At 40.7% G+C, this 124,319-nt stretch overlaps 1 protein-coding gene across 2 annotated transcripts; it reads right to left on the reverse strand.

Annotated features, from left to right (window-relative positions):
- Nucleotides 1-5,028: 5,028 nt before the first annotated feature.
- LOC139452613 (alpha-1,6-mannosyl-glycoprotein 2-beta-N-acetylglucosaminyltransferase-like) lies at nucleotides 5,029-92,287 on the reverse strand. 2 transcript variants are annotated; one of them, XR_011652379.1, is made up of 10 exons: nucleotides 92,187-92,287; nucleotides 47,813-48,909; nucleotides 43,662-43,759; nucleotides 38,873-38,972; nucleotides 14,075-14,205; nucleotides 11,635-11,710; nucleotides 10,703-10,792; nucleotides 9,620-9,744; nucleotides 5,321-8,472; nucleotides 5,029-5,264 (listed from the first exon to the last, which is right to left on the reverse strand). XR_011652379.1 is itself a non-coding variant. In XM_071234143.1 (9 exons), the coding sequence occupies exons 2-9, from the start codon at nucleotides 48,371-48,373 to the stop codon at nucleotides 8,250-8,252; spliced, it is 1,404 nt and encodes a 467-aa protein (XP_071090244.1). In that variant the 5' UTR covers nucleotides 48,374-48,909; nucleotides 92,187-92,287; the 3' UTR covers nucleotides 5,319-8,249. The 2 variants fall into 2 exon arrangements, 1 of the variants encoding a protein (XP_071090244.1); XM_071234143.1 differs by lacking the exon at nucleotides 5,029-5,264 and having other exon boundaries at nucleotides 5,319-8,472.
- Nucleotides 92,288-124,319: the final 32,032 nt, after the last annotated feature.

Here is a 124,319-nt window from a genome sequence, read left to right on the forward strand (position 1 = left end):
GCCTGATGTTTTCTGACCATTCTTTACGAAATATTTAACAGAATACTTAGCACCTTCTGTATGGCTGTGATATGTATCTAGATGAGTGTTGTCATGGTGACATGGCAGAATAGTCGTTGTGAGTTATTTTTTTAATTTATCATTCTTTGAGTATTCAAGTTCTGTTGTACAAGACGTGAGCCAAGCTGAGTCGACTGTGTATAGAAGCTGATGAAAACGTTCTTTTATTTCTGATTGAATTTGAATGTTATATTTTATAATCGTGTGATAACTTGATTTGCTGTATCTGACTGTTGTATAAATCCTCCAGGAAATACCTTGGTAAGGAGTTGTACGTTGTGTGTTTGTGTGCTTTGTACCTTTCTTCAACACACCAGTGGGCAAGCGGGCACCATTAAGTTCCGACTCTTCTGTGTGAGGACTGACTGAACCGTCATGCTAGACAACAAATTAAACACAAATAAAAACTCCAAATGTTAAGCCACTTGAGTTGTGTTTTCTTTGGGGATTCGACCACCTCCGTGGTCTAGTGGTAGAGCGCCCGCCAGGAGAGCGGAAGGTCCGGGGTTCGATCCCCGGCCACGTCATACCAAAAGACGTTAAAAGATGGTACTTGTTACCCTGTCTGGCGCTCGACATTAAGTGGCTAAAACAAGGACTGGTCAGCTCGGAGTCGGTATACGGTGTCTGAGTGGGATATTCATGTTAAACTGCGGCATGGTATCTCAGTGAGCTAGCACTATAAATCGGCATCAGTCCGAACTAGTACAAGCAGCCACACAAACACACACACACGTCGCTATATAAGTGCAATAATCTTGGACGCGACGATAAACCCCATTTCACCTCACCTCATCTCACCATCTTTGGGGATTCAGAGACAGAATAGGTCCCAGTGCTTGTCTTAAGATCAGGTTTAATTGATCAAGTGTATTAGACTCGGTGACTTTGGCGTGTTGGGGTGCCATTAGCAATATTCCATCAAGGTGGAGGACACAAGAAATGGGCGTCACTCATTGTACTCAACTGGAGTGTCGAACCCGGACTTCAGCATACGAATAAATGCTTTAACCACTATGCTACCCCACCACAAATGGTGTAGGTCTTTGTTGATTCTGTTACTGCTTTGTCCTAAAGTAAATGTTGTAGTGTATGCACTATGGAGAAACGTACCTCATACATGTATGCACAATGCAGAAACATACCCCAAAAAGTATGCACGATGGAGAAACGTACCTCATACATGTATGCACAATGCAGAAAAGTACCCCAAAAAGTTGCACTATGCAGAAACGTACCTCATACATGTATGCACAATGCAGAAACGTACCCCAAAAAGTATGCACTATGCAGCAAATAGGAAATGAGACTTCCAAAATATAAGTAATGTTATGTAAGTAAAACGAAGACAAACTACATATGATCACGTTTTCCTATTAATGGAAACCAGTTTTGCAAATTTCAGGGTACATTTCCTATATCCTGTTTTTGACCAGGGTACATGTCTGAAGTAACCATGCCACTGAGTGAGTGAATTGCTGGTCCAAACTTGATATAAAGAAATACAAAGGAACAAACACCAGGTTAATTACAAACCGTCTTGATGTCAGTGGACCATTACTGACTGAAGTACTGATGTAAGAAATATACAACAATAAACATGATGAAATATAGGTTTATTCATAAATCATTGCACCTGATGGACAGGATGAGGGGTCCAACCGGTACCCTCTCACGTCACAACAAAACTTCTACATACAGTGCCTTCCCGAGCAGCCTTGTTATAATGTCGTGAGAGGAAACTAGATGGTGCCTGTATGTTAACAGGGTCACGATGATCAATGTGGGACAGGCAGCGATAATACTGTACATCATCACAACAGCCCTACATCCTACAGCAGCTGCTGTGGTGACAGCAACAAAATGTCTCGGGGGAGGGGGGTGGGGGGTGGGGAAGAGAAACAGGGAGTTGTAAGTATTTGTAACTTGTAATATCTATCACGAATGCTTAAGTCTACATATGAGACGAAACATTTTCATTTTCCTGTTAAATATCACCCACCAAAAGCACAAAAGATTTGTGATTTATAGGCTTCTTGTATTCTGGATGTAATTTCATACAACACAGAACAAAATACAACTGATAAAATGATAACCGTTGTCTAAATGACTGACCACTGAAGAGACATTCTCAGCTGTAATTGCTCAAGTAGAAACAGCTTGTGAATGAGGAGAATCCAGAAAACCAATTAACCAAAATTTAAAAAAATGAAAAAATGACAAAAAGGAAGAGGATCATGTTTACAAAGGGGGAGGGGCATGTTTACAAAGGGGGAGGGGCATGTTTACAAAGGGGAGGGGCATGTTTACAAAGGTGAGGGGCATGTATACAAAGGTGAGGGGCATGTTTACAAAGGTGGAGGGACATGTTAACAAAGGGGGAGGGGCATGTTTACAAAGGGGGAGGGGCATGTTTACAAAGGGGAGGGGTATGTTTACAAAGGGGGAGGGGCATGTTTACAAAGGAGAGGGGCATGTTAACAAAGAGGAGGGGCATGTTTACAAAGGGGGAGGGGCATGTTTACAAAGAGGTCAGGGGACTTATCTGATGTAACAGTGTTGAAGCGTCACGGACAGATCAGTTTTAATAAGTTTTTAGGACTATCATGATCCTATAGTTACCCTCGAAGTAAAAAATGAAACCAGTTTCCCTCAAATCATTTTTGGGTGTGTTATTGCATTTTCCCGCTTTTCACAAATATTCATTATTTTTATCTTTTTCAACATTATATTTGTGGACTTGGTATTATACCCAAAAAGACCAGAGCACAGACCTCATGCTTTATATTGCAGGACCACCAGGATACTGCCCAGATGAAAAGTTTTAGCATTAAGTGAAAAGAAACACTATGATACATTTCTTCATGTTGTTTCCCTCTGTAAGGTATAAATGAAATATTTCAGTACCATGATCAAACACTGAATAACACACAGCATGAAAACAACTCTACTAGCAACCGCCCGACTCAATCTTCACAGTTCCTTCATACTTCAAAAGCAAAGAAACCTTCTGGTGTTGGCAATAGAACAACCTGAATTACACAGATAACGATACAACAAGCAGCAATCAACCAACACAAAAACAAGGCGAGATATCTATTGCACGCAACCTCTGACAAGAGTTCTCTCCCCCTTGTCCTTAAGGGATGCTCAATCTGACTTCAACATTGAAACGACCACTCACACTGAATTATTTGACAGTGCATCTTGTACGCTCCGTGAAATTCTGCCTTCATACACAAGGGACCATTCATTATTTGTGGATTGGGGGACAATGATTTCCAGTTAAATCATGCAGCAAAAAAAAATCTCCAACCCTGTAATATTCTCAAGTCACAGAGTCTGTACAAAATTACCCCCCATCCAAAGTTTGAAGTGATTAGTAATGAGTTTCCGATGTGTCATGATATGTACAGCTATTTCTCCCGACAACACATCTGATATGAAGTGAGGCAATGATATGAACAAGCAGCTTCGCATAAATACATACATAACATTAAACACTAGCTTAAAGTCCTTGAATTATATCAACATGCACATTAAAAACTCTTGGCTGAAAAGTTATTTACACAAACAGAGTTGCATCAAGAAGCATTGTTCTATCTTCCCCAGGTAAGGGCATTAACTGACTGAACAAGTCCAGTTTCCACCTTTGCCGAACTAGGCTGGAATTTCCAAGCTCGCTGAGAGCGCCACCAATGGCTATTACGAGTTATGTCTCTTTTATGTCCCTCCTTTTGACTAATCAGATTCCACCTCTCATATCACTTGCATTTGCTTAAAAAAAAATGGCGGTGCCCAGTCAAGACAATCTGATCAACATATCAAGATCAATATTGTAATAAAATGAGTCTTACCCCACGAGGTGTATGAAATAACTTAAGCACCTTGATAAAAAGCACGAAAAGATATGCAAAATATCTGTTAACGCAAAGATGGCGGTACAAATGTTTTGCAAATCCTGAAATCTGCATATTAATTACCAACTGGATGTCTGGTTGGTCACACGATTTTGATTGGACTATGCATAGACTCGTTTATCCAGCCATAATGTAACTCTCAAATTCCAGCCTAGTTCAGCAAGGGTGGAAACTGGACTTTTATCGTCAGTTAACTCATTTCTGTTAGGGAGGATGGTACAGTCCACCCAGGGCCGACCAGGGCCACACAGCAGTCAGCAGGTGCTTGACAAGCTCAGATCATGGCAACACAAAGTAGAGCCCCCAAGTACAACAACGGCACGTTATGTCCTCGACAATAATTATCTGATAATAAAAAATGCTTGTTAAAATTGTGGAACAAGATGGTTGTTCTATCTAATATGATGCACCTCCGAAAAAGACTTATCAATATGACAGAACTGAAGACTGCGTGAATACCTTAATATCAGGAACAGAGGAGCTCGGTGCAACAGAACAAGTCAATTGCCTACTGATGTGGGAATACAGATGGAGATGCTATTTCTCAGCATTCACCCAAGATGTCAGATTGTCATCTACCTGTAGAATCAAGGTAAGCTAACATCTACCTGTAGAATCAAGGTAAGCTAACATCACCTGTAGAATCAAGGTAAGCTAACATCACCTGTAGAATCAAGGTAAGCTAACATCTACCTGTAGAATCAAGGTAAGCTAACATCACCTGTAGAATCAAGGTAAGCTAACATCTACCTGTAGAATCAAGGTAAGCTAACATCACCTGTAGAATCAAGGTAAGCTAACATCACCTGTAAATCAAGGTAAGCTAACATCACCTGTAGAATCAAGGTAAGCTAACATCACCTGTAAATCAAGGTAAGCTAACATCTACCTGAAGAATCAAGGAAAGCTAACATTTCCTGTAGAATCAAGGTAAGCTAACATCTACCTGTAGAATCAAGGTAAGCGATCATCACCTGTAGAATCAAGGTAAGCTAACATCACCTGTAGAATCAAGGTAAGCTAACATCACCTGTAAATCAAGGTAAGCTAACATCACCTGTAGAATCAAGGTAAGCTAACATCACCTGTAGAATCAAGGTAAGCTAACATCACCTGTAGAATCAAGGTAAGCTAACATCTACCTGTAGAATCAAGGTAAGCTAACATCTACCTGAAGAATCAAGGAAAGCTAACATTTCCTGTAGAATCAAGGTAAGCTAACATCACCTGTAGAATCAAGGTAAGCTAGCATCACCTGTAGAATCAAGGTAAGCTAACATCTACCTGTAGAATCAAGGTAAGCTAACATTATCTGTAGAATCAAGGTAAGGTAACATTACCTGTAGAATCAAGGTAAGCTAACATCTACCTGTAGAATCAAGGTAAGCCAACATTACCTGTAGAATCAAGGTAAGCTAACATCACCTGTAGAATCAAGGTAAGCCAACATTACCTGTAGAATCAAGGTAAGCTAACATCTACCTGTAGAATCAAGGTAAGATAACATTACCTGTAGAATCAAGGTAAGCTAACATCACCTGTAGAATCAAGGTAAGCTAACATCCCCTGTAGAATCAAGGTAAGGTCCCAACATAAGACTCAAGTACAGAATACAACATGGCACAACATGACACAAAAACATTAACTATAAGTTATGAGATTATCTCCTGCTTCCCCTGCTGTAAATACAAGAAGAAATAATAGCCGAGGTGTGAACATCATCTAACTCACTACCATATTGGGCTCTTCTGTCTGGGAATCATTGGTTGTCCCACCTGTCAACAACCACTGTCTAGAGGGGACAATGCTTGGCTAATGGGCAGACAAACAAAGTTCGAGTTCTTCGTCTCAAAGTTAGTTTATGTCTTCCAATTCAGCAGTTAATGAAAACCCACATTACACAGAGACAATGTCAAAGTTCCACCCATGATATCAACTACGACGTCTGGATAGAGATTATCATACGATCATGTGTGTCATACTGATTTTATGAAACAAGTGTCAGAATTCTTGTATTTCCTGTGGGAGAGAGAGGGTAAAACATGAATTCTTACACAAGGTTTCGTAAAATCAGTCAACAATCTTCAGCTTTGACATTGTTTCTAGTCTGACATCATTCGTCACAATAAAATTCCAATGATGTCAACAATGCCGTCCGGATGATGGAAACAATACACTGGTGCACAATAATAATATATTAAAATAATAACATGTATAACATACATCAAGGCAAAGAATAGGGTTAATACAAAGATTGCATTTTCCAAAGAATATCAGAATGTATGTTACCCTGAAAAATATAAAGTTTTACAGAAAGATCATGTTTTGACCTGAGTGTGGTTAATAGCAACATTTATCATTAATGTTTTGTCACTGCCACTGTTTTAGACTCTTAATCAAAAGCAATAGATGTAAACATAACATTTTCATCAAAGCTGGGATTGAACTCCAAATCCTGTTCAATAATCTGAAAAATCGCCAGTTTGTGAGATAGAAGGAGTGGTGTCCCTTTGAGGAACAACATGGCCACCACTGAAGTGTTGCAAGCTGCTATTAGTATTACTCGATGTTACTGTAACATGTCCATGTTGATTTTTCTCACAAGACAATCGCTCACCCATTTGAAGTACGCTTAGAAAACATTATCTCAAATAAACCACAAAAATATGATGCAGATTGTGAGTGATGCAATGAGCCTGAGAACTGTTCATTCAGAAATCTCTGGAACTCTTAATAACATGTCCAAATATCTCGTAAATAGCTTCTCATACACAGTTGGCAAACACAATGTATATTTCATCCCAGGAAATTTGAATTGTGAAGCAATGTATGAAACTATGAACTTCAGACTTCTTGGATTCTTCCTGACAAAGAGTGTGACTAGTCATTGTCCAAATACTGTCTCATTGAGCACTAGCTGTTCGTCCTCTAGGACCACAGAGATCAGCCAACAGCATGAGGATACCTTTAAAAAATAAAGTAGCTCTCGAAACATACGTACCTACAGACTAACATCTATTTTCAGAAATGAAAATATTTAACAGAAAAAAAAGTTAAATTATCTTCAAAAAATATAATAAAAAGGAGCCCAGAGACACTCTTCATTTCAAACTGGAGTAATCTATATTTGCCAACTATTACAGACTTCAATAGCTGTATTACCGGTAGATATATTTGTTTCAGGGTTTCCATGACAGACTAAGTAATTTAGAACAGTTAAGATATTATTAAGAACTTAGGTTTAAGGACAGAGGAATTATGTCCGCCATATCTTCACTGTAACTAAATGGAATAATACTTCTCGGAGACAAGGGCATGATTAGTAACACTTGGATCTGTTAACGTTACAGCTTTGGGGAAAAAACATTTTGGTTTATACAATGTTAGATAAGCAATGAAGATCTTCTCAACATCTCATCACAGATAAAAACATTTTGGCTTCAAGCAAATTTGGACTTCTTTTTTCCATTGCTGACAGCTTGAAACAAATGCATTATGAAGCAGCTAAAACAAAACTTTCACAGCTGTCCATTTACATGTACACAGCCATTGCAGGTCAAGGACCGACCAAGTACTAAACAGTGGAGGAAGGGAGGGTGTGTGTTGGGGGAGTATGTGTGTGTGGGGGGAATTGGTAGCAATTTCAGTCACAATTTCGAGACTCTGATTCTTTTCGTTTAAAAAGGAGAAGCTAGAAAATTTTCTTCAGGACGTCGATCATGTCCAGTGTCAAACCGGAAGCAAATTTAATATTGACAGATATTCAGAAATTATTAATATCCCAGTCCCCCTCCCAGAATATGACATGGTCGGCCTTAACAAACAAGTCTTCTATTCCATCAGAAAATATTGCATTTGTGATGAAAGAACAAGTAATACTACCAGGCATACGGATGCATGACAAGCTTACACATGCTTCTAGAAAAATACTGAGGGTTGCTACCATTTCAACACAAATGATTTGATCATTCTCTCCGGAACAAGATGACTTCGTTAACTTGAAAAGATCCCAAGATAAATTAATCCACATCATCTGGAGAGAAAGCCCCACAAAATCTGGCTTGTCCTGTGACACAACCTCGTACATTAAGATGACAAAATATTCGGATGAAACATTCACCACATTACCGGGTGATAATCATATTATTTGAAATGGAACAATGTTATTGTCAATCTTGTAAATACAATTGTTCAAAGTATATGTCCTTCCTTCTTGGGAGTCCAGCTTCTGAAATCCAAGATGGCCGACTGTGACGTCTGCTCCAACTATCACCTAAGTGTGGTGTTTCTGTACAAGAAACTCAGGCACATTTCATGGTCCCTTTGATCACCCCATCCACCATTAGCTTTGGGGTCTCTTAGTTTGAAACGGGAGTCCCCTGCCACTGATAGCACATTAGGAAACAGAAACTGTTTGTTTTTAGCAATTAGCTCCTCTACTTTCTTCAGCTTGCCCCCAGGATTGCAGCTCTTGCCCTTCATGTGCATCCCACTGAAAGAGAAATCAACAAATTGTTCACCAAGCTGACAGAAAGCTTCAAGACGTTTATCTCAAACAGACTAATGTTGTTTTTGTTTTTTGTTGTTTAACGCCGCACTAAGCTATATTCCAGCTGTATGGCGGCGGTCTGTAAATAATTGGGTTTTACCAGACAATCCAGTGATTGCCATCATGAGCATCGATCCACACAATTGTGATACTGACAATCACCATTCAACGATGTTGAAGATCCAACACTCACCATTCACCGATGTTGAAGATCCAACACTCACCATTCACCGATGTGGAATCCAACACTCACCATTCACCGATGTTGAAGATCCAACACTCACCATTCACTGATGTGGAAGATCTGACACTCACCATTCACTGATGTGGAAGATCTGACACTCACCATTCACCGATGTGGAAGATCTGACACTCACCATTCACCGATGTGGAAGATCTGACACTCACCATTCACCGATGTGAAAGATCTGACACTCACCATTCACCGATGTGAAAGATCTGACACTCACCATTCACCGATGTGAAAGATCTGACACTCACCATTCACTGATGTGGAAGATCTGACACTCACCATTCACTGATGTGGAAGATCTGACACTCACCATTCACCGATGTGGAAGATCTGACACTCACCATTCACCAATGTGGAAGATCTGACACTCACCATTCACAGATACAGAAGATCTGACACTAACCATTCACTGATGTGAAAGATCTGACACTCACCATTCACCGATGTGGAAGATCTGACACTCACCATTCACCGATGTGGAAGATCTGACACTCACCATTCACAGATACAGAAGATCTGACACTCACCATTCACCGATGTGAAAGATCTGACACTCACCATTCACTGATGTGGAAGATCTGACACTCACCATTCACTGATGTGGAAGATCTGACACTCACCATTCACCGATGTGGAAGATCTGACACTCACCATTCACCAATGTGGAAGATCTGACACTCACCATTCACAGATACAGAAGATCTGACACTAACCATTCACCGATGTGAAAGATCTGACACTCACCATTCACCGATGTGGAAGATCTGACACTCACCATTCACCGATGTGGAAGATCTGACACTCACCATTCACCGATGTGGAAGATCTGATACTCACCATTCACCGATGTGGAAGATCCGACTTGCTTTCATCTTGATGGTTCGGATCTTGTTGGGAATACACTTCATGCTGAGATGCTGGATAGTCCAGTCCCAGTTGTAGTCGTCATGGAGACAGAACTCCTGGCAGACAAATAATTTACAATTACAAATGATGCACTCGGGAGGAAGCGCATGTGTATTCATCTCCATGGGGTGACAAGCATAAGTTGCTAGGGGCCGATCTAACCCAAACTTCCCATGGGGTGACAAGCATAGGTTGCTGAGGACTGATCTAACCCAAAATCCCCATGGGGTGTCAAGCATAAGTTGCTAGGGACCGATCTAACCCAAAATCCCCATGGGGTGACAAGCATAGGTTGCTAGGGACTGATCTTATCCAAAATCCCCATGGGGTGACAAGCATAGGTTGCTGGGGACCGATCTTATCCAAAATCCCCATGGAGTGTCAAGCATAGGTTGCTGGGGAGCGATCTTATCCAAAATCCCCATGGGGTGACAAGCATAGGTTGCTGGGGACCGATCTTATCCAAAATCCCCATGGAGTGTCAAGCATAGGTTGCTAGGGACTGATCTTATCCAAAATCCCCATGGGGTGACAAGCATAGGTTGCTGGGGACCGATCTTATCCAAAATCCCCATGGGGTGACAAGCATAGGTTACTGGGGACTGATCTGATCCAGAATCCCCATGGGGTGACAAGCATAGGTTACTGGGGACCGATCTAACCCAGAATCCCCATGGGGTGACAAGCATAGGTTACTGGGGACTGATCTGATCCAGAATCTCCTTGGGGTGACAAGCATAGGTTGCTAGGGACTGATCTAACCCTAAATCTCCTTGGGGTGACAAGCATAGGTTGCTGGGGACAGATCTAACCCAGAATCTCCTTGGGGTGACAAGCATAGGTTGCTGGGGACCGATCTTACCCAGAATCCCCATGGGGTGACAAGCATAGGTTGCTGGGGACCGATCTAACCCAGAATCCCCATGGGGTGTCAAGCATAGGTTGCTGGGAAAACAATCTAATCAGGATTCCCATGAATCTGAGTCTGGTCTCAGCTGAGCATCACTCACTCACCCTAAAGCATTTCTTGATTTCATTCCACAACACCCTGGTGAAGACCATCCCCATGTTGTGTTTGGAGGAAATCCAGTAGGCCCTCTCAACCTGGAAAAATACACCAACAAATAAACAAACATTCAGAAAAGATAAAAACGAGTTTTAGATGCTTTACTGGACACATGGGTTATACAAAACTAAACCAAAATCATCACACTCAAGGGGAATAACTCCTGCAGGACTGTCAAACTCAGTCTAAAACTAAAAGTGGTTGAACTTGATCATTAATAAAAATTATTATTGGTATAAAAAAGAAATCAGAACATTCCTCCTGTCTCGGGTTATTTGTAGAAGGATGAAAATACCTAACAATGATTTAGTCATTAAACTGTGGATTGCATTAAAATCCTGTAAAGTTATATCATTGGGTGTGTCTTGACTGAATCACCGGTTGATTCCAGAAAACGTGTGTACAGCTGATTACACAAGGTAATCTTAATCCCTGGATGTAAAACAATGCCTAGCAGAACGAAAAATACAACTTAAACGGTAAATAAACATGTCTGGTGATTTGTTATCTCAAATTTCGAATTTGTACTGACCAAGTTTCTAATCACCCGTTCGTTTACCGGAATTCGCTGAAGGGGTAGATCTACGGTGTACTTTTTTTCTGCGCTTGACATTCGATTTTTTTTCTCCAAAATACTGAATCTGCTAGAGGGGGGGGACCACTATACATGGGTGCCTACTATACTCAAGAAAATACGGTAGTTCAGAAAGTATGGCTGAAATTTCACACTGTTCTTTGAACAACATTGAACTAATTGTTTAAGGTTGCCACAGAATGAGTCAAGTGCCCACAGTGGGGACAGATACAGCTGTTTGCTACTGTTTCCACCTCCAGATAATCAGGGTCCAGCCGTGGTGTAGGAGCTGTTGTGGCTACTTACTTTGCCTGAGTTGGCCTGGTAGTTCTGCACCTTGTCGTAGTTGCCGATGACCAGCATACGGCAGTCTTTACAGTCCCTGTCAATAGATACAGACACCTGTCACATGAACCATGACAGATATGTGATGTCATAACTATGGTGATGTCATAATTATTTTGATGTCATTTAATGTGATGTCATTTAATGTGATGTCATAACTATTATGATGTCATATTTAATGTGAGGTCATAACTATTATGATGTCTTATTTAATGTGATGACATGACTATTATGATGTCTTATTTAATGTGATGTCATAACTATTGTGATGTCTTATTTAATGTGTTGTCATAACTATTATGATGTCTTATTTAATGTGATGTCATAACTATTATGATGTCTTATTTAATGTGATGTCATAACTATAATGATGTCATATTTCATGTGATGTCATAACTATTATGATGTCTTATTTAATGAGATGTCATAACTATTGTGATGTCTTGTTTAATGTGATGCCATAACTATTATGTCATATTTCATGTGATGTCATAAAGTTCTATTATGATGTCTTATTTAATGTGATGTCATAACTATTAAGATGTCATATTTCATGTGATGTCATACTGACATTGAACTTTTGACAGAGTGGTATTCCCACAAAGATCAACGGCCGATATAGATAGTAGCACAACTATTGATAGCATTTTTGGGGCGAGAACAAACTTTGTTCTGGTGTAATAACACAATAGGTTCTATCATTTGTCATTTTCCCCCCATTTTTTAAGGTCCACAGAAATGGAAATTACTTGATTCTGATTGGTCAAGCAGAGGTTATTAAATTACAATGAAGTCTTGTGATTGAAACAGTCGATTATTGATAGAATAGTACTTTATTGCCGGTCACTGTAAGAAGGTATTTCAAAATAATTTACAATATGTACAATTACTTAAGTATGTAAAACAAATTCTTGAGAATATACAGTACCATCATTTTGTTTAAAGGCTGTTGTTGGTGATTCTGTAATTGACACTGACAACACCCTCCAAACACTGGACTCAACCTAACTTCACTCATTATATTTGCTTACACCAAAGAGTTTGCATTTTATTTAGTCAATGAGTGAGTAAGTGAGTGAGTGAGTATGGTTTTACGCCGCTTTTAGCAATATTCCAGCAATATCACGGTGGGCGACACCAGGAAATGGGCTTCACACACTGTACCCAAATCGGGAATCGAACCCGGGTCTTCGGAGTGACGAACGAATGCTTAAACCACTAGGCTACCCAACCGCCCCCATGGTAGATTGAGTGAGTGAGTGAGTGAGTATGGTTTTACACCGCTTTTAGCAATATTCCAGCAATATCACGGTAAGGGACACCAGAAATGGGTATCACACATTGTACCCATGTGGGGAATCGAACCCGGGTCTTAGGTGTGATGAGCGAACGCTTTAACCACTAGGCTACCCGACCACCCCAAAGGTAGAATGAAGACAAACATACTTTTAAATGTAGAGGCAAGTTAATGGTAAATTTATGTTCTGAATCCTCACACAGCGTGTTTGGTTCCAAATTCAAATTAACACAGTTAAATGTACAGAAAACCCAGCTCTACATTGAAAGCATGTTTATCTCCCAGCAGTTACAATTACTATATCATCGCATGGGGGAGACGGATTGCCTGGCACCACAGCACAACCACACAGAGGCACAACCCTGAGACATTGATTTATGCAGACGAGGTAGACTATAGCTAATTTACTTTCAAAATGACAGAAGGACAATGACCAAATGATGGGAAATGACTGGACCTTGATAACAGTGCTACTGTATTTAATTCCACCTGTCTCGCACCACGGTGGAAGGGGCTGCCAGACAATTGAATATTCAGATTACAGATATTGGACAGATCTGCGATATTCCCTGATGAGAGGAGCCTTAGCTGCAAAGGACATCAAACTGACTTGATAAGGAGGGTCAGTTTTAGAAAGAGCTTTCCATCTGCCCAACCTCAAATCCCATGTGACCTGGCAGTAAAGCAACACTCCCATGTGATGTTCTCTGTGTTAACAGCAAACTATTTGTAAAGTCCCTGCATCTATGTCCTGTGTCTAGGTCCTACATCTACATTCTACGTAAACGTCCTACGTCTAGGTCCTATATATGTCCTGCATCTATGTCCAACATCTACGTCCTACATATGTCCTGCGTCTACGTCCTGCATCTACATCCTGTGTCTACGTCTGCATCTACGTCCTGCGTCTACGTCCTGCATCTACATCCTGCGTCTACGTCCTGTGTCTACGTCCTGCATCTACGTCCACGTCCTGCATCTACGTCCAACATCTACGTCCTGCATCTTCATACTGCATCTACGTCCTGCGTCTACGTCCTGCATCTATGTCCTGCATCTACGCCCTGCATCTACGTTGTGCGTCTACATCCTGCGTCTACGTACTTGTGAGCAAGGTTCTGCATCATCTGCAGGATGGTGAGGACGTCCTCTGTGACGTAGTAGTCATCCTCCAGCAGCAGCACCATCCCCTCATAGTCCTTCATCACATCCAGGTCCTCAAACACGTGGTGAAGCTGTAACACAAAGCATCCCATCAAACATCAGCAACAAAGTGAATTTGTTCATCTATCAATGTCACATACAAGTTGCCATCTACTAATTGTAAAGTGGTAGTCCACAAGGAAATGTCACTAGTCCTGCTACAGAGTTGCCATCTACCTAATTGTAAAAGTGGTAGTCCATGAGGAAATGTCACTAGTCCTGCTACAGAGTTGCCATCTACCTGATGGTGAAAGTGGTAGTCCACACGGAAATGTCACTAGTCCTGCTACAGAGTTGCCATCTACCTGATGGTGAAAGTGGTAGTCCACACGGAAATGTCACTAGTCCTGCTAGAGTTGCCATATACCTAATGGTAAAAGTGGTAGTCTACTAGGAAATGTCACTAGTCCTGCTACAGAGTTGCCATCTACCAAATGGGAAAAGTGGTAGTCCACAAAGAAATGTCTCTAGTCCTTTCTCAATTTCAATACCACAATAGTTTCAGGCAAGAAGAGGTATGTTTCAAACTAGCTACACAGTAAGAGTCATTGAGTAAAATCTAATAAAAAGAAGCAGACATGTTTGACACAACAGGAAATAGAGAAGCCCAGACAGCCATCATCCAGATGGTCCTTATCTGTTGAACATATAGATCATCCCTTTATCAGGTAAATGTGGACACGTTTCTGTCTGTTGCTCACAATGTATAGATTTGATTGTGGAATTGATTTGTCCAGGGAGACGGTCATCTATCTCCACATGAACTCCGGATGGATGATTGTAAGGTCTTGTCTACAATGAAGTAATGGAATGTTACATCTGGAGAGACATTGTTGTTCTGTACTCCTTCATACTGTTGTTCCCTTTATTCCACGGTGTGAAACACACGTAACAACACAACACCATAACTGTAATCTATTTCACAGACCATAAAAAAAGTCAAACAGTCAGGGTTTCTGGGTTAGAATGGTTCCCAAAAGCTGGTCAGAAGAGGAGTGAGTGAGTATGGTTTTACGCCGCTTTTAGCAATATTCCAGCAATAACAAGGCGGGGGGACACAGAAATGGGCTTCACACATTGTACCCATGTCGGGAATCAAACTCGGGTCTTCAGTGTGATGAGCGAACACTTTAACCATTAGGCTTCCGGACTGCCCGGTCAGAAGAGGAGACTAAATGTTATAATGACGTAGTGACTTGGTAGACTGTGTGTCACTGTGGGTCAATGTGAGACAATGCTCATGACATCAACCATTTGATTGTCTGGCCCCGAGTTGATTCTATCCAGTCTGCCATCATATATCTGGAATACAGCAAAGAATACACCCATTCTTCCAGTTTCACTAACTGTATGTTCCTGGCAAACACCCTAGCTTGTATTCAGTGGAATAAAAAATATGTGCTTTTCAGATTTGTAATTTATTTTTGCAGAATCAGCAGAATCAACCAATATCAAAAAGTGTTGCCTGAATATGATGACCTTAGCCTGTATTCAGGGGAATACAAAATAAGTGCTTTTCAGATTTGTAATTTATTTTTGCAGAATCAGCAGAATCAACCAATATCAAAAAAGTGTTGCCTGAATATGATGACCTTAGCTTGTATTCAGGGGAATAAAAAATAAGTGCTTTTCAGATGTGTAATTTATTTTTGCAGAATCAGCAGAATCAACCAATATCAAAAAAGTGTTGCCTGAATATGATGACCTTAGCTTGTATTCAAGGGAATAAAAAATAAGTGCTTTTCAGATGTGTAATTTATTTTTGCAGAATCAGCAGAATCAACCAATATCAAAAAAGTGTTGCCTGAATAGGATGACCTTAGCTTGTATTCAGTGGAATAAAAAATAAGAGCTTTTCAGATTTATTCCACTTTGGAGGTTTTAGCAGGATCAGCAGAATGTGTCTGTAGACATCAAATATGTAAATGTCAAACTGGAAACCAAACAAGCCGACATCACACAATGACCATCTCAAGTGAGGTCTTGATTTCATCTCTGCCCCGTGGAACACAGCGCTGGGTCCCGTCCCGTCCCGTGAGAAGAACGAAAACAACATCCACAAAAGAATTACCAATTTTACACATCAATTTTAATTTGTCACTTCAATTTTTTTGGTCTCTGTGTTCACACCAAGCTTGATCAACAAAGAAGCGGATGTGTCAGATGCAGCCAGGGCGATTGACTGTGTGCACAGGCTAACCCAATTGTGTTAAAGACCAACAGTGTTTGTGGAGACGAGAATTACCACTGAAAATTACCAATGAATATTTCACTCAGCAATTACTACAGAGAAGAAACCATCGAACAGGTTTGGAGGCATTTTTGAAAAAAAACCCAACTGACCTACATGCATGGAAGTGCAGGTAAAGAAGACTGTTGTTCTTATGTGAGTGAGTGAGTGAGTGAGTGAGTGAGTGAGTGCACGTGCAGGCAGGTGAGTGAGTGATTGAGTGAGTGAGTGAGTGCACGTGCAGGCAAGTGGGTGAGTGAGTCAGTGCACACACAGGCAGGGATGTGAGCGAGCGAGTGCACAGGCGATTGTTTGAGTGAGTGAGTGCACGCCCAGACGGGGATGTGAGTGAGTGAGTGAGTGCATGCACAGACGGGTGTTTGAGTGAGTGAGTGAGTGAGTGCACGTGCAGGTGGGGATGTCAGTGAGTGAGTGAGTGAGGGTGTATGAGTGAGTGAGTGAGTGAGTGAGGGTGCATGTATGCGTCAGTGAGTGGGTGGTTGCTTCAGTGAGTGAGTGGGTAACTGAGAGTGTGCATGCGTGTGTGAGTGAGTGAGTGAGTATATGCAATATCCAACTTTTCAGCTTAATGCCAGATGAAAGCCTAACGTGGAACCCACTTATATGTGGCCTCTTAGGTTCTTTCTCCCTTGTAGCTATCTTGGACTTATTATTTCTGACTTAAACATTTCTTAATACAATTCCTCAAAAATATTTATATTCTAAGGCCCCGAAGTTAAACGTAACAGAACCCTCTATAACAGTGCCTTCAGTGACACAGTGACATCACTTCCACAACATACAAAGATTTGCCCTTCGATGTGAAACTTGAAGGTGGGACCCCCACAATTGGTACAAACACAGAGGGGGCCCAGGCGCCGCGATTCGCTGTGCAGAGTTGCATCACTTGGGCACGCCAGAAACCTGATTGTGGGTTCGAATGCCGGTTCGCCCCGATTATGTTTCTAGGTTTGTCAGCACCATACCCATGCTCGTGGGTTTCACTGAAGTGATAAACGTCTAAGACCTGCATCACTTCGGCTTTCCTCCTACATTAAGCTGACACGCCGTGATATAACTGGAATAATGTTAAAGGCGGTGGGTGTTAAACCCAACTCACTCACTCACTAGTTGTAATCAGCATGACACCAAACCATTAACACTACTGGAAGAAAATAACACTGTACAGAAGCACCTCACAATCAACACTGGCAGTATACTGTTAAAAGTGGTGTTAAACCCAACTCACTCACAAACACAGAACCAGGACAATATTTGGGGTCCTGCTTTGTGGCTTGTTTCTTCCTGCACCCCGTGTCTATCTCTATCAGTAATCCCAACCAGGTAGCGGCACCAGCCTACCACACCAACATGCCCTCGGAGACCAGAAGGTCACAAGCCTGCTTCACTCAGCAATATTCCAGCTATATGATGGCGGTCTGTAAATAATCGAGTCTGGACCAGACAATCCAGTGATTAATATCATGACTGTAAATCTGGAAATTAATGTGTCTCCAAATGCTGCCCCCACCCCTTCCCGAGTGGAATGATTTATAGTAGCCTGCAACCTCGAGGTATCGCGGTACTTGGCATGTACGGTAAATGGAACAAAATGCACTCACTAATCTTTATGATTATTCGTGTTCTCTATATCAGATATCATTTATTTTATCAAACAATTCATATTTTACTGATAAAAGTTCATTATTTACATTAGCAGCGACAAGAAAAAGCCGGGCCTCACGCTCTGTTTGACAAGGGAGAGAACTCCATCGTATCACGGTACAGAGAAAAGTTGTGTATGGAGGAAATCACAAATGCCGCGATACGATGAATGCCGCGGTAACACAGGGTCCGAGTATACTGCCATAATCAACCTGCCATAAAAACAACAAACAGTGTTTTCCTAAAAACAACACAGTTTATATGTTTACTCTGTTGCCTGGCATTAAGGAAGTTCAAAGGCAATAAAATAACTGAACCAACAACAGTTCACTGATTGGTATGCGGTGAAGGTGTCAACAAGCTTGACACAAGTGGGTAGAACTCTTGACCCCAGCAGTGATCACTCACCGGATGCCCATTGTGTAATTCCTATTCTTTGAATGACATTGTTATGTACTTGTTACAACTGCTGCTCAATAAACCGTGTTTGTGTGTATATATATTCAAGTTGGTATTTCCGCTATCCAAAGTGTGCAGGCCGTCTTATTGTTGATATTCATTTTTGAGACATAAATGTGAAGTTAATTAATGCGGTCAAGACCACTCACATTTTTCACATTTAATCCATGCTCGAATTTCAGGATTTTCAAGATTGAAAATTTGTTCTGTTTAAGACGCAATGTGGCTGTTATTTACAAACAAAATACATTTTCTGTTTATATATATATTGTTCATTAAATGCAATTGTGTATCAACTGGAGGTGTAATGATACAGTGGGGTTGCGATATGATACCCATCCTGATCCCATGGGTGCGATACGATTTGTATCCTGATACAGTACTGTTATTTTCACTGATATTCTTTCTTTCTGCAGATGAATCACAACCTTGAAATATTTGTTGTTAAATTCAGAGATCAGAGATGGGATATTGTAGGGCAGGAATATATTGGCTAGACGGCTCAATGTCAATGTTCTGCTTTTTATGTCCACCCCTGGCATACTCAAGTATCTGCTTAAGCTGGTGGTTGAACAGCTTCTGTTATTAGTCACATGTTATTAATTTTAAGTAATATATGTTTCCTTGAATTATCATGTCATAACATTATAAGGGTAACGCTATTTGTCAGGGCATTATCATTTGCAGAAGCCTGAGGTCTTCCATTCACTGCCCGATGAAGGAGGGCAGTTGAAAAGACCAAGGGCTTCTGCAAATGATAATGCCCTGAAAAATAGCGTTACCGTTATTATAGCTACAATGGATGAATTTGTTATCAAATAAAAAGAAACAACAATATGGGTTTTGAAACTTTTACTGTAATCAACATGAATGTCACTGACCCATTTTTACAAATATGGAAATGTCATAGAACAAACCAGATGATGTCACTATTGAACGTGACGTCACCTATCCTATCCTATGACATCACCCAACAATGGCCGTGATAATGGCCCGTCATCAAGCAATATGAGGGCATTATCAAGTTACAGTGGCCTGCTCATTTCTGATAACATGCGGGCGGTTTACTGATAATTCCATCCATTTTAGCTATAATTCCTAATATCAATAGTATACAAACTGTATATCCTCTCATTTGTCCTGTTAGACCCCCTGTAACACAGATATTAAACCCTCTTATTTGTCCTGTTAGACCCTCTGTAACACAGATGTTAAACCCTCTCATTTGTCCTGTTAGACCCTCTGTAACACAGATGTTAAACCCTCTCATTTGTCCTGTTAGACCCTCTGTAACACAGATGTTAAACCCTCTCATTTGTCCTATTAGACCCTCTGTAACACAGATGTTAAACCCTCTCATTTGTCCTGTTAGACCCTCTGTAACGCAGATGTTAAACCCTCTCATTTGTCCTGTCAGACCCTCTGTAACACAGATGTTAAACCCTCTCATTTGTCCTGTATGACCTTCTGTAACACAGATGTTAAAACCCTCTCATTTGTCCTGTTAGACCCTCTGTAACACAGATGTTAAACCCTCTCATTTGTCCTGTTAGACCCTCTGTAACACAGATGTTAAACCCTCTCATTTGTTCTGTTAGACCCTCTGTAACACAGATGTTAAAACCCTCTCATTTGTCCTGTTAGACCCTCTGTAACACAGATGTTAAACCCTCTCATTTGTCCTGTTAGACCCTCTGTAACGCAGATGTTAAACCCTCTCATTTGTCCTGTTAGACCCTCTGTAACACAGATGTTAAACCCTCTCATTTGTCCTATTAGACCCTCTGTAACACAGATGTTAAACCCTCTCATTTGTCCTATTAGACCCTCTGTAACACAGATGTTAAACCCTCTCATTTGTCCTGTTAGACCCTCTGTAACGCAGATGTTAAAACCCTCTCATTTGTCCTGTTAGACCTTCTGTAACACAGCTGTTTAAACCCTCTCATCCGTGGTGTTTTCAGAGCACCCACTCACCCTCTAGTGTTTTCCCTTATGATGAGCAAGGCGTCAACAATCAGTTGTCAAACCCCTCAAGCCATCCAAGCAAACACAATTACATTTTACAACCGATTTCACAGCAATAAATTATTCATGGTACACGGATAGCTACACACGATCTATATAAATTGATGAGCTCCATCTATTGGCTAAAAACTGTGCCTTGTCAGCAATAACAGAAATTGACAATGCTTCAATACTGTCTTCAGATGTAGGACTCAAACAAAAGGCATTAAACTTCAAACAAACAGGCATCAGGTCAGCAAATCTAACTGTGAGGTGAGGTGAGGTGAGGTGAGGTGAGGTGAGGTGAGGTGAGGTGAGGTGAGGTGAGGTGGGGTGGGGTGGGGTGGGATGGGGTGGGGTGGGGTGGGGTGAGGTGAGGTGAGGTGAGGTGAAATGGGGTTTAACATCGCGTCCAAGATTATTGCACTAATATAGCAACGTGCATGTATGTGTGTGTGTTTGTGTGGCTGCTTGTACTAGTCCGGACTGATGCCGATTTATAGTGCTAGCTCACTGAGATACCATTCCGCAGTTTAACATAAATAACCCACTCAGAAACTATGCGTATTATACACGACAGATATATTTTTCAAGAATTTAATTGCACATAATTAAGGGTGCATATAACACACGAGTGCGTACTATACACGAATAAATAAGTCTTGTGTACATTGATCAATCGGAAGGGTGCTAAAGGGATTGTTCACTAGCCAATATATTAGCAAATATGGCTGTGGGCGCTTATTAGAGCGGGGTGCTTATTACGTCGAATACGGTATGTGTTTTGTAAGAACCATGGGTTTTTCAATGTAGGAACATAGGTCAAAAGCAGCCCATGATGGGCTGAAGAGGAGACGAACTGGATCGGGGGGGGGGGGGGGGGGGTGTGTCAGGATAAGTGACTTGGTTGATTGCAATGATCAGTATCCCACATTGTGTGGAGCGATGCTCATGATGTTAACATTGGATTGTCTGGTCAGACTAATGGACATTGAAGCCTTGTTATAGAACCAGTACATATCTCTAACAGAGCCATTATAGAGCTCTGGATGTGTGGGGTGGGGTTGGTGGTTGGTCGGGGGATGGGTTGGGAGGTGAGGGGTTGGATTGGAGTGTGCAGGATTGGATTGGAGGGCAGGGTGTGTGTGTGTTATAGATTGCACTACTGTAGTAGTCTGTCTTACAGACCCTGATACAAATATATATCAAATACAGCCCATGCAAGTCTATAATGTTTGGCAAGTCTTGTTTACTGCAGTATCTGAAAATGAAGAGAGTCGCTGGGCTCCCATTAATTATATTTTTATTAAGATAACTAGATGTTAGTCTACTACTGTAGCAGAAACCCCAAAGGAGCCAGTACTCAACACTGAAAACACTTGACCTGGTTGACCTCAGGTTGACCTGAAGACCTGGAGTTCTGGCCAACCACTTGATGATAAAGACCCTATCCATGTATGTACCATGGCCACAGGTGCCCATATACACAAGGCACCACTGACAATGGCAAAGAAACCAGTCAGCACTGATGAAGACTAATTTCTGATTTCTTGTACCTTGCCAATATACATATAAGACCCCACTGACGAAGATTTACATCTGATTTCTTGTTAAAAGACAAAAGATTCACGGTTGGTGCATACATCAATGTGTTCTGTAACAAGTTTAGCTTCTGCAGACAATGAATAATTCACCGTAGGAATAACATGGGCATCCTCCCTGTATTGATCAACGGTTTTTGATGTTATTAAAACAATTCCTGACTGGCAGTGCCAAGTGTGCTCAACCTGGAACCAAGGATGGGTGGGGAAGAGAGAGAAGGTGTGGTGCCGTGTTCATCACCCTCTGGCATGCAAGATACCATGATACACAACAGTATCGGTACACATGGCTGTGTGTGTGAGTGAGTGAGTTTGGTTTAACGTTGCTTTGAAAAGTACTTCAGTTACACTGCCGTGTGTCAGCTTCATAGTCCCCTCAATGACTATTGGCTTGTCCCCTCAATGACTATTGGCAAGTCCCATTAATGACCATTGGCTAGTCCCATCAATGACCATATTGAACAGTCTCCTCAATGAACGTATTGGCCGTGTGTCAGCTTCATAGTGCCCTCAATGACTATTGGCTTGTCCCCTCAATGACTATTGTCCTATTAATGACCATTGGCTAGTCCCATCAATGACCATATTGAACAGTCTCCTCAATGACCATATTGGCTAGTCCCCTCAACAACTATTGGCTAGTCACCTCAATAAGTATTGGCTAGTCATCTTAATGACCATTTGCTAGTCCCCTCAATAACTATTGGCTAGTCCCCTCAATGACCATATTGAACCAGTCCCCTCAATGACCACTGGCTAGTCCCCTCAATGACCATATTGGCTAGTCCCCTCGATGACTATCGGCTAGTCCCCTCAATGACCATATTGAACCAGTCCCCTCAATGACTATTGGCTAGTCCCCTCAATGACCATATTGGCTAGTCCCCTCAATGACTATCGGCTAGTCCCCTCAATGACCATATTGAACCAGTCCCCTCAATGACTATTGGCTAGTCCCCTCAACAACTATTGGCTAGTCCCCTCAACAACTATTGGCTAGTCCCCTCAATGACCATTGGCTAGTCCCCTTAATGACCATATTGAAAAGTCTCCTCAATGACCATATTGGCTAGTCCCCTCAATAACTATTGGCTAGTCCCCTCAATGACTATTGGCTAGTCTCCTCAATGACCATATTGGCTAGTCCCCTCAATGACTATTGGCTAGTCCCCTCAATGACCATATTGGCTTGTCCCCTCAATGACCTCTGGCTAGTCCCCTCAGTGACCATATTGGCTAGTCCCGTCAATGACCATATAGGCTAATCCCCGCAATGACCACTGGCTAGTCCCCCTCAAGTTTGACCTACACTATCGGTGTTATATTCTATAATTAATCTTAACACAGCAGTAGTCTTCCCATATAAAAAATAAATGATATAAACTGATTCATGCTGAAAGAATCCTACTGATTCAAATGATAACAAAGTTTGTCTACACACAAACTAAATAGTCAATATATTTTCAAAAGGGGGCTAAGGTTGAAAACTGTTCCCACCTAGCAACCCAAAAATTGAATGACAGAGTTATATGTTAGCCACCTGCAAACAAAGCCAAAATGAACTGAAGTACGTCTTTCACAGCTACGAAGTTCATGATCTGACCTTACGACAAACATTTTTTGATAGTTTTTAAAACCTTTTTAAACAGAACAATGTCTTTGTGATGAGTACTTCACCATGTAGAATATGGGTGTGCCATGTCGTGATTCGGCCTCTAAGTGTACCGTACTCGAGTGTAGGTCAGCTGTAACTTGACACAGGATGACCTACTTCCTACTGGAATAGTTGTCATGTGATGTCATGATCATAACCACGCCACTGCTTTTGTTATAACCGCCCTTGTGAACCAACCAGCTTCCTATGAAATATATGATTCCCACTATATTTCTAACAGAGACCCCATCAGAACACGCCTGCAATAGTTCTACACTTGCTCATTAGCAAATAGTCTCATACAAGTGCTAAAGAACAGACAACGTACATATCAAAAGAAAAGGTCAGTTGGGCAAGGCTAATGATAACCCTCTTCACATTTCAGTTTAACCCTTGCACAGCTCCAGGAGAGGTTATGGCAGGCAGACGTCAAAGGCGGCCATATTGATTTTGTTCACATGACTTCACTAATGAGCCGTAGGAAGCTTCTAACTTGTGAAAAGCTGCGATAAACGTTACTAATGACTTAACACCAATCTCCCTGACATTTGTCTCCCCTTTAGTGACCAATCAAATCTCTTTTCTCTTATAGGACCCTACTGACCAATCAAATTTATTTTCTTGCATGTTCATGGCCAACTTCAGCAGACACTATGGATGTGCGTAATTACCAGTATCTCGGTAAATTAAGGTTAATTCTTTCCACGATACGTATATCTATATATCGGGTGATGTCAAATAGCGATTTTTTAATGTCATTTTCTTGCCAAAACCCTTCACAGCCTGCAGCAATGCCTCCCGAGCCGCAAGATGGATGCATATTCATTGACTGAGTAAACATCATGTTGTACCAGTATCTTGTTTTGTTCCATTTATGAACTTTAATTTATACCTTAATGTATCAGATTGCTGCTAAATTCAAAATTTAAAATTATACAATGTATCGTGATAGGTATCGCAACATCTAGTCATTTCTCTGTAGACTGCAGTAATATTTGGCTACTTCCAATATTGGTTTCGATTTAAGCACATGCTACCCAGCTCAATCAATAAAGACATGCCTGAGTATTCTACAGGCAGGATTACAGCACTCCGGTAAATTTCCCACAAAGCTCTGCACCTTCCCCCGAAGGAACACTGGATACAATGTCACCTTGACATGCATGTTCCAAATCTGGGATTGAAAAATTCATTTGTACATGCTCTTTGTCTTCTCCGAATTCAGACATACCGTATTCAACATAATAAGTGCCCGTAGCACTCTCAAAATTAGAAATAGGGGACGCTTCTTATTGAAATATAATTTTGGTGACTTAACTGATAATTAGGGGGCACACATTATACACGAGTGCATATTATACACGAATAAATAAGTTTTGTGTACATTGATCAATTGGAAGGGACGCTTATTGGGATTGTTCACTTGCTAATATATTAGCAAATATCCCTGTGGAGGCTTAGTACGTCGAATATGGCGACAGCAAAACATCTACACTCAATGAAATTCATGTGAATCCCAAAATGACACAGATTGTTGAACAAATATTCATCAGAAGTTGGTTTGAGATTATGTTTTTCAAACAGTAAAACCCTGTGTTCCCAATCTTGCACATAGGTAAGGAAGTGTAAATATTGGCTTTGGCATTTAACAAAAAATTTGAAAACCTTTTAATGCTACCAACGAGAAAAACCCCACAGAGAAACGCGACCCCGAATTGTCAACAACACGTATAACAGATACGAGACCACATAACACGCAGGAATGATATCAGAGTGTTGAATAAACACAACAGGTAAGATGTACATGCTGATTTTCAACATGTTCCATTAATCCTTTCGTCATGCAAACTTCCATTCGGAGTAAACAGTAGGTCGCAAATGCTGTCTAAACACCAGTCCACACATAGACGATAATACCAGCTACTGGCATTGTTTGAACAAAAGATTGAAGGCACAAAACGATCATTATCTGTTGTAAATAGCTATTAAGGAATGATGGGCATTGTCTTACTACCCACCATCAAAACACTGACGAAGCAGGCATTAACATGATGACTGGGTGACATGGTGATCGCCATAGTAACTGGGCTCATCGGTATTGTCGTTTCAGTCCCATGTCGTGTCTTCAATATCACACTTCCTATGCTTGTCGTAAGAGGCGACTAACGATAACGGGTGGTCAGACTCGCTGACTTGGTTGGTGCATTTCATCGATCCCAAATGTGTGGATCGATGATCATGATATCAATCACTGGATTGTCTGTTTGATTATTTACAATCCGCCATCATATAGCGGGAATATTGCTGAGTGCGGCGGAAAACAATAAACCAAACCAATCATGGGTATTATATACTTGTGTAACATTGTATAACTGTGAGTGGATGGAAGTTAACATTGTATAACTCTATATCTGTGATTGGATGGAAGTTAACATCGTATAACTCTGTTTCTTTGAGTGCATGGAAGTTAACATGGTATAAGTTTATATCTGTGAGTGGATGGAAGTTAACATGGTATAAGTTTATATCTGTGTGCTGACGGAAGTTAACATTGTATAACTTTATATCTGTGTGAGGATGGAAGTTAACATTGTATAACTTTATATCTTTGAGTGCATGGAAGTTAACATTGTATAAGTTTATATCTGTGATTGGATGGAAGTTACCATGGTAAAACTCTATATCTGTGTGTGGATGTAGGTTAACATGGATAATGTGATCAGGGTTAGTGGGGAAAACTAGTTAGTTAGGGACCTGCACCTGCCTATCATTGAGTAGGCCCATGAGTGGTCACCTGTCTGTCAGGGGATTGTGTAGTGGTCACAGCAGTGTGACATGTGCAGGACATCAATACTGTACTTCCAGCTGTGGCCTATAAGCAAGTAAGGCAGGCGAGACGAGGAACAGCTGTCTGCAGTACCAGATCACCAAGGCTGATGACGGAATGAAATATGGATGGTACCCACTGCTGATGAGGCCAGCATCAGATTGCTGGTATCATATGTGTGTGATGTAAGTCTCAACATCTGTGAGCAGATGGAAGTTATCATATGGTATCTTCAGTGTGATGTTGCTCCGAGGAGAACAGTCCTTGTTTCATTCCCTTAATGACGAGGCAAGGTATCAACAAGTACCATCATTTAACATCTTTTGGTTTGATTTTGGCCAGGGATCGAACCAGTGAGCTTCCACTCTCCGGGCACATGTTCTATCTACTAGACTATGGAGGCAGTCACATATCACAGAGTGGCTTACCTACGAAGTTGAGTTCTGATCTATGAGAATGAAGTTTCTGATGGTGGGGTTGTTATTTCTCTTGCATCTATATCTCAGGTCTTGACATAATTCAGCAATTTGAGCCACCAGTCCCAAGAACAAATCTCATTCAATCTGTTTCAATCTATCCCATAGCTATACTGGTCCCTGTACTAAGACAATATCTACTGAAAATAATGCCAAAATACACATTCAGGTTCAATCAGGTTCAATCAAGTTCAATCAGGCTCATTCAGGCTCGTTCAGGCTCGTTCAGGCTCATCAGGCTCGTGGACACATGAATCCTATTCGGTGATATATTGAAGAGATAGTGAGTGAGGGAGGGTGATTTTTAGACCACTTTAAAATGTTTAAATAATAGTGTAGCTATTTATAGGTACACATAAAAAGGCGGCATCTGCCGTACCAATGCTGGGCATCGAACCCATCTGTAAGTCTTCAGCAGAACGAGGGAATCCATTAACCAGCTTCCCTACTCGTATCCCAGAATCCCACTGGGCAAAACAGATACAGGAAGAACATCTGTGTCAACTGCAAGAGAGGGTAATTTCCTTATACCATACCCGGAAGCTGCAACTTGAGGCAGTCACCAAGTCAGTAAACCAACAATGTTAAGTGATTATTACAAGTGGGAGAGTGAGTGAGTTTGGTTTAAAGCTCCTTTGAACGTTTCAGTTGCATCACGGCGTAGGAATCTGATGTGGGAGGAAAGGTCAAGGTCAGGCAGGTTTAGTCATGTACCACTGAAACCCACAGGGGATGGTGCTGACGCACTAAAAACACAGTCAGGCAAATATTGGATTTGAACCCACAATAATAGGTTTAGGACACCCCTAGGGATGCAGCTTGGCACATTGAATTGAGGTGCCCCTAGACTACTGGCCTCGAATCCCTTTAGCGATATGAAACTATAACAATCACCTTGTCAGTCACCCATCAATTCTAAGCAATACTAAAATTTCATCACTGTCACTTTGTACTTGAGTGGAACGCTAATGACATAGCATTCCCATCGCATTAAGAAATCGGTCAAATCAATGTTATATTTGGGAAAACACTTTCTTAGTAAAGTGCAAAATCTTGTAATTTTGGGTGGAGTCCCATTCGGGATTCGAACCCACACTCTCAGAATATGGCACCCTAATCGCCATCCCACGTATATTGTCAAGTCTCACAACAGATTTCTTGGGACCAATTCCAGTCCAGCTTCTACACACAAGACAGAGCCACATGCTTAGAGAGCAAGGTTAAGCTGTAAATACACCATTACAAGGTGCCAGTGTTCCACCTATCAGTGTAGTTGGCTCATGGCAGGGTCATCCAGTGGTGTTCCAATTGATTTGATCAAAACCATGTCGGTTGACCTCAACGATTTATTGATCGTGATTTCCGTAGATCGACTTGGGTCGGCTGTACAGGGTGAAGCCAACAGTGGTAACTGTATTTATGTTTGTCACAATATTTTGTGTTATCCTAAGTGATGAATAAATCAAAGCACGACTCAGATCAATCATCTACCGCCAGCGTTGATTGTGAGGTGCTTCTGTACAGTGTTATTCTCTTCCAGTAGTGTTAATGGTTCGGTGTCATGCTGATTACAACTAGTGAGTGAGTGAGTTGGGTTTAACACGCTTTTAACATTATTCCAGTTATATCACGGGGTGTCAGCTTAATGTAGGAGGAAAGCCTGAAGTGATGCAGGTCTCAGAGGTTTACCACTTTGGTGAAACCCACGAGCACGGGTATGGTGCTGACAAACCTAGAAACATAATCGGGGCGAAGTAATGCTTACCCCTTGCCGGTATTTCTCCCCTGATACTTGACCGTCCTCATTACACAGCAGTATGTCAACCAGGAACAGATATCAAGTTCCAACATGCCCCCAACAACACTACAATGTTAATGTGACCCAATATGCCCCATACACATGGCTGTACAATGTTTATGTGGTAAAATATGCCCCATACACACAGAGGTACAGTGTTTACGTGGTCCAATATGCCCATACACAAAGAGGTACAATGTTTACATGGTCCAATATGCCCCATACACACGGAGGTACAATGTTTACATGGTCCAATATGCCCCATACACACGGAGGTACAATGTTTACATGGTCCAATATGCCCCATACACACGGAGGTACAATGTTTACGTGGTCCAATATGCCCCATACACACGGAGGTACAATGTTTACATGGTCCAATATGCCCCATACACAAAGAGGTACAATGTTTACATGGTCCAATATGCCCATACACACAGAGGTACAATGTTTACATGGTCCAATATGCCCAAACACACGGGGGGTACAATGTTTAAATGCTGAAATGTTACAATGCTGAAATCCCAGCCAATTCCCAACACTATACACCCGTAAGGGTTAATTTTCTATATTTCTTAATATGACGTGGATTATTATTCATTTATTTCTAATTGCTTACAACTCAGGGGAATTTGGCTTGTTTGCCTGTTGGTTGTCATGACAACACAGTCACAACAACAATAAGAATCAGACATGTTTGCACATCTGTCAATAGTGCTATAAAAAACATTTGAATACCTGCCAAGCCACACTTGCATCAATATTAACACAGTCTCTGTTCAGACTGGACCAAATCATTCACACTTGAAAACAATACCCACTCCCCGTGGATACACTGCGTCAGATCAGCCATTATCTAAAAAAACCTTTGAAAGGACTACATATTGTAAAATTGATACTCTGCAATTTGATCCAAAGAAATTTCGCTGTCCCAAACTGAAGCTCTGTCATACTGACCTATACAGAAATTGTACTCAAACACTGTCTCTATAACTGTTATCATCTGTGTAAGTTAGGTGTCATAGCCGCTTGATGCTATAGGCTGTGAACAATACAGGGTTTGAGTGATGTTTATCACATCTCCTGATGCCGGCATCCCCTGGTGCTGAACAGACCCAGTCACTTCAAAGGGCCGAGTCAATTCAGTCCTGACTGTAAGTAACAATTGTGGGCCACGTCAGTAATGGTCCCTTGGTCAACCATAGCTGCTATCTAAATACAAGGCACGTCGTAAAAACACAAAGACCATACAACTATTTCTTTATAGATAGTGTCGTACCGCCCAGCCTGTGAATATTACATGTATATCCTTTGTACATGTTTCTTTATAGCCGGCCAAAAATAAACATATATTTATGGTATGAATATGAATAATGTTCAGTGGGTTAAAAAAAGGTCTGCCAATCCAAAAAATCGGAAATGGACATAGAAGTTAAAAAAAGGGAGCTCTACAGGACTAAAGCTGACTGTTAACCCCGTAACTTCTAATCCAACAACCTGAAACAGTTTCACACTACCCCAAACCTATTAGGCAAAGTTGCACATCACATTTTTCCTCTCGAGTGATCAAAAGATTATTTTTTCCTTTCAACCTAAAACTCAAACGAGCGTTATTGACGCTGAAATGTTTTCAAGGAATGGCTACTGACATTTTCATTCCTTCGGGATTCAGCCGAGTTGAACCGAGGCTGGCCTGCAGGGGGCGCCATCCATATTTGATGACCCCTCACAAGAAGTGTGTCTTGGCGATCTGAGCAAATTGGTATGCGCCATTACTGACTGACAGGTGAACCATGGGTAATATAGTTATTGCATTCATCCGAGGGAGTCTACATCGTGAACTCCACGGCAGGGCTCCTGGGACGCACACACATCAACCGAGGTGGTGGTGATGGCAATTACTGCGTCTCTATGTTATGCAGTCACACAATTCTGTCAAGACATTATTCTGACAGTTTCACAGTTTCAATGTTGACTAGTTATCTATGTTTGAAGTTTGAGTTTGGCTCTCTGTAAAGATGCTGAAATTATCTGTATCCTCCTCCATCAGACACAGCTGTCATACTGCCCTGTTGGGACTTTTTTGTTCATCTCGGCTTGCAAACCACCACATCTGTTTCTCAAATTCTGATATGCACTGTGTTACTCAAAATCAATATGACCACAAACATTAATGAAATCTGTAGATTTGAAAAGAAATCTTGTTGCAGGTGTACCAAATTAAGGTGAACAATCGTTATATTTGAATGCTATGTTGCTTCTGTTTTTCTTTAAATACTCCAGTCAGCACTATTCACGCTACATCACAGCCGCATGCAAATAATGAAACTCAGGCATTGAGAGCATTTGATATCCAAACTAGAGGTAGAGAGCATTTGACATCCAAACCAGAGGAAGAGCATCTGAAATCCAAACCAGTGGTAGAGCATTTGACATCCAAACCAGAGGTAGAGAGCATCTGACGTTCAAACCAGAGGTAGAGAGCATCTGACATCCTAACCATTGGTAGAGAGCATCTGACATCCTAACCAGAGGTAGAGAGCATCTGATGTCCAAACCAGAGGTAGAGAGCATCTGACGTCTAAACCAGAGGTAGAGAGCATCTGACATCATACCAGTGGTAGAGCATCTGATGTCCAAACCAGAGGTAAAGAGTATCTGACGTCTAAACCAGAGGTAGAAAGCATCTGACATCCATGCCACTGGTAGAGCATCTGATGTCAAAACCAGAGGTAGAGAGCATCTGACATCCATACCAGTGGTAGAGCATCTGATGTCCAAACCAGTGTTAGAGAGCATCTGACGTCCAAACCAAAGGTAGAGCATCTGACATCCAAACCAGAGGTACAGCATCTGACGTCCAAACCAGAGAGAGAGCATCTGACGTCCAAACCAGAGGTAGAGAGCATCTGACGTCCAAACCAGAGGTAGAGCATCTGACGTCCAAACCAGTGGTAGAGAGCATCTGACGTCCAAACTAGAGGTAGAGAGCATCTGACGTCCAAACCAGAGGTAGAGAGCATCTGACGTCCAAACCAGTGGTAGAGAGCATCTGACGTCCAAACCAGAGGTAGAGAGCATCTGACGTCCAAACCAGAGGTAGAGAGCATCTGACGTCCAAACCAGAGGTAGAGCATCTGACGTCCAAACCAGAGGTAGAGCATCTGACGTCCAAACCAGAGGTAGAGAGCATTTGACATCCGAAACAGTGGTACATTAGGAGCCAAGGTTTTAACCTAGTTTGTGTGTATGTTGTTTAACACAGCACTAGGCAATATTCCAGGAATGTGCTATATAATCTGGTACCCATCACAGGACAGATGAACCCTTGCATCCCTATGATCACATTTGGAGTCCAAACATTCATCACAAATGTCCCCGAGGTTAAGGTCAGTAAAGAATATATGCCCCAAAGGTAAAGATCTGCTAAGGACAAATGTCCCAAAGGTAAAGGTCTGTGTAAGACAAATGTAAAAAAAATAAAGGCCTGTTAAGGACAATGTCCCAAAGGTAAAGGTATGTGTAGGACAAATGTAAAAAAAATAAAGGCCTGTTAAGGACAATGTCCCAAAGGTAAAGGTACGTGTAGGACAAATGTCCCAAAGGTAAAGGTGTGTGTAGGACAAATGTAAAAAAAGATAAAGGCCTGTTAAGGACAATGTCCCAAAGGTAAAGGTATGTGTAGGACAAATGTCCCAAAGGTAAAGGTGTGTGTAGGGCACATGTCCCTAAGATAAAGGTCTGTGTAGGGCACATGTCCCAAAGGTAAAAGTCTGTGTAGGACAAATGTCCAAAAGGTAAAGGTGTGTGTAGGGCACATGTCCCTAAGATAAAGGTCTGTGTAGGGCACATGTCCCAAAGGTAAAGGTCTGTGTAAGACAAATGTCCCAAAGGTAACGGTCTGTGTAGGGCACATGTCCTAAAGGTAACGGTCTGTGTAGGGCACATGTCCCAAAGGTAAAGGTCTGTGTAGGGCACATGTCCCAAAGGTAAAGGTCTGTGTAGGGCACATGTCCCAAAGGTAAAGGTCTGTGTAGGGCACATGTCCCAAAGGTAAAGGTCTGTGTAGGGCACATGTCCCAAAGGTAAAGGTCTGTGTAGGACAAATGTCCCAAAGGTAAAGGTCTGTGTAGGGCACATGTCCTAAAGAAACATTTCATGCATTGAAAATAAGGAGAAACAAAGTTCAGCACACTTGCATCTATACAAATTGAATCCGACAAAAAGTTTGCCAACTACACAGTACATCGATATTCTGTTACATTCTTACTGCTTATTACGACAGACTTCTGTTGTTTTATCTACCAGTAACACACAACAAATACATTTAAAACAAAGAAAAAAAATTCCGAGTCCCAGATCAATGAGAAAGCTATGTTTGATTATACACCCAGACAGTGGATAAATTGACTTGAAGAAAGGCACCTGCAAGATATGTCCCTCATCCAAAGACAAACCCCAATTCATCTATCCCCAAGCTCCAACCAAAACCTTATTAGCCTGCTAAAATGAGTTTTATTCATGAAAATGCCTTTCATGTGTTGGTGAGTTTGTTTGTGACGGACACAGAGAAGGGACAATTAGCCATGGTGCCTGTAGCCTGCCTGTCATTATCACAGCACAAGAGCCAGTATCCGCCATTAGAGTCCAAGACTGGCGCCTCCTGGAGACATGATTGATACACCGTTATTCTCCTAATAATCCACACCTGAGTCAGCCAGTGTCCTCACTGGCTTTCACTGACTCCATTGTCTGACAATCCCAACCCACAAGAGACAAACACAATTCTCCGTCATTCTCGACCCACAAGACACAAACCTCATTCTTGACCCACAAGACCTAAATTCCATTCTGATAATCTCAACCCACAAGACACAAACCCCCTTCTCGACCGACAAGACACAAACTCCATTCTCGACCCACAGGACCTAAACTCCATTTTCTGACAATCTCAACCCACAAGACACAAACCCCTTCTCGACCTACAAGACACAAACCCCATTTTCAACGCACAAGACCTTAACTCCATTCTCTGACAATCTCGACCCACAAGACACAAACCCCTTCTCGACCTACAAAACACAAACCCCATTCTCGACCCACAGGACCTAAACTCCATTTTCTGACAATCTCAACTCACAAGACACAAACCCCATTCTCAACCCACAAGAAACAAACCCCATTCTCAACCCAGAAGACCTAAACTCCATTCTCTGACAATCTCGACCTACAAGACACAAACCCCTTCTCGACCTACAAGAGACACAAACCCCATTCTCGACCCACAGGACCTAAACTCCATTCTCTGACAATCTCAACCCACAAGACACAAACCCCATTCTCGACCCACAAGACTTAAACTCCATTCTCTGACAATCATGACCAACTGTCCAAGATATGACCCTCATTCTCTGCCAATCGAGACCTAAATGCACAACAACTGCATAATCACATTTAGCTGATAAAGCACTATTCCATTAAATCTCTCTCATCATCAGATGAAGTTACCAGATGGCCTTGCAGCTGTGGTGTGTAGGTGTCAATTGGAAGGAACACAAGTCGTGGACACAAGCCTATAGCAAGAAGCACCCTCCACAGCAACACTCAGATAATTAGTTGCATACAAGCACTATCTTTGTGATCTTCACTGGATGCCTTAAGCAAGCTCATCTATGTCAGTCTGACTTGTATTAAGAAAATGTTGTAAGACCGTGCGATGTGTGTGTGTGTGGGGGGGGGGGGGGAGAGAAAAAACAGAGGTTATGGCTCTTCGCCCCAAATATTCATGATGGTTCCAATTTCAATTAAATACTTTCCTCTTGGAATTCTTCATAATTTATTGTGTTTTGAAGGTTTTAAGCTACATGTTTTAATTATCGTTTTTCTAAAGAATTTGTTTCTTTCGATTGTTTCTTCTCTCACATTTTACATATTTCTGGGCGGAGGAATTAAAAAAACACTGATTTTCTTTATATTTTATTTTCAGATTTCAATTTTTTGTAGTTGGCAGATTCCTTAACAAAGTTTTAAAAAATGTCTGTCCTAAATTAGCATTTCGGGTTTATGATTGATCATACTTATGTCTGCCTACAATGTCTGTCACATAGATGTAATTAAGGTGACTGAAGACAAACGTCACTCACTCATTCACAACCCTGTGGGCAAATGCTTCGAAACAGGTTGCTGGGGATCAACAGTAAACCTGAATCTCCATGTGGTCTCAGTCACAAGTACATGATTAAAAGTATCAAGGGACAACAACAACAACAACAACAACAACAACAACAACAACAACAACAACAGACTATTTATATTGCGCATATTTCTAAACCACCCAGAGGCATGCTCAAAGTGCTATTATTACCCCAGTCACTGCTTCAGTGTGCACTCAAGAATCATTCTCAGCTCCCTGGGGAGTATACAACCCTACCGGGTACCCATTCACTGCTAGATCAACAACAGCAGCTACATAAATGGAGTTGACACCAAATGGCCAACAATTGGAAACTGCAGGATCTGCATCAGAAAGACTCGAGTGTCGACACCACCGACCTGATGGCGTAGACACGTTTTAAGGCTGTTCATATCCTGTACTAGATGTTTTTAGAATGGTTGGACTGACCCAAAGTAGTGCGAAGCAGCATTCTTCATGTTCAACCTACATCACATCAAGCTTTGAACCAATGTTTGGCACCGAAACTATGGTTTGACCACTTCACTATCCACTACTCCAGACTGCCCTGAGAACCACACACACTCTCAGCAACTCACACAGACAGCCACCAACCCACATAAATTGGCTTCGAAGATAATTAACATTTATTGGCCCACCAAGCAGTTGTGACCAAGGTTTAACTGCTTCGAAAGTCATTCACTAAATCTAGTAGATGAGATAAGGGACGCTTATGGACAATGAACAGCACCCAGCACCCAGGTTTAATATGAGAAAGCTAAGCTCTTCATCTCCCAAGGCGCTTTACATCCCTGAATGTTCACTTCACACTATTAGATGCAACATTGCCTTTTTAAGAAAGACGAGCATGAAAGAACAAGAAGGGACTTTGTCTAAATTAATTCTTCATTATTTCCACTTTATTCGCCTCCACGTGGAATATCTTCCACACTCCTCAGTCTGAATCAACTTGAAGTATTTCCCCATCTACTAGGGGGATTCTTCCTGCCAATAGGGTAGGTTTGATGTCCATTTCCATCTTGAAAATTACAAGGTAATTCTCCATGGATCTAAGTTTTTCTCAGAAAATGGATATCCCTGTCATCAAATTAAGGGTAACGTGCTGCCCCGGGGACCAATCATGGCTACGTAGGACTTGGACCAGATGAAAGGCTAACCTATTGGGTGGAGGAGATTAAGCCTTTTCCTATTTGTTCCGGTCTTAAATGTCTGCATTAACCTGTGAGGTGAAATTGGGTTTAACATCGCGTCCAAGATTAATGAACTTATATAGCGATGTGCATGCACGTGTGTGTGTGGCTGCTTGTACTAGTCCGGACTGAGGCTGATTTATAGTGCTAGCTCATTGAGATACCATGCCGCAGTTTAACATGAATACCCCACACAGATATACTTGTGAGATCTAATCATAGTGCGAGAGTGAAAATAGGACTGAGACAGTATTCTGTAGACAGCTGTCTACTGAATACTGCCTCAGTCCACAGAACTACAACTGTCTACTGAATACTGTCTCAGTCCACAGAACTACAACAGTCTACTGAATACTGTCTCTGTCCACAGAACTACAGCTGTCTACAGAATACTGTCTCTGTCCACAGAACTACAGCTGTCTACTGAATACTGTCTCAGTCCACAGAACTACAGCTGTCTACAGAATACTGTCTCAGTCCTATTTTCACTCTCGCACTATGATTAGATCTCACAAGTATATCAGTGTAACTCTAAAGTTGCATGAAAGTGTTGAACCTCTGGTATCTCTATAAGAAAGTAGATCCAACCTCCCCTTCACACCTAACAGTACTGATCTGATACAATGATAGCACTGTGTGACCTAAACTCTACCTCTCGTGATGTGTCAGTATACTCTGACGGATTGATGCAGATAGACCCACCGTCTGTAATCCTACCCAGAAGATCTTTGATTGTTCCACTGGTTTGGTATACCTGAACCTCCCTGAATGAGTCCAGTGGAGATTACAGGACTAAGCCAAATTCCACAAAACGATCGTAGCACTATGAGTGAGTGAGTATGTTTTTGCGCTGCTTTTAGCAATATTCCAGCAATATCACAGCGGGGGACCCCAGAAATGGTCTTCACACATTGTACCCATGTCAGGAATCGAACCCAGGTCTTCGGCGTGACGAGCGAACGCTTTAACCACTAGGCTACCCGCCCCTCGTAGCACTATGACAGTCATACCCTAGATTCTACCCTTGCTCAAAAAGGTATCTGGAGCTCTGCCATACATGTTGGTTAATATATGAAGACTTACTCATATTCCAAAGATATTAGATTGTACGATGCACAAACGAACATACTGGAATGTGGTGTAAGCCGATGCTAACGAACCATCACGTGACGTCATAGATCCATGACTCAGAAGCACCATTTGTCTGATGCACGATTGGCATGTAAAGTTTGGAAATAAACGAGACTGATTGTGAGTTTTGTCATTAATTGGTACACAATGGAAACTTCTCGACGTTGATACTTGTCTATATGTTTCTATGCTTCACGTTTCTTTTGGCAGTGCGTATAAATACCAGACAGTCGGTCGAGTCATACACTGCCGATATATAACAGACACTGGGGCTGACATTGAATGTTTTGTCCACCTGTTGCCATGTTCTCTATAAAGCATAACATGGAGTTATCATGTGGCTGGTGGAGCATGGTTTTGTTTGTTTGTTTGTTTGTTGCTTAACGCCAAACTCAGCAATATTTGCTATATGACGGCGGTCTGTAAATTATCGTGTTTGGACCAGACAATCTAGTGATTGACATCATGAGCATCGATCCACGCCATTGAGATATATGACAATCTAGTGATTGACATGCCTGACCACCCGATCCCGTTAGTCGCCTCTTACGACAAGCACAGTCGCCTTTTACAGCAAGCATCAGAAGACCTATTCTACCCCGGATCTTCACGGGTAACGCCTTTGTTAAAGCAGGGGAGCTAAGATCCCTTCAGCGCTACAATTGCCTTCAGGAACAGACCCCTGCCACTATTCTGCAGCACCTCAAAGATCTACTACAATGGTGAGAGTATCCAAACGTTGGCTGTGTGATACGATTCATACCACCATACAAGAACAGTGTTCCCGCTGGCTTTTGAAACTGCCAGTACTGGTGGACTTGCAACTCTAAAACCAGTCCCCCCTAATTTTTGTCAGTCACAACCTTCAAAACAAAAAATCATTTAAATATAACCTGGTCTTAATTCTTTCAACATGATCAATGCAGTGTACATTCATAGCTGACAAATGCAATGACGTCATCTCTGAAGTAACTTAGTTAAATCTACACATCATTCACACAAAGTTCGGTCACAATTTTCTCTCTTTATTTGAATATTTCACTTTGGTTCAAGACTAAGTTGCTATAAATAAATAAACATATATATATATATATCCTTGAAGCAAAGCAAAATAAAAAATAGACAAGGGGAAACCCTGATGGTAACAAACAAGCTGACTTCGTTCAAAAAATATACTTTTATGAATATCATCAATGTTTTGTTCAACAACAGGTACTTCATTTGTGGGTACAAAGGGACTGACAGTCACATGAATTACCGGTCCAAGCCTCATTTTACCAGTAAAAAACGGGTAATTGCCGGTTAACAGGAACACTGAAGAAGTGTAATATCCCGATACGACATATCTACTTGACACAACTGGTGTATCTTGTATCGTGACAACATGGACATGCTGCACCACCAGCCCCTGGTTTGCCTGCACCGGGCCTGACCTGACAACACTGTACAAGGCTGGAGCATGACCTACCTTCCACATCCAGTGGTGCTTGGCCTGGCAGTACTTGGCTTCCCGGTAATGGCCGTACTTGTCTGGGTGGGCAGCATTATTACAGTTGCGTTTTAAAGCTCTGCAAGAACAACAACATCAGTGAGTGAGTGAGTGAGGGAGGGAGTGAGTTGGGTTTAACACCGCTTTTAACAGTATTCCAGTTATATCATGGCGTGTCAGTTTAATGTGGGAGGAAAGCCCGAAGTGATGCAGGTCTCAGATGTTCACCACTTCGGTGAAACCCACGAGCACAGGTATGGTGCTGACAAACCTAGAAACATAATTAGGGTGAACCGTGATTCGAGCCCACAATCATAGGTTTCTGGCATGCCCAAGGGACACAACAGCGAATCGCGGCGCCTTAGACGACTGGGCCACCCGTGCCCCCAACAGCAACATCAGGCATGTGTCATAACACTTGTCATTTTGTTTGATTCGGTTTGCGTTCTGTTAAGGGTAACACAAGCGTCACTGGACATTCATTAAAAACAAAAAACAAGAGTCATCAGGAGATGACATATCCCCCAGTTTGGCTACTTCTACCCCACTTTTGGTACATTGCCATTGGATACCTTCAGTTCGGTGAAGAAAAATATAATGCTGTTCAGTATTCTTCAAAATCCAAATCATCAAAAGGGACTTAAAATAAGTTCACCACTAGACGGATGTGTATAGCAAGTTTCTCTGATCGCTACATCCCACCTTTTTCAAGCCGGGGGATAATCGCGTACAAGCCAGTGAAGCTTGCCAGTATCATTATTGGTAACAAATGTCCAGCTATGTGTGCATGTCTGACACAAAATACAAAGTACAACAAAATACGGCATAATCAGATTTAAAAAACAGCCTGAAATTTCAAATAAATCAATAAATAAACAAGAGGAAAAAAACCCCGACCCGCCTAGTGTGTCAGTAGTTTCAAATTAAATAGCTAGGATAGGGTTAGGGTTCGAAAAATTCACACAAAAAATGGAAAATTAATAAAAACAATTTTCTTTCGTTTGACAGCACTCTCCATATGACATAGATTCTATGTACTGAGTTTGAGATGAATCCACTGAATAGTTTAAGAGAAATCACGCGGACAAAGTTTTTGGACAGACAGACAGAGAGATGGACAGACAGATGGATTGAGCCTTGGTATAACTATACACCCCTGACCTTTTAGGTCGGGGGTATAATTAAAATAAACAAAACACAAATAGGCCTCAAGGAAATTGTAATACATGAGAACCTTTAACTTGTGTTATGATATCCATGCCGCTTTTGAACTAGGCTGCATATCAGGTTCATGAGGCCGACCCCTAGCATCTAAAAGGTTGCCCCTTAATTAGCATCTCGCTGTGGAGAGTGAGATAACAGTATCTGAACACAAATGGTTCAAGACAATGAAAGCTGACTCTTGGTTGGTTGGTTGGTTGGTTTGTTGTTCAACGCCGCACTCAGCAATATTCTAGCTATATGACGGCGGTCTGTAAATAATCGAGTCTGGACCAGACAATCCAGTGATTGATATCATGAGCATCGATCCAACCCAATGGGATCGATGACATGCATCAACCAAGTCAGCGAGCCTGACCACCCGATCCTGTTAGTCGCCTTTTACGACAAGCATAGTCACCTTTTACGGCAAGTATGGGTTTTAGAAGACCTATTCTACCCCGGAATCTTCACGGGATGCTGACTCTAGGGCTTGCAGCATATACCACATATACCAGATACAGGAAGGCGATAAATACCACCTAAAGAAACGTGAATACCATGCAGAGCGACAGATAAACAGCATATTTGTGTACCCCCTAAAAATATTCAAAACCCAATTATATGGGGGGTATCATGTGGCAGGTGGAGCGTGGTGTTCTGCACAGGGGGGTATCAGGTGGCAGGTGGAGTGTGGTGTTCTGCACAGGGGGGTATCAGGTGGCAGATGGAGTGTGGTGTTCTGCACAGGGGGGTATCAGGTGGCAGGTGGAGCGTGGTGTTCTGCACAGGGGGGTATCAGGTGGCAGATGGAGTGTGGTGTTCTGCACAGGGGGGTATCAGGTGGCAGGTGGAGCGTGGTGTTCTGCACAGGGGGGTATCAGGTGGCAGATGGAGCGTGGTGTTCTCCACAGGGGGAATCAGGTGGCAGGTGGAGTGTGGTGTTCTGCACAGGGGGAATCAGGTGGCAGGTGGAGCGTGGTGTTCTGCACAGGGGGGTATCAGGTGGCAGATGGAGTGTGGTGTTCTGCACAGGGGGTATCATGTGGCAGGTGGAGCGTGGTGTTCTGCACAGGGGGGTATCAGGTGGCAGGTGGAGCGTGGTGTTCTGCACAGGGGGGTATCATGTGGCAGATGGAGCGTGGTGTTCTGCACAGGGGGGAATCGTGTGGCAGATGGAGTGTGGTGTTCTGCACAGGGGGAATCATGTGGCAGGTGGAGTGTAGTGTTCTGCACAGGGGGTATCATGTGGCAGGTGGAGTGTAGTGTTCTGCACAGGGGGGTATCAGGTGGCAGGTGGAGCGTGGTGTTCTGCACAGGGGGGTATCAGGTGGCAGGTGGAGCGTGGTGTTCTGCACAGGGGGGTATCAGGTGGCAGATGGAGTGTGGTGTTCTGCACAGGGGGAATCATGTGGCCGGTGGAGTGTGGTGTTCTGCATAGGGGGAATCATGTGGCAGGTGGAGTGTGGTGTTCTCCATAGGGGGAATCATGTGGCCGGTGGAGTGTGGTGTTCTGCATAGGGGGAATCATGTGGCTGGTGGAGCGTGGTGTTCTCCACAGGGGGAATCATGTGGCAGATGGAGTGTGGTGTTCTCCACAGGGGGAATCATGTGGCAGGTGGAATGTGGTGTTCTGCACAGGGGGGATCATGTGGCCGGTGGAGCATGGTGTTCTGCACAGGGGGGTATCAGGTGGCAGGTGGAATGTGGTGTTCTGCACAGGGGGAATCATGTGGCCGGTGGAGTGTGGTGTTCTGCACAGGGGGAATCATGAGGCCGGTGGAGTGTGGTGTTCTGCACAGGGGGCAGGTGGCAGGTGGAGCGTGGTGTTCTGCACAGGGGGGTATCAGGTGGCAGGTGGAGCGTGGTGTTCTGCACAGGGGGGTATCAGGTGGCAGGTGGAGTGTGGTGTTCTCCACAGGGGGGTATCAGGTGGCAGATGGAGCGTGGTGTTCTCCACAGGGGGGTATCAGGTGGCAGATGGAGCGTGGTGTTCTCCACAGGGGGGTATCAGGTGGCAGGTGGAGCGTGGTGTTCTCCACAGGGGGGTATCAGGTGGCAGGTGGAGCGTGGTGTTCTCCACAGGGGGGTATCAGGTGGCAGGTGGAGCGTGGTGTTCTCCACAGGGGGTATCAGGTGGCAGATGGAGCGTGGTGTTCTCCACAGGGGGAATCAGGTGGCAGATGGAGCGTGGTGTTCTCCACAGGGGGTATCAGGTGGCAGATGGAGCGTGGTGTTCTCCACAGGGGGGTATCAGGTGGCAGATGGAGCGTGGTGTTCTCCACAGGGGGGTATCAGGTGGCAGGTGGAGTGTGGTGTTCTCCACAGGGGGAATCATGTGGCAGATGGAGCGTGGTGTTTTGCATAGTGGGGTATCATGACATCAAAGAAGCAGCATCTGCTGATGCTCTATCCTCACTACAAGTGTGTCACCGTCACACTTCGATTCAACTCTTTCACCTACATAGACTTTCCTGTGAGAAAGTTGTAAACATCACATAGAAGCGTTTCTATTTATGCATGTACATTTCGTAAAGTTGCCTTCTATAAACTTTATGCTGATGATGCTAATCTACAACAACAAAACTTCTGGCTAATCTCAATGTGTAGTCAACGGTTTAAAAAACTGTTAACAAAGGCAGCTAAGAGCTGCCGCCAGCATTGATTTTCACATATTTTCTGCACAAGATAACTTTGATCCAGAGGATAAACACAGTGGAAAGAATTTTGTAGCATCCCTACCGACCGATGTCATAAAGCACACACGTGTAACGCAGAAGATAAAACAAATTGTAACTTGCATGTGGTACCTTCAGAATCAGGAATGAGAATATGTCCCTATTGGGTTTCAATATTTATGTAATATAAAAGTAGAAAACAAACATATTATGAAAACAGAACTCGCAATATGTTTTCACAACAATGACTTCATGAAACATTTGTTATTTTTTTCAAGGAACATGGGGGTATTAAGTTGTGGTATACATGATACTGTTGACATTGATATGTCTACAGTTGTAAAGTTATTAATATTATTTCATAATTAATCTTTTCAAAGTAACAGCTACATTGTTGTAACACTATTTTATAATGTTGTAAAACTGCACATGGAGACATGCCGATATTGCTCAAATTGAAACCGAAAACGTTGTGAGTGCGTTTGGTTTTTTTCAACCATGAACCCATGAGGGTTACCTCCCTAGTGGTAATATGTTTACCCCTGTGTTCTGACACGTCAGTTATTCACACTGTCCAAAAGTGCTAATATCCCCCTAAACGGAAACTGGGTCAATGTTTCTCCCATAGCGATATGTTGTGTTCCTGTTCATATCATAAACGTGTTTAGTGTAATAATTTACAGTTAGGAATGTTTTCAAAAATATTTTAATAAGTTTTTACATATTTGGGTTGAAGACCTATTCTACCCTAGATCTTCACGGGTATCCATGACATAAGCTCACTTGACTTGCAGACATGTGAGCTAAAACATAATGATGATTTAAGGTAAACCTGTAAACTCTGCATGTGTGAATGTCCCGTCATGTTGTAGGTGATCAAATGTACTTACTGGTCCTTTTTAATGTCTCTGGGACAGTCGTTTGGATGCTCTGACGGAAACCCAGTTTGATATATTTGTTGAGAAAAGGGAAAGAATATCTGCATGACCTGAAACGAGAACAAACAGATTGCAGTGTGACTGATAATCATGGTAATCACAACCAGAGCGGAGACATGCTGGTAATCCCACGGAAAGTTACCACCTCTGGAGCAGGTCTTCCACATGACCAGGACCTCGTTCCTCAAAGATCTTAGCGCTACAATGATTATAAGCCTATGTTAAAGTATGGGACTTATGATCACCTTAGTGCTAAGATTGCTTTGAGGAATGGGGCCCTGGGCCCGTTTCACAAGGCGATCATAGCGCTACGACTACCGTAACTTTAACATGGACATAGTGTTACGATCTCTTCATGAAACGAGCCACAGGAACTGATGTCAACATGCTAGTCACCTACAACAATGTCTACTGATCCAGGCCTCATCTGAAGACTAGTTGTCACCCATATATCTTTCAGTCTCAGAGCTATCATTGTCGTAAGACTATGAATAACTAGGGGAGGTTAGAACATCTTATTGACAAGATCACTTTGTGGAACAGGACGCTGGGTGCAGTTGTACAAAACAACCTTAGCCAGTGATAGAAACTAACAGTTTTAGTCGTCTAGTCCTTATAATGATAACATATAGCAAAACCCTTAAAAAGGGCAAATGCAAGTCCTTAGGATACCTTAACTATTGGGGAGTTTGGCAAGGACTATAGGACAACTGCCAATTTCTAATGCTGCCTTAGCGCTACGATGATCATAAGTCTATGTTAAAGTATGGGAGTTGCGATCACCTTAGTGGTAATATACCATAGCACATGGTAGTATATTCTGTGAGGGGCTAAATGCTGTTTTTAACAGATCACAGTCATCACAAATATCATGTCACACTGTTTCAGCTTAATGTCACACTGCTTCAGCTTAATGTCAAATTGTTTCAGCTTAATGTCAAACTGTTTCAGCTTAATGTCAAACTGTTTCAGCTTAATGTCACACTGTTTCAGCTTAATGTCACTCTGCTTCAGCTTGATGTCACACTGTTTCAGCTTAATGTCAAACTGCTTCAGCTTAATGTCACACTGCTTCAGCTAAATGTCACACTGCTTCAGCTTAATGTCACACCATTTCAGCTTAATGTCACACTGTTTCAGCTTAATGTCAAACTGTTTCAGCTTAATGTCACACTGCTTCAGCTTAATGTCACACTGTTTCAGCTTAATGTCAAACTGCTTCAGCTAAATGTCACACTGTTTCAGCTTAATGTCACACTGTTTCAGCTTAATGTCGAACTGTTTCAGCTTAATGTCAAACTGTTTCAGCTTAATGTCACACTGCTTCAGCTAAATGTCACACTGCTTCAGCTTAATGTCACACTGCTTCAGCTTAATGTCACACTGCTTTAGCTTAATGTCACACTGTTTCAGCTTGATTTCAAACTGTTTCAGCTAAATGTCACACTGCTTCAGCTTAATGTCACTCTGCTTCAGCTTAATGTCACACTGCTTCAGCTTAATGTCACACTGTTTCAGCTTAATGTCACATCTATCATGTTATTACCCCAGTATAAATGTCCAGGATAGTTACCCTGAGATTACATGTACAAAGGTGGCAGTGACAAGGGGAAAATGTAGATTATCATACTCCATGTCAGAATGATGAGATCTGATTGGTCCACGTGATCTTGATAAAATACTATGTAACCCACCTTAGAGGGTATTAAATTTGTCAGCGGGAAAATAAAACTCTTATACCTCTGGCTCACGGTATAAAACCTAACTCGGGACACATAAAACCCCATGTACCCCTCATGATCCTGCTATACTTATACCATTGGAGCCATCACGGGTGTGACACTCAAAAAGTCATGAAACAATCCTTCCAATATAGCTGTTGAAAGTGAATGAAATGTTGACTGATTTGTTAGAGAGGTCAACAAGAGCGAGGACTAGAGAGAGTGTGAAGGAGACACACAGAGAGTGAGTGAGTGAGAGTGACACAGAGAGAGTGTGAGAGAGAGAGTGAGCACAGATCAGTTTCGAGGCACACTACATTAAGTGCTACAGTCTCTCCACATGAGTGATCTAGGATCTAGTTTCATACAGCGTCTACAGTCAGGAGAACCATCACTGCTAGAGGAGCTTACAATTACCTGAGAGTGAGTGTGTCGAGAGAGAAAGAGGGTATCGAGAGAGATCGTGTCAAGAGAGAGAGATTGTCTGTCTAGAGAGGTCGACGAGAAAGGGCGAGAGAGTGTGGAGAAAGAGAGATTGAGTGAGTGAGTGAGTGAGTGAGTGAGAGACACACAGAGAGACTGAGAGAGTGAGCACAGATCAGTTTCGAGGCACACTACATTAAGTGCTACAGTCTCTCCACATGAGTGATCTAGGATCTAGTTTCATACAGCGTCTACAGTCAGGAGAACCCTTACTCCTAGAGGAGCTTACAATTACCTGAGAGTGAGTGTGTCAAGAGTGTCAAGAGATTGTCGAGAGAGGGTGTCCAGAGAGAGAGAGTGTCTGTCTAGAGAGGTTGACGAGAAAGGGCGAGAGGGTGTGGAGAAAGAGAGAGTGAGTGAGTGACTAAGTGAGTGAGTGAGTGAGAGACACAGAGAGAGACAGAGAGTGAGCACAGATCAGTTTCGAGGCACACTACATTAAGTGCTACAGTCTCTCCGCATGAGTGATCTGGGATCAGACCCTGTACTGACACAGTAGATTCATACAGCGTCTACAATCAGGAGAACTCTCACTGCTAGAGGAGTTTACAGTTACCTGGTATTTAACACCATCACTGTAATTCATAGGTCTTGCCACCACAATTATATCTACACTTTCACTGGGACAAGCCATCAATCAGGCCAGGAAATGTATTGTATGCTAATGCGGTGGCCAAGAAAAACGACAGACAATTGAAATGATTGACTAGCTCCCCAGCCTGAGGGCACGAACACCCTCATATAGATACATAATCGTGTTGCATTACCGACTTTCTTTGTAAAGTCTTTATTCTCTTCACAGAGATAAACATCAAAAGCCAATGAATCAGCTGGATCACCTTGTGCACTTGAAAACTCCTATAAATTTGCTACATGATATTCATCTCGTGGTTTCTTTGCGAATGAATGAATGTCCTTGGTGTGGGAGACTAATCGAAATGTTCATTAAGAGTTATTTCAATTGTCAAATAATGTGACATTTATCATTTTTCAGCATTTCTCTTGCACAAGAGCTGTTATACTCTATTATAATTCCTCAAAGAAAATCAAAAGCAAGCCATTTAGTTAATTCCCTGTATCTTCAGCGCAATCTGCCCTCAGCCGATACCAGTGTTTATTACCTGCAGCTGCTTGCTCTCGATTGATTGATAAAAACATTCCCTTGAGAACAGAATTACTCCATCACAAAATGAAGTTCTACTCGCATGAGAAACCACTTCGACCTAATTAATCGGTGAAAAGAGGTATCTAATAGAGAAGGTCTACTCACATGGGAAACCACTCCGACTTACTTAATCAGTAAAAAGAGGTATCTAATAGAGAAGGTCTGCTCGCATGAGAAACCACTAAAATTTACTTAATCAGTAAAAAGAAGTATCCAATAGAGAAGGCCTACTCACATGAGAAACCACTCCAATTTACTTAATCAGTAATAGAGGTATCCAATAGAGAAGGCCTACTCGCATGAGAAACCACTAAAATTTACTTAATCAGTAAAAAAGAGGTATCTAATAGAGAAGGTCTACTCACATGAGAAACCAGACCGACCTACTTAATCAGTGAGAAGCGGTATCTAATAGAGAAGGTCTACTCGCATGAGAAACCACTCCGACTTACTTAATTAGTGAGAAGAGGTATCTAATAGAGAAGGTCTACTCGCATGAGAAACCACTCCGACTTACTTAAGCAGTGAGAAGAGGTATCTAACAGAGACAAGCACAATGAAGGTCTATCTCTGGGCAGCACTATCCACTATACCACAGGGGCGGCCTTCCACCATTGTAGGTTGGTTAGTATTCAAGGAGAGTAGACTAATTACTATTGACACTCCGATACCCAAAGTGACAACTGACACTGAAGGGTCTGGATCTGACAGAGGTGAACAAGGCCAATACTTACTGGGACAAAGTCTATACTCTCCACCAACTCATTCAGCTCCTCCGCATACACATCGTGGCTGATGATCAACAACGTCTTGTGTATATTCCGCACTTTCTTCAATGAGTCTAATAATATCCTGAGGTAGTCATGGCGATCATGCACCTGCACAACAATGACAACACTCTCTGCGTCCAATTTCAAACCGAAACGATCCAAATTATGAATCTTTTGGGCCTTGTTAATTTTAGCTATTTCAGCCTTGATAAGGCTGATATTTGCTGTGTCTATATTGCGATTGATTGAAATAGTAGCATTGTTATAGTCCCCCGATTTGGGCGGAATGACGAGTTTTGCTCGTGTAGACTGGGGTAGATTGGAATACGGGTAACCTACGGGTTCTCCAAATTGCACGTGCATTTCACCTAAACTACGGTGGTGACCTTGAAGGATGATCTGATGGTCGTATTCCCCGATGCCATCTGGTTGTGACGTCATCAGGATATGCAAATTGAGCATGACGAAAAGCAACATGGCCACCATGAGGATGGATCGGAAGACGCGGCGCGGGTAGATCCTCATCGTAAACTGTCGTCTGCTACCACACTTCAGAAATCACAGATATGCAAGCCAGCTGCAGCGTTATAACATCACACTCACTAGCTTAGTTTCAACATAGTTATGAACGTCACCGTACAAAAACATCACTTCTACAAATGCAACATATGTGTTGAAATAATTGAAAACTAGACTGCCAATATATTCAACAAAAAATTCATTAAGATTTCTTCTTAGATTGACCGCTGTGAATGGAGACAACAGCAATGGCCGAAGTAGATTTGTTCAGATAGAAATCAGAGTTCCCTTATATGGAAGCGGTGATTGGATCACAGGTCTGATAGTTGGTATCAGTTTGTCTTCCCACTTGGGACAAATGTGAAGGGATCCTAGATATCACAGGTATAATCCAGCATCTTCATCTGGTTTCCATGGTGATGGACTGGTGGTGGACAGATGGGCAGTATGGCAGAAGACCCGCTACACATTACTCTGCCATTGTGTCCATGTTGGTCTTGGGGGAGGAAGGCTGGCTATCCCTCAGTAGGGGGGGGCAGCACCTGCAAGACAATGTACATCATTATTATACATGATAAACACTTTGTTTGTTGTTTAATGCTGCACTCAGCCATATTCCAGCTGTATCATGGTGACCTGTAGTAATCAAACACCACATCTTAAAGTCAAGGGTCCTTGTCATACCCTACATCTTAAAGTCAAGGGGTCCTTGTCATACCCTACATGTTAAAGTCAAGGTCCTTGTCATACCCCACATCTTAAAGTCAAGGGTCCTTGTCATACCCCACATCTTAAAGTCAAGGTCCTTGTCATATCCTACATGTGAAAGTCAAGGTCCTTGTCATACCCTACATCTTAAAGTCAAGGGGTCCTTGTCATACCCTACATCTTAAAGTCAAGGGGTCCTTGTCATACCCTACATGTGAAAGTCAAGGGGTCTTTGTCATACCCTACATGTTAAAGCCAAGGGGTCCTTGTCATACCCTACATGTTAAAGTCAAGGGGTCCTTGTCATACCCTACATGTTAAAGTCAAGGTGTCCTTGTCATACCCTACATCTTAAAGTCAAGGGGTCCTTGTCATACCCTACATCTTAAAGTCAAGGGTCCTTGTCATACCCAACATGTTAAAGTCAAGGGTCCTTGTCATACCCTACATGTTAAAGTCAAGGGGCCCTTGTCATACCCTACATGTTAAAGTCAAGAGGTCCTTGTTATACCCTACATGTTAAAGTCAAGGGTCCTTGTCATACCCTACATGTTAAAGTCAAGGGTCCTTGTCATACCCTACATGTTAAAGTCAAGGGTCCTTGTCATACCCTACATGTTAAAGTCAAGGGTCCTTGTCATACCCTACATGTTAAAGTCAAGGGGTCCTTGTCATACCCTACATGTTAAAGTCAAGGTCCTTGTCATACCCTACATGTTAAAGTCAAGGGGTTCTTGTCATACCCTACATGTTTAAGTCAAGGGGTCCTTGTCATACCCTACATGTTAAAGTCAAGGTCCTTGTCATACCCTATATGTTAAAGTCAAGGGGTCCTTGTGGAGTATGACTTGAATGTAAGTCTGAGCAGAAATCAAGAGAGAAAGAAAGCAACCATGGGTCAAATTTCAAAACACAAGCAAATTTTGATTTTGGAATGACAACAATACAAAAGCTAAATGAATATGCCTACGACTCTTTCTCCATAATAATGTACAAATTTAAGATCATAAACAATCCTATTTTAGATGAGATTTGCCTAGCCTTTAGTCGGCACTGATGGAAGAGTTTTCATGCACGTACCCTCGCGCAAGAATGGTCACCATGTGTGAATTATGAATTTTGAGCTATTTCTAGTGGCCAAACAGTAAGTAGTATTTAGATTTTTTAGAATATGCCAAGATACATTTGCTTCCAGATTTGTCCATAAAAAATGAAAACTGTGACTTAATCATTCAAATGTAAGTCATAAACATCTTGAATGTCAACAGTCTTTCAACTTTCGGTTACTCGTGAACATTTTCTGCACATGGTAAACGCACTGCCTTCTGCGGGAAATAAATGACTTAATTGTTGCTAATTAAACAAAAGAGTGAACCTGGAGCAATAGTCATTGTATAATGAACTGTCACTTCTAATTACTGTATTCGACATAATAAGCGCCCCGCTCTAATAAGCGCCCATGGCGATATTTATTAATATATTGGCTAGTGAACAATCCCAATTAGCACCCTTCCGATTGATCCATGTACATAAGACTTATTTATTCGTGTATAATACGCACTCGTGTGTTATATGCACCCTTTATTATGGGCATTTAAATTCTGGAAAAATATATCTGTCGTATATAAACATTTCAGGCTGTCACCAAAATACTATTCTAATAAGAGCCCCCTATTTCTAATTTTGAGAGCGCCCTGGGCGCTTATTACGTCGAATTACGGTAACTGAAAAGTCCATATTGATCAGATTTCATTTGATACCCACTCTCTGATTCGGTACACACTACAGACGGAAATAAGACAGCAAAATTGACGAAAGCACTGGAATGTAAATAATATATTTTTTACACACAAACTGTAACACCATTTACAACAGTCGCAGTTTCCTGTTATCACTTTGAATATATCAAATTACGATCTGAACACACATTGTCGAAGACCTAGAAATTTGATAACTGCAGATTGTTGTCTCCTGCATGCCAACGACATGAACAGTTGATGGTGGTAAACATGCCACCTCACTGATCTATCATTGTCCTCGCAAATAATTCCTCCTAAAGCCGACAAGAAACAGAAATAGAATATGAACAGAAATATATACCATGATATACACCAATGTATTCTTTTGTTAATACTAATGCTAATCTTAATTAATATTCGCAGTCGAATAATTAATGTTTGAAAATAGGATATCTGAGGATATATCTATGTAATCTCGTAACATTAATTGCAACATAATTTGAGTCACAAATACCGAAAATCAAACACAGTTTGCAATGTGTAAAGATGAAATATCCTTGAAAATTAGCAAAATCTCATCACACGCCAAAAAATCTTATTGCTTTTGGACCAGGGAATATTTTCTCTCATGGGTAAGAATTTCCAGGATAATCCCTGGGTAGTCCCAAGTTCGAACACAAGTGGAAGAAATGAACCTAAACAATTATTCGCCCTCATAGTGATCAGAGAAGGACACTCCTGCAAAGCCAAAAATCACATGTTAATACCTCAGAATAGAGGTGTGATCCCTGTAAATGCTGCAGTCATTACTCAGTATCCAGCTCAAATCACTGTGGGCAGGAGCTCTAACTTCCCAAGTCCCCAGCATGTCATATATACAGGCAGTTATAATCTGCACCCTCTGTATCAGAAAGTCCCTCTTGTGTTGAGACAGATATTTCCCCAGCTACAGCTTCAAAACCAGATTTTTTTTAAATTAAACCTATGAGCCGAATGTTTTTCTAAAAAACACATTGCAACAATGTAATTTTTGTGACAGACAATTTCATTTTTCCCAACAAAATGAAGCATAATTATTTTTTTCACGGATTTATTTTTCTCAATAAAGTCTCAGGCCACTCGAACCAAAATATCAAATGGTCGGCTCCCTATCACATCAATGTTCCTCAATAAAACGCAGAGAAACCCGACACTTTGAATACCTAATGTGTGTCTCTGTGAAGGCCGACATGACATAAAGCAACCGACCTGATAGTGTTGTGATCGACCTGATAGTGTTGTGACCGACCTGATAGTGTTGTGATCGACCTGATAGTGTTGTGATCGACCTGATAGTGTTGTGATCGACCTGATAGTGTTGTGATCGCCCCAGTTCTGCATCCAGTATGATAATCAGATTCAGGTACAGAGCTACAACAGCCACACTACCTACCTAGATGTAACACCTGTGCAAATCTAATCACATGACACATGTTCGGAAAAAATGCTATTTACATTTTTTTTTATTTCTCTCTGGATTAATTATCGGCTGAATAGTTTTACTGATCAATAGTGTTATTTTGAAAATTCCAAAATGTTAAAGGTCAGTTTCTTTCAGTGATTAAAGTTTCTATTTTCCCTAAATCAGCATTTCTGGATTTGAGTATGAGCACTCCAAAAGAATATGCCAATGTATAATAGGTAGATGATAATACTCATAAACACAAAACAGCTACCGTATTCGACGTATTAAGCGCCCCGCTCTAATAAGCGCCTACAGCGATATTTGTTAATATATTGGCTAGTGAACAATCCCAATCAGCACCCCTTCCGATTGATCAATGTACACAAGACTTATTTATTTGTGTATAATATCACCCTGAAGTATTGGCAATTAAATTCTTGAAAAATATATCTGTCGTATGTAAACACTTAAGGCTGTCAGCCTAAACCATGAAATTTACGATCTTTAAACGCAAAATAATATTCTAATAAGCGCCCCCTATTTCTAATTTTGAGAGCGCCCTGGGCGCTTAATCGTTAATACGTTGAATACAGTATGTGCAACAAACCAGAAGTTGTTATCCATAAAGTTATACATTTTCTAATACACAAAACAGAAAAAACTTAATCTCCTATAGACATGATGGAAATCTGAACGAATGCATGACTTCTTCACATACAGACATGTCTCACGTTTCTCTACTCATCCATTAAGAATAAACAATTAGTCACTAAAAAAACACTGTAAACTCAGATCTTTGCTGTACATACCAAACTTGAAGTCACTGATAAAACGAATTACACAAAAACAATGCCCTAGTTTCACTCCTGCCACTTCCAACATCCGAGATCTAGGCACTGGACCGTGAATTTAGTCCAATCAACACATACAATATACTTCTCCTGGGTTGTGGAGAACTCAGTACAACACAAGTGGGAAGAACACATCCTCGTCCTCCAGATTTCATTGTCTCAGACATATATGCCTAACAATAGAAAATTTGATCAACAAAACCACCGCCAGACAAACAGCCCCAGTTTGCTCCTATAGTCATGTGTCAACTTTCTCTGGCCAAACACACACGCAGAGTACCAACACACGCAGAGCTACTGGGCCACAGATTATGTGGGGATTGCGAACGTAACGCCGCTCTCCTGGAACAAACCTTGTACAGTTCTACAGCAGGACAAACACGCATCTGTTTAAACCAATGTGCTGAAAATATACACCCATCTGTTTGGCTTTATCACCTGGACGGAAAGTCCAACACGAGCACCCTCTTACGTCAGCTCTCGTTTACAATACGTATTTACTGCAAACCATCACATATCGGCTACGCACATGTACAAACATCAATATGGACAACCGTTTTTCCAATTCACCTGAAAGGGTCGTGTACTTGAGAAAATTAGAAAGGGTGATATAATCTTGTTTGTCTGGAACTGGCAGATGCCAGAAACTCGGATTAAAAGCATATTTAACTTTCTTTTCATTTAATTTCCCACACTCAACTAGTAATGACAAGTACTTAAACATCACGATGATGATGATGATTATCATCATCATCATCATCATTATCAACAACACAATATATCAAAAAGGTCTTGAGAAGTCATAAAACTGTTCACCATCACCAAGACAACCATCATCTTCAAACTTGATTCTTCCAACTTATCAAAAATCTATCAAACAGATCTGGAGAAATATCTTTAATATATGGTCTCGGCAACTTTGATTAGACCTTCTGTATGCCTTTTAAAGGGTCACTTCAGCATGGAATTTCAACATGAAGCCAATGCTTATTTAGACCTTCTATATGCCTCTTAAGTTTAGGCTAATTCTGGACAGTGTTGGCAAGGATTGAGGATATATTTATGCTGCTTTTAGCTATATTCACGCCAATTCAAACATTGATTCCATGATCAATGAAAAATAAAACCTGTCACTCAAACTCACTGAGCAGATGGCTTCAATCACCAGTGTGGATATTGTAACTGAAATTTATACTAATGGGAAACAAAATAAAAATCCCACGCTTTGAACAAGGATCAAATGTTGCATAGATCATGTAGTTCAGATGTTAGAATGTTAAAATAATGGCTGAAACAGCTGGATGTACACCGAGTAATGTTTCATATCACAGGACGTCACCACGGACACAGCATCAATAGAATGTCAACTGACTAACAGAACCTGGGACTGGCTAAGACAAAATTGACCACTGTGAGTCAGCAATATTCCAGTTATCTTTCACTGGCTTGTGAATATTAATCTGGGTCAGCTGCTTGTAATCTGTAAATAAAGCATGCTCCAATTTAGTTTCCATGGGGAAACAAGCAGCAGAGGGCAGGGATCTATCCTGACCCTTGGGGAACATCTATCAGAGGGCAGGGACCCATCCTGACCCTTGGGGAATATGTATCAGTGGGCAGGGACCCATCCTGACCCATGGGGAAACAAGCAGCAGAGGGCAGGGACCCATCCTGACCCATGGGGAACATGTATCTGAGGGCAGGGACCCATCCTGACACATGGGAAACAAGCATCAGAGGGCAGGGACGCATCCTGACCCATGGGGAAACAAGAAACAGAGGGCAGGGACGCATCCTGATCCATGGGGAAACAAGAAACAGAGGGCAGGGATCTATCCTGACCCTTGGGGAAACAAGCATTAGTGGGCAGGGACCCATCCTGACCCATGGGGAAACAAGCATCAGAGGGCAGGGATCTATCCTGACACATGGGGAAACAAGCATCAGAAGGCAGGGATCTTTCCTGACCCATGGGGAAACAAGCATCAGAGGGCAGGGACCTATCCTGACCCATGGGGAAACAAGCATCAGAGGGCAGGGACCCATCCTGACCCTTGGGGGAACAAGAAACAGAGTGCAGGGACCCATCCTGACCCTTGGGAAAACAAGCAGCAGAGGACAGGGATCTATCCTGAGACATGGGAAAACAAGCATCAGAAGGCAGGGATCTATCCTGACCCATGGGGAAACAAGCAGCAGAGTGCGGGGACCCATCCTGACCCATGGGGAAACAAGCATCAGAAGGCATGGATCTATCCTGACCCATGGGGAAACAAGCAGCAGAGGGCAGGGACCCATCCTGACCCTTGGGAAAACAAGCAGCAGAAGGCAGGGATCTTTCCTGACCCATGGGGAAACAAGCATCAGAGGGCAGGGATCTATCCTGACCCTTGAGGAAACAAGAAGCAGAGGGCAGGGACCCATCCTGACCCATGGGGAAACAAGAAACAGAAGGAAGGGATCTATCCTGACCCATGGGAAAAAAAGCATCAGAGGGCAGGGATCTATCCTGACCCTTGGGGAAACAAGCAGCAGAGGGCAGGGACCCATCCTGACACATGGGGAAACAAGCAGCAGAGGGCAGGGACCCATCCTGACCCATGGGGAAACAAGCAGCAGAGGGCAGGGATCTATCCTGACCCTTGGGGAAACAAGCAGCAGAGGGCAGGGACCCATCCTGACCCATGGGGAAACAAGCAGCAGAGGGCAGGGACCCATCCTGACCCATGGGGAAACAAGCATCAGAGGGCAGGGATCTATCCTGACCCATGGGGAAACAAGAAACAGAGGGAAGAAGTATTCACGTGGGTCGCCCATCATCAGCAGTACTCAAGCAACAGCACACAAGGACACAGGAACTGGCTTCAAATAGCGCACCACTATTAGGAATTAAACTCAAGATAAGCCAACACTGGAACCACTAGGCTACCACGCTACCTCAATACTGTAACAGATTCTACCTCAATACTGTAACAGATTCTACCTCAATACTGTGCAGACTCTACCTCAATACTGTAACAGATTCTACCTCAATACTGTAACAGATTCTACCTTAATACTGTAACAGATTCTACCTCAATACTGTAACAGATTCTACCTCAATACTGTAACAGATTCTACCTCAATACTGTAACAGATTCTCTCTCATGAATGGGTTTCTATTGCAATTCAAGGTCAATTACTCATCATTGATTGCTTTTCAAACCGAAGATCGATCTTGAAGTTCCTGACAAAGAAACATCTTCAGATAGAAGTACATACGCTGAAATACACCAATATCAAAAAATGTTGTTGTAACTAATCAATGGAAGTGCATATAGCTTACAAGGTTCACACTTCATCTAGTCACCAACGTCCATTGACTTGCAGGCAGTTTACCATATTCACAACAGCAGCATTTTATGATTAATGACACAGTTATCACGTCATCAATAAAAGTAAACAGCACAGATGCCAGATGTTCAACCCATAGATCCATGGTTATAATAACACTTAGAGAAGGGGCAAATGGGCGCTCACAAAGACCTTGTAATGGTTCTTACTTTCAGTAGCACAAACAGCGACAAGGCTGAACTGGAGCAGTTTGAGCAGGTGAACTGAAAATAACGACAGTGTTGGCTTGTCTTAATTTGTGTCCATATCTTATGTTATTGGCCGATGCGATGTTAAATTTTAACTCCTTCATTCCTTCACAGTGTACTTCTGGAAACTCTCACATCGTTTATGTCAATCATAGAGAAATATCGACCCATCTGGACTAATAATTCTCTCCCCTTTCTACATGTTCTAACATGGAGATAATACGCTTCTATAGGAAATACAGTTTATTCAGTACTGATGTTGGCTCAACATGCTAAGATACCACAGCTGTCAATAGAGATGTGGGGCTCAACACGCTAAGATACTACAGCTATCAGTAGAGATGTGGGGCTCAACACGCTAAGATACCACAGCTATCAGTAGAGATGTGATCTCAACATGCTAAGATACCACAGCTATCGGTGTTGATGTGGGGCTCAACACGCTAAGATACTACAACTATCAGTAGAGATGTGGGGCTGAACATGCTAAGATACTACAGCTATCAGTAGAGATGTGGGGCTGAACATGCTAAGATACTACAGCTATCCGTAGAGATGTGGGCCTCAACACGCTAAGATACTACAGCTATCCGTAGAGATGTGGGCCTCAACACGCTAAGATACTACAGCTATCCGTAGAGATGTGGGGCTGAACATGCTAAGATACTACAGCTATCAGTAGAGATGTGGGGCTGAACATGCTAAGATACTACAGCTATCCGTAGAGATGTGGGCCTCAACACGCTAAGATACTACAGCTATCAGTAGAGATGTGGGGCTCAACATGCTAAGATACCACAGCTATCAGTAGAGATGTGATCTCAACATGCTAAGATACCACAGCTATCGGTGTTGATGTGGGGCTCAACAAGCTAAGATACTACAACTATCAGTAGAGATGTGGGGCTGAACATGCTAAGATACTACAGCTATCAGTAGAGATGTGGGGCTGAACATGCTAAGATACTACAGCTATCCGTAGAGATGTGGGCCTCAACACGCTAAGATACTACAGCTATCCGTAGAGATGTGGGCCTCAACACGCTAAGATACTACAGCTATCCGTAGAGATGTGGGGCTGAACATGCTAAGATACTACAGCTATCAGTAGAGATGTGGGGCTGAACATGCTAAGATACTACAGCTATCCGTAGAGATGTGGGCCTCAACACGCTAAGATACTACAGCTATCAGTAGAGATGTGGGGCTCAACATGCTAAGATACCACAGCTATCAGTAGAGATGTGATCTCAACATGCTAAGATACTACAGCTATCAGTAGAGATGTGGGGCTCAACATGCTAAGATACCACAGCTATCCGTAGAGATGTGGGCCTCAACACGCTAAGATACTACAGCTATCAGTAGAGATGTGGGGCTCAACATGCTAAGATACCACAGCTATCCGTAGAGATGTGGAGCTCAACACGCTAAGATACTACAACTATCAGTAGAGATGTGGAGGTCAACACACTAAGATACTACAACTATCAGTAGAGATGTGGAGGTCAACACACTAAGATACTACAACTATCAGTAGAGATGTGGAGGTCAACACACTAAGATACTACAACTATCAGTAGAGATGTGGAGGTCAACACACTAAGATACTACAACTATCAGTAGAGATATGGAGTTCAACACACTAAGATACTACAACTATCAGTAGAGATGTGGAGGTCAACACACTAAGATACTACAACTATCAGTAGAGATGTGGGGCTCAATACGCTAAGATACTACAGCTATCAGTAGAGATGTGGAGTTCAACACACTAAGATACTACAACTATCAGTAGAGATGTGGGGCTCAACATGCTAAGATACTACAACTATCAGTACGGATGTGGAGGTCAACACACTAAGATACTACAACTATCAGTAGAGATGTGGAGGTCAATACGCTAAGATACTACAGCTATCAGTAGAGATGTGGAGTTCAACACGCTAAGATACCACAGCATATCATTAACAGGTCGTTACACTGAGGTACAACAAAGCATTTGACCCTCTACATTTTACACATTGATTTCATTCCCTGGACATACAACCTGACAATTAAGCTCCAGTGCTAGACCCTACCTGCCCATGGTGCTGTGCATGTATGGTACTCCACTCCTACACTGACTCCCCACAACCACCAGTCTACATGTCTTTATCACCCAGCTCCCTGTGCTCCCATAGGTCTTATCCAAGCCCTGTTATCTCTGCCTTCCTGTGTATCCATAGGCGTTAACCCAGCCCTGTTATCTCCCATCTTCCCGTGTTGCTATTGATGTTATCTCCCCCTGTTATGAGCCGTGGTGGATGGACTATCCCACTGGGTGAGGAGCCTGGAGCCAGCAGCTCCTTAAGCTGAGGCAGATCTTCATCTGATGATGCTCTGCAACAGCTTTATGACACATCCCCTTTCCTCACTCTTGCTCCTCACATGGCCCTCAGATTAATGTTATCACCAACTACAGATATGCTTCATAGCACAAATACAAGTACATCCTAAGTTTGTAATAGGATCCCCTAAGGTCATACCAGGTCATTGGTACTGAGCTCATTTCATAAATAAAATTAGCATATACTAAACATGGTCATGTTGAGGTTGCCTTGTTCAAGTCACAATATGGTTGGTTGGTTAGTTTGTTGTTTAACGCCGCACTCAGCAATATTCCAGCTATATGACGGCGGCTGTAAATAATCGAGTCTGGACCAGTCAATCCAGTGATTAATATCATGAACATCGATCCACGCAATTGGGATCAATGACATGCATCAACCAAGTCAGTGAGTCTGACCATCCGATCCTGTTAGTCGCCTTTTACGACAAGAATAGTGCCTTTTACGGCAAGCATGGGTTGCTGAAGACCTATTCTACCCCAGATCTTCACAGGTCTTAGAGGTGGAGTTGACTGGAAATGTTTTTGCATCGATATATCCATTCAAAAGTATTATCATATATCACATATAATATAAAATCCTGTTGATGTCCACATTTAAGACTGCGGAATTTCAAACAAGGCACACCTATCCGGAGACTCAAACTCTTCCTAGTCCATGACAATGGTTGTGTCTTTCCCTGACAATCAGCAGACAATCATGGCAGATGTTTGAAAATGAGATAAAAACTAACGGCCAAAATAATCATGGCTGTATCAGTCTGTATCAGTCTGTATCAGTCTGTGCCAAAATATGTTGCCCGATACCTCAAACTTGGCTATTATCATCATTTTTTGTACATATTAGTGATACCATACAGACTTTTATTGACTTATCTTACCAGACCAAACAAATTTTGACTAGACTCATGCTTCGGACAAGTGGATAAAGTCACAGACTGCCCTATAGGTTGTGTTTCACAAACGTCGAGAAAGCCAAAACAAAGTGATCTTATCACTACAAATGTCTTTAGTCTTTGTTAAAATATAAGTGACAACCGTAACAGTGGTTAATGGCCTTAGACCATGAGAAACTGGGCAGCCATGAGCCTTGTCCCATAAAGATCTTAGGGCTGGCTAGAAATAATGTGAGACTCATGTGATCAATCTATTTTCAACTCACTAAGTCCTCCACCTGAAATCCCTTTTATTTTGAACAAAGATTTTCACGTCTTCACTGCTGCCTTCCGATCAAAGGAACTTCATAGACATTCCAGCGAAACCTAGACATTACCCAATATCCAACTTGCCTTACAACGGTTATAATGTCAGTTTGTGAGATGAAAACAATATGATGTCTACTGGGAACTCACCTACAATAAATGGTTTGGTAACAGTTAACATTTAAAGGGACAGTTCGTCCATGGTTCTGTGTGCTTTTACATCATGCAGGAAATAATTTCCAAGTGTGATGTCACATGCCCCATTCATTTCTCAAATGAAAACAATTGAGCTCCCCACAGCGATGACAACACAAGCACTGTGCAGAGTAAACTGGCTTTGAATCGAAAAGTAAGCTCGCATGTTTTTGTTATGAATGAGTTACTCAATACTAATTGCCAGCTTCATTAGATCAGAAGCCAGTGTTTATCAAAGCCTAGATTAAGACATACCGAATTCGACGTAATAAGCGCCCAGGGCGCTCTCAAAATTAGAAATAGGGGGCTCTGATTAGAATATTATTTTGGTGGAAAAAACAGAGTTGAAAGATAAATTTTGTGGTTTATGCTGACGGTCTGAACTGTTTATATACGATAGATATATTTTTCCAGAATTTAATTGCCCATAATTAAGGGTGCATATAACACACGAGTGTGTATTATACACGAATAAATAAATCTTGCTAATTGGGATTGTTTACTTGCCAATATATTAGCAAATATCGCCGTGGGCGCCTATTAGAGCGGGGTGCTTATTACATCGAATACGGTATATATACCTCGGTCGTATGTAGTCAATCACTCTCCTACCCATAGTTCCTTGCGGCAGACCAAGTTCCTCTGTAACATCGTCAAATCTACCAGAGTCCATTTATGTGTTTTTCACCTGTTTTCCTTGGGACAATTCTACACATTACCTAAACATAGCTTTCATTGAGAAAATATAAACGTGAAAAACTATTTTCATATGCGTATTATTCTCCACACGCTGTCATCGAAGCCTGACGGAGACCTGGCTATATATGGTCACTTTGATGTGTAATGCTATATTGTCATGCACCTACTAACTGTTGCTCTCAGTAGCATATCTGTATAATTATGCTAGACAATATGTAGAGCACACTGAGAGGCTTGCAATCGCACCATCTGTTCTTGTTTCAGAATAAGTAGGTCTGTTCACAAAAAAGGAGAACAGTCCTCCCACGTAATAAGCCTACATACGCGGTGCGGTCACTGAATGTAAAAATTCTCCTGCAGAATAAGGAGAGCAGAGTTAAATCAGCTTGGTTGTTATAGGCTATTGTTTACAATCAAAGCATCATAGCATTCAATGTCCTGTCCCTTTAATGGTGTCTTGTGCAGAAATTGAATTTCAATGTGATGTATACAAGTCACGTGATACGTTAGATCTTCCAGTCTTTGAACCTTGCTCAATAATGACCTTGAATCTGCCTACATTTTAAGGATTACAAAATAGGCCGATACAAAAAACCTGCAAAATATCTCAAACTCAAGAAAGTCTTTTGCTCGGCTAAAAGTGCCTGTAAGTCTGTCTGTCCGTCCAAAATCACACAGTGCCTTATTTGTTTTGGGTTTGAGAAAGTTACATGCGGATGAGTATAGTTGGAAAGATGTAAACAAACTTTTAAAGAAACTTTATCTTTGTCTCACATAGGTATAATAATATTCGTACATACAATATACTTCAATAAGTATGAAAATATTTTTTAAAACATTCCTCACCATAAATTATTCCACTAAACATGTTTGTGTTATTCGACACAATCATAAGAGGGGGACGCACTCTGTCCTAGACTGATCATCTTCCCGAGGCAAGAGAGTTAACTGACTTAAAAAGTCCAGTTTCCACTCTTGCCGAACTAGGCTGGAATTACTGGGCTTGATCGTAGTTATGTTTCCTCTAAGCCTCTCCTATGGACCAATCAGATTCCACCTGTCGTATCACTTCCGTTTGTTTCACACAAAATGGCGGCGCCCAGTCAGGATGATCTGATCGATAATCAAGATCTATATTGTGATAAAACGGGTCTTACATCGCGAAATGCATCAAATCACTTGAGCACCTTGATTAAAAACATGAAAAGATTTAGAAAATATCTGCTAACAACAAGTTGGCGATGCACATGCTTTGCAAATCATGCAATCGACAGAAATCTTCACGACAGTTTACAAACCGGATTTCGATTTCGGTGCGCGCTTTTGATTGGACTATGCATAGACTCATTAGTCCAGCCAAAATGTAACTCCATAATACCAGCCTAGTTCGGCAAGGGTGGAAACTGGACTTTTATAGCCAGTTAACTCTCTTGCCTCGGGAAGATGCAGACTGATATGCTTGCCCAAGAGCGCTTACGCTCCTTGCCTGCAGCCGCTAGGAGACAAAGGGCAGGGTACCAGTCAGGCTCTATCCAACGAATTTCCCTATACAGCACTCGCTGCGGTAAAACATTGACCACTTTCCATGTACATGTTTTGCGGGTCTGTCTGTTGAGAGGGATGGCGATGGGCCTACAGCAGATCTCTATGTGGGAAATGTGGACCCAGTTTCCATGTAGCGAGGTATTAGCATTTTTGGACAGTGTGAATCATTGACGTGTCAGGCTACAGGAGTAAACATATTGCCATTAGGGAGGCAACTCTTATGGAGAAGTATGGTTCATGGTTGAAAAAAACAAAACGCACACACAAAGTTGTGGGTTTCAGTTTTAACAATATCTGCATGTCTCCACTGATCTACTTTAAAAACATTATAAAATAATATTGCAACAATGGAACTATAACACTGAAAAGATTAATTATGGAAAAATATGAATAACTTTACCACTGTAGATATATCAATGTCAACAGTATCATGTATACCACTATGATCGAGTCAACTTAATACCCCCCATTCCTTGACAAAAAATAACAAATGTTTCAGGAAGTTTTGAAAATAATAATAATATGTTTGTTTTCTACTTTTATTTCATATAAACATGATAAATATTTCATCTAAAATATGCTATATTCTTATTGCTGATTCTGATTTGGTTGGTTTTTTGTTTAACACCGCACTCAGCTATATTCCAGCTATATGACGGCGGTCTGTAAATCAACGAGTCTGGACCAGACAATCCACTGATTGATATCATGAACATCGATCCACGCAATTGGAATCGATGACATGTATCAACCAAGTCAGCGAGTCTGACACCCCGATCCCGTTAGTCACCTTTCACGACAAGCAGAGTCACGTTTTACGGCAAGCATGGGTTGCTGAAGACCTATTCTACCCCGGAATCTTCACGGGTCAGCTGATTCTGAAGGTCCCACATGCAAACAACAATTTGTTTCACCTTCTGGGTTACATATATGCGCTTATAATCATGGTAGGTACTTGCATCAATAGGTAGGTATGCTACAAAATGTCTTTACACCATGTTGATCCTCTGGATCAAAGTTATCTTGTCATATAATATTCTAGATCCTACCAACCCACCAAACTTCATACACCTGGAGTGAGTGAGTATGGTTTTACTCCGCTTTCAGCAATATTCTGGCAATATCACGGCAGGGGTCACCAGAAATGGGCTTCACACATTGTACCCATGTCGGGAATCAAACCCGGATCTTCGGCTGACGAGCGAACGCTTTAACCACTTGGCTACCCGACCACCCCTTATAATGATAGTCCTATACAGGCACGTTAAATGATAATGATCCTGCTCGTCCAGCCATATCTCTGCATCTATCTGTCTCACTCCTTAGCCCGAGGCTGTGGTGCAGTGCAAGGTGAACACTCATCAATGGACTTGTAAACTGCTGTGCCCCAAGGCTTATAGCATCTTATTGACATAACATTATCTTGTATAGCCTACACATGCCTGGAGATAGGCCTGGTGTGATTACACCTCAGCCATCCACACTCTAGGAGGGCAAGGTCACACAGGGTGAGACAATTTAGGCCAGCTCAATTTTACCAATTTACAGTCTTCGGATATTCTTGGTTCATGTGCTTTATTTAACTTGGGTGTTGAGGTTTACCCGACTCAGTTGTGTGGATTATCCAGCCTTAGTTGTTTGGCTTAACAGGACATGGTTGTGTGGATTATCCAGCCTTAGTTGTTTGGCTTAACAGAACATGGTTGTGTGGATTATCCAGCCTTAGTTGTTTGGCTTAACAGGACATGGTTGTGTGGATTATCCAGCCTCAGTTGTTTGGCTTAATAGGACATGGTTGTGTGGATTATCCAGCCTTAGTTGTTTGGCTTAACAGGACATGGTTGTGTGGATTATCCAGCTTCAGTTGTTTGGCTTAACAGGACATGGTTGTGTGGATTATCCAGCCTCAGTTGTTTGGCTTAACAGAACATGGTTGTGTGGATTATCCAGCCTTAGTTGTTTGGCTTAACAGAACATGGTTGTGTGGGTTAATAGGACATGGTTGTAGTGGCTTAACTAGACTTTGTCATGTGGCTTAACATGACTTGAAAGTATGACTTAACAGGATTCAATTATGTGGCTTAACAAGACTTTGTCATGTGGCTTAACAGGACTTGAAAGTATGACTTAACAGAATTCCATCATGTGGCTCAACAAGACTTTGTCATGTGGCTTAACAGGACTTGAAAGTATGACATAACAGAATTCAATCATGTGGCTCAACAAGACTTTGTCATGTGGCTTAACAGGACTTTGAAGTATGACTTAACAGGATTCAATTATGTGGCTTAACAGGGCTCGGTTGTGTGGCTTAACAGGATTAAATTGTGTGGCTTAACAGGATTCAATTGTGGGACTTAACAGGATTAAGCTGTTAAAACATTTCACATCTGCTGCATCGATAAATTTTCAATACATTTACACATCTGAAGAACTGTTTTTTTTAAATAGATCAAAGCCCTGTCTTTCTCAGATAACCAGATGTGTCAGTAACAGATGTGCATGACATCAATACAGAGACCCCACCTCCCTGAGATGTAACACACATACCGTTACGACAATACAGACCACACACCCCTGAGATGTAACAAGCATACCGTTACTTCAATACAGACCACACACTCCTGAGATGTAACACGCATACCATTACAACAATACAGAGACCCAACCTCCCTCAGATGTAACACGCATACCATTACGTCAATACAGACCACACACCCCTGAGATGTAACACTGATTGTATATGAAATACGTGGTGAGATAGTCGTAGTTGGACGATAAACCGACTATTATTATTCCAGTTATATCACTGTGTGTCAGCTTAATGTGGGAGGAAAGCCCGCAGTGATGCAGGTCTCAGACGTTTACCACTTTGGTAAAACCCACGAGCACGAGTATGGTACACACAAACCTAAAAAAACCTGATCAAAGCAAACGATGATTCGAACCCACAATCATAGGTTTCTGGCATGCCCAAGGAACGCAACAGCAAATCACGGCGCCTTAGACAACTGGGCCACCAGTGCCTCCTGTGCAACAGGCGAAACTGTTACCTTTATCAGTTCACAAGATTAGGTGTTGCATCACCTTGGCTTGCTATAACCCAGAACTCACACACAATGAAAACACATGACGAGATTCAAACCTGAACAATGTCAATGTTGTGTTTGAATACCGCACACCAAAATATACAGATAAACATAATTTTTAAACACACATGCCATTTAGAAAGTTGTTAAATGTAACAAATGTTATATTTGGAACAACACTTTCTTAGTTAAGTACAGAGTCTTTTACTTTTCGGGGATTCGAACCCACACTGCACACAAAGTCAGCGATCTAACACACTCAGACACTGAGGCTTCCAAAATGAAAGTCTAACAACTGGTAGTCTAGATCATGTACTTTGTGTACCCCTCTGTCTGCATCATCATGATCATACCTGCTGTGTCCGTGGGTTACATCAAAGTGGTAAACGTGTAAGGTGAGGTGAGGTGAAATGGGGTTTAACGTCGCGTCCAAGATTATTGCACTTATATAGCGACATGCATGCACATGTGTGTGGTTGTGTAGCTGCTTGTACTAGTCCGGACTGATGCCGATTTATAGTGCTAGCACACTGAGATACCATGGCGCAGTTTAACATGGATACCCCACTCAGACACAGTATACTGACTCCAAGCCGACCAGTCCTTGTTTTAGCCCCTTAATGCCGAGCGCCAGACAGGGTAACAACAAGTACAATCTTTTAACGTCTTTTGGTATGACGCGGCCAGGGATCGAACCCCGGACCTTCCGCTCTCCGGGCGGATGCTCTACCACTAGACCACGGAGGCGGTCTAAACGTGTAAGACCTGCATCACTTCAGGCTTAGTTTTCACGTGATATGAATGAAACACTGTTCAAAGTAGAGTTAAACCAAACTCGCTCTCCACATCCTATCAGTCATTTATCTATATCTTACCTTTTTAAGTTTCAAGAACGTTCAATTTGAAGATCATCACAGTGTCAAATCAGACAAATTTTCCCGTGGTTTATTCTGGGAGAACAAGCTGAATATGTTGAAACAGCAGATCTAAACTGATTGACTTTTTAGATGTGATATAAGGCATCCAACAGCTTGCTAAGTCCATTGAAGTCAGACTCTCATAAAATAGACATGTATCAGTTTTTCTACACCAGATCAATGAAATCATCCAAAATGTGGACAAATCTTACCAAGGCAAGGTGAAATGGGTTATAACGTCGCGTCCAAGATTATTACACTTATATAGCGATGTGAATGCACATGTGTGTGTGATGGCTGTTTGTACAAGTCCAGACTGATGCCAATTTACATGATTTATTATACTAGCCCACTGAGATACCATGCCCACACTTTAACATGAATACCCAACTCACACACAATATACTGACTCCGAGCCGACCAGTCCTTGTTTTAGCCCCTTAATGCCGAGCGCCAGACAGGGTAACAACAAGTACCATCTTTTAACTTCTTTTGGTATGACCCTGCCGGGAATTGACCCCAGGACCTTCCGCTATTCCGGCGGACGATCCACCTCAAGACCAAACAGGTGATCTGTTACCAAGGCAAAAAAGCAGATGGTTTTATTTAAACAGCTTTTGCGTTGACTTGATACCTTCACACAGACAGTGCCTCGTCATACTTGTCACCAAGAATCTGAAACTCACTCACTCACTCACTATCATTCATATCCGCTTACACTCACACACACCGGCATACACACACTCACAGTCCCTGAACCATACTATTTCCCTTCCACGAGCCCTTTATGTAATGCAAAAGCCCTAAATGAAAAATCTAATTTTACTCAGGATCCAAGTTGTTTCTATCGAAGTTATATATCTTCAGAGACTAAGTGTTAGTTTCTAAAAATATATAACTTCAATAGAAACAAATGTCTCCATTTAAATTGAAAAGGATCCCCAGTGAAATGGGAGATAGTCGACCCGTGAAGATCCGGGATAGAATAGGTCTTCAGCAACCCATGCTTGCCGTAAAAGGCGACTAAGCTTGTCATAAGAGGCGACTAATGGGATCTGGTGGTCAGGCTTGCTGACTTGGTTGATGCATGTCATCGTATCCCAACTGCAATCGATGCTCATGTTGTCAATCACTGGATTGTCTGGTCCAGACTCGATTATTTACAGACCGCTGTCATATAGTTGGAATATTGCTGAGTGTGTTGTGAAACAAACTCAGTCACTCTCACCAACACACTCACTAGGTCTCACTCACACACTCACTCACTCTGCAGGTGAGGGTACTGTAGTATGTTAATTTCCCAGCATACTGGTCTTGATTCACCTCTATCATCCAAAACTGGCTCCCACAGGAGATATCGCTACGGTGAGATCAAGGGATATCATTGGTTACCATGACGTCACAATCAAATGACATCAGTAATGGCTCTGCTACAGAAGCTGTTACCAGTACTTTTACACCTGACACACTGCTTATTACTGTCTACAAACTGAAAAAGTTTGAAGAATGATGTTGCATGATAAATAAAATCTCACCCTCGTGTTTTTTTATATGAAATATATCAACTCATTTGATATCAAAAGACATGAGGGTGAGATTCTCCATCTATTATCTCCCCTGTGTGAATACCAACACTTGATCACCATGGCAACAACACAGTCACAACCACCATTAATCCCTGTCCCCATGACTACATCTGTTTTCCTTTCCAATGTTCTGTTAAACCAAGGCTCCCCTGTGAGGAATGTGCAACCCCAACATCCCGCTATTTTCACAGCAAGTGTACACAGAAGAAAAACCAACACAAAGTCAACCAACGCGGCCTTCTAATTCCTCGTGTTGAAACTTCTATTTGGTTTTGTTTTACTCATGCAGTAGTTAATCACTGTCACCTCCATGTAAACCCATCAAACTACTAAAAACTACTAAAAAAAACGAATTACGCTCCCTCTTCCATCAAGACCAGTTCTTTCCTCAACAAGTTGCATGAATTGTCTCCTCAGCCATGTTTTGTGCAGTGACAAGTCACTAATCTGATTACCGCAGCTCCACTATTACATTACGCAGAGCGTGAAGGCACACAGTATCAATCAAAAGGAAAACTATATTCACCAGGGATTCCGCAAACTTTCATCAACTTCAAAATCAAAGTCAAACCTTCATGTTCAGACAGCAGGGTTCACATTTAAACATGGCCGCTCGTCTGAAGCTAGAAAACTTCAGGAAGGACTAGTGACCATTTCCTTGTGGACTACCACTTTTACCATTAGGTAGATGGCAACTCTGTAGCAGGACTAGTGACATTTCCTTGTGAACTAGCACTTTCACCATTAGCTAGATGGCCACTCTGTAGCAGGACTAGTGACATTTCCTTGTGGACTAGCACTTTCACCATTAGGTAGATGGCCACTCTGTAGCAGGACTAGTGACATTTCCTTGTGGACTAGCACTTTCACCATTAGGTAGATGGCAACTCTAGCAGGACTAGTGACATTTCCTTGTGGACTACCACTTTCACCATTAGCTAGATGGCAACTCTAGCAGGACTAGTGACATTTCCTTGTGGACTACCACTTTCACCATTAGCTAGATGGCAACTCTAGCAGGACTAGTGACATTTCCTTGTGGACTAGCACTTTTACCATAAGGTAGATGGCAACTCTGTAGCAGGACTAGTGACATTTCCCTATGGAATACCATCTTTACCATCAACTGGTTTGTGCGCTGTGACCGAACCATGTGGCACTACCATTAGGGTTATGCCCCCTTGATTTTCATGTTTACTTCTGACCACAGCATCTGGCAGTGTTAATGTTCATGTTCATGTTCATGTTCATGTAGACCGCCTCCATGGTCTAGTGGTAGAGCGTCCACCCGGAGAGCGGAAGGTCCGGGGTTCTATCCCCGGCCGCGTCATATCAAAAGACGTTAAAAGATGGTACTTGTTGTTACCCTGTCTGGCGCTCGGCATTAAGGGGCTAAAACAAGGACTGGTCGGCTCGGAGTCAGTATACTGTGTCTGAGTGGGGTATTCATGTTAAACTGCGGCATGGTATCTCAGTGAGCTAGCATCAGTCCGGACTAGTACAAGCAGCCACACAAACACACACACGTACATGCACTTCACTATATAAGTGCAATAATCTTGGACGCGACGTTAAACCCCATTTCACCTCACCTCATGTTCATGTTCATGTTCATGATGTCACAACACTGAACATGGTCTGGACCCAGATGCTGATCACATAACACGTGGTGACTTCCTTCTTCAAAATATAAACTCACAAATCAGAGACTGACAGTCTTAACAGAAACTCTCTTACTTAAACTTAAAATATTACAATAACATTAGGTTTAACGATTCAAACATTCCCTGCACATATGAATTGTGTCCATTCTCAATGTTGAGGCTTAAACACGTTATAGGACATAATACTGTTTGCTTAACAGAGTTAAATCCCTGTTTCAGTCACTATCAACGCTTCTCTGGTCAGCTCCACCTACCCATGCAAAGCAAATAAGGAAATTAGCTCAGTTCAATGAGGGCCAGTGGAACAGTGAGTATGGCCCTGAAAATGGATATAAAGGATCCAGTAAGGAGAAGAAAGCTGAATCATGAATAATGCAAATAGTGAGACAATTGTGTGGGGCTTGCAAACAAGTGCAAAAAATGAAGAACAAGCTGACATGCTCTAATTGGGCTGGTATGACAAGAAAGGTGTCGCTTATGCAGAACAATCATGCTACAGTACAGTAACACAAACGCCCTGGCTACTGATAGTCATATATAGTGCGGTATCTGCTCAGTTTGCGGCTAATTGGCAGTTGGAGAGACGAGGATGAAGTTGTTCAGTCTCTACTTTGTCTGTCTGCCCATATCAGTCAAGCAGTTAAAAATCACATCGAGACATGTCTCCATATCACACTGGCATTGAATGACTAAATCTAGAGAAAACTGGTCAAGCGCATGAAACCATGTTAGTGAATTGATTTAACCATGTTAACGCCACTTTGCACAATATCTTACCGCCACTATCAACAACATCTTAACCATGTCAACAGCCAATGACTACAGCCACAAGTCAGACTCCTGGGTCTACCAAAATGTCTTTCAGTCCAGTAATACTCCACATATACTTAAACATCTTCATACACAAACTGATACATTGATCGAAAGATAGCATTCACAAATGTTATAAAATCGTGTAGCGCAGGGGAGAGATTTCATACTTCATTTGTTACTGTTGTCCTTTGATAAATGCACACAGCAATAATAAACGATCGTTATAATTAGAAAGTTAATCGTCCTTTAGTAGATTTTTTTAAAAATGCATCAGGAAGATGTTTGATATGTTGCAAGTTGGTGAAGCGATGATCATGGAGAATCCGTCATAATAAAGTAGTTACGAATCGCAAGACTTTTCTGCAGTTATTGATAAATAACATACAATTTTGATTCCATGTCAACCTATCAGAATCACGGAAAATAAGATAACTCACACATTAGAAATAACTAGTCAGCATATTAATACAAATATAGACTGAAAATGAGGACAACTTAGGGAGCACACTTGCACAAACGAGCTGTAGATCATTGAGTGCCATATACATCCCCCTTTAACCCCTGGCCTGGCCCAGGTTTGGGGGACCAACCACTTGATCTCTTGATATTCTGGGGGGGAAGAGAAGGGGTACTGGGATTTAATGGGAAAAAATAAATTTTCCCCGAGAAATCATGAAAGAAATAATTATACTTCAGACTGTTGAAAAAATAAATTTCCTGCCACAAAAATTACATCGTTGCAAGATGTTTTTCCCCAAAACAAATTCAGGCTCATAGTCTTAAATAAAAAAATACCTGGCTTTGAAGCGGCAACTGAAAAAATATCCAATCACGATACAAAACCTCTGGTCAGTCCCTTAAAACAGGTCCTCCTCAATCTGTACTTACTGAGACAGCAGTCAGGCTCCGGGACTTGCTGGAATTTGTGTCATCACACCCTGATGACGTGAATCGCTGTTCATAGAATCAATCCGCCGTCATATAGCTGTAATATTGCTGAGTGCGACGTTAAACAACAAACAAACCAAAATCATAGCATCAATCACAAGTTTATCTGGTCCGATAATAAGGCGACTGTCATACAGCAAAAATATTGCAGAGAGTGGCGTTAAACAACAAGCAAACTTTCATCCCCTCCAGCATACACATAGTGTCCGTGTGTTAGGTAGAATGTCCGTGTTAGATGCAGAAAGTTGCATAATCCAAGCTGACTGTTCCTTCCCAGGACATTTCCCCTAACTTGACCTACCACAACACTAATCTCCATATTAACCCAAGCCTTCACTGTCGTTACGCTTCTTAACCCTTTCCAACGTCACCTTTCTTAACCCTTACGAACACGACCTGGTTATTCCTATATCAGCCAACATCGCTAGGCAACACATGCAGGATGCTGTCTCGACTCCTAGCATCTGAACATTACTTCTTTGTTTGTTGTACTTCCTCCTTGCTTCTTTTAACAACTCATGCACCTAAGTGTATGCATGGTCGAGTAACTGAGAGACCCATTCTGTAAAAGGACAACCTTTCATAACTGCTTAAACAGTTTACAGTATATACCATGATATACATATTACAGAATAACAAACAAATATCACAGCATTACGAATGAATATTACAGAATTACAGCCTGAAGTACTTAATAGTAATTATGAATTAAATCATTTTGTTTTTGTTAAATGTACTCATGGATTCGATCATAATGATCAGCCTTCTGTAAATTCATTATATCAAAGACCACAGAGGACATCATGTACACTCCAATAATTACTACATAACTAGCATTATAGCTAAAATGGATAGAATTATCATTAAACCACCCACATGTTACCAGAAATGAGTGGGTCACTGTAACTTGAAAATGCCCTTATATTGCTTGACGACGAACCATTATCACGCCCGTTGTTAGGTGACGTCATAGGATAGGATAGGTGAAGTCACGTTCAATAGTGACGTCATCTGGTTTGTTCTATGACGTTTCCATATTTGTAAAAGTGTGTCAGTGACATTCGCGTTAATTGCAGTAAATGTTTCAAATTCGATATCATGGATATTGTTGTTTCTTTTAATTTGATAACAAATTCCATCCATTTTAGCTATAATAACGGTAACGCTATTTTTCCGGGCATCATCATTTGCAGAAGCCCTCGGTCTTTCCAAAAGCCCTCCTTCGTCGGGCAGTGAATGGAAGACCTTGGGCGTCTGCAAATGATAATGTCCTGAAAAATAGCGTTACCCTTATAATAATGAGGCTTATTATGCCAGAAAGGTTCCATGCCAATGTTAGTGCCATGTTTTTTCCACAACTGTCCACATCTAACCAAAGGGAATCTAAATCGTGTAAAATATGTTTCCAGGGTGGAGAAGTGAATTGGTCTTTGTTCCTGTGTTCCTGTAAGCATCCCTGCTCATCATCTCTGTATCAAACGAAGCATTTACAGCTCCAGAGACAGAAACACTGGTATCAACACCAAACCTGGCTTGCATTTGTTCTCTTGAAAGGATTTTGTTACGACGAAATGAAAAAACAGTATGCATGTTGAAAAGGTTGAAGGGTGTATCACAGATGTATCATTTAAAATCCGGCAAATAATATTGGTATGATAACAACATGTACTTGATACTTTAGTTACAAGTTGTAATATTTCACATTTGTTTATATTATAGCTTGTACCTGTCAACAATAAGCCTTACAATTAACAGGCCAGTGAAAGAATATGAAGGAAATAAATAATATGATATATCGGTCACAATGTTTCAAGGCTGAATCAAGAATGTATGAATCAATCTATTCTGAAGTTTAAAATAAACCATTCAAGACAGTGTACAGAATTGTGTGTCAAGGGCCAAAGTGTATCACCTTCACTGTATATGACCATAGAAAAGCCAAATTTTGAGGACCAGAAAAAAGATCCTGTAGAACATGTAGAAAGGGGGCGGCTTATGTATGGGCTACACTTTCATCAAACAACGTATCGATTCAGTCGAATGAACAATGCGAAATGTGAAATTTGCAACTAAACATCACAAGACATGATAATTTAAAATATGTTGACATTTAATCGATAAACTACAACATTAATACTACTTTTAATAAATTAATTTTAAGCATGGCAGTTATGATATATGTATCAATTTTCCAGTAACTAAGGTTTGTTTCAAGGTTTCAATAGCGTAATATGATCATGGTTGCTGTAAATAACGGTGAGTTGGTAAAGCGGGCCTTATGGAAGGGGGCAAACGGAAGTTGTAAGTACCGGATGGATACTGAAATTATTCTAAATATTATTGAATGAAAGTTTGATTATAATAAATAAAACAGATTACGTAGATTACAAACAAGAGTCCAGATATACAACTAAACACTTTTTATTACCGATGGTTTAACGACAGGAATAACTTGTGTAATTCAATACAGATTTGTTGATTTTCTATTTCCGATGACAGATCGTGACGAGACGTAGTTTTTCAGGCTGGGGGTCCGGCTTATCTACCACACATAACATTTTGATTCTGATTTCAAGGAGCAAGTTAATACCTGGGCTTATCTATGGGATCGGCTTATCTACGGTCATCTACTGTATGGTGTTTGCAAATGCTAACCTGTAGTGTGACACTAAAACATGGTGAATGTGAGGTGTGATCGGGGCGTTATTGCAAGCATCGTTATGTAAACAAGGTAAAGAGAGTTTCAGAGCTTTTAGCTTTAAAAAGATACTCAGTATTGACAGTAAAGGGAAGGTATTGGGTGTATTCAAACGTCATATAAATATAGTTGTCTGTATTTACCTATGTCTGTACCCACACTGTATCCTCTGAATACAAATCAACCAAATTGTTTTACAGTTGCATGACAGTTGTTAGGTTGTTGCTTCAATCAAGCGCTACAGCTGAAAACCTTACAGTGCCTTCTTAGTGAGTGATTGAGTGAGAGTGAGTAAGGTTTTAGGCCACTTTTAGCAATATTCCAGCAATATCACGCGGAGGACACCAGAAATGGGCTTCACACATTGTATCCATGTGGGGAATCAAACCCAGGTCTTTGGCGTGACGAGCGAATGTTTTAACCACTAGACTACTAGTTTTAACCTCTAAGGCATGCGAGAAATCCTAACCCTGGCCCATGTTCCCTTTGTTTGTTTGTTTGTTTGTTTGTTTGTTTGTTGTTTAACGTCGCACTCAGCAATATTACAGCTATATGACGGCGGTCTGTAAATAATCGAGTCTGGACCAGACAATCCAGTAATTGACATCATGAGCATCGGTCCACGTAATTGGGATATGATGACATGCATCAACCAAGTCAGCAAGCTTGACCACCTGATCCCGTTAGTCGCCTCTCACGATAAGCATAGTTGCCTTACACGGCAAGGCAAGACAAGACCTAGTCTACCCCGGATCTTGACTAGCCCAATGTTCACCCTTCCATGTTATGAATCATATCATTGTTAGCAAATACATCATAGGTGTTGCACAATCAATACCTTGTGCAATTATTGTATCAATATAACTACAATGACACAATTGTAGATAACTGATGAAGTAGACGTGGAATACCTGCCAAGTGCACAGTAACTCTCAACGAGTAGGTTATGTAGGACTACCTCACTTCAATACGAAATAGAAGTGAGAAAATCTCAAGACAGAGACAGAGAATAGCATATCTCAAAGGTCTATCTTGTTATCATGATGGTTATAGCAGGCCCGAATATTTTTTTCTGAAGAGTATTTAATGCTGAAAACGCCACATAAAAATGACTCAAGTATAAAATATTACTCACTCATTCCATCATGTAGTTCCGTAAGTTGACAGACCACAAGCTGGGAAAACAGGATGCTAGAGTGACACAATCCCAAAGAAGCCTCCCAGCTACCCGTCATGTACTCCACCCAGTAACAGACTAAAAGGAGACGTGGCCGTCACAGTCACCTCACCCCAGGAGGAAGTGAGTTTGTCCTGCTGCGATGTGCAGGCTCTGCATGCAGACTGGTGATTAACTGTGGTCCGACACGGTCAGTATAAGCTGTACAAGTTGACTACAACCTGCCTTGTGTTGTGTAACACATAGGCAGTGTGAACTCCTGGACAAGTGCCTTGGCTCTCATCACAATGGGGATTGGCTGTAATAGAATTAGTGGATATATCCTACACTTACTTTTAGGAAGCTTACTTCAAGGTCTGTTGAACATGTAAAGCGTTGGTACGTAAAATCTATGTCAAGACTTGAAGCAATGATTGTGAGACTGGTACCTCGTATTCACCTTTGGCCCTGATACACCACATATTTTTATCCACGTTCTGAATACAAACTGCCTTTTGATTCGACATCCCTGAATCGGTGCACGCTTATTCACGTCTGGATGCACACGCCTATTCATCCTATTCATGGTTCAGTATCACTGCCTTCTCTTTCCAGCCCCGACTTGCCATTCAGCCCCATCTTGCTTAGTAAACGACCGTCTTGGTCCTTGACTCGTTTCACATAACAATTGGTACTGTTTATTCACAAAAAGTGTTAGGCCGGAGGCCTATTACACAGAACTATTTTCAGAGAGAGGGAGAAAAAAGAATAACCACTATTTTACATATATATCCATATCCATACACCAATGTACACATTCATCAGCGTTAGAAACTGGCACTAGTCCTATAGTCCTTACCAAACTGCCCAATGGTAAAGGTATCCTAAGGACTAGTAGAAATTTGCCCTTTTTAAGGGTTTTGCTATATGTTATCATTATAAGGACTAGTGGCCGAATACTGTTAGCTTCTAACCCTGTTCATACACATACACATGCATATATACAAATAAATATTTAGACTATGCAATGAACGAAGTCGAAAAGCTTTGTAAACGTAGACTGCTAATTTTGTATGATTTTAATGTTAGTGGATGAAAGGAATGTTAGGAATGTATTCAGCTCTTAAATCACTTTAAGCATTGCATATAAGCATAAAATGATATTCGTCCTCAATGAAATTCTGGTTACAAATCAAACACAGTCTCTGTTCTCTGTTCTCTATTCTCCCAATTCTTCATACATCATCAATGAAAACATCTAAAGATTCAGCCAAACTTACATAAAAACGTAAGTTAAGTGACTCTGGAAGGCTGTGACACACAAATCATGGGTATTTCTCTGAATCTCGGGCGATCCCAGATAGGAGTATTCAACCTGTCAGGTCGACCCCGCTCACATAACAATAGGAGTCCCAGGGTGATCTCCAGCACTAGAGGGCGGTCGGGTAGCCCAGTGGTTAAAGCGTTTGCTCGACGCGTCGAAGACCTGGGTTTGATTCCCGACATGGGTACAATGTGTGAAGCCCATTTCTGGTGTCCCCCGCCGTGATATTGCTGAAATATTGTTAACAGTGGCGTAAAACCATACTCACTCAGTAACTCGAGCGTTAGAAACTAACATTTTTAGTCCACTTGTCCTTATAATGATAACATATAGCAAAACCCTTAAAAAATAGCAAATTTCACTCACTCACTCCAGCGTTAGAAACTAACATTTTTAGTCCACTAGTCCTTATAATGATAACATATAGCAAACCCCCTAAAAATGGGCAAATTTCTACTAGTCCTTACTATACCTTAACTATTGGGCAGTTTGGCAAGGACTACAGGACAAGTGCCAATTTCTAACGCTGGATCTCTGTGTAGTATGTCTGATGTTTATCATGCAAATGTTAAACATGGGATTTACTTGGATACAAATTGACATGGACTGTCCATCATTGTATTTCTTACTAGAATAGAAACAGGAAATATACTGATGGAATAAATTAAGGGAACACCGACAACAAAGTGTTCCACTGAATTCACTGGTATTGCTTCCTATAGACAAGTGTGAGCATCGGATTCTGTGACTGCATTGATGAAGAGATCGGTTAGGCCACGCTTGTGTATTTTTGCGTTCATGGATTGGACCAAACAGTATCACAATTCCAAAATACAATAAAAATAGTTGAATCTATCTTTATTTGCCCAACCACTCTATCTTATGTGGATTAGAAAAATAAGCAGCTGCAACAACAAATACCATACAAAATCCAATAACTTTTAAATATTATTATCAAAACCATATGAAGTCTCTGGGGACTGCAAACTCTAAAATAAAACAACACCGTCTTAAAAGTAAATACATGTGTTACTGTAAAAATAGAAAACATTCCACTTGAAACACAATTAGCTTTTATTTATTTCACTAAGTTTATGCCAAATGCAATTCAATAATGTCGAGTCTCACAAACATATCTCTATTTTACAAACCCAATCTATCTGGTCAGCAAAAATATGTAAACCAAATAGAAACATTGTGACCATATCTTCAGAGTAAATACAGATGTCACATCAAATACATGCTGCTCTCTCTGTCTGTTCCTTTATTTTTTTCCATCAGTATATGTTTCAAAATAGTTTTAATCCTTCCAATATCCATATTCGCATCCAGTGGGACTCACAGTGGCTATTTTATCCATACAGGACACATTGTTTGCGTTCGGAAAAAGCAAGGAGATGTGTATATTGACCTGGCTCCATGCCAGTTGTGATCGTTGACGGCCCGCACTTCAGGGTACATAGCAACAGACAGACAGGCCACACATTAAACCGTTTAATGACGCTCGGTGATGCTAATCTCGTGTTACAAAACCAGCTTCATCATCGGTGTCATTTCATAAACTGGTTTAATTTCCTGGATCATAGATTGTTTACAAATTTTAGCTGGTCTCACTGGTCTATCATTATTATCATAGGGACATTATTCTGATCATGCTTATAACATCATGAACATGGATAATGGATTGGTGTCAGCATCAACATCACGTACATAAGATGGCTATTAGCCATCAAGCGTTTCTTATTCTGTTACTTGTCAATGTCCACTTGTAAGAGGCAACTAACGGGATCGGGTGGTCAGGCTTGCTGACTTGGTTGATGCATGTCATCGTATCCCAATTGCATCGATCAATGCTCATGATGTCAATCACTGGATTGTCTGGTCCAGATTTGATTATTTACAGACCACCGTCATATGATTGGAATATTGCTGAATGAGGGAATTAAACAACAAACAAACAAGCAAACAAACAATGTCCACCAAGGATCCAGTTACACCATCATCTAAAACTTCTGGTCCACCACAGACCAATGCTCATGGTCGATTCACTAAATCAATACCATTTGAACTGAATAAAACTTCCAAAGTTTATATATCTTCTTATAACTTACCATATTTGCCATAATAAGCACCCCAGGTGCTTAGAAGTTTAACAAAAGAATATGCTTATCGCACCATGTGAGAGCTGGTGAGAACAATCCCATGCTGATGTAACTAAACATTTTGCTATAAAAAGGGAACTTTATGTAAACACTATTATCAATATTATGCTTTTGTTGTAATATATCCCAGAAATAGCATCATATTGACCTACGCTTTACCATACTCTACTGGTGGTTCAGTTAACAATGCCCCGTTCCACAGAGCGTTGTTAGTGCTAGGACTACCGTAAGCTTAGGTTATAGTAGGGGAGTCACGATCATCTTAGCGCTAAGATCACTACTTGGAACGGAGCTGGTCATCTACTTTTAGTTCACATGGCATGATGGTCTCAGTGCAAAGATCAAAAGAAAGTTAATCTACAATCATTATTGTGCCTTAAATATAATCATACCTCATGTCCTTATCACGCTACTTCGAGTTTTTTCTTTTGTGACAAACACTCTGACATACCACCCGTTAGTTTTGTGTTTGGGACAGTTTGACGAGTCACTGTTTGAAATCAATCCGTGATCACGAAAAGGGATACACTCTGTCAGAAGCCTTTGTAATGAAAACAAAACAGTGACTTACAATAGTCAGGTAACAACTATAGCTTCAAATTGTTAAAGTATGGGAGTTACGATCACCTTAGTGCTACAATTGTCGGAAGTCTATGTTAAACTATGAAAATTACGATCACCTTAGTGGTATGATTGTCACAAATCTATGTTGAAGTATGAGAGATACGATCACCTAAGAGGTACGATTGTCGGAAGTACATGTTAAAAGTATGAAAGTTACGACCACCTTAGTGGTATGATTGTCGTAAGTCTACGTTAAAGTATGGGAGTTACGATCACCATATCGCTACAATTGTCGGAAGTCTATGTTAAACTATGAAAGTTACGATCACCTTAGTGGTATGATTGTCACAAGTCTATGTTGAAGTATGAGAGATACAATCACCTAAGAGGTATGATTGTCAGAAGTCTATGTTGAAGTATGAAAGTTACGATCAACTTAGTGGTATGATTGTCGTAAGTCTACGTTAAAGTATGGGAGTTACAATCACCTTAGCGCTACGACTGCTGTAAGTTTATGTTAAAGTGTAAAAGTTACGCTCACCTTAGTGGTACAGTTGTCGGAAGTCTATGTTGAAGTATGAAAGTTACAATCACCTTAGTGGTACAATTGTCGGAAGTCTATGTTGAAGTATGAAAGTTACAATCACCTTAGTGGTACAATTGTCGGAAGTCTATGTTGAAGTATGAAAGTTACGATCACCTTAGTGGTATGATTGATGAGGTATATTGAATATAAGTGTGCGTCCGAGGGACACTATATATTTGATTCTGAGTATGTCCTCTACATTTGTGCATACTGGATGCACATTTGTGCGTCGCGTAAAACCCTGTCTCATGTAAATACATCTTAATGACAATCGAGATAATACTGTAATCATATCAGAGTTTTAGTCCTACGTAAATTCAAAACCTCCCATGAGATACTGCCAGTTTCTCCCTGTCACATGCTTCAATGGATTCAAATTGTACTTCAATGACCGAGAAGGAAAAGGAAAACGTTCTATCATGTTGTAAAGTTGACTTCCTGCTCTCCCTGTCCTCTATGTGCTATTATCATCCAGAAGTTGACATAATCATGTGCTGAATCATAGTAGATAGTTTGAGGACCTAAATGTCACATAGTCGTCATGGTTACGTCATGAAGACCCAAGGATCAGGGAGTTGTCATGAAGACCTTAATGTCATATAGTTGTCAAGGTTACGTCATGAAGACCCAAGGATCAGGCAGTTGTCATGAAGAGCAACATGTCACAATGTTGTCATGGTTACGTCGTTAAGACCAAGGATGAGGCAGTTGTCATGAAGAGCAATATGTCACATTGTTGTCATGGTTACGCCATAAAGATCAAGGATCAGGCAGTTGTCATGAAGAGCAACATGTCACATTGTTGTCATGGTTACGTCGTTAAGACCAAGGATCAGGCAGTTGTCATGAAGAGCAACATGTCACATGGTTGTCATGGTTACGTGATGAAGATCCAAGGATCAGGCATCTCTGTCCCACCATAGCGCATTTACTGATTTTGTTAAAAGTGAAACTATCATGTTGTGTACACATGCAGAGAGTCTGCTGGTTATAACTTTGAAAACATGTTTAAGAAAAGATTTCGTTTAGCATCACAGCGGAGGCAATTTCAATGTCTCCGCCTAAACATTCCGTCCGTAGTTGCCTCAACATAAAACACTCTTTATTGTTACTCAAATACTCAATCCCTAGCTTCACCACTATAGGAAGGTCCTTGATGCTTCCTGGATCCTACAGTACTGGATCCCAGGGTTCACAAACACCTTTATATTTAACATTAGCAAGAAAAGAATGAAACTTAACATTATACAGTCAGGACCTCCTTTTACTAAGTTTCAAATTCAATTCATCCAAACTGCTTGCAATGCCCAGCTGTCACTAAAGTCCTATTTTTAAATACTGACATGCTCCAAATAATTGTTGTGATGTGTTTGTTTTCCTGAATTTGCTGAAGGGATACAATGTAATTTTTTTCTGCAGAAAATAAACACGTGTTTATTGCCAATGTGGAGACTGTATGTGCTGGTGACATGCTTCAATCCGATTTACTTTATAGATCAGGTATATAAATTAGCATAGATTTTGAAAGCTTGTACAGTTGGATGGTTGGTTTGTTGTTTAATGCCGTACTCAGCAATATTACAGCTATATGACTGCGGTCTGGAAATAATCGAGTCTGGACCAGACAATCCAGTGATTGACATCATGAGCATCGATCCGATAATTGGGATTGATGACATGCATCAACAAAGTCAGCGAGTCTGACCACCTGATCCCGTTAGTCGCCTTTTACGACAAGAATAGTTGCCTCTTACAACAAGCATGGGTTGCTGAAGAGCTATTCAAACCCAGATCTTCACAGGGTCTTTATGGGAATCAATTACACATAAGCACTCACTTTTTACGGCAAGCATGGGTTGCTGAAGACCTATTCTACCCAGGAATCTTCATGGGTCGAAGGCTTGTACAGGGTGTCACCTAATATGTGGGGTCGCTTCATTGACGGCTATATATGGTAGTAAAGAAAGTGCATGAGTAAGTGTTTAAACGTTGTTTTATCCAAGTGAGCTGTAAACAGCATCTGAGCCTGCACCACCAACAACCATCACCGTCAGTATTGACCTATCATCATTTAGCCATCACGGAAGACTACCCTGGCATGCAACCCTTGAAGATCCAGGTTAGAGTAGGTCTTCAGCAACCCATGCTTGTCGTAGGAGGTGACTAATGGGATTGGCTGGTCAGGCTTGCTGACTTGATTGTGCAACACCTGTGATGTATTTGCTAACAATGATATGATTCATAACATGGAAGAGTTGATGTCCATGGAAGGGTGAACATGGGGCCAGTCAAGATCCGGGGTAGACTAGGTCTTGCCTTGCCGTAAAAGGTGACTATGCTTATCGTGAGAGGCGACTAACAGGATCAGGTGGTCAAGCTTGCTGACTTGGTTGGTGCATGTCATCGTATCCCAATTGCGTGGATCGATGCTCATGATAGCAATCATTGGATTGTCTGGTCCAGATTTGATTTTTACAGTGTGTACAGACCACAGTTATATAGCTGGAATATTGCTGAATGCAGCATTCAAAAAACAAACAAACCAAGGGGTGCTGGGGCCTACCCTGCCTCTGATCCCAAGTGGGTGAAATAGGTCAGGAGAATCAACACAGCAACTTCCTAGATCCGTAACTTGATGTAGGTACATTCATGTTAGGGTAACCATGGTTGCATCTATTGTCCTGATGCACGGATTAATGACAAAATAATCACAATGATCAGCGGTGACTCATCCTGTCGTTGAGTTACACGCAGCCTTGTGTTCAGATGTAACACACACTATCTGAGGTGCAACTATTCCCCATATGTTACAAATATACCACCGTTCAAAATGAGACTTTTTCAAGAGCTTAAGATTTAGAAGGTCCTTACATAGAAATACTTCGCCATTAAACCCTAAGGACCCCACTTAATTTCAAACACCTACTGTCAGATACGATACCAGTACCGAATTTGACGTAATAAGCGCCCAGGGCGCTCTCACAATTAGAAATAGGGAACTCTTATTAGAATATTATTTTGGTGGAAAAAAACAGAGTTGAAAGATAAGTTTCGTGGTTTATGCTGACAACCTGAAATGTTTATATACGACAGATATATTTTTCCAGAGTTTAATTGCCCATAATTAAGGGTGCACATAACACACGAGTGCATAATAAATAAGTCTTTTGTACATTGATCAATGGGAAGGGGTGCTAATTGGGATTGTTCACTAGCCAATATATTAGCAAATATCACCATGGGCGCTTATTAGAGAGAGGCGCTTATTACGTCGAATACGGTATATTATTGGTGAGTCACGTGAAGATGTAGCAACAATAATCAACATCAAATGACAAGCACACACACAAGGGTGACACGTAAATGACGTGACCACAAGTTGTCAAATATTACTTTCTGCCGTTAAGGGCAAGCTAGAGGTCACAAGTCTTGTACTAACAGCCTCAACTCTACTACAGACACGTTTTAGTGAGACTTATTCATTTCCTTTGATGATAGAAACGTCTCCTCAGCATGCAAAGTTAATGTTTTCATGTATTGTATTGAAACCTTTCTAACCTTGGTAACGAGATATGTATTGTATTGAAACCTCTCTAACCTTGCTAACGAGATATGGATTGTATTGAATCTTCTCTAACCTTGCTAACGAGACATGGATTGCATTGAAACCTCTCTAACCTTGCAAACGAGACATGTATTGCATGACACGTCGTGTATCATTACTAAAGCCTCCATACAGCAAACATGAAGAGAGAAGTTCACAGACTTATCAACACTTCCTCTCACATGTCGGAGCCGTACATTATCATGATTATGTCTCAAATTGAAAAAGTTCCTATAACAAATGGCTCAGTAGAGATAAGTTCGCTGAAAAAACTAGTTTTGTTAATAAAAATGATGATGATGATGATGATGATGATGATAATAATAATAATAATGCCGAGTTCAAGTTAGACTTTTCACTGACAATGGGACCACTAAATGCAATGTTAAAATACCTGTGAAATTAAGTGGGAAAAAACGATCCAAATTTGCCTGCTCACTTAGTTTGGAATTTAAAGTCAAAATTCTATGCAAATTCAACTTATTGTGGCCTGAGCACTGACCATTTGAAACGGAAAAGCTGTATATTTTGAAAGTTGGAACAAACTAGTTTTAATAATAATAATAATAATAATAATAATAATAATAATAATAATAATGATGATGATGATGATGACGACGATGGTGATGATGATGATGATCATAGTGCCGAGTTCCAGCTAGACTGTTTGCTGACCTGCTGACACGGACCAATAAATGCAATGTTAAAATACCTGTGAAATTAAGATGGAAAAAAGGACCTTAAAGAAATGATCCAAATTTGCCTGCTCACTTAGCATGCTTAGTTTGAAATTTAAAGTTAAAATTGTGTGAAATTTTAACTTATTGTTATTGTTATAGGCAAGAGTTGAAAGCGGAGATGAAAGGCCACTGTAGTGCACTACATGACCATGCCTGTGCATACCCATACAGTAATTACAGTACTATTATCTATATCTATTATACTATAGGGAGATACGGCTGTTGGGCCATTACATACAAAAACATGATAATCTCTGATCTGGGTAGATAGACGATATTTCTGACACACTTACCCAGCTGTAAATACGTCGGTGTCAAATGACACACGTGTTGAACTACGTGTTACGCAAATGCATGAGTCAATCCTGTTTGTCAATTAGAAGTCTTCGGTCGGAATCAGGGAAGCATAGTGGTTAAAGCATTAGCTCATCATGCTGAATGCCAAGTTCGATCCCCACATGGGTAAAATGTAGGAAGCCTATTAGTATGGTTACTATAGCTTTAAACACACTGACCATGTTGTCATTATAGACAAAACACTGGGTATCATGGGTATAGTGATCTACTTCAAGATCCCCCCTTATCATGCTTACTGGACTGTAGTACCTTGAAGTCTATCCCTAGTCATGTGCCATGACAGTGGAATTTATAGGGTAAAATATATTTTGCTACTAAAAGCCAACACCAGTCAAGATCAAACAAAATCAAGTCCAGGTGCTGGTCTGGTTTTCTTGATTGCACATTCAGCGTTAGAAACTGGCACTTGTCCTGTAGTCCTTACCAAACTGCCTAATAGTAAACGAATCCTTAGGACTAGTAGAAATTGGCCCATTTTAAGGGTTTTGCTATATGTTATCATCATAAGGACTAGACAAAAACTGTTAGTTTTTTAAAACTGATGTCAGTCTATGAAAACGACAGAGGAGGAAAGATTCTTTTCAAAAAGAATACATGATAATTATTCACAAAAAACGTTTTAATAACCTAGGTGTTAGTATGGTGTATCCTGTGTCCTATGTTACGCCATACTGTAGCTCTGTTACCATGGTTACCTTATCAATAAACACAATTAAACTCTATGCTCATTTCCGAAAAGATCATAATAAAATAGAAGAATACTCTCCTACCAATCTTGCAGCTAATTTAGCATGTGAATCTTGATGTTGAATAGCTGAATAATTAGGGGGTTTAAGTAGATATAAGCATGAAAGGACCTGTTTGATCTACTGACTATTTTAGCTTATTCATATTCAATAGTTGAATAATCATGATAATTAATATAATTAAGGGGCCTGTTGACACACTATAACCATACAAACTGTTTGTCATATGTGTCGGACTGTAGCTAAATATTCAACTTCCTTGTTGACTGGAGCATAACTAACAATTATTCTACTTGCTTCCTTTGATATAGACCGCCTCCCTGGCTTAGAGGTAGAGCGTCCGCCCGATCCCAGCCACGTCATACCAAAAGACGTTAAAAGATGGTACTTGTTGTTACCCTGTCTGGCGCTCGGCATTAAGGGGCTAAAACAAGGACTGGTCGGCTTGGAGTCAGTATACTGTGTCTGAGTGGGGTATTCATGTTAAACTGCGGCATGGTATCTCAGTGGGCTAGCACTATAAATCGGCATCAGTCCGGACTAGTACAAGTTGCCACACACACAGGTACATGCACGTTGCTATATAAGTGCAATAATCTTGGACTCGACGTTAAACCCAATTTCACCTCACCTCACCTTCCTTTGATATACATCAGGAAGCACAACACAACTAAAAAATGTGTGTTTGGTTGTTGGTTGTTCAAGGCCACACTCAGCAATATTCCGGCTATATGACGGCGGTCAGGAAATAATCGAGTCTGGACCAGACAATCCAGTGACTGATATGAGCACTGATCCACGCAATTGGGATACGATGACTTGCATCAACCAAGTAAGCGAGCGTGACCAACCGATCTCGTTAGCTGCCTCTTACGACAAGAATGGTTGCCTTTTACAACAAGCATGGGTTGCTGAAGAGCTATTCAAACCCAGATCTTCACAGGGTCTTTATGGGAATCAATTACACATAAGCACTCACTGTGTGTACAAGATGTACAAAGACTCATATATATCTTTATGAAGATGGTGTTTATATAAGAAGCCTTTACTGTCAAGTGCCTTACTGTCGTCGTCTTCAAACAAAGTTCTTTCTCATGGCTCAAAGACCTTGCATGCCGTTCACTCCTTCTCAATACACTGGTGTCAATACACACATAGCATAGAAAAAATACAATAAAATAAAACATGTCAGTTCTCCTTTATATGTTCAAGTGACATGCAGACCAAATAAAACTTGTTTCTAACACATGCAGAAAAGCCAATGCCAGATTAAGGCCATTAGTAATATCTTAGTAACCATGGTAACTGGTGTCTAGAAGTAGTAATTAAAAGAACCTAAATGCAATCCTTCCTGTCATATCTGACCTGATGGTTTCGATGAGAATAAATCTTTATTTGTATTATATTATATTTCCGAAACTCCTCAACATATAAAAAACTTTCCATTGCAAGCCAACAGGTCAACTGATTATTTATTGGTTATATGAGACAATGGCTGCAGCAGAGTAAATATTTGATATAAAATACAAAGGAAAGTTTTGGGGACATGATTGATAGTACTGGTATGTGACTGTGACATCATCATAAATCCTGATATATGCAGTTATACAGTTAGCATGGTTAGTGACATTGATGACAAAACATTACATACATTAAACGTGTTCAATGAAATCTTTTAATTAAGAAATATACGACGAGTGAGTCGCTTATCTTACAATAAAACACTGCAGGGACAATAAACCATGAGGAGGGCAGCCCAGTGTGGTTTATTCTCCCCGCAGTGTTTTATCGTAAGATACACAACGACCACGAGCCGTTTATTTCTTGTATGACATATCAACATTATATACAGCCTCTTTAAGGATGATGATACAAATGTACAAGCTTCAAACATATTTACCTGTATTTAAATAATGAAGACTACCTCAATAGAATCCGACTTCAGCAATGTCCATTTTATGCACAGTTGTGTATTTCCCGCATATTCTAACAATCCTCACATTGATTACCTGTACCTTTTCTCCCAACACTGATTGTCCTATCTCCCCACTTTTAAACGCGATTGTTCAGCCATCACATTTATCTGCGTTGCCCTCTTACATCTATGGGGAACAACTCACTAGACACTCCCCTCTCAAAAATAACGTCGTCAGACATATGACGTCATCAAATTGCGAGCACATGTTCAAATCTCCACATGCTCCAGGAATGATGTTGTGAGATAACAATGTTTAATTGAAAAATAAACCTCGCTACGAACTTCAATGTTCTTTGAAGTTTATCACGTAGAAATCTTATACAGGCATTTAGAAGTTTGAAGAACATGAATACATGACAATTCATTTATTCTTTGTCACAGCGTTTCAGAGCTACTTATTCAGTATTCACCTGACAAAGGAGCAAGAAGTAGATCTGAAACATCGTAACGTAACAAAGAATAAAAGAAGTTGTTATCCATTAAAAGTGTCATATATTCGTGTACAATGATATAAACATAATATCATATAACATATTAGGTAATAGTCAATATTTTCTAGGGAAGTAATGAGCTATGTATCAATAGACTCATTTTGGCATTCTAGTGACATCTTGTTTTGAAAAATCCATTTTCATATTAAGTGACTTTTCAGTACAGCCTCGCCTTGAGTAAGCTGTTGCACAATACAAGTGACTCTACTCTGGTGATACCACAGAGCATCTCGGTATGAAGCTGTTAATGATGATGCAAACTAGGGCTGGGACGGGTAACAGTTATGTATTTCCCCCATATTCTAACAATCCTCACATTGATTACCTGTACCTTTTCTCCCACCACCGATTGTCCCCACTTATAAATATATCACGTGACTAACCACGGGTCCGGGTAGTCCTGTGGGTACCCGGGTCCTACTCAGTAACCACTCGACCCGCCGTACCCGGGTCGAGTGGTTACTGAGTAGGACCCGGGTACCCACAGGACTACCCGGACCCGTGGTTAGTCACGTGATATATTGTTTAATGATCTAAAAATATCTAGAACTCTATGGTTAAACTAAAAGTCACTAATGTTCGCATTTCTTTCTGACTATGCACACATTCCTTCTGATGTTTCATATGGTTGAATCAAGATATAACTTAATTCAATTTCAGTGTATGAATGACCTGATTGTTTACTACGTGTATCTAAATACGTTTTTGGCAGGGTTATGATAAAAATGTTCCCAATCAGACATTTTGAGACATCTCCTGAGACCTACAGTGGGTACCCGGGTAGGGTCGGGTAATAGTGGGGTGGGTACCCGGGTAGTAAATTTGGACTCGTCCCAGCCCTACTGCATACAATGGCTCATGTTGCAATGGGCATATCACAAAGACAAATTTTAAGATGACCATTCAAAAAAATTAACTCATCTGTTCCCACACATTGTCAACCCTTTCAATATGTTTCAACCATGTTGAACCATGTTACAAATTTGTAGCAATAACGCTATAAGTCAATAATGAAGATTTGGAACAAGGACAAAAGCAGCAATATAATTCTATTGAGCAACTGGGCCCAGCTGGTATTCCCAGACATCAATATATTTGTACTTTACACGCAGTATAGAGAGTTGTCTCCCCTGCCTAAGCGCCATGTGCTACCAGCACTTGACAACACATGCTCCAACCTCCATCAGCCCGTTATCATCAATAACAACACATGCTGATCCCAGTCAATAAGAAGACAGGTGCTTGGCCAATTCAACTAGGCACCTGATGGAAATGATAATATTTTAATATTCTTGAGATTATACAATTATTGGAAATAATGCGGTAATGGTGGCATCATTATTTAACCCATTTTTGACTTGTAAACTCTTTAAAAGGATTAGTGGTAAATGCTGCTTTAATATATTGTATGATAGGCATTACTTTAGACTTTAATTAACACTGATCTAATAACACCATTTCTTTGCTGTGTGCCAATCCCAGTGAGATTGTGAAATAATCATTCAGTGACCTTGACCTCTGTGACCCAGCAACATAATCCTAAGCCCTCTCTTATGACCAGTGTACTTTACAGGTGTGTACACTGAAAGATATCGCTTTGGTTATTTAAAGGTCTAGACACAACATTTAGAGTTAACCTGCACATAAGAACATTTACAAAACCTCCTCCCCTTTTTTTTTACTGAACAGAGTCCTTCAGTTTTTCTGCTTTAGTATTTGACTAGGGAGCCAAACAACCTTGTTTTCTGACCTTGAGGTACGGACAAGAACCCCTTGAGATACCTCTTATATCATTAAACTACATTGACTTAGTATGGTTTTCAATGCTTTTAGCAATATTCCAGCAGTATCACGGTGGGGGACACCGAAAAATGGGCTTCACACATTTTACCCATGTGGGGAATCAAACCCAGGTCTTCGGCTTGATGAGCCAATGCTTTAACCCCTAGGCTATCCCACCGCCCCATTAAACAACAGCTACATCTAAACTTGCATAATGAAACAAATAACAGCACCTTATTCTAATAGCATCCCTCTTTTAATCTCTGCACTGCTTATCAATTTCAAATGTCAAATTAGGGGGCCCGGGTGGCCCAGTCGTCTAAGGTGCCGCGATTCGCTGTGCAGAGTTGCATCCCCTGGACACGCCAGAAACCTATGATTGTGGGTTCGAATCCCGGTTCACCCCGATTATGTTTCTAGGTTTGTCAGCACCATACCCGTGCTCGTGGGTTTCACCGAAGTGGTAAACGTCTGGGACTTGCAACACTTCAGGCTTTCCTCCCACATTAAGCTGACACGCCGTGATATAACTGGAATACTGTTAAAAGCGGCGTTAAACCCAACTCACTCACTCACTCACTCACCCAAATGTCAAATTGATCTTTGATCTGACAATCTATCTTTAAGTGGCCCAAAGAAGAGGTAACAAATATGTGTAACCATGGTTACAGGCACTGTAGCATAACATACGGCTAATAGTGGCATCTGAAAGTTCAAACATTCTGCCTTTTGCAATTATATTTTTATGGGCAGCCATATAAACAGTTAAGGAATCTAGTTTTAGAATCAACTGCATACACCAGTAGTACATACTATGTCCACTAGAGCTGGGACGAAATACTAACTGTGCAATCCAATACATATCACCTTGCTCGGGAGTCAGTACGTATCATGATGCTTGCATGTGCCCTTATCTGTGATGCATTAGCCATCTTTTTCATAGATAGGATGGTCAAATACATGGCACACTACCGATTTACAGTTGGCAGTGTTAAGTATAGTGCAATGGATGAAAATATTTACGTTATTAAAAAATACATTTATGGTAAGAATCGATTCTTTTTACTTAGTGTGCGACTGTGATTGATACTTGATTTGAGAAATGAAAAATCGCGATCCACTGATGCATCAGTGAATTGTCCCACTATTTATGTCCTCAGTGTTGAAAACTGACAAGGCAACAGGACAAACACATATCACAGACATACACAGTGTGAGAATTAAGATTTATGCAGTAGTCACCACAGAAATTGTCAAATAATAGTTGTGATAAAGTATTTCGGTCTGGAAGAATCATATAGAATTCAAACTATATCCCCAATCCATCTGCCCCACCCACTGAATCCCAGGTTTGTTGGGAGTCTTGCATTTTGGGGGAATTAAGGGGATCCTAGTTCGTTGTCATATGCCATTGGAATCTGGGGACACCTAAACCTTTTGATTTTAAACATAAAGGTTATGACAAGGATCTCTTCACTCTTTCGCTTAATTTTGAAAACTGGTTATAGGTACAAAAACACATCAGAAAGGTCAGAGTTCAGTGTCATCTTCACATCACCATCATATCCACGATCAGTGAGCTTCCAATGTGGCCATGCAATCCACTTCATCCATACAAACAATATAAGGTATTGGAATTTGATTACACAAACTTTCTTTCCCAACCAACAGAAAGAACGCCATGTTGGTTTATCATCTGACATAGATGGGGGCACAGAAGGAATGCCAGCTCTTGTCGCCCAGCAGTCCCCGTTATAGGGACAGTAGCTATTCTTTAATGGATGTGAATGGTCGCTCGGCTTATACGGTTCGTGAATGTATTTAGCAAACAACGAATTGGTGTATTTTGTATTAATGACGTTGTATCGCTAGTCCTAGCCCTATGCGTCGTAAATACCTTAGACAGCATCACTGTGTCTGAGATCGCTAGACACTCGTGGGGAGGGGGTATTTTTTCTGTCACCTGGGCCTAGGCTACATATCCACACGGGCGATCTCATAACGAATCACTTACACAATCAGTTAGATGAGATTAAAATATTTGAACACAACACAGAACGAAACGTCGTGTAACATAATATTGTGCGTGCACCGATCTTCGTGAGGACATTATTTTGTTTTCATTAGGCCTAGCGAGAAATGCTGATCTTGAAGTAAGGTACATCACGCTTCCGCCGGCCATAGCTAAAGCGGGGGTTATTTCTTGCAGAGAAGTCAATACGAGATCGCATATTTCAACAAAGAGAAACTGAGTAACAAACCTGCTCGTTTTCCAATCCAGTAGTTACATTTTCCAACTGACAACTGAAATAATCCTTATCGTCCTTCCTTCTTTTGAGAGGCAGCAGCCATATTTGTTTTCGGAGTGTGAAAACGAGGCCAGTTCCACTTCCTTTGAACTTTGGTCTCTTCTTTCTATCCCAAAATTTCGCATGGCCTACCTCGCTATCATCGTTCCGTCTGCGAGTGGTGACTCAACACACTTGTCAGCAATAAACAACAGCGTGACCACTCGCAGATGTAGGTGTGCTTTGGTCGACTCTTCCCTCTTGTCATTAATCATTAATTACTAAACAAAGATTCAACTAATTAGCAGCATTGTCCGATCGGGGGGCGGGGCCACACATCTTTCAATTAACTCCACACATGCTGAGCCAGTAAAACACAATCGACAGTGGTTCAAATTACAACAAAGGGACTGTATGCGATTTATGTTTTGCAATTCGACACGGAAACGCCCCAGGCAATCGCTGCAAATACGCACCTGTACCTATCTACAAAGAATGTTTTTCATACTTTCAAACAACCGTTCGCGTGATCCTGATAATGATCTAATTATCAGTAGGAAATATATTTTTGTTTATGATTATTATATTTATGTCAAAGGATGTACTTATGTCTTATTTGTTTCGGGTACTGAACAACATTTTGATTTTCAGAATACCTAGTTTTATAGCGGGACATTGAATACCACGTGATCTAGTTCGCCGTCAACTGATGTTTCAGTGTAATTACCAACATGTATTTCCCATCACGCTGCTAAGTGTGGCATGGCTTTGACCGTTAAACACGAGCCAAGCGATGGGCGCTACTTTACACGTGTGTGTAGGTAACTGACAACCTTATGGTATACTACAGGCGACACCATAGTGACGCACACAACTCTATACCTTTCAGATGTTCACATTATCGATCACTGGTTAAACGCGCAGTATCGTATCCCTCTTTATCATATAATGGGTAGGTTTCTCGGCAGGATAAAGCCAACGGATAAAAACGATATCCGTTGGGGTCATATGCGGATAGAGATGCAAATATCAAAGGTCAAGTAGGGACTACTTTCACTGTTTATAAACAAACATGGCGTCGCCCTCGTCATTTGACGATCAAGTCAGAATTAACCATCGGGAATCTGGATAAACTACAGGAATAATTGCTATCATTATCAAAAGAACAGTCTAATATACTGAAAATCAGTGTCTAAGTGTGACGTAGCTAAGGCATTTTATAAGTTTTGGCAACTTTGGAGATATAAATTTCGAAACAATTTTGCGAGGGCACGAGGCCTAGCCAAGTGGGATCAGTATCCATATCTGTGCTTGTAGACCTCTGCGGCTTGAAACCTTCTCCACAAATTAAAATAGTTGGATTTGGAACCAAATATGTTTGAATTGTTACTTTGTTTCGTTTTGTCGCTGTGTGTACATCTGACTACACTTCTCAACGTTATGACAGACCGACGGTCAACAACCTCTGACCGTGGCCGTTACGTCTCATAGACTAGGGTTAGAGTAGCTTCCCTTTGACAAAGGGAAGTTACTCTACGGACAGACCGATCGATTGCCGCGAAAGGCAAATAAAAACAATAGTTGTTTTGCGTATATGTTGCTTCGCCACTGTATAAGAAACAGATTTCAGTTGGAACTATATTGGCTACTGTCACTGTCCGAGTGACACATCACTTACCCTGTGACGTAATAAATATTAATGCGCGCATTCCAGGAAAACTCGCAATGTTTCGGTAATGTTTGTGAAAGAGGGAAAGTGATTTTGAAGCACAGAATTAAAGAATGACATTATATGATAAAGAGGTTATCACGCTTGTGTGTTTGGGGATGGTAAATATCCTGTATTAGGAATAAACACTATGTATTTAGCTCGCCAAGGCTCGCTAAATACAATGTTTATTCCTAATGCAGGATATTTACCATCCTCAAACACACTCGCGTGATAACCTCTATTTATCATATAATGGGTAGGTTTCTCGGCAGGATAAAGCCAACGGATAAAAACGATATCCGTTGGGGTCATATGCGGATAGAGATGCAAATATCAAAGGTCAAGTAGGGACTACTTTCACTGTTTATAAACAAACATGGCGTCGCCCTCGTCATTTGACGATCAAGTCAGAATTAACCATCGGGAATCTGGATAAACTACAGGGATAATTGCTATCATTATCAAAAGAACAGTCTAATATACTGAAAATCAGTGTCTAAGTGTGACGTAGCTAAGGCATTTTATAAGTTTTGGCAACTTTGGAGATATAAATTTCGAAACAATTTTGCGAGGGCACGAGGCCTAGCCAAGTGGGATCAGTATCCATATCTGTGCTTGTAGACCTCTGCGGCTTGAAACCTTCTCCACAAATTAAAATAGTTGGATTTGGAACCAAATATGTTTGAATTGTTACCTTGTTTCGTTTTGTCGCTGTGTGTACATCTGACTACGCTTCTCAACGTTATGACAGACCGACGGTCAACAACGTCTGACCGTGGCCGTGACGTCTCATAGACTAGGGTTAGAGTAGCTTCCCTTTGACAAAGGGAAGTTACTCTACGGACAGACCGATCGATTGCCGCGAAAGGCAAATAAAAACAATAGTTGTTTTGCGTATATGTTGCTTCGCCACTGTATAAGAAACAGATTTCAGTTGGAACTATATTGGCTACTGTCACTGTCCGACTGACACGTCACTTACCCTGTGACGTAATAAATATTAATGCGCGCATTCCAGGAAAACTCGCAATGTTTCGGTAATGTTTGTGAAAGAGGGAAAGTGATTTTGAAGCACAGAATTAAAGAATGACATTATATGATAAAGAGGTTATCACGCTTGTGTGTTTGGGGATGGTAAATATCCTGTATTAGGAATGAACACTATGTATTTAGCTCGCCAAGGCTCGCTAAATACAATGTTTATTCCTAATGCAGGATATTTACCATCCTCAAACACACTCGCGTGATAACCTCTATATACCCTTTCAGATGTTCACATTATCGATCACTGGTTAACTCGAAATATCCTACCCCCTGTACACTTTCAGATATTCACATTATCGATCACTGGTTAAATCGAAGTATCGTATCCCTCTATACCCTTTCAGATATTCATATCATCGATCACTGGTTACCTGGAAGTATCGTATCTCTCTGTTCCCCAGGAGATGTTCACTTTATCGATCACTGAATACCTGGAAGTATCGTATCCTTCTGTTCCCCAGCAGATGTTCACTTTATCGATCACTGGTTACCTGGAAGTATCGTATCCTTCTGTTCCCCAGCAGATGTTCACTTTATCGATCACTGGTTACCTGGAAGTATCGTATCCTTCTGTTCCCCAGCAGATGTTCACTTTATCGATCACTGGATACCTGGAAGTATTGTATCTCTCTGTTCATCAGCAGATGTCCACTTTATCGATCACTGGTTACCTGGAAGTATCGTATATCTCTGTTCCCCAGCAGATGTTCACTTTATCGATCACTGGTTACCTGGAAGTATTGTATCTCTCTGTTCATCAGCAGATGTCCACTTTATCGATCACTGGTTATCTGGAAGTATTGTATCTCTCTGTTCATCAGCGGATGTCCACTTTATCGATCACTGGTTACCTGGAAGTATCGTATCTCTCTGTTCATCAGCAGATGTTCACCTAATCGATCACTGCATGGTTACCTGGAAGTATCGTATCTCTCTGTTCCACAGCAGATGTTAACTTTATCGATCACTGGTTACCTGGAAGTATCGTATCTCTCTGTTCCCCAGCAGATGTTCACGTTATTGATCACTGGTTTGCCGATTCCAGGCCCGTTCACTCTTTTCGGGCTGTCCTGATATTCTGTATACTAATGACAGTAAAAGAAACTTCACTCACTCTACCTATGGCCACAAGGCAATGGCTAATTGTTAGGTCGTGTTACCTTCTTTGAAATAACAAATACACTCATGAACCCATGCCCTCTAGCGCTTGATTTTATTCATCGTATATACATTATATACGTTTGAGCTTTTAACAATGTATTGTCATTTAACCCTTATGGCGTCATCAGCCTGCATGGTTAATCCAGTATTAACTGTTGTTTTACGCTTCAGTGCTGAGACTGAATGAGTGTGAGAGTAAATAAGTGCGTCAATGCGTAGTGAAATAGTTCGCGTTAAGCTGGTATTATACCGCTTAAAATACATTTCCTATGATAATCAGTTTCATATATAGTCTGTCTTACAGACCCTGATACAAATATATATCAAATACAGCCCATGCAAGTCTATAATGTTTGGCAAGTCTAGATTACTGCAGTATCAGGAAATCTGAGAATGAAGAGGCTCACTGGGCTCCCTTTTATTATATTTTTATTTAGATAACTGAACAATTGTTGTTTTTCTGTACGATATGTTCATTTCAGAGACTAGATGTTAGTCTATTTCATATACTACTGTCCAAACTACTACACAATCATGGAATAATTCACTCACTTACTCATTCATTCACTCACTCACTCACTCATGGCGTTACATCACCCTCAATATGAAATATTTTTGTTCGAATAATTACAACTTTAAAAGACGATATATACATCATGGTATAAAAGACCCGGCAGTATTATGCTGTGAAATCTATAACTACAGTGTCAGATTTGATTCGTATCTGTCACCAGAGATGGTCCGATTCATACAAGTTTGCAGTCTTTGTGCGTTTGAGTCATTAAAACAACACAGATGCGTGTCTATTCAAGCGTCTGCCCAACCAGCCATAACTGGTGGATATGATTACGTATAGACAACACATCTACAGTAGATAGAGTAGTAGTACAATGTTTATTAAAGTGTCACACGCACAGCATGTACAATATAAAATCGATGCACATAAGATAAAAGGTGTATTTAGTGTGTCCATCCAGACATTATGAGACATTATATACAATATAAACAAAATTGTATACATAATATATATAATGTGAGAGGTGGGAAATTTAGCTACGAAATCAGAAGACTCACAGGAAACAATAACAAACTTCTCGATTCAACAACGAAAGAAAGGATAGGTACAGAGAGGGGTAATTTAATAATCATGGCAACGACTGTCGTCTCTAAAACACTTTGAAAAGCGTTGCGGCAAGCAATTTTTGTAAAACGTTTGAATTCATTAAGTAAATAAATTTCTCTTCTACGCATATCACATTAAAATAACGGTTGTTTTCTTCAGCTGCACAATATAAATTTTGTCGTAAATGTTCATAAAAACTGCATTATAGTAAATAATTACATTCATCTTCCACCAAATCACAATTGCAATATCTACATAACCTCTCCGGTAGTGGTATAGGAGGCTTGGAATATCTGCCTATCTTAACGAACAAAGGTAAAATTCGACATCTAAACTTGGCTAAAATACGGCGGTGGTCTCTATTCAAAATATTTTTAACATAGAAATCAACAGAAGGTGTACACTTATATTTTCTGTAGGTACGTAACTTATAGATAGTAATTGCATTGTCAGGCTCCAGACTGGGCGTGTGCACCAGACGTTAAACCCATCTTAAAATAGACATGTGTATATTCTTATGCAACAAGTAGACACGCCAAGCTCCTACCAAGGCCCAGTCGTCTAAGGCGCCGCGATTCGCTGTGCAGAGTTGCGTCCCTTGGGCACGCCAGAAACCTATGATTGTGGGTTCGAACCCGGTTCGCCCCGATTATGTTTCTAGGTTTGTCAGCACCATACCCGTGCTCGTGGACTTCACCGAAGTAGTAATCGTCTGAGACCTGCATCGCTTCGGGCTTTCCTCCCACATTAAGCTGACACGCCGTGATTTAACTGGAATACTGTTAAAAGCGGCGTTAAACCCAACTCACACACACACAAACCTTCATCAGATGAAACGTTGTGTTCATCATAATAAGGAAGTTGACGTCCATAAACTCTCTTCCTTATGTGTATCACTTCTAAATGCCTTTCAAAGACTTGATAAGCCTTTTTCTTTTTGTTATAATCAGTTTAAATCCCTTATGAAAAATTGAAAAGTATTTTAACGAAGGATCTTCCTCAACATATGAGTACATCCTATTTTAGATTTGGAAGTTGCAAGTTCAAGCTTGCTTCTGATGCTGGCAGACATAAATATATCCTTTATGATGAAAAATGTATGTCATCTATGCTTATCAAAACTATTCTGCTGTTAAAAATGAATTGCACATCTTCTGTGTATGTGATTCTTACTCTGTTTGAGTGTGAGTGAGTTTGATTTTGCGCCGCTTTAAGCTATATTCCAGCAATATCACGGCGGGGGACACCAGAAATGGCCTTCACACATTGTACCCATGTCGGGAATCGAACCCGGGTCTTTGGCGTGACGAGAAAACGCTTAGACCACTAGGCTACCCGACTGCCCCCTATATTAGTAACTATCCTACAATTACTACTTCTATTACCGTCACGCAGAGTATAAGAGCACTAGTATTAGACATATCTGTCTTTTTTCTACATCGTGTAAATGGAAAATGAAACACCCATTTGTAAATCTGCTATAAAATGCGTCTGTCTGTCCGTCCATCCACCCGTCTGTCTCCTACCCAGAGTTCCATGCGACCAACCTCGTACCCCTGCCAGGGGCCAGCGATTCGTCATATCTTACAGCCCCCACTCGAGATATTGCATACACTATAACGCAAACGTTTGTTATTGTCTTCTCCTGTAAACTTGCGAATAATCCACGGATTTCAGCGAAAACTATCTATGTTTGATAATTATAAACCTCCAGTCTCGTCATTTTATTGTTCTCCAGTGGGGATTAAATCTCATAAGCAGAGGTGTTATAAGAATATCCCCGGGATTACAAGTTCCGTTTACATGTAAATGATTCTCGCGAGAAATATTTTTTGCATTTGAACACAATGTAGTGACATGAAAAATCAATGACAAATGTTTCTTTATATTCCAGAGAATCGAACACGGAACCTTCACATCTATAGCCCAGTGAGTGTACCTCTTAGCTACAGAAGCGCCGATAAATCACAATGCTTTTTAAGAATTTCTTTTTCAAGAACCTTCCGCCATCAAACAGATATTTTACGCCCGCCTCCTAAGGTTAACGGAAAGTATGTTTGAAACAAAAACATGTTGATAAATGTCGTTTTAAGTTTCTTTTTTCGGTTTATAAGTAAAAGGCAATTATTATTATTTTTAAATGAATATATGTTTATTTGTCTCTACATTTCACAACTTTTGACGTACAATCAAGCATGCTATTTCTACCAAGATTTAAAAGAGCGCCATACAACTCTTTTTTCAGAAGTTGTTTGATCTAGTTTACAACACCCAAGGCCTCAGTAAAGCTTTCAAAACGTTTTATGGTAGACATGTGGAGGACATACATGTTCCCGTGTTTTTTTCAGGTGAACAATTGACTTACCTTTGCATGTGTTTGTGACGGGTTTCACCGAACACCTGTTATCATCACTGTTTGATAGTGATTCATAAACACATGATCATGATACAGTCGAAATGGTACAATCGCTTTTATTTATATCTAATGTGCTGGCTTTGCAAATATGACTTGTATTTTATGACTAAGGGAGAGAAAAAGGCTTTGATAATACGTAGTTTTAAATGATCACACTGAATGTTCAATTTGAACTTTTAAAAATCCTAGTAGTTGACAAAATTATTCTTTTTCTCAGTTTGCCTGCCCCGAGCACTAAATCCTTGTGATGACGCATAAATATGTCACATAACCTTTTGTGCACAATGAATCAATATATCACTGACTACTATATGACTACTTTTTTATCTCCTATTTGTGACATAACCTTGAGCAGTTGATTTTGTTGGGTTTGGATACATGAATGTGAACGGCTGGAAATTGCAGAGATAATTATTGAATATTTTATGTCATACAATCGTGTTTCTTGTGTTATATTGTATACTAAAATAATATAGAATAACTGAATTCTGGAGTCAATATCAATGTAAAGAATGGTAGATTATGAAAACATATCACATGCTTTTGACACGCTGAACTGAGTGCAGTGCGAATGATGACCGATGAGTGAGTGAGTGAGTGAGTGAGTTGGGTTTAACGCCGCTTTTAACAGTGTTCAAGTTAAATCTCGGCGTGTCAGCTTAACGTTGGAAAGCCCGAAGTGATTCAGGTCTCAGACGTTTACAACTTCGGTGAAACCCACGAGCACGGGTATGGTGCTGACAAACCTAGAAACATAATCGGGGCGAACCGGGATTCGAACCCACAATCATAGGTTTCTGCATGCCCAAGGGACGCAACTCTGCTCAGTCAATTGCGGCGCCTTAGACGACTGGGCCATCTAGGGGACTTTAGGGTTGCTTATTTAATTTTGGGGAAATTCGGAATTTGGAAGAATGCCGTGCTATAGGTTGGGGATCTAAATGAGTTTGTGTGGTTGTGTGGGTTTTAAAATTATTTTTTAAATAAATTTTTAGCGTTAAGCGTGGTATAGAATGATTTTGTAGTTTATTAGATGCGACCTAGTAGACCTGTTTTAAAGAGAAAATGCCTAATGCCTTGAAGTTTTGTAGGTCGATTATTTGGTTTAGAAGTGTTGCCAGAGACATTTGTTTGTTATAGTTTATTGTGGATTTGGGGGTTGTTCTGTGCTGGTGGTGTTGTGTGCAGAGTAAAAGTCCGTGTTCAGGTGTTTCTATTTGGTTACAGTGAGGGCATTCACCTGTTTGATGTTTTCTGATTCTGTGGAGGTGAGAGTTTAGTTTAGTGTGCCCTGTCTATAATTTTATTATTGCACTGTCGATTTTGTTTTATTAATGAAGAACTTTTGTTTTTTTGAATGGCTTTTGAGCACCTGTTTTAGTTTACAGTTTGATTTCTGATATTGGTGTTGCCACTTTGGGAGAATTTTACTCTTAGTAATACTTTTAATCTCGTTTTTTTTATATTGACTGTTTTTTTGCATCAGATCAACGTAGTAAATGTTCGCCTACGGCAACAATGTCAATGCATTCTCCATGTTAAGTCATTTCCAATATCCTCCACTAGTTATTAGAAACAGTTTGCAAACAATTTGCATTCTATTCTTAAGTCAAATGTATCTCATCTTCGTGAGATGTGTATGCAATCTATACAATAAATTAATATCAATTCATAAATATATTGATGAGTGTGGTGAATTGACCCTCTATTCGTAGTGAATTGTGGTAAAAATGTCTATGTGGAGAGATGTCCAACCCCTAATACATTCTGAATGACAAGGTATTGAAATAAAAAAAAAATGGTTTGTTCATTTCATGGAATAGCGAATAGGTAATAACATAATGATATGAAGAAAATCTTTCCGTGGGTTCGTACCGACGGTTATGTTCATAAAGCAAGAGCGAGGGTATTTCTTTGACATAAATAATTCAACGCTGACGAAAAGCCAACGCGCAAATACAACCAAACACGATTGAATGTGCAGAGATGTCGTGACTACAAAACTTGATGCACATGGTGAACAAGTTCATGTTGATAGGGGTTTCAGCTGGATGCTTTCGGGGGATATTGTTCGTGGGAAATAATATAAGGTTGGAACAATACAATGACGGTAAAATGGTGAAGCAATTGAACTGAAATAGAGGTCTTGAATATTAATAAAAATCGACAAATATTAATCTGTTAACGAGTTAACCATGTTTTCTAAATGTCATTTTACCATCGATTATACGAAATTTCAAGTTTGATTAGCTACTACCACGTAAAAAGGTGTTGACATCTGGTTCATAGTCAAACCTATTTACATTTATCTTCATACGCTGGGCTTTATGTATAAATATTCATATAATTTAATGTTGAAATGTTGTATAGGTTCTACTACACCAAATTAGAACCAGTTGGGACAGTGCGGTTTTGGAGCATATTCTATAAGATTTTTATGTCTTTTAAATGTACATCCACCCAGTTATTAAAACTGACCATGTTTTTCTATATTTAGTACTGTCTTTTTCAACATGATGACTTATGCTGTATGTGACCACAGCTATTTTCATGTAGGTGACATTTGGTGCGAAACTGGGGATGGTGTGTTTAGCTTCCTGTAGTCGGAAAAGGAGCTGGCTAAGCTAGTCATTTATGTTTTTATTGCTGCTCTAAGGCCAAACTGTGCACACACGTACAGGTAATAGCTGTTGAATGCTTAGTTATTTAAAAAAATAAATACCGTTACTATAGAAGTCTATGGGAAAACATTTGGTTGTGTGTAACCTGTAGCACTTGTATAAGAAACACATTCTCCAGAAAAAAAATAATTAAGCATTAAGAAGCCTGACACATAGTTATGACGTTCAATACGTAATTTCTAGGTTTGTTCACTTGACATCAACGGGTATTGCACCGCACCTCTAATCTGTTCAAGCTTACCCGACTGCAGTAAGACATTCTACACATCAATGGTCACATCCAAGTCAATAACCCAATCGTTCATTAAATAATTACACCAGAGAAAAGAAAACGTCAAATGTGTACCACTGATTGCTTTTTACCAGACGCTATCGGACGAACACACACATTGAAGGCAGGGGCAGAGGGGTGATACCACTCATTATAACTTAAAGCAATACAGAAGAAGAAGACGCAAAATATTATATTTACGTGTCACATATTGCATGATACGATAAATCACATAAAAAACAAACTGTGCAATATCCGGCCACAGGGCCTATGAGACACGAACATTAACTATTTACATTTCTTTAAAATTTTAAAAAAACATTTAAGCAATGTAACCTGCTGAAAACAGCCGATATGGGCTTAACATTATACTAATAAATGTATCACACACAGCGCTAGACGCTTAGTAGATAATATACTTCTCTCATACATACAGCGCTAAACGCTCATCCAACTTCCCCGCCCACAGCGCTAGACGCTTATTGGATTATATGCATCTTTCTCTCACACAGCGCTAAATACTTATTGGATAATTTGCAACAATTTCCTCCCACACAGCGAATAACGCTTATCGAATAATATACATTATCCTTCTTATACCAGGCGCAAAACACTTTATTGAACAATATTCAAAATTCTCCTCTCACACAGCGCTGAAAGCTTACTGAATAATTTATAACTCCCTCACACACATTGCTGAATATTTAAGGATAATAATAATGATAAGCGCATTTATAATGCGCCAGATTCCATTCACCAAGTGGATGCTCACAGCGCTACACTATTATTACCCCGGTCAATGGATCAGTGAGCACTCGATTTTCATTCTCATCTCCCTGGGGAGTATACAACACAAGCTGCCTGTGAGGCGCTAGAAGGTTAACAACCACATTACCATCTCATCCTACCGGGTACCCACTCACTGCTGGGTGAACAGAGGCACATTTCGAACGAAGTCACTTGGTTAGGAGACACCAGATTTAATGGGTAGTGCACATCAGCTTCTATACACACTTCGCTAAACGCTTATTGGATAATAATATCTATAGTGGTGCATGTATTCAACGTTGGAACATGTGTAATATAGAAGCGGCTAGGGATTTACAGAGCTTCGCACATACAGCATAAATATAAAATGATCACTTGGAGATAAATAAGGGAATGGTGGATTGAATATACTAGCTTGGTTATAAACTCATACCTAATATCTAAATACAACGGGCAGATAGTAAGTGACACACATCCTCGATATCCCTGAGGTTACAATGTTTACATTTTCTTTCCCGAAGAGGCGTCAGTTGGCGACGGAACCGACCCAGATCGATCTCTAGTGAGAGTGAACCACGTCTTAGTGTGGCTAAAATACTCCGCTACCGCCTGTTGATTACATTCCGAACAAGGGGGCATGTGTGGCCCAGTCGTCTAAGGCGCCGCGATTCGCTGTGCAGAGTTGCGCCCCTTGGGCACGCCAGAAATCTATGATTGTGGGTTCGAATCCCGGTTCGCCCCGATTATGTTTCTAGGTTTGTCACCACCATACCCGTGCTTGGGGGTTTCACCGAAGTGGTAAACGTCTTAGACCTGCATCACTTCGGGCTTTCCTCCACATTAAGCTGACACGCCGTGATATAACTGGAATACTGTTAAAAGCGGCGTTAAACCAACTCACTCACTCATTCCGAACATACGGGTCCATATTAGGGTTATACTTGAACTGTCTATACGTACGGAAATTATTCCTATTAACTTGTCCTCTATCATTCCATGGATCTGTGATCATTAAACAATTGTTAATAGATTCCAATTCTTGATGGGAAGTGTCATACACGTTCTGGAGACTGTTTAATATTGACAAGACAGATTGAGTCCAAGACTTATAATTACGATACTGTGTTGACCATGAACAGACAGCCAAGATAAGAAATGGGCTTCACACAATGTACCCATGTCGGGAATCGAACCCAGGACTTCGACGTGACGAGCGAGTAATAGAGATTGAATATTCTCATTCGTGACCAACTCGTGTTATTCCGGGACAAGCCGAATCGTTACGGAAAGAGGCGAGTGGTGACGAATGTGAGTATTCTCTGATGTTGACGCTATATATTTTATTCAAGCTACAGACTACTGAGGTACCTCATTCTGTCTCTTTCAGGGTCTTTTATCATAATTAGTTTTCAAATTTATCAGAGACTTTAAAATCAACGTTTGAAGTCTGAATTTTCTTATAAACATAGATTTATCTGGGGAGTTACTTGGACAACGTATGTAGAATTATCTAAGAGTCAATCATTCCGACACCTTCCGTGTTTAGTGAATATGTTCAAGTTTCACATTCATGTTAAACTGCGGCATGGTATCTCAGTGAACTAGCACTATAAATTGGCATCAGTCCTGACTAGTACAAGCAGCAACACACACGTGCATGCAATAATCTTGGACGCGAACCCATTTCACCTCACCCATCACAGAGGCTTCAGCAGGTTATTATCACATCAGTAGTAAGCATGGTATCTTCTTATATACCACCGTTGTTTTTAGAGAGTAATATAACTGATTTAATGTTTGTATAACAGCATATGTTTTAAACTCCATGGTTGGACCAAATAAGTTTCGTCGAATACTTAAATATTTTAATAGGCAAATTTTGGTAGGGTGTTGAGGGTAACATTTGTCGTGCTGAATTCTTTACTAATTACTAATTGCTGCTTGAATAAGTAAATAACGTACAATATATGAACTATGACAAGTGTCGAACTGTCATGGTCACTTTATACCCGCGTGAGAAAGGCCGTACGTACACGAAGCAGGTTTTTATTTCGGGGTCACGCATTGTAAAGCACAGAAATTGCTTCTGGTAGATATGTACCATGCCGGTCAGTGTGACATATGGGACATTAAAGTCTTTAAAATTAAAAGGAAACGCTACAAGTCTGTTTATAATCAATACGGTCCAGTTTGTAATTGAAACATTACAGAGAACCCTTGCACTCTCAGTGAATCGGAAGATAGATATTTGGGGATTTTACGACCGCTTCAGGCGTAGGCTTTGTCGCAGTCGGGGCCAGACGGGTTGTGTAAATAATAATAATTGGGAATAGTTTATAAACGTCTGGCCCAAAAAACTATAAATGAGGGTGAGTAAAGTTAGGAAAGAAAATAGTAAAGAGATATGAATGGGATAAGGAGGCGTTAGGGGCAATGAAGAACTGTAGAGCGACCTAATCTGTAACATAGGAATATAAAGTTGATAAATATATACAGTAGTACTACAATAATATAATATCATTTAAGCTGATCTATTACTCTAATAAACATGATATTATTTGAAATGAAAAGTGACCAAACTAGTAAACCTATTAGAATAAACATTGGGCTTGGCACGGCGGGTAAGGCGCGTGGTGTGGGTGACTGCTGGCTGGTGGAGATGGCTGGATAAATGGGTCTTACTGTTTTGTAGTCTGGATATGGTATCCCGATCCGAATCTCATAAAGTGTAGATTTTAAGGTTAGTGATTGTAGCTGGCAATTTGTTTGCCACTGGGCCAAATTCTGTTTTAAAGGTTTGTTGTTTTAAGAAATTTGGCAATACACTCTTTAAAAAAAAGAGACGCACAGGTAGATGTTTAGTAAATTTATTGTACCTAATAAAGTCGATATATTTAATTTAATATCATAGATACAAATATGAAATTTTGGAGCTCGATAGTCACATGTTGTCGTTGTACAAAGGCATTGAAAACTGTTCATTGTCATGTCACGGAACAAGGTTGCGCTGAACTCAGGATCTCGTGTGACCGCCCCGGGCAGCAATCACGGCTCGGCATCTCCTCGGCACTGACTGGATAAGTGTACGACGTCTGTCCTGCGGAATTCTGCGGAAATCTGCTTGTAACGTGTTGGCCAGTTGTGGGAGTGTCTGTGGCGTGTTCCGACGATGACTTACACGTTGATCGAGTTCATCCCAGAGGTATCCGTTTGGGTTGAGATCTCGACGGCCAGGGCAAGTCGTTGATGTTGGCATTATGAAGGTAGTCTACTGTGACAGGAGCTTTGTGTAGTGGAGCGTAGAGCTGTTGAAACAGCTCCCTCTGGCGTTCAATGATTGGATGAAGGTGAGGATGAAGAATTTGATTCATGTAGCGATTTGTTGTCAAATTTCCCTGAACCACAACCAAGTCAGATCTCCTGGTGCAGGATATGGCCCCCACACGCCATGACATTACCGCCACCGAATTTGTCGAATTAACGTACACAATATGGGGCAAAACGCTCATTTCGACGACGATAAACACGTTGTCTTCCATCTCGCTGGTGAAGAAGAAATCGTGATTCATCGCTAAACCACACTCGTCTCCAGTTTCTCAAATTCCAAGGCTGTAAGGTATGGCACCAACGCAAGCGTCGCTGTCGATGGATCTGTTGCAAAACATGGACGATAACTGATTTTCTGGGTCGGATTCCAGCTTCGCGAAGATGGTTCCTGACAGTCTGGTCCGATATCCTCCCCAAACCAGGGATGCGTCCTGCAGACTCCGTAGCTGTGGCATTGCGATGAAGCAGGTGGAACAGTCGAATGTAGCGATCCTGTGCAGAGGTGGTAACTCTTGGTCGGCCGGTTCTCGGACGGTCTGCAGTGGAATTAAACTGTGTGTATCGGTCCCAAAGGCGGCAAATGGTGCTGTGGTGGACGTTGAAGTGGCGTGCAACAAAAGACTGCGATTCACCTCTTTGGATACGTCCTATGGCGATGTTCCGATCGGCAGCGCTGAGTCTCGGCATTTTTTAACTTGAACAATGTTGATAATTGAATGACAAATTATTGGCTTATGTTTGCGTTTTTATCGCCACGACCACGAGTTACTAATGTCATAACTTGCACGTGCATTTTGCTTTACTGATTTCCTCCATGACATTTTTGAACAAGTGTGAAAACAATGCCGTTCAAGACATTACAAATCGACAATGGCTGTTTATTGACGCACCGTTTGTCGAATATCAGGCCACCAACATTTTCCAATAACATATAACCAGTTTATATACCGGATGTTTTTGTGTAGTCAGGTTCAGTGAACAACATACAACCTGTGCCTTCGTTGGGGGTTTTCCCTGGTTTTAGAACCGGTACTACTAATGCTGATTTCCAAGTGTTAAGTATATTCGCGGAGGTCCAAATCTGGCTAAAAAGTGGTAGTAGTAGTTTTTGATTTTTTGAGTATAATGTCGCCAATGTGGTCTGGGCTTGTGGCTGGGGTTGTATTTTTGTTTATTAGTGCAGTTTGTAGTTCGTGTAAGTTGATTATTTTGTTGAATGGGAGGTGTGCGTGGGCTGGTCTGTGAATGTACTTGGGGTGGTTCTTAGTTGTATTTTGCATGTTTTTAGTGTAGTTGGTGGAGCTACTAGTGGCCGAGAAGTGAGCAGCCATGGCATTGGTTTCTTTGTTTGTATTAAGGTTAAGAATATTGGGGGTAGAACAAGTTTTGGAGTTTCCTTTAATAGCCTTAAAAAAAATTCCATAGAATTTTGGTGTTTTGTTTCCCTATTTCAAAAGTACTAGTGAAAGTCTCCCAATGTTTTCTTTTGGCTGCAATTATAGGTTCTTTTGTTGTGTTTCTAAGTTTTCTGGCCATTGAAGGGGAGTTTGGTTACATCCCACTTGGCTTTATTTTGTGCTTTTTTCTTTAATATCCTTGATTTAATAATTCCTGGGCTCCACCAAGGTGCGTGTGTGTGTGTGTGCGGTGTTATTTTTGTTCTGGGTATGCATTTTGTTGCTATTTAATGTATTGTGGAGGTGAAGTTGGTGTTGAAGATGTCATTGTTGGAGTTATGGATGTCGTGGATGTTTATTTGGTTGCATAATTTGGCGAATGTCTGCCAGTCAGCCTTTTTTGAAAATAAATTTGTTTGCTGGGAATTATTGAAATGTTGAATTTGGAATTTCTTTAGAAGAGGAGATTGTAATATTTATAGGGAGGTGATCATTGCCCCAAGTGTCCGAATGTACGTCCCAGCTAAGTTTGTGATGTATATAAGTGGTTGGAATGGATAGATCGACTGCTGTCTAGCAGGTTCAGAGGGAGCCTTGTGGGTTGATTATTGTTTAAATAAATGAGGCCGTTGGAATCTAACCAGTCGTTTAATATTTTTCCATATTTATCTGTATGGTCTTTTGTGCCCCATAGTGGGTGGTGCGCATTGAAACCACCTGGGAAAAGGGTATTGGGGTTAATAAATTTTGACAAGATTTGTGGGTCGCGGTCTTTCTTGACGAATGAAATTATAGCCTGGGATTTTGAAGGCTCTGTTTTGGTGATATTTTGGTTTCTTGAACAGCAATTATTAAGGGTCTAATTTTGTTTAGGGCAATGAGGGCCTTATACTCATGCCCGTTTGAGGTCATTCCATTACAGTTCCACTCAACACCATTGTCGGGTTTTAGAATGAGATGGGATTTTAAGGGATTTTATTTACCTGAGTGCCTCAAGTTCTGAAATGACTTATATGATAGAGGGTAGAGACCCGGGCCAGGGAGCGACGTTTTTGGCTGTGGAGTTTTTAAGTTGGATGGCTGCTGACAGAAATTCTATTAGTATATTTTTGTTGGAGTGAAGTTTCTTGGGTGTGACTATTTGTGAGGGTGCTGTCTAAGTGTTTGAAATTTTTGTGTTAACAGTTGTTTTCTTGTTGAGTTTGTTTTGTAGGTGGCTTGTCGATTTCTTCTGTGTGTTTGGTTGGATGGGATAGGGATGGCTGACTTGGGTGGGATGAGTGATTGTTGTGTTTGTGCGTGTGGGGTGGCTGGGTGGGTGGGGTGTGGGGTGGTAGGTTGGTGAGGGGGTAGGGATGGATCCAGGGGCTGTTTGGGGGTGGGGGGTGGTGGTGTGGGTAACAGGGCCTTTTTGGGTCTTGGGTGGGGTTTGGGCCTGTTTGGAGGGCGGGGGTAGTGATTGTGAAGTGATGGGGGAGGTGCTAGGTGGGTTGGGGAGGGGGGGGGGGGGGGTTATGTAGTAGGTTGGTTGGTGAGTGTTGCAGTTGGAATGGGGCAGGAGAAGAGTTGCTTGCGTTTAGTTTTAGGGGGTTAGGGTGGGGGTGGGGGTGGGGGTGGAATGGGGTTGGGGAGGGAGCAGGATGGAGTGTCAGAGGTGGTGTTGAGGTCATCATATTCAGGTAGTGTATTGTATGTAGTAAGTGTTGGAGGTTTAGGTAGGTGTTCGTGTGTTATGTGTTTGTTAGTTCGCAGGATGTGTTTCTGTGGTGGGGCAGGTGTTTTGGGTAGCAGTGTGTCCTTCTATTTGCAATGTATACAGTAGGGTGCCCATGTGCACTCTGCGGCTTCATGTCTATATGAGCCCCATTTTTGGTACGGATGTGTGCATGTAGCTGTCGTGTGTGCGAGTGAGTGTATGCTTTTAACAGTATTCCAGTCATATCACGGCGTGTCAGCTTAATGTGGGAGGAGAGCCCCAAGTGATGCAGGTCCAAGACGTTTACCACTTCGGTGAAACTCACGAGCACGGGTATAGCTGACAAACCTAGAAACATGTTCGGGGCGAACCGGGATTCAAACCCACAAGCATAGGTTTCTGGCATGCCAAAGGGACGCAACTCTGCAGGGCGAATTGGCGAATGAGGGACATATGAAACAATGTGTGGGGTTTTTCCTAACTGTGTTTACTTTATAGGTGAGTGTTCCAAAAAAGTGTTGTCCTGCCCGGGATGGGTGTGCGGTTGTTTATGTTTTTGAAGTTAATAATTTGGGGTTGAGATGTAAGTTTGTTGGCTACGTGTATGTACTCTGCGATGTAGTCTTGTCTGTCCCTGTGGTCTTTGTGTATAACCCCCAGTATTTGTGTAAACCATTTGGGCACCTGCCATGTGATGTTGAGTCTATTATTGGTTGTCTGCGTGCATGATTGAGTGTTTCTTGTGAGGGGAGTGTGATATTAAACCCTCTGCCGCAATTGTTTACATATTTGTGTGTGATGATTGCTTTGTGCTTTGTGAATCGGTAATTTGCGTGAGCACGTGTTACTTGTTACAGAGATCATATATATGGTCTCTGCCTGTTGTGACACCAAAAGGGGCTTTTGTAACCAAGGGCCCCGATTGGCGGAGAGGCTGCCTAAAAGTCGGACCGGGTCTAAAAGATGGATTGCAGAAAATTAAAACGAAACGTGCATATGTAAAGACAACCCACTAAAGACATATACATATACATGCTTCATCTAAAGTGTTGATTGACATATAGTACTATAATGCCTCACCGTTTATAATGTTACAATAGATACTCTTGATAACGCTCATTGGCGTGAAGCATTTTATATTTTCAAAACACTCAACACCATCTAATCAGAAATATGTTTGTACAGGACTGACCCAGCCAAGCAAAACACACTAAAACATCACAGGTGTATGAAGAAATGCGTTCAGATTGATAAAATATATGCACCAACCTACCACAGTGTTGTGTCACATCACATGGTACAATAGAAAATACCTTACAGTTGAGAAACATTTCCTCTCTTTCAGAAGCGTTTGGTTGGACTTTGTCAAAGCCAACTAAAACATCACATACGTATCATTGAAAGTGTAAATATATTTAGAAAAACATTTCATCTACCTAAATACCACTTTATAGTGTCACAGATCGTTGTATTTAAATCAAACACGTTGCTTAAAGTGAAGCAATGGCAAAAATGAGTGAAATTGTTGATTCTTCCCACTTTAAGATAAAATATAGCCATAAGGAAGTCCGTACTGTAAACCTCTAAAATCAAACCCTTTACAGTCCAAAGCGGCGTTTAAATTACTTATAATCACGTGTCGTATATGTACAGGCCCGCTTTAATATGATGTGGACTTGGAAATGGGTCCTAACTTGGTAGCCCTTTGTGGATCTATCGTGTTTGTCCCTAGGCTCTCAGTGGGTCCAGAGTGGACATATATGGACAGCCAGTGAGGGACATAGATGGGTTGTGTCTGTGAATGTGTTTTTTTCCACTCTTCAACACTTTTGTGGCATCACTGTATATTCACATATATTTACATGTATGTATAATTTGAGGCATATATTCCATGTTTCGTGTTTATACGTGTACCATTTTCTATAACTCATTCTATTAATACTGCGCAGGTCTCTTTTAAATTGTTTATAATAGGAAACTCTTTTTCGAGCAAATCTTATGATTCAAATTCAGTATTTCAATACTGAATAATATTTTCTCTTTTCTAATCAAAACGGTTTACTTACATCGGCCATCTAATTTATATCATCTCTTTGATGAACAATGTAGTTCTGTACGAACAAAATGAATAAACCTTAACATATTTTACAAATGAGATCAATGATCGCAAATTCACCTGTGTAAAATAGTTCTTCACTCTAATAACAGACATACATGATAACATTTGTTTCAGTCAGTGAGGTGAGGTGAGGTGAAATTGGGTTTAACGTCGCGTCCAAGATTATTGCACTTATATAGCGACGTGCATGCACGTGTATGTGTGTGTGTGGCTGCTTGTAGTAGTCCGGACTGATGCCGATTTATAGTGCTAGCTCACTGAGATACCATGCCGCAGTTTAAACATGGATACCCCACTCAGACACAGTATACTGACTCCGAGCCGACCAGTCCTTGTTTTAGCCCCTTAATGCCGAGCGCCAGACAGGGTAACAACAAGTACAATCTTTTAACGTCTTTTTGTATGACGCGGCCCGGGATCGAACCCTGGACCTTCCGCTCTCCGGGCGGACGCTCTACCACTAGACCACGGAGGCGGTCGTTTCAGTCAGTACAAACAACAGATACATGTTTTGGTCGCAATTTGTTACTTGACTAACATCATTAATGCATATTGAGACCTTTTTGTTATTTATTTTATACTTTAAGCTGATCCATGAAACTCAGGATATGATTAGGAAATCCCCTCGTAACAGTAGGTCTTTACCGTTTGAATAACGGTTTCTCTAAAATAGTATCTGTATCATTTTATACAAACTCAATTCATATACATGATGTTACTATACAGTCTCAGTTCTATTGACTTTCTGTTATAAACATGTCTCGGGTTTAATGGTTTGGGTGTGTGCCGTATATATAAGCTGTGGACTAATAACACTATTCTAGATCTACTTGATGCAAGATCATCGTTACTACACATGTCCAGTATGTAACGGCTGTATGTGACTTATTTTTAGCGAACACCTGGTGTCATCACTGCTTATGAGTCTTCCATTGATATGTAACTTCTACCCTTGGAACAAAGAATGTAACAAATAAAGACAAACACAGGATGTACCCAGCAAGTCGTTCTGTATTATCAACAATAGAAAGCTAAAATACTACAATACCATTCCATATACTCCAACATACTTCAATACCATTCTGTATTCTCCAACATGCTACAATACCATTCCATATTCTCCAACATACTAAATACCATTCTGTATTCTCCAACATACTACAATACCATTCCATATTCTCCAACATACAACAACACCATTCCATATTTTCCAACATACTAAAATACCATTCTGTCTTCTCCAACATACTAAAATACCATTCCAGATTCTCCAACATACTAAAATACCATTCTGTCTTCTCCAACATATTAAAATACCATTCCATATTCTGCAACATACTGCAATACCATTCTGTATTCTCCAACATACTACAATGCCATCCCATATTCTCCAACATACTGCAATATAATTCCGTAATTTCCAACATCAAAAGCCATGATTATACCATCTAATAACTGTTCCACTTTGAAAAAGGCCTCTCTGAAATATCAATATTAATTTGTAAATCTACAGATCCTAGATCCATAAATTAACGTTTCTAAATAGTCCTTTGAATGATTTTTTCAAAAATAATCCTCCTTCTTAATACTTTGGTCTTATAAGGCGTGTACCAGCTGTGCACATATATTCTAACAATCATGTTTGCTACACCGTAGAACAGGTAAAATACTCGATTTAAAGTTGACTATGTGTTACCACTGTGGCCAAATAATGCGAATACGAACGCTGCAAATTCGTTCTTGAGATTGTGCATATTACTTAGAATAGTACACAAATTAAATACCTTTTGCAAAAAATAGAGCCACAAGGTTCTGCAGCTCACCTGAATTATGACGTAATAATTTGATAATTTGAAAGTTTTTTTCTGTATTATTTTTCTTAATAAAGTCACGAATGTTGTTTCTTTGAAAATTAAGGTCTTTGCACATCACAATAAATGATAATAAAACACAAAACGGTGTCGAATAACGAATTTCTGTACCAGAATTGTTATGTGAAATATGTGAGGTGGGTGTTGGAAAATCCAAAATGGCTGTTACTGACTGTATACGGTCTCATATTAGGTCAGTAACAACCATCTTGGATTTTTACTGACGGTATACGGCCTCATTTGGGGTTAGTAGCTCTACTCTCTGATTGGTCAAACCCACTTTGAGGCATAATATTGCATCATATTGTATGACGAGGGCCTATTACCACGCCCGTTGTTAGGTGACGCCATATTGATGTTAAATAGTGACGTCATCTGGTTAGTTATATGACGTTTTCACATTTGTAAAAGTGGGTCAGTGATATTCGTTGTGTGTTGATTACAGTAAATGTTTTAAAAGCGATATTGTTGTTAATTGTTATTTCATGACAAATTCTATCCATTTTAGCTATAATAACGGCAACGCTTTTTGTCAGGGCATTATCATTTGCAGAAGCCCTCTGTCATTTCAACTGCCCTCCTTCGTCGGACAGTTAATGGAAGAACTTCTGCAAATGATAATGCTCTGGAAAATAGGATACCCTTATAATAGTGAGTTAAGGAAAAAATGGTGCAAATGATAAAAAAGAAAGAAAAGTAGTTTTGCATCATCATTTAGGACGACGATGTGTGCAAATAGTGATGCCTCTCACAAACTTGTATCTTCTTATGGTTATTATATTTATACAATGACGTGACCTGTAATGGGATGACCTCAGAGTTTTGTGTAGCAGCAGCAGGTACTAAGATCTGATTTTTTTTTTATTTTATTTTTTTTTTTATTGATTTTTTTTAAACATTTTATTTCACCTTTTCCCCGTTACACGAGGAGGATGGCCATCCAGGGCAATGGTCACCACACGTTCTGAAGACAATGTATGTATACATTTGGGGAAATTAAATACAAGTATTGGAAATGGTGCCAAGGTGATTTTTAAGAAATATAACAAAACATACACACAGTCAAGCATTCAAAATATTATTCAAACACTGATCCTGGCAAGAAACAAATGTGAGAAAGAGAAACATATGTTATTGCTGCTCTGCTTCTTCAAACAATGTGTGATAAAAGATCCATGATTTATCAAATGTAGCTACATTACCATTTGTAAAGGCTATATTCTTCTCAATTTTGTATCTTAGACTAACATCTTTTTGAAATATTGCGAAGCAAAGATTTGTTTTTTTGAATCTGCAAAAATATATAAAAGATTTAGCTATTAAAATAAGAAGATCAAAAACTTTGTAAGTAACAATTTTTTCTTTAACACCAAATAAAACAAGTTCAGCACTTAATTTCATATGATGTATATGGCTACATTTATTTATCCAATCTGAGAAGGTTTTCCAAAATACTTGTACAAGTTCACATTCCCAAAAGATGTGTACAATAGTTTCATCATAACATTTGCAAAAAGAACAAAGAGTGGTATCAGAAATATTCATTTTAAACAACAAAGAATTAGTTGCAAGTATTCTATGTATGATTCGATACTGAAACCAACGCAATTTCACCTCTTGCGTTGCTTTAGAAGGCTTAATACAAATAATATTCCAATTCAATTTTCCAAACTGTAACTCCCACTTTTCCTGGCCTCTTGTTTTCATATAAACAAATACAAGAATATTATAAATATATTTAGAACCTGTCCTTTGAGAGAAGATCTTTTTAATAGCACAGCGATGTTCTTTTACAGAGTCAGTAGGGAGTTTAGTCAAAGATCTGATTTTAATGAGACTGGGAATTTACTGAATAGCGGTATTTCCATACCCAACTCTTTCCCGACTCAACAGCAACAGTCAACTGTCGTAACAATTGGTATATCAAATCTACAAAGGTTTTGGGGGGACGTTTCTTAGGGCAATGAAATCAATAATTAGTCTGAACTAATCAGACACACAACCTTATATTGCTAATATCTTCAAATCTAAACATATTAATATATTAAATACTGGATTCTCTGAAAGGTGTTGGTTTTCATTTCCCTTTGATAAATACATCAGCATGCATGTCGTGAATTGTAGAGATGTACTCATTTGATCTGACAAGTTTTAACTTGGGAACCCTTGGTGTTGATGCTGTCCAAAGCAAAATATTTCAGGCAATTGTCTCAGCAAAAATGACAAACATTTAAACACGTATAGAAAATAAACATGTTTGGTTTTTGAACAATTCCAAACATGTTAAGGATATAGACATATTTAGTGATCACAACACGCTTTAATTATAGGATAAGGAATAAACACGTTTTTTACAACGGTGTGACCTTTTAAACGTCTTCTGATGAAATTACATAAAGTATCTTCGGGACAAATCGGACTATGTTGAGAATGTAGAAGGAAAAGGGCTTCACTTTGAGCAAAGTGCTTGCTTTAAATAGCAAGATCTGTGACGCTATAAAGTGGTATTTAGGTAGATATAATACTAATCTATATATGTAAACACATTTGATGATACATCTGTGAGGTATAAGATGTTTTTGACGGCCCGGGCCAAGTCGGAGCAAACACATTTTTCTTAAGAAAATTAGTAAAATGGCTTAACTTTAACGGACCAGTTTTCTTTCAAATGCGATGTACTGTGACGCTAGAAGTGGTATTTAGGTAAATATAATACCATCCTATAGATGTAAACACATCTGATGATACACATGTGAGATTTAATTTGATTTTGACTGCCCGGGCCAAGTCGGACGGAACACTTGCGAGACTATGTTGAGTGTATGGGGAAATGAGATTCACTTTAACCAACGTGTCTGCTTTAAATACGATGAACAGTGACATTTTAAAGTGGTATTTACTTAGATATAGTATCATGCTATGAACAGATGGAAATTTGTATCACGATAGATGGAAGAATTGGATACGTTGCAAATCCTTTTTCGTTTACCGATTCCTCTTTTACATTTAACCTAACTCAGCCACGCTCACAGACAGCTAGACATCCTGATTTTCAAGCGATTAACTTGTAAATGCGTTAAGATGATGTGGCATTCCGTAATAAGTACGATGTTCTAGAATAAGCATTAACTATGATAACGATCCAGAGATAAATAAACGCAGGTCGGGTTGGTATTATGTCCTTGGTTACAGATAATAGGTAATCATAAAGTAATCATAAGATGAAAGAAATATTGGTGCAGGAACAGACTAGCAATTAACACTATTACCGTGATGCAATCGCGTTACTCAATACAACCAAAGGTAACACTATATAAGGCCCCGTTTTTAACTATTTATTTCTTATTTAATGGTACCAGCAAATCCTGTATTAATTCCAAAGAATGAATTTATATCACAAATTTGATCTATGGTATCATGTTATATTTATTGATATCGCATAGTCGATTTTTAGATATCAGTAAAATAACATATTATATTAAATAATGTATTTTAGCATATAAACAATCGAATTTGTAATATTTTAAAAGTCAAATGTAGTTTTTGATATCACAAATTGTGAAAATTACATTCACTAGAGTGTTTTGTAATTGGGCGCCAGCATATCGGTAGGTAGATGTATTTATTTGCATACCTCCTACTCTACTGGGTGAATGTTTGTCACTCAACTTTTGGTTGTTTTGCAAGGCATCCTTCTCACTAAAATGAAACAATAATGACCACATGAATTGTTTATGATGGTATTTTGTCATACCTTTAGCCTCTGTCTCCATGACCTTTGGCCCATTTTTTAATAGTTCGTGTAGATGAGTAGAGTATCGTAACATTTACATATATAGTTATGTAACCGATTTAGTGCGGAGGTAAACAAAGGTCCAAGACAATAGTTACGGGGTGGGAACGTTTTATTCCCGGTGCCTGATAACACACCCTAAACAATATATCATACAATATTAATAAATACAGCGTCATACAATATACTCGAGGCTTCAAAACAGTCCTTTACACAAATTCGGTGAAATATAAATGGCAGATTATATGACAATTAACAACAAGGGGCGATAACTCCTTGATTAACTCCAACATTCAAATTAAATATATATGGTACAGACACAGACGTATTAATGCAATACGCGGCAAATGAATTAGATTCTGATCAGTGCCACATGAACATATAACAGAATGCAAAATAATATTATTCCTACCCGGTGTATGGCACCAGGGTGCACACGACTTTAGTTCTGCCAAGCCAGAAGTACCAAGCGTACCTAAGCGTACCTAATATACAATATACAACATTAATTCTGAGAAACTACAAATCAAATATCTTTTATCATTACAAACGCATGGAACACATCAAAACAGCTTAGGCTAAAACCACGTTCGTACTTACATTCACATATACACTATTCTTCATATCATATATGAAATAAGTCAATCAAACGCTTAAATATGCAACAATTCACACATAGGGAAAATTGAAATACTTGAATAGATTAGATGATATATTTGATAGTTTTTATATTAACTTCTATACTCTGACTGAAGTCTTATTTACACTTAGGTTAGATGTACCATTGTTAATGTTGAATTTACTGGTTATATTCAAACACAAACAATGCAAAAAAAAACATGTAAAGGTGTACACACGTAAAAACCAATGTAAAAGATTAAACTGACCTGCGAGGTATTTACAGCTGTGCACTTCGATCTATTACGGTCCTGCTGGTGCAAAGGGTGAATATAAAATGCAGATTTGAACTAAGAAAGAGGGCAAGAGTTCCAAGAGGGCAAGAATGACCCAATCGGTGTTGATTAAACCAGGCCACGTAATAACGTGGTAGCCCTACCTGTCTACCCTTAATTATGTTAGAATGAAACTACCTATAGAGCTAATAATAGACCCAGCTCTGAAACCTCCCGTGTCCTCATAATTATAGTCTGTTTCAAAATGACCAAACCTGTTGTTAGAAAAAATCCATTCATCAGTTAAAATAGGAAATGATATACCTGCAATTGTTAAAGTAATTGTCAGTATACAAATATCAACGTAACGCTTAAATGACTTAAAACTAATATGTACATGTATGTATAATACAATAATATGTATCTGCCACACACTTCCCCCCCACAAGGAAATGTCGTCCTCGTCATTTTCCTTTACCGGTGATGAGGTCCAAAATAGCATCTGATGCTCTGTGTTGTTGGCTGCCGAATACGCCCTCAGCTAAGAGTTGATCTGAGGTAGTCAGCTCGCACAAGCCAATCCGGTTGAGCCACTGCAGAGGCAAACTCTCCTCCTGACGTCCATCTAGGCTGACCGCCGTGGTTGGGGACCAGGAGTCTGCATCTGGGGTAGAGGTTCTTGCTGTTCTTCCTCTGTATCTACAGCAAGTATAGGATGATCTGGAGATGGATTCCGTCCATGGGAGTCATGGTCAGCGTCATCAACCTTTTCTGGAGATGGATTCCGTCCATGGGAGTCATGGTCAGCGTCATCAACCTCTTCTGGAGATGGATGCTGTCCATGGGAGTCATGGTCAGTGTCATCAGCCTCTCCTGGAGATGGATACTCTCCATGGGTGGTCGGCGTCATCAGCCTCTTCTGGAGATGGGTTCTGTCCATGGGTGTCATGGTCAGCGTCATCAACCTCTTCTGGAGATGGGTTCTGTCCATGGGTGTCATGGTCAGCGTCATCAACCTCTTCTGAAGATGGATTCTGTCCATGGGTGTCATGGTCAGCGTCATCAGCCTCTTCTGAAGATGGGTTCTGTCCATGGGTGTCATGGTCAGCGTCATCAGCCTCTTCTGGAGATGGGTTCTGTCCATGGGTGTCATGGTCAGCGTCATCAGCCTCTTCCAGAGATGGGTTCTGTCCATGGGTGTCATGGTCAGCATCATCAGCCTCTTCTGGAGATTGACATAATTCTGACATAAGTTCCCCACCTTGGTCTGAATGAATCCTCCTTGGTAGTCTGTAGTGCACAAGAGAAGAAAGCTTCAGTTGTGGTCTTTGCCGTCATATTCTTCGTTGGATATACCTGAGCGTAGCTTGTGAAATGATTACTAGAACATGTTGTTGTCCACCTTTCCAAGGTTCCAAACTGTAGTCCATACACACAAACTCAAGTGGCTGTGATGTCTCAATGTTTACTAACAGAGCACAGCTTGTAGCAATCCCATTCAAATCAGATCTAAGTTCTTGCTACCGCTAAAACAAAGATCTGAGGACATCCCATTATGGGTCACGTCAGAACGACCTTCAATCAAGAACTGTGTCAACACATTTTTCATGCGTAGTCTGAAATAGAAGTCGCCAGGTTGAAACGAGTGTTGTTAAGCTCCAGAAAGCTGATGTCGACTTCTTATTAGTCATTTCAGTGGTCGGTCAAAGTTCGCGAAAGGTCGTTCTGACGTGACCTATAACGGGATGTCCTCAGATCTTTGTTTAGCAGCAGAGAGATAGATGATTATCTTGACGGATTCAGTCGTGCGGAACACCCCGTGTAAGTGTTCTATGTTTCATGATTAGAAAACACATTTCGACTGTCACGTTCATGATCTAATAAGCGACGCTTTGATTGGTTGGATGAAAGGTCGTTCTGACGTGACCCGTAATGGGATGTCCTCAGATCTATGTTTAGCGAAAACGAGAACTATCATCTGATTTTAATGAGATTTGGCTTGTAGTAGCTGTCTTTAGTCGCAGACATCGTGCACACTTCTGCAAATGGAGTTCGACGTCCTTGGTCATTCCTGGCCAGTAGAACGTATCCCGTAGTAGGGAAATTGTTCTGTCTTTTTCAGGGTGGCCAGTGTTGTCATGTCGACTATGCAGAGCTGCTGCCGACATCTAGATGAAGAACCAGTTGCTCCTGCTCAGCTCCATCCACACTGATCACTCTGAAAAGGACATGGGTGGTCGGGTAGCGTAATGGTTAAGCGTTGGCTCGTCACGCCGAAAACCAGGGTTCGATTCCCGACATGGGTACAATGTGTGAAGCTCATTTCTGGTATCCCCCGCTGTGATATTGCTGGAATATTGCTAAAAGCGGCGTAAAATCAAACTCATTCACTGGCCAAAATCTCGCGTTCTCGCGATCTCGCATTCTCGTGTTTTGGGCATATTTAGCTCGTTTCCATAGGTCGAGATCGCGAGAATGCGAGAATGCGAGATCGCGAGAATGTCCCTTACAGTATTCTATAGTTCTCTCTGAAAATACGTGAAAAAGGAACAGTTGTAAATCTTTCGTACTGTGCTATCGCATGACTCCGACCTTGCAATCTTTCACTTGTCGACGGTTTAACTCATGGAGATTTAACGGGCGCTTCACGCTGATTCAGCGGTACAAGATGTCACCGTGTATTGACCCAATGTATGTAAACAGACATAGAGTCTTTCTATGTCTAACCTTTGGTACATCTTTATGTTAACAGGCTAAAACATACAAATACACACAGCCAGAGACTAGTATATATACAGTATGAAACAATACCTTTCTTCACATGAAGGTTAAAAATGTGTCTCAGATATGAACGTATAATATTCACCAAATCTATACGGCACTAGAATCTAGATATACATTTCTATCAATAATACGGTGAGAAGCATATAATTGACGATTTGGATAACGTTGAAACACGTGTTTAATTTGCATATGACGTGACCGGACTTTTCTCCTGTTTGTAAACATTCGCGCTTATTCTGAAATCAGAACCGACGGGCACAATGCAAGCCTTTCGGTGCGCTTAACATATTGGTTTGCATAATTATATAGATATGCTACCACAACTGCGACAGTTAGGTACATAACAATATATCTTTATACATGAAAGTGACCGTATCGCTGGATGTCCGAAGGGCTTCGATGCCGTATAAACAATGTATACAAAAAATATACAACTACGCAAATGGAAATATTGTTTTCTCATTTAGGAGATAAACATACTGTGTTTTCAATGTAGAGCTAGGTTACCTGTAGATTTAACCGCGCTAAATTGAATTTGGAACCGAACGCGCAGCTGTTTCAATCAGAGGGGGTTTATTGTGATTTAATAGCCTCTGATTGACCAATCAGAATCGACTAAATTCCAAATTGATTGTAGAATTTAGGATAATTTCTCAATGAAAGTTAACCATTCTATGACATATGTTTGTCCAAATATGTATACTCGTCAAAAATGAAAGAGAGGAAAAACATATGCAATAGTTTGAATGGACTGTGTGAGATGTGACGAATCGTCACATGACGCTGACCTGTGGCAGATGTACAATCTGGCCGCATGGAACTCTGGGTAGGAGATGGCTAAGAGCAGGCGAACCAAGGTCAGATAAATATGTTTCTATAGCGCTCTTTATTCCAGAGGTGGTACATGAGTTACATTTCACACATAAGTATAGACAATGTTTTCAGGACATGTATTTTATCTATCCCAACAAGTGTCTTATATTTTGACATTTCAGACATTTACATGTATATACAGGTAGGAGGCGGTGGTTATACAGTTGAGTGAGTGAGTGAGTGAGTTGGGTTTAACGCCGCTTTTAACAGTATTCCAGTTATATCACGGCGTGTCAGCTTAATGTGGGAGGAAAGCCCGAAGTGATGCAGGTCTAAGACGTTTACCACCTCGGTGAAACCCACGAGCACGGGTATGGTGCTCACAAAGTTAGAAACATTATTGGGGCGAACCGGGATTCGAACACACACTCATAGGTTTCTGGAGTGCCCAAGGGACGCAACTTATACAGTTGAGAAGAATCAGATGAAGTTGCGCTGGAGTGGAGAAGCCTGTTATGTATACAAAAAGGCGAAGTCAGAAATATAAACAAAAGGATAATGAGCGATTTGACGTGTTTGACTAGTACAGAGTATGTTTGACGAGTATATACAGTAAACTACGGTCATAACGAACTCAAAGGGACCACTAATTGTAGTTCGTAATAACCGTAGTTCGTTATAAGCATATCTACAACATGATTACAACAAATGTCCGGGACTATAAATATGTTCGTTATATAGGTCAGTTCGTTATAAGCGTGTTCGTTATAAACGTAGTTTACTGTATACAGGTAGGAGGCAGTGTTTGTCATCAGAGACCCCAATCTGTCAGAATCCTTTTGTTCAGATTTCAACTAGATTTCATCTTTTTATCATAACAAACGATTCAATATCACTATACATATTTTGAAAAAGACAAAAATAGTTCACCTTTCACCATACAACGTAATAATTTTGTCCAAAGTACAGCCCACCACACCTTGTCAAAAACCTAAGAAATATTGACAAAAGCACAAAATAATTTCTTGTGTCTTTTGTTCAACGAATTAATAAGACTCTGTATAATAAAAAACCCACATTATCTGCTGTTGAAAATCATTTGCGAAAGCCCGAAAGTGAAATGATTCAAAGTTTTCACAGAATTCGGTTTGGCGTTCATTGAGAATTGAAGTTGATAGTTTGCCGAAACAGCGAAGTATCGAAATTGGACGGTATGAATTTGGATCACCGTCTTTTCCCCTTTTCTTATAAATTGGCTTAATAATACCCGTAAGCCATGCCTCTGGGAAAATTACAGTATTTGGAATGCAATTGTAGTCAGTGTATACAGTTAGTAATGTAGGCGGTGATGATATCAGGTATTCATTTCGTATCAAGTCCAAACCAGGTGTTTTGTTTTCGTTTTCTTAAGTTTGTTTAAAGCGAACAGTCCTTCACTCTGTGTAACATCTCCATCTAAAATCAAATCATCATAATATGGGATATCATCAACAAAAAATTTACCATTCTCAGTTCCACGTATTTCAGTTTCATTTATTTTCTAAAAATAAAGATGAAATACAAAGACAAAGAGATATGTGATCAGTATGTATATGTCACACATACAGACACAGCCACGGACACACACATTCAGACACACACTCACAGACACACACTCACACATACTCACTCATAGACACAGACACACTAACAGACACAGACTCAGTCACGCGCGCGCACTCACGCACGCACGCACGCACGCACGCACACACACACACACACACACGGCTATTCTTCTCAAATAACATGTTCATGACACCGAGGGAGCTGACAAGTGTTTTTATTGAGTGACACATTCTTAAGGGTGAAACTGCAAACTTTATCAAGTTACTAGATTATATAAACATAACTTTTGAGAAGAAAAGCGAACTGTTATATTTATTTATAATCCCTGTCGTCGATGCAGACTGGAAGTAGTTTGTTAGACATACATTGTAAGATCAATTTTATGTTTTCAACTTTTCAGATATTAAACAATGTACAAAAGAAATACGATTATCACGCGAGCATGCCTGGGGACTGAATATTCTATTACGAGTAAACATTGTATTTGTGAACCAAAACGTTATATTTCCAAAATATTATATCGACGATACGAAAACACACGAGGGTAAAAATCTCTGTTTCACGATATGTTTTCAGACATGTTATCAGTTGTGGCCATGCTTTATCATATTAATAACACCAGGATGCGCACTG

The sequence above is a fragment of the Haliotis cracherodii genome, unplaced genomic scaffold (assembly GCF_022045235.1).
Source record: "Haliotis cracherodii isolate W230 unplaced genomic scaffold, xgHalCrac1.p SCAF_9, whole genome shotgun sequence".
In the NCBI taxonomy this organism is placed as follows: Eukaryota; Metazoa; Mollusca; class Gastropoda; order Lepetellida; family Haliotidae; genus Haliotis; species Haliotis cracherodii.

Coding starts and splice junctions, on each gene's coding strand:
- LOC139452613 (XM_071234143.1), bottom strand. CDS start 48,373: ATGAGGATCTACCCGCGCCGCGTCTTCCGATCCATCCTCATGGTGGCC. Junction 11,711..14,074: donor ATGCAGAACCTTGCTCACAA/GTACGTAGACGC, acceptor ATCTATTGACAG/GGACTGTAAAGACTGCCGTA. Junction 9,745..10,702: donor AAATCAAGAAATGCTTTAGG/GTGAGTGAGTGA, acceptor TTTGTCTGCCAG/GAGTTCTGTCTCCATGACGA.